Source organism: Hippoglossus hippoglossus, chromosome 9 (assembly GCF_009819705.1).
Source record: "Hippoglossus hippoglossus isolate fHipHip1 chromosome 9, fHipHip1.pri, whole genome shotgun sequence".
In the NCBI taxonomy this organism is placed as follows: Eukaryota; Metazoa; Chordata; class Actinopteri; order Pleuronectiformes; family Pleuronectidae; genus Hippoglossus; species Hippoglossus hippoglossus.
The window spans coordinates 17651318-17763817 of NC_047159.1; the positions used below are offsets into that span (position 1 = coordinate 17651318).

At 43.4% G+C, this 112500-nt stretch overlaps 5 protein-coding genes across 8 annotated transcripts; 2 read left to right on the forward strand and 3 right to left on the reverse strand.

The window, feature by feature from the left end:
- Positions 1 to 566: 566 nt before the first annotated feature.
- On the forward strand, positions 567 to 36911 carry setbp1 (SET binding protein 1). Of its 4 annotated transcripts, none has more exons than XM_034594652.1 (7): positions 567 to 1427; positions 8164 to 8742; positions 24012 to 24427; positions 24846 to 26786; positions 26881 to 27088; positions 27186 to 28251; positions 31991 to 36911. In XM_034594652.1, exons 2-7 carry the CDS (start codon positions 8323 to 8325, stop codon positions 32494 to 32496), a joined length of 4557 nt encoding a protein of 1518 aa, XP_034450543.1. In that variant the 5' UTR covers positions 567 to 1427; positions 8164 to 8322; the 3' UTR covers positions 32497 to 36911. The 4 variants fall into 4 exon arrangements, with proteins under 4 accessions (XP_034450543.1, XP_034450544.1, XP_034450546.1 ...); XM_034594653.1 differs by having other exon boundaries at positions 567 to 1126; positions 31991 to 32496; XM_034594655.1 differs by lacking the exon at positions 567 to 1427 and adding an exon at positions 1450 to 1972 and having other exon boundaries at positions 31991 to 32496.
- An 18391-nt stretch (positions 36912 to 55302) lies between these two features.
- slc14a2 (solute carrier family 14 member 2) lies at positions 55303 to 59143 on the forward strand. Its single transcript, XM_034594719.1, has 10 exons — positions 55303 to 55646; positions 56006 to 56077; positions 56400 to 56565; positions 56719 to 56908; positions 57212 to 57340; positions 57479 to 57671; positions 57816 to 57963; positions 58209 to 58343; positions 58524 to 58573; positions 58661 to 59143. Exons 1-10 carry the CDS (start codon positions 55623 to 55625, stop codon positions 59042 to 59044), a joined length of 1491 nt encoding a protein of 496 aa, XP_034450610.1. The 5' UTR covers positions 55303 to 55622; the 3' UTR covers positions 59045 to 59143.
- A 12489-nt stretch (positions 59144 to 71632) lies between these two features.
- On the reverse strand, positions 71633 to 85483 carry lnpep (leucyl/cystinyl aminopeptidase). Its single transcript, XM_034594660.1, has 23 exons — positions 85051 to 85483; positions 82840 to 82934; positions 82242 to 82444; positions 80954 to 81065; positions 80529 to 80786; positions 80249 to 80439; positions 79941 to 80079; positions 79203 to 79337; positions 78971 to 79091; positions 78686 to 78837; positions 78483 to 78596; positions 77785 to 77916; positions 77535 to 77669; positions 76583 to 76743; positions 76415 to 76503; positions 76141 to 76324; positions 75863 to 76019; positions 75426 to 75610; positions 75089 to 75250; positions 74469 to 74609; positions 74271 to 74352; positions 73976 to 74112; positions 71633 to 73944 (listed from the first exon to the last, which is right to left on the reverse strand). Exons 1-22 carry the CDS (start codon positions 85076 to 85078, stop codon positions 73981 to 73983), a joined length of 3108 nt encoding a protein of 1035 aa, XP_034450551.1. The 5' UTR covers positions 85079 to 85483; the 3' UTR covers positions 71633 to 73944; positions 73976 to 73980.
- Positions 85484 to 86527: 1044 nt separating this feature from the next.
- erap2 (endoplasmic reticulum aminopeptidase 2) lies at positions 86528 to 93754 on the reverse strand. Its single transcript, XM_034594665.1, has 21 exons — positions 93604 to 93754; positions 92416 to 92621; positions 92134 to 92320; positions 91864 to 92033; positions 91613 to 91751; positions 91134 to 91268; positions 90921 to 91041; positions 90637 to 90791; positions 90406 to 90519; positions 90183 to 90314; positions 89740 to 89871; positions 89279 to 89347; positions 89011 to 89186; positions 88817 to 88896; positions 88537 to 88720; positions 88227 to 88383; positions 87932 to 88116; positions 87647 to 87808; positions 87379 to 87519; positions 87051 to 87132; positions 86528 to 86839 (listed from the first exon to the last, which is right to left on the reverse strand). The coding sequence occupies exons 2-21, from the start codon at positions 92583 to 92585 to the stop codon at positions 86693 to 86695; spliced, it is 2838 nt and encodes a 945-aa protein (XP_034450556.1). The 5' UTR covers positions 92586 to 92621; positions 93604 to 93754; the 3' UTR covers positions 86528 to 86692.
- A 3267-nt stretch (positions 93755 to 97021) lies between these two features.
- Positions 97022 to 107449, reverse strand: rgmb (repulsive guidance molecule BMP co-receptor b). The gene is made up of 3 exons (XM_034594720.1): positions 106939 to 107449; positions 102150 to 102691; positions 97022 to 99483 (listed from the first exon to the last, which is right to left on the reverse strand). Exons 1-3 carry the CDS (start codon positions 107054 to 107056, stop codon positions 98722 to 98724), a joined length of 1422 nt encoding a protein of 473 aa, XP_034450611.1. The 5' UTR covers positions 107057 to 107449; the 3' UTR covers positions 97022 to 98721.
- Between the last annotated feature and the right edge of the window lie 5051 nt (positions 107450 to 112500).

Sequence of the window (112500 nt, forward strand, 5' to 3'; positions counted from 1 at the left end):
TAGTTGCCAATTCAACAATTTATCTTGTTACTAGGACAGAAGAGAAGTTTAGAAACTTACCAAACAAATCTGTCTCCAAGCATATAAATTGTTAAATTACAGATCTTTTTGAACTGCTCCTTAAAAGATTTCGGTAAGTTCCTTTTTAGTCTTATTCGTACATTTTAAAAACAACAAATTGAAGCTTCTTAAAAAGTTTAAGTAAACGTGTATCTGAACCTGTTGAAGAAAGCAAACGTTGAACATAATCCTACTGCAACAAGAGCCTTGTTGGAGCCACTTTTACTTCAATTCAAACTTCAACGTGCTCAACTTAAAGTTATTAACACAGTTGACAGCTTTAATTTGAAAATAACGTAATCTATTTGTGTGTTACGAATTGAAGTAGATTTTTTGTTGTCAGTGCAGAAGAGACTTCTGTTGTGGAAACAACAAAGACCTTTGACCCGATGTTTCTCTCCCTCTTTGCATTGCGTTCATACAACAGCCTCTCACTGCCTTCCCGGGAATGAGCGGGGAGGTTACAGAGGGAGACGCGCTGTTTGCTGCCAGGTGGAGGCGATGTCGCTCCTCCTGTCTCCTCCTCCTCTCCTCTCTGCTCTGCTCGGCCACTGAGCTCTCAGTGAGTCTGCTGGGTGAGATCATTACCAGACACCAGGCTCCGGGACCTGACATTCACCGATCAGCAAGGCTGAGCGAGAGAGCGAGAGAGAGGGAGAGAAAACTCCCCGATTCCGATGCAACCGGCACCGTCCCCTGCCTCCGCGCCTCGGCTCCACTGACGGCTCAACGCGCCGCTGACATTTCCCCGCTGGATCTTTTTTTAGAGGGGGGGGCTTGTAGTCGGATGCGGGCTTGTTTTGACTGCAGTAATAGTGCTACTCACCCCCTCCTCCTCCTCTTTCTCCTCCTCCTCCTACCGACCGAGTAGCGGATTTGCGAAGGGATCTCGGCGCCGAGTGACCAGCGATCCTGCAAGACGCACGGGAGAGGGACGCACGGTGCGCGGCTCTCCACCACACCACCACCACCACTCCAGGACGCAGGAGCCTCCACCGCATCTCGTTTCTGCCAGGAATCGGACATAAGCGCCAAGTTTCCGATTGGATTTTCCTCTCTGCCTCCGGTGCGACTACCTTGCTTCTGTCATCAGATCGGCTGCAAATCCTATTTTCGCTTTTTTTCCCCCCCTCCCTCCCTTCTCCTCTCTTTTTCCCAACCACGATTGACGCCATTTTCCTCGGGGGTTTCTGTCAAATATAAGTATCTATATTTATATATATATAGTGTTTTGGCACCGATTGACAGCTCCACGGGAGGCTGTCATCCCATCCGTCGCCTGCGTAAAGTGTGTCCAAATGGATTGTAAATGATCTTGATAAAATATTTACACGTCAGAGCCGAGTGTGTGACAACATTAGACATGGGTAAGTGCTCCACATTCCACACCTGAATGCACCTCTGCTGCAAATGTCTTCATGTTTGTATTCATGTTGTGTCTGTGAGCCGCTGTGCGTGTTGTCTGTTTATCCTGTTTGCTGTTTACATCCTAACCTGCAGCCTCCTCGACGCGCTTGTCTGCCATTTCTCTCAAAATCCCCCCAGTGACATGAAGTATGTGGAATTGCTCGCAGTCACATGCCAACAAATTCGACCCAACACGCGCACGCTCAGGCCAGCACGCGCACGTTATAGCACTCAGCCTCGGTGTTAGCGTGTTGTAGAGACACAAACAGCTAATTGGGTCAATGGGATGAAGTGTCCACTACACGCTGATCAAGGAGCAGCTCAGCTCTGATGTTCACAGCTCTTCCCTTCACATGTTTTTTCCCCCCAGTGTGCTGCACCTCCTGCTCCTGCACTGACATGGGCAGTCTGTCACATAGCATCACGGCCTGTGACATGCACCAGGCGCAGGGTTGTTCCTGCTGAGGTCCTGAGTTATGTCACATTTAAGTGGATTTTTCGAAAGGTTCGTCTGTTCTGTTTGTCCAGGATGAAGCCAAGTGCTCGGGAGTTGCAAGTTGAAGTGCACTCGGCACATGAGGAGTGGGTCTCACTGATGACTTTGCATTCATTCTCGTTTCCTTTTCATCCGGAGCGCAAAAACCACACGTGCCACCACAGCTACAGTGAAGAGATGCAAGTATCCATGCAAATGTGGGTTCCACTTTGTACCTTGTATATGGTCAGTGAGAGCCAGTGTAGCATCGCCAGTATCTATCTATCTATCTATCCATCTATCCATCTATCCATCTATCCATCTATCATCTATCATCTATCTATCTATCTATCTATCTATATATCCATTTTTTCCATCTATCTATCTATCTATCCATCTATTTTTCCATCTATCCATCTATCCATCTATCATCTATCATCTATCTATCTATCTATCTATCTATCTATCTATGCTTGCCTTTCTTGGAGGTGGTTGACAGTGTGGATGAAAGTGACGGCCACACTTTGACTGGGCTCAGTAGTAAATGGCAACCCACCTCAGTTATTAGCAGCATCCAGAAACCTCAAGACACAACCCTTATGTGAGAGCTCCAGAATGTCTTATTGAAAGTGTGGAAAAATGGTCAGATCTCGAGAGTGTGTGGAAATGAAGGTGTAGAAATGAGCACTGGATTAAAAAGGAGAACAGGGGCATGAGAGGAGAGGCACTTGGAAAAAAGAAGTGCGTGACTAGGTGGAGAGAGACGGGGGTTAAGGGATGGATAATAGAGGTGATTCAGACGCGGATGGAACCATCGATCTTGTCTTGTTAACAGGTTTTGGGGCGGTGAGGGAGGGGGGGGAGTTAAAACTCCAGCAGTGCCTGTTTGTGGTGTAAAAGTATGAATCAGGCTACTAAACTTCCTATTAGGTAATGAGATGCCCATGCCACTTTTAAATTAAAGCATGAGAAATCGATTAGGTGTATCCCCCTTCTGAGCTGGATACCTCGGGTCGAAATAAGATCACAGGGAGAGGGAGGAGAGGTGGGGGGTGGTGGTGGGGGGGGGGGGGGGGGGGGGGGGGGGGGATGTGAATGGGATCCAAGGACAAATCTAACTGTTGGCAGGCTCTCTTAGCAGAATATCAGCACTGGAGCACCTTTTGGCAGAGCACACAGAAAAAAAAAGAGGGAGAGGTAGGAGGTGGAGGGTAGATGAGAGAGGTAGAGGGGGAGAAAAGAGAGGTTGTCGGGCTGGAGGGGGGGGGGGGGGTGGTGAGGTAAAGGGAAGGAGGAAGATAGTTGGGGGAACAGGGGAGGTGTTTTTTTGCTGACAGCCATTTTGTGGCTTCTGCTGCAGTTAAAATGGTTTAGCATTCATCTGCTTCCACGGGGTAGTTAGGTGAGGATGGGTTTTTAGTGCTCTACCTGGCATATGGCTCATCCAGAGGAGTGTGTGCGTGCCGGCCTGCACAGAGCGGCGGCGAGGCCATCATTTTCTATTATGGCTGTCCCACACATGGTACTTTATGATTGTACTCCTCGCGGCCCTATAGCCCAACACATGCTTGTGCCATCCATGCTGCACTGGGGAGAGGGAGAGGAAGGGGCTTTATTTTGCATTTCACATCCAAATAGAAGTTCTTAAAGAAGCTGAATACACTCTGCTGATGTGGTTGGGGTGAAAAAGATGACTTCCTTCACCTCGCTCTGCACTGACGACTAGTAGACTTCCAGCATTAATAAAAAAACATGCTCTGGCCCACAAAATTTGGAAGTGCTAGAAAGCTGGGGCCGTTATTTTTTTATTTTTTTCCCCCAACCAAAGATTGGATCCTTCTAGAAACATTGGTTTACACGATTGCCCCTTTCACCGGAGGGCACGGAATAAAAGAGAAAAAGGAGATAAATGAAAAACGAAAATGGCAAACAGACAATGTTCATCATCCCTCTGAGATACTCATCTCCAGCCAGGGATGGCCGAGCCTCAGCTACAACTCTCACATCAAAAGAAGAGGAGAGAAAACAGACTTCACCTTGTGCAATCACACGGGTGTTTGGTGTGCTTGTGGATGTGTGTGTGTGTGTGTGTGTGTGTGTGTGTGTGTGTGTGTGTGTGTGTGTGTGTGTGTGTGTGTGTGTGTGTGTGTGTGTGTGTGTGTGTGTGTGTGTGTGTGTGTGTGTGTGTGTGTGTGTGTGTGTGTGTGTGAGCTATTTGTGAGTCCACCTCAGGCACTGGGCTGCTGGGTATGCAGCCTTAAAAGGTTGTGTTTCTGCTGCCATCTCTCTCTCTCTCTGTGTTTCTCACTCCGACTCTCTCTCCCTCTGTTATGTCTGAGCGTCTGTATCGTTCACCATCTCTGCTCTGTCCATCTGTATTCCATTATCGACGCTTTATCATAATTGTTTTCAAAAAGGACGAGGCAGAATGTTGGAGGAGCGTCTCGCTCACAGGCGCTCGCGTCCAGCACAGGGAATGACCTTATGCTGTTTGAGAGGGAAGCTGGTTAGCGCTGGCAGTTTTGAGAACATAATAAAGCTATTTATGCAGCGAGTCTGGCCGCTCACAATCACCCTGCTGTCTGAGGCTAGTCGAGGTGTGTATATATATGTGTGTGTGTGGGTGAGAGAGTGTGATAGGAGAGCGAGAGAGAGGCAGAGAAGACAGTGAGGCTCAGGCTTGCTTGGCGAGGGAGGCCCGAGGAGGGGTCAGTCTTACATAAACTCTCAGCCTGTCTGCCAGTAACAGAGAACTAACACAGCTTAGGGCACCAAGCAGGGAGGGAGGAGGAATAGTCATGACCCATCTAAGTAGTTTACACAGTAATGGGCCAGAATGAGGATTGTGCTGATGTATGACGCCATTTTGTTGTCATATCGGGTTATAGTTGAGAGAGGGGGCACTGAGTCTTAAGAGCGCCACTGAAAGTGGATAAGTTTCATTTTGTGTGTGTATATGTGTGATGTTGTGGTTGGCAACTGTCTCTTTTTCCTGTCATTGTCCTCAGTCACATGGCAGACAGGGTGGCTTCCACACATGCCATTAGGGCGAGTCACCCAGCTGACATTAGAGACTGGGAGGACCAAACAGGGTCATGTGGGCACTGTATGACCAGCCCGAGACCCAGCCAGAATTCACCGTCTTTTCGTTTGTACCCATGTAAAACCTTACTCAAGGACAGCAGCAGCAGCAGCAGCAGCAGTGGTTTTGCATGTTTCAGCCCATTAAATGCAAATTGCCTTTACTGTACATTACTGCTGACTGTTTTCCAAAGCATACCTTGGAAAAGTTTTTGGACCCGTTTCCCGACTTCCAGGAAGTCAGGGGTATTATTCATTTTAATGAGGGTGTTAAATCATGTTTCAGAGATTTTCATGGGATAGGCAATCATTCAAACTGAATTATTATATTTATGTGTTACCGGTGTTGCGGGGTTATGCAGGGTCTATTATGAGGACTAGTTTGACTGGAAGTGTCACTTTAAGGAGCCTTTGTTACTGGAGATTTCAGATTGACAAGGGCATTGCAACAACAAGCTTTGCTGTTGGGAAATCAAACTCTCAAGACAAAAGTATGACAGTGTAAAATTGATGATGAGAAGGGTGGCTGCTGGGCCACCAATCTCAGAACCAATCAACTATCGTCTGACAACAAATTGCCCCAAAAATTGCCCTTTGGCTTCCTGTGCAGACAGCGGATATCTTAAATTTACCGTTCAATGTTTGACTAGTTTCTTTTACCAGACGAGTCGAAGGTTTCTCCACACAAAACACAAACACTGATACATTTTGTTGGTGTTTTCTGTCCAACAACATTTTGGCTAATCTCTATTAACAGCTATCCACATATGAATGCAAATAAATTTAAATGCATTTCCGTCAATGTGTTTTTACTCTTTTGCTCTCCACACGGACTGTTAACCCGTGGGCCTCCTCAAACGTGATTGGTCAAACCAAAAACAGAAACCAGAAGGCTTCAGGCCGCAAAGTTGTGTCCCTCGTCTCCGGATTCTCTCACATGCAGAATCTCTTCATTGAAATTACTTATTGGTATAACCCTTGTTGTGTGGTTATGCAGCATGTGGAGTCTGTTTCGAGGGTTAGTTTTACTGGACGTGTCAAATTAAGGAGGTTTTGACACTGGAGACTTCAGAGTGACAAAAAGCATTGCAATAGCTTTATTTGGGAATCAAACAAAAAAACAAATAACTATGTAAAAAGGATAATGGGAAAGGTTGCTGCTGACTTTAAAGTCTCTCCCTTGGAAGTTTTCTTAAAAGCAGTCCCTCCTCAGAAATGCAATGAATGTGAAGTTTCAGTGATGATGGATTGCCTACCTCAAGCAAGTTTTGCAAGCTCCTTTTCATACTGCACGTAATGAATGAATCAATGGCAGAATCGATTGCTTCCAGTGAGGTGGTGGAATCGATCTGGAAATCTTTTCATATCGTCTCGTTTCCTTTTATCTATTTGTCTCTTTCACTGGCTATGTAACAACCACCATGAAGCGACGCGAACCAGAAGACCAGTTTCACACTGAGCGACAAGGTTCACAGAAACAAGATTTATTATTTTAATTTAGTCTATAAATGACAGAAAACATTGACTTTAACCTCAGGGTCAGATACTGTGTGTGTGTGTGTGTGTGTGTGTGTGTGTGTGTGTGTGTGTGTGTGTGTGTGTGTGTGTGTGTGTGTGTGTGTGTGTGTGTGTGTGTGTGTGTGTGTGTGTGTGTGTGTGTGTGTGTGTGTGTGTGTGTGTGTGTGTGTGTGTGTGTGTGGACAAGTTTGTTGAAATACCTTTGTGGATTATGATTATTCAATCACACTGTAAGCATGTGCTGTGAGGTCTGCTGGGTATTATGATGGGGATCAGCTGTAAGTACAGTAGCGTGGGCTGGTACAGGAGTGCACACACAGAGACAACACACACACACACACACACACACACACACACACACACACACACACACACACACACACACACAGAGAGACAGGTCTAGTGTAAAATACCTACAGTAACCATGAGTGCATTAGCGGGTAGTAGGAGGTGGGTATAACTCTCAGTGTATACGCCGTAAACCTTTTGTTCTCTCAGGTCACTTTAAGTCTGCAGCGAGCAGAAAGCTTTAACTTGACTCATGTCCGCAGGTAGTCTGGGTTCACATCAGTGTAAATGGTGTCAGTGGAAGATCGTTGTGTGAGACAGCATTCTCCACTTCCAGCTCAGTCATGCCTCGTGTCATATTGACTGATGGGATTCCCTGGAGCTGTAGTAAGAAGTGTAGTGCAATGTTTGTTTTGCTTGCTCTCTGTTTATATGCCAGTGTGTATGTCTGTGAAAGTGTCTGTGTGTAAGTGTGTAATATACGTCTGTGCCTGCATGTGCAATGATCCAAAAGCTGAGACCTGAGTCCTCTGGAGAAATGGTTTACCACAGCCTTTTTCTCCAGAGATTAGAAATAGCAGCAGGAGTGTAGATGTGTATTTGGTGACAGCGACATGGTCATTTGTGCGTTGACATGTGTGCGCAGTTATGTACAGAAGTGTATGGAGGTTTCGTGCATGTGCGCAGCGATGCCGCTGCATGCGTGTGTAAAACAGCTCAGACGCTGGTTTTTCCAGACCAGCTCGTAAACCACATCTGGGGAAAGAATTTAGATTCCTTCCCTCCGTCTTTCTATGCTGCCTTCCCCTCCCCCCCCCCCCCTGTGTGATTTCCTTCCTTCTTCCCAGCTTTGGTGAAAAAAAAAAAATGGAAAAAAAACAGAAGTCAGCTTCTTTCATTTTTTCTCTCTCCTGTCCTCAGGCTAACTTCAGCCTGGTTTCGGAGCAGATACGTTTTTGCGCTGATCACTCAAGTGTCTGCGCGACTGTGACTCAGATCCGTCACTGTGATAGAGTGAGGGACAAAGTGAGGGAGATGAGATTAGTAAGTAAAGATTAAAGACGAGATGAAAGAAAGTGATGGAGGGAGTCTAAACATTATTTTGTTGTGCGAGGTGCAAAATGCAAATGAGAGCGTGACAGCACACCTCTACAGCTCTGGGATGAGCTTGTGTGTGTGTCTTCAGTACACAACAGGCAGCGAATTATGTTGATAACAGTGGTACGGCTTGTGCAGAGAGGCAGCGCTGGAATGGAAGATATGGAGATGACAGGACAGGATGTTTTAGTCGCCCTTCTTTCACTAATCACATTTTTTACTTGCTCTCTCTGTAGACTGTCCCTGGCTTCGCTGCGTTCCAGTGGGACAACCGACCCAACCCCAGTAGCTGATTGATAACAGCCAACCCGTCGGACAGACTACTGTTCTCAATCTTTCTTTTGGCTGGCCGCCACAGCTTCCCCCCATCCTGACTGGCTCTGGCTGGAGCGTGGATGGAGCCAAGGGATCTGGTTGGCTCGGCCCGACCCAAAGAGGTGGAGTTACAGGGTGGCAGGGTGGGGCCAAATGAAGAGGACCGGGATGGAGCACGAGGAGCACACGGCCTGGTGTGTGGTGATGATGTGATTAACGGTGCTGCCAGTGAAGGGGAGGGGCTTGAGGAACAGGGGGAGGGGCTTCTGGAGGAGCAGGAGTTCTCCATCAAGGAGGCGAGTTTCCAGGAAGGAAGTCTAAAGCTGAAGATCCAGACCACCAAGCGCACCAAGAAGCCCCCCAAGAGCCTTGAGAACTACATTTGCCCGCCGGAGATCAGGATGACCATCAGGCCTCCAGCTGGAGAGGGCAAAGCGGGGCGGCGAGGGGGAGCAGGGCGGGGCCAGAAGGACGAAGAGCGAGGTCCCCCCAGAAAAAGGGTAAGCCAGCACACTTACTGTTTGTGTTGTATTGGTTTCAATTTGGTGTCTAGCATTGCATGAACAGTATGTTTACATTGTTTGAGCTTTGACTCATGTGGCATCATCTTATCTCAACATCTCACTCCCTCGCTCACACACTCCTCCTCCTTCCCCCGCCCGTCAGTAGCTCCTTTCCTCACTTGGCTACAAAGGGTCAAAGTTTGCTGCGTAATTGAAACCAGTCATGGCTAGCTGAGATCACACAGTGACACACTCGAGCACACAACACACACACACACACATAAGAGCTGAGAATAGGGCTGACATAAGCAAGTGACAGCTGGTGTCTGCTTTCTCCATTTGTGGTCATATACGCGGACCTTTTCCTGTCTCCTCTCCTCTCCTCTCCTCCGAAATCGGCACTTGCCGGCCCCCTCCCTCCATCACTACACACTACGCCGGTGTTTGGTGTGTGTGTGACACTGTGTATGTACAGGTCCTTGGGGGAATCTAGTGTTTGCAGTGTGTGTTGACCTACATGGTGGTGTGTGTGTCCAAACCTGACAGCCATCTCCATGTCATCGAGCTCGACAGGCCCAGCAGGAGCGCAGGCGTCATGTTGTCAACATGATGCTGGGGGCCGTGTTTTTGCCGTGTCGTACCTCAGTGGTGGTGTTGTGTTGTGTTTTTAATTCAGATTCAGGGGCTTGTAAGGTAACACAGCTGCAGGACTGTTGTTTTGACGTGTTACATGGTCTTGCATGGTCAGGTACATCTCCAGTACATGTCTGTTTCAAAGGGGAATGATACCACAGAAAAAAACATCAGCCATTCAAATTTTGAAAAGACAACCAGCATCATCAAGAATTTGTTATGGAGGGAAATTGGTGCGTGGTTAACCAGCCGTGTAAAATCATCCAGTTTATTTCGTAACTGTCTCTTTTTCTAAAGAAATGAGGTCAGATAATGAAAGGAAGTACAGTCAGTCAGAAATGACCTGCTGATCAGTCTGCCTCATGAAGCCTGCTGTATACAGGTGCATTCTTTATATTACTGTTTCACAAAAAGGGGTTAAAAGATAAATGTAAGTAGGTCACAAGATGATTAACGAGCGAGAAAAACAGAACAAGACTATGTCATAACATGGTGCATGACTGGACTGAGTATGGCCAATGTATGAAATTGAGGTTGTCCTTGAAAAGTCATGTGAAACCAGTGTTAATCACTGTTTTCAAATGGAAAGCAGCTACTGCCAGATTGAAAAGTCGGTAAACATTGGGAGCTGACGTAATTGATTTTGTTGGTGTCATTGCGTTTTATATGTATGAAAATTGACTGCTCTTTACTAATGAAGATATTCAATCAATCAATGAAATTTTATTTGTACTGCCACCAATGACGTTATGTTTCCATTTGACGACAATTAGTTAATCTGTTAAGAAACAGCATTGTTTTTTGAGGGGACTGATATCTATGGGTGTGTGGAATTTGGTGCAGTTTGATCGAATATAAGGGGGCTGTAAGGCCTTGGCCTAGGTATGAGCTCTAATGAGATTTCTTATGAATTACTGGCTTATCTTTGTTTAAGTCCCCAAAGATAAGGAATAAAGTTGTGCTTCTGTGACAGATTGTTGCAAATAGTTTTATAATTGGAACATTGGGTGAAATCACCAACTCACTCTGACACCATGTGCTCATAGTCTGAGATTCAAAAACGAAAATGCAACCAAATTGCAAAGAAAACATGTGAGTGACTGTTGCTTTGTCACCTGCAGGTTTCGACATCATCCATAGCCACAGTTTCAGCTAGTTGTCTTCAGGATGGACATTCTCACCATTAAGTAGATGATGAATATGTCTGACCTGAAGTTACCTTCAAGAATGAACATGAATGTTTACCACCTAAAGTTGTCAGTAAGCTAAGTTGCACTCGGATGTTTGAGCAGCCATTCCTCATCCAGCGCCACCCGTCACCATTTGGAAGCCCGCTGCTACAGTATGATTGACAGAGGTTGTCATAGAGACAGTGGCAGCAAGCTGGTCCCCATTGAGGTTTGGGTAGACAAGGGGTGGGGAGCGGAGGATGTGTTGGTGTTGATTCAGATCAGTTTCAACCCTTCATCCCCTTCGCTCTGTCCCTCAATCACACACCCTCCCCCATCCCCCATCCCTCTACCCCCGGCTCCCGCCTACATCCTTTCCCTCCATCCACCCATCACCTGCTACCCCAAGGGTGTAATACAGGCAGGCTCACTGGAGAGGAACGGGTTAAAGAGAGAGGCTGAGCTGCTCTCTGTCTTTCTGTCTTCCTCTCATCCCGTGTGTGTGTGTGTGCGTGCGTGCGTCTGTGTGTGCGCTGAGGTTAAATACTCTCTTTGTGGTGTGTGTGAGGCTGTGTGTCAGGAGGGGATGGGAGGCAAGGGGGGGAGCAGATGGACAGCCTCTCTGCTCTCTGTTGTATTGTGTCCAAACCTACTCTTTCCCTCTTTCTGTCTTTATCTTTTCTCTGCCTCTCTTTCCCTGCTTTCTCCCCCTCAGTCTTTTCTTCCCTCACATCGTCCTCTTTTTCCACCGCTCTTTCCCTCCTCTTCCTCCCTCTTTCACCCTCTGTTGTCTCATAGCAGATGGCAGCGTGGGGCAGCAGCAGCAGCAGCAACAGAGCAGAAGCCAGAGTGTAAGCAAGAGATGGGGAGAGGAGAGAAGGGGGTTGTGGAAAGAGAGGGAGGTGGAGAAAAGAGGTGGGGGTCAGGCATATGGAGAGCCTGGTTAAGGGGCCCCCTCTGAGGGAGTGTGTGTGCGTGTGGTAGTGTGGTGAATAGAGAGGGGGGGTAGGGTACAAAAGATGCCCATTAAGACAGAGATTTGACTCTAATAGACAGAGAAGGAGAGGGACAGACAGACAGATAAATAGGCAAACATGTAGAATGGTGCAAATAAAGACATGGAAATACCTTGTTTTCACCATTTCTTTCTTTTGTGGCAGCTATCAAACTCTCTTCTCTTCTCCAAGATTAAATTCTGTTATTCATGTGAGGAACCCCGGTGTTCCCGCATCAAAGTGCAATAGAGCAAACGGCAAGTAAAAAACTTTTAAATAGGATCTACAATATACCTTGGCCAAGGCCAAATCATCCCTTTATGTAACCACATTTATATTGAATCTGCACCAAGTTGTACACTCATAAATACTTAAATACATATAAACCTAAAGAACCCTAAATATGCCCGTTTTTGTTTTAGCAAGATCCATGAATTATTCTCTGAGAAATCAACAAAAATTGTTTAAAAAACAACTTATGTCACAATGTTAGACAAAGTTTAAAAATAAGTCCTGGATATGCATAACAAATTGTAATTTGAGCCCATACCACATCGTTCCACCAGGTTTCGTGTTAATCTGTCCAGTAGCTTTGTGTAATCCTGCAACTAACAGACAAACAAATGCAAAATGAAAACATAACCTCCTGGGCAAAGGTGAATATATGAAAAAACTGACAAATTCAGTGATAAGGCAGATGATGCTTGTGAATTATAAAAAACTAATTTAAATATAGGCTGTGTTCTGTATTTGCTATATAGTATAGCTATTATTTGAGCATAAAAATGTATTTGAAATGAGTCATTTGACCCTCCATCTGTCAGACATGTCCAAAATTGAAGAGAAGAGAAGATGTCGTTTGCCAGTCCTAAAGGAAATCTCAGCCTCCTATCAACTTCAGAGCAGGCGTCTATAACCGGGGGTCAGTGAGCATGCCCGCCGTATCAGGGGACAGACCCACATACATGCATAAAGGGGAAATGATGGGCTCCCCTTCTCTGTCTCCAGCTGACATCACACACATGCTGAATGTCCTCTCACACACAGCCCTTTGTCTGCGCACGCTGTGTGTGCTTGGAAGATGAATGTGTGTGTTTCAACTGATTGGGTCCTGGGTCAACCACAGCATCACTCCTCCAGACACACATGCCCCAAATGCACACACACGTTGACACGCAGTTATCGGTCCAATGCCTACACACGCGGGAAGCATACGCAAGCTTAAATGCATCCTCTCTCTCGCTCTCTCTCTCTCTCACACGCACACACAAATACACACAGACACAAATCATGTTGAGCAGCGATTGCAGTTAGAGAGAGTGTTTTCCTGGTTATCTGTCCAGTTCTCTGGACATGCCAAATGTGGCTCTTAATCCATTTCACTATCTGTGGAGAGAGATAAGCCAGAGCTTTTCCAGGAGTCCAGGCCAGGCTGTGTGTTGTTATTGTATGTGTGTGTGTGTGTATGTGTGTGTGAACGTTTATTTGTATTAATGGGTGTATGCGAAACCCTGACGCTAGACACACACTTATCTTGTCTTGACAGCCTTCTGCTTGGTGGTCCCCCTGGCTGTGTGTGTGTGTGTGTTGCTGCTTGGTGGTCTACCAGCAGTGTTTGGGATTATTATGTGTTAGTCAAGTGCATTCACAAGGAAATTAATGCTGCCACTGTTGCCACATCCAGTGTGTACGCATGCGATACGTGCACATGTGTGTGTATGTGTGTGAAGCCTTTTGATGTGGTTTTTTTTTTTATCCCTGGCTGAGATGGCGGTTGGTGACCTGAGGGACTTGATGAGCTCATAAAATAGGATTGGGTTTGTGTGTGTGTGTGTCAAGTGTGTGTGTGTGTGAACTAATCCTGGTTCATGACTGATTTATGTGGATGAACATGGAAATGATCACCTCTAATATGTCCTGACCAAACTGTCATACTAGGCATTTTTGGCTTTTAGTTTGGTGTGTGTGTGTGTGTGTGTGTGTGTGTGTGTGTGTGTGTGTGTGTGTGTGTGTGTGTGTGTGTGTGTGTGTGGGTGTGGGTGCACGCGTCTTGAGAATAAGAGCTGGGAATGCTTTGAGGGGCGTTTCCCTGTGGTCGATGGGGGATGGGATGTGTACGTGTGTTTGTGCGAGTGTGTGTGTGTGTGCATGTGAGCCTGCATGCTGGGGAGGGGTGAGTGATTTAGCACCACTGAAACACCAGCTGTCCATCTGTGTCTGACCCCCATACACACCCTGTACACACTTGAAACACACACCGGCACCTACACTGACGCACACACACACACACACACACACACACACACACACACACACACACACACACACACACACACTCACGCCTAACCTCTCGGCTCTTGAGTATCTCTCGAACCTGAAGAAAGTCCAGACAAAACACAATCTGTTCATCTGTCTTTCTCCCACCAAACACAAAAACACACACACACACACACACACACACACACACACTTGAACTCACAAATATACATTACACTAAGCAAGATTGCTACCTAATCAGCTCTGCAGTAGTGCTGGTGCTGCAGTGTATTCTCAGTGAATGCCTCTGCAAGGTCACTCCTAGTGAGCACACGTACATGCACTGACACACACACACACACACACACACATGCAGACACACAGACATTCACAACCAGACACACACGGTCACACAAAAGAACGCTGGAGGCTAGCAGAAGAAGAGATGAACTTTGACCCTGCTGGACATTCAAAAGTCGAGGTAAAAGCCGGACTACACAGTTGTGTAAGCCTCTGTGTCTGTGTGTGTGTCTCTGTGTGTGTGTGCGTGGTATTGTTTGTTTGTGGGAGTGGGTCAGGGTTGAGACAACTGGAGTCTGGCCTTTGCTTTCTTACCCTCAGGGCTGGATTTGGTGTGTGTGTGTGTGTGTGTGTGTGTGTGTGTGTGTGTGTGTGTGTGTGTGTGTGTGTGTGTGTGTGTGGTGTGTGTGTGTGTGTGTGTGTGTGTGTGTGTGGTGTGTGTGTGTGTGTGTGTGTGTGTGTGTGTGTGTGTGTGTGTGTTGACCATTTGGTTGGAACTGTAGCTAATTTCTCAATCAGACACACACATACCATCTTCTCAATCCGTCCCAAAGGTCAGGCCCTATTCATTCACTATTGTGTCCACTCCCAGTGGGTCGCTGCTCCTCTCCAGCCAGATGTACAGAGTGGATGATAGTGAGTCCTGCTCAAGTTGCATTTTAATCAAGACATAAGGGTGTTCTTTGCAATTATAGAAATGCCAAACGCTCTGTCGGGGAGCAGTCACCACTAAACATCAAGGCTTTTTACATCCTTCACAAATATCTTTACAAAAAGTCACATTGTAGCGTAAAAGAATGGATTCTGTACAGCTTTTTACAACAAGAAGTCATTCTTAAAATGATACAAAACAGACTTTGTGTGGTTAAAAAAAAACCAAGTCATCCTCCAGCTATGAAGAAAACAGCGAACAGGAGGGGACGCCTAAATCAAAGTAGTCATGGTTTTGATATGGCAACATCATGATAAGAGTAGACACTGAAAAAAACCTATACAGGCCTGACTTTGGTTTTTGGACAGCAGTTCACTTTGACTCACACAACAGTGGGATTATCTGAAGCGTGGCCATGTTTGATGTCCTCTGCGGTCACGAATGATGTTGAGTCACAGCATCATGTGTTCCTGGGGGCCGCTTTATTGGTATGGCTCCATCATGCCTCTGCCTCTGTGGTTAAGACAGTGTGTATATGTGTGTGAGAGGATGAGTGTATCCTGTGGTTTTGCAAGGAGGTGCAGCAGGGACAGAGGGCGATGTTCGGTGCAGGGAGGGGAGAGAAGGGGATGATGGGAGTCAAAGAAGAAGCAGGCACAGAGTATTGACTTTCACTGTGTCTCGCTTAAAGCGCAAGTGTGTTTGTCAGTGAAATCTGATGGCCCCATCAGCTGTCTGGGACGAGCCTGACAGAGGGTGTGTGTGTCTCGGTGTGTGTGTGTGTGTCTGTGTGTGTGTGTCTGAAAGCAAGAGAGATGACAGCGTAGAGGAGTTATGACTTGTGCTTATACCAATATTTTTAAACCTTGTTAACATTTTTAACATTATTTTTAACATTAGTTTGCAAGCACACCAGAAACGATCACCAAAAGATAGTTAAAAATATTTGTAGCTTTTCAGACGTTTGTGTGTCCGTGTGTGTCATTCTCCCCAATTCTCTGCTGCTTGTCGTGTCTTCGTTCCAGGCTTTGTAAAATAATCTGTCTGTAGTTGTGCTGTTTATTTATGCTCATTGTTTTTTAAGTATGGATGCGGACATGAATAAATTATATAAATGTGTCCGTCTGTCTGTGTGTCTGTCCCTCGGGGCGGCTCAGACTAAACAAACAGCTGTGTTTATGAACCAGGGAAGAGCCACAAGGGTCTTCTGTTCAGTGGTCCATTTCCACACACGCTCCTTAATCCCCCTGGGCACCTCATCTTTTACCTGCCCTCATGTTGCAGTTTGCCCCCCCCCCCCCCATCCCCCCCTTGTGTTTTCTGCCCCGCTCGGCCTCTCTCTCTCTCTCTGCTCGCTCACTCTCTCAGCCCCCTCTGCTCAGTGCAATGCTCGCTCGCTCTCAGACCGAGAGGAATGCCACTCCGTGTGACCTCTCACCTACAACAAGGAGGGGTGCCGGTTTAGACGAGGGAGCGAGGGGCAGCTGCAGTCATGTGCCCATGCAGGCCTGGGAGGAAACACACACCCACACACACACACACACACACACACACACACACACACACACACACACACACACACACACACACACACACACACACACACACACAGAAACACAGAAACACAGAAAGAGAGAGACTGAAGTTGTCAGCTAAAACTCACACACTCAAACTGCAGTATATCCTTGTGCGCTGATCCAGTCGTGGATGTAGAGCGCAGATTCTCCCGCCTCTCTATGTGTCTGAAGAGTGTGTGTCTGTGTGTGTGTGTGTGTGTGTGTGTGTGTGTGTGTGTGTGTGTGTGTGTGTGTGTGTGTGTGTGTGTGTGTGTGTGTGTGTGTGTGTGTGTGTGTGTGTGTGTGTGTGTGTGTGTGTGTGTGTGTGTGTGTGTGTGTGAACGTGCGAGTGGAGTGCAGCCTCGCACAAAGGCGTTATTGTTGGTCCGAGGGGGCCTGAGGGGAGGCGGGCAGTCTGATTGGTTAAGACTATTGTGTCTCACTTTGCCCATTCTCTCTGTCACTGAGGATGTCATTACAGTGGCTCTCAAACTCTCTGTCTCTCTCTCCCCCCCTCTCTCTGTCTTTCTCTCTCTCTCACTCTCTCTCTGTCTCTCTCGTGCATGCTGGGAATCATCTGAGGACTTCAGATACTCACAGAGATGTGTACACTAAGCAATGAGGGCATTTAAACCTGAAGTGCAGACACTAGTCATTCTATTAGACAGTTACTACTCTGTCAGCAACTATTCATAAGCATCACTTGCTGGAATACAATTTGCTTATTTTCTTTATTGATTATTATGTAGATTATTATTATCATTATTATTATAGTTAAACATTTTACATTGAAATAAAGAGTGAAAGAAATGCCTGTCCCAGTTTCTTAGTGCCCAAGGTAATGTGTCTTCAGATTGCATATTTTCTACAAAGATGTAACATAGAAGTAAGTTTGTCGATATAAAACGGATTCAGATCAGTTAAAGATACAAAATGAAACAGTTGCTCATTAAAATAGACCTGTGTTACATTTTGTCTACTTGTACTATAACTTCTAGAGCCACAATGTATGTCAAAGGATAAACACACTGCTAATGGATCATGATTATTTATTGTCGTTTGCTGCGTAACGTGAATTAAACGTCAATACATTACCTCGGCCATGAACATGATTTGTGCCTGAGTGGCGTCAGGTCGAGTTTCATCTGCAATAGTGGTCAAGACAAAAACTCCCATGATCCCGAGCTGCTTCTCGACGTCGTCAAACTAGGTCTTTTGTTTTTGGTTTGATTGAGAGACTCTGCTGAGCAGCTGAAGTAACATATTGTATGTGTCAATCAATATACCTGACGCTGTACATTCTAATGATCATGATGTTTAAGATGCTGACCTTGTAATTGCAACATCCGCAGTTGGAGTCCAGCAGGGGAACTTAGTTGTGTGTCTTTCCGTGTCTCTGACTGCAGATATCTAGTGTATGATATTTATACTGAGGGAAAATCACCCAAAATATTTCTTTTTAAGTTTAAACTTTTTACAAATTTTGTCCAATTGACAGTTGACTGATTACTTTCAGCAGCAGTGTGGTTATTTCACATCATTTGCCTTTGCATCTTAGCGTAAGTAGTAAATTAGAGATTTAATGTTTAGTATAAAATTACATCTTAATTACTCGTTGTCATCTCTCATGTGTTTACAGAAAAAAACAGGTAATTTCTCCATGTTTATTGCCTCAGTAACTAGACAAAAACGCATTAGAGTGCATTATTTTTAAATAACTTATGAGTGCGCGAGGCTTCGCTGTTGCAGACCACTGTTTGCCAGAGAGGAAGTGTTTAATCTCAGCGCAGCTTCTGTCTTGAATTACCCATCATTCCACACAGGAAGTCATCCCTTAGGATTTAGAGCAGCACATTGGCTGTTAATTGTTTCCTGTTGTACAGAAGTGGTATGATTGGGTCATATGGTGCACAGAGCACAGCAACGAGTTCCTTTGGTTTTCTGCTGTGTGTTGTGCATGTGTGTGTGTGTGTGTGTGTGTGTGTAATTTAGCCCTAACCCCCCCCCAATGTATGGGCTGGATTTGGTGTGTGTGTGTGTGTGTGTGTGTGTGTGTGTGTGTGTGTGTGTGTGTGTGTGTGTGTGTGTGTGTGTGTGTGTGTGTGTGTGTGTGTGTGTGTGTGTGTGTGTGTGTGTGTGTGTGTGTGTGTGTGTGTGTGTGTGTGTGTGTGTTTCGGGTAACAATTCACCAAATACAAGGTCTGGATCAAATGTGGATTTAAATTTTTTTTGCAATCCTGCGGTTATTATTCATCTTGAGCCAATTAAACTATAAAATAGATGTAATGTATAATATTTACATAATCTACAGCTTTAATCTTTAACCAGGATAATAATTTTGTGATTTATATGTTTACATCTGTTGTTTTGTTAGTTGTGAAATGACAAATGAGTTTTGTCACATTAGTAAAGTCCTGAGAGCTCAACAGGCTGCACCTGCACTGCTCTGTCGTCCTGTATCGTGATACAAAATTGTGAAACATTTTACGGTTTCAGTCTCTGTTTCAGAATCGTTCAACTCCGTGTGTGTGCGTGTGTGGCCAGCTTCTATGTGTGGTGTACATTTACTTTGTGCTGAACATGCGAGCTAACTGAAAAGCATAATGCTGTCACTTGAGGTTCAGCTGCGTCCATGAAAGGAACAATAATGGTACATAATGGCTGTAATAATCGCTATGAAAAAAACCTCCTCTAATGTGCTTCTTAGTGCTATTCACAGGCAGCGCACACATATGCCTGCGCACACACCATTAATGCTAATAGCGGGGATTAGATGTATACATTGTGTGGCATGTAAATATGGCTGTCATTACTGCGGGCGTGAAAACCTCCAGTTCCGCCGTAATGACATGCTTCAGCTCAACCAATCAAAGGCTTTTGTTCGGATTGAGCCATCTACATCTGAGTCTGAAGGAAGTGTGACAAGGAGAGTCTTGGGTGTTTCGCTGCTGTCTTTAGGAGCACTCCAATCTGAAGGATTGTTTTATTTGAGACCTGCTGGTGTGCATTCAATCTGGTACAGGTAGCGACAAGACCAGTGTACTGTAGACCAAATTCTTGATCACGCTCAGCGGGGAGTGAACGGAACAGAACGTATGCTGCTTGGGCCTGAATGATCAAGCCTCTTCTTTTGCTAAACTGTGGCTGTAGGCAGAACACATGGTTTGGGAATGGCTGCATTAGTCCAAGAGTTGAAGTTTTGAATTGAGCCCAATTTCCAAACTTTCCCACCCAACTTTCCCAGAAGATGCTTTGGCTGGCACAGATGCCATCAGATCAGCGATAGAATAAAGCACCAGCTAAGGGCGGCACAAGCTGAGTGAAAACAGACACACATGCACACACACACACACACAGTTTCAGGCAGCGGGTTTGATCCCACTGATCCACAAACTGTCCCACCTTGACACCCCCTCCTTTTTTTTCTCCCTCCCCTATTCTCCTCCCTCTTTTCTCTCCCCTGCTGTGGGTCTCCTCAGGCGCATGAATGGAAGTCTTTATTCCCGGGAGAACTGGTGGGAAGAACGAGAGAACGAGTAACAGGGATGGGGCGGGGGGGTGGCAGGGAGGTAGGCGAGGGAAAGGGGGGGTTAGCTGTGAGAGTGGCTGCAAGATCAACACAGTGCCACAGCTCCTCTTTTTTCTCCTCCGCCGCTTTTCCCTCCTTTTCTCCGCGTAGCCGTCCCCCCCCCCTTCCTTTTTTAAGTGCAGTGGACACAAAGCCGTGTTAGTATTCATGGTGTTTGTTTGCAGAACCGTGTGTGTGTGTGTGTGTGTGTGTGTGTGTGTGTGTGTGTGGTGTGTGTGTGTGTGGTGTGTGTGTGTGTGTGGTGTGTGTGTGTGTGTGTGTGTGTGTGTGTGTGTGTGTGTGTGTGTGTGTGTAGAGAGCTGTCAGAAACACAGATCACAGAGAAGAAGCAGCGCTCTGAATGGAGCTGGAGAGAAGCGGGCAGGGGGGAGGAGGAGAGGGGAGGTGGTGGTTCCCACAGGGGGAGAATGGTCAGCTCCAGAAAAGAGAAAAGAAGAAGAAAAGGAGAGATGAGGAGGAGGAGGGGGTGGGGGGGTGGGCAGTGCACGAGGCCACAGGGGCAGAGGGAGACAGCGTGGTGTCAAAGCCAAGGAGAGAGAGAGAGAGAGAGAGAGAGAGAGAGAGAGAGAGAGAGAGAGAGAGAGAGAGAGAGAGAGAGAGAGAGAGAGAGAGATATCATATCAATCATAACGTTTCTGAGGGAACTAGTTGTAAACGGGTCCAGGCACCTCTCCTTGTTTTTCTGCTGGTCCGCTTCTTCCCTCCCTCTCTCTCTCTGCCGCTCTCATTCTTTCAGTAACACCCCTCCAACCCCCCACCTCTCTCCCTCTCTCTCTCTCTGACTCTCTCTCTCTCTCTCCTTCTCTCTCTCTCTTTCTCTTTGTGTGTCTGTCTGGACAGCTGCCCAGTTCCATACACAGGGAAAAATGAAACACTCTAACCACCGGGCGTGCAGCCAAATAAAAGGCTGCGAAAAACTATTTGAAGGGCAGCGTGTTTGTGTCTGTGTGTGTGTCTGCGTGTGTGCATGGATTGAGTGTCTGTGCATGCTTGCTTGTGTACGTGTGTGTGTGTGCTGCTGGGGTTGTGAGATTTGGGTGTGCCTGTTTAGGGTGTTCTTTCCCAGTATAATGGTGCAGCCAGGGTGCTCTGTGCGTGTGTATGTGGGTGTGAGGGAGAGGTTCCACTCTGAGGTTCAGTTTATTCAACAGATGAAAAAAAAGAAAAAGGCTGCAGGAGAGGAGAGGGGCAGGACGGGGCATCGCATACCTCCCCTCACATCAAAACTGGAAGACAGAGGAGCGAAACGTTTTTCATCCAAATCCAGATTTAAAACACCCCGCTGAGTGTGAATGTTACATCCAGACACACATTTGTCAGTAAATACATGCTGACTCATTTGCAAAGTGCCTCTCAGTCGGGTGGTTGCAGCACTTAGTCACATATTATCCATGACCTCCTCCGTTGAGCTCTGACCTTATCTGATGGTTACATCACCAGTGGAAAGGAATGTGCGGCTCCATATCTGCCTCGATCCTGGTGTTGAGGAGCCTTTGTGCAACTGCCTGCGACAAGTCTGTGTTGTTACAGTGCCGGCCCAGAGGAAGACATCCTAGCAATGGTTGTTGACCTAGCTGCGGCGTATACGACCCCTTCACCCCTGAACGCTGTGGCCCTGAGAGCCTCGAGGGAGGGACAGTGCATCAAATAATTCGAGAACTAAACATGTGTTGGGTTTGTTTTGCGCTGCATGGCCCCTCCTTATCTGTATTTGATCCGAGGGGGGACTTGTAGAGGAAGGACAGGGGAGAAAAGGGTTGTGGCCTCACAGCTCTTGGGGTTGTGGGTTTCTCCAGGGTCAGAGTCCATGATAGTGCTGATCCCCTGACCATCGCCCCCTGCTGCCGGCCAGCAGTAGCACAGGGAGATGACAGTCTACACACACACCACATGGCAAGAACGGGGTGGCGTGTGTACAACAGAGAAATGAGTATACAGCAGTATTTTTTCTGTGCCATTGCTGCATCTGTGCAGAAACTTAAGAGTATGTAGTTTTACAGTAGATGTTCAGGACAGCAGGACCTCAAATTCTGAGATAAATGCAAATGTTACATAGAGAAAAATGCAGTACCTGTGGCGGAAAGGCAAGGACATGAAAACCACTACCTGGTAACTGGTTTTAATGTTGTGGCTGATCGCTGTGCATTTGTTTGTGCGGGTATCAGACAGTGAGTGTATTTTCCCTGGAATGTGAGAGGCGTAGAGGAGGGGAGCGGGAGGAGAGGGTGGTAGAGGGGAGGAAACTAAGAACAAAAAGCTGAACTGGTGCCAATAACCCAACCTCATCCAGAAAGGGGGGGGGTTGAGCTGCCTATCTCTGTTTTTTCTTCTTCTTTTCTTTTACTCTCCTATCAATAGTAGGAAAGGTGTCCATGCCTCCTCTTTTTATTATCTCTTTGTGGTTGCTGTTTTGTGGTTAGTGGGGAGGATACATTTTACGTGTGTGTGTGTGTGTGTCTGTCTCTAACCACCTCTACCTGTCTGTCTCTTTCTCTGTGCCCTCCTTTAACCTGAAACAGCAGGTATTCTAGGACAGGTTAAATGAGAAAGCATGTGTGTATCAGGTTTCTGTCATCTTATCCCTTTGGACTCGCGTCGTCTCTTCTCCAGTGTCACTGTGTGCACATACACACACACACACACACACACACACACACACACACACACACACACACACACACACATACATGCATCTCAGAGCTGGGTGGATAGTGTGCTTCAGAGATAAATGAGACTGTGCACGTGTGTGTTAGTAAAGGCATTTTCTGGCATTGTTAATCATAAACGCTGCTCATTGAATGCTTGTGTGTGTGTGTGTTTTCATGTTACTGTGTGTGGTTTTTTTTGCGCTTGTGAGTGATAAATGGCTTCTGCAGTTATTGTGGAAGTAGAAAACGAGTGTCACTGCCTGGCCACTGATGGGAGAGCAGAGAGAGAGAGGGGAAGAAAAAGGTTGGACAGCGAGAGAGAGGGATAGCGAGGGATAGAGCAGATAGAAAGTGGATAAAGAAGTGAGGGCAGAACAGGAAATTGGCAGGGTAAACAGTAGAAGAGATGAAGTCCTTACAAATATGTACCCTGTGATAAGAACTCCATACGTACATTTCATTTTTGCGTGTGTGTGTGCGTAGCTGCAAAGACCAAAAGCTAATCACCTGGCAAGCTGCTGATACATGAAGACTAGAATTGATTGCCCGTCTGGTTTCATACCTTACCATTTTCTGCTATTATATGTGATGGCAGGATTGTGAAACGCTTTTGAAATGTGTGCATCTACGGAATGCACGTACGAGTGTGTGCGCTTGCATTCCTGTGTGTACATGCTGAGAGGCAAGCCTGTGGTTAGGTTACATCTCCCTGCAGCGCGGCAGAACAGTGTCTTGTTGCGTCATACGGAGTCTGTTAATAACAGGCTAAACCACAAAGGCCATCCGCTGCTCTATTTCTCATCTTCCAGCAGTACAGTGATTAAGCTGCAGTGATGCGTTAGGCAGGGTTATGTTGTGAAGTAATATCAAGCTTGTGCATTTTCAGTTCCGCATGCAAGTGAACTGGGCACTGAGTGAAGGTCGACTTCGTAAGTTGCTCCACTGGAAAAGTGGAGATAGATAGTGCTACAGTTGTCAGGACATATACAGTGCTAAGTGTGTGCGACCGAGCTTTGCTGCAGCGTTTAATACTGTGTGCAGTCATACACCCCCGACGCCATCCCCCCAGCTCTCACAGCATGCAACATCCTTGCCACAGGAATTTAATTGCTCTGTAAACAAGTCTTTTGTTTTGTTGCACACTGTTTGCTCATGCACACAAGATGTATTAAAAGCTTCAGTCCTGCCGTGAAGAGAGAAGAATGTCATATCAGAGCACAACAAATCACTGATTTAATGTGGGCTGACAAAAAAGAAACTGCATGCAGACCTGGATGCAGTGCTGCATATGTATTATCTCTGTGAAGATAGGCAGGGATAGGATGTTATGCAGAAAGGAAATAGAGTGGTCATCATTTTATGAGTGCATTATCATATCATTTATCTATCCATGCAGCTATATTAAGCTTGTCTTGTGATTGCAATACGTATGTAGTAACCAGTCCTTTTTATTTTCTCTTGTCTCCAGACATACGAGCGCCAGTTCAGAATCCCTGAGCAGCGAGAGGGAGGCCTGCTGCAACTACTGGGAGATCACACTCCGCCCAAACACCAGCTTCGCAGCTCCCTCCTTCCTGCACACGCACTCACACACCCACAGCAAACACAGCAAGCCCTCACGCAACAATTCCAGCATACACACCAACACCAAATCAGTCGAGACTGGATCACGTCTACAGCACCTTCTGCGTCCCCAGCAAATCCTGCAGATTCTGAGCCAGCCAGAGAGCTGTCAGGAGCCGGTAGGACCACTTTGCTCGATCCCAACCAACCCTTCTTACGAATGGCGACACAGAGCCCCTCGCCTCAGAGATCCCTGACTCCAGACCTGCAGTTGCCAGTGGTTACAGATGCCAGTATTCTCAACCTGACGTCTCTCAGCAGGTGCGGTTCATTTTCCTGGTTACTGGGTGTTATCACGTGGTAAACAAGAACACTACACCAAAAATACTGTTCGCCATGCATAGCTGAGGGGGAAATTGATATAGAATTGTGATATTTTTGTGTTGCAATATTATGTTTTTGAGTGTTTTGTTTTTTAAAACAATTGACCAGCTCAATGATAAATGAAAAAAATCAAAAAAATCAATCTGATAATAAGCAGCATATTGCAAGATATCTCAATGTATAAGACAATATTTAAATAGAATTTAATAAGGGCTCATCTGTCATGATAACATCATATGAAAGTCCTACACAACTTTCAAACAAATATAGTAAATGTTCATACTGGTTTTGGTGAAATACAAAACATTCTTTCTCCCCACTCATCTCAGTGTTTTCTCTGTGTGCCTCTCTCTAGGGGGAGGGGTTTGCAAGAGGTCAGCGAACAGCTCTTTGGGAACATCAAGAGAAAGTACGGGAGGAAAGACTCCCAGAGGATGCTCTGTAACCCCCACAGTGCTGATTCACCATGGGGAAGACAGACAGAGAAGGGGTCGGAGAGCCCATCTCATTCAGAAGAGAGGCAGAAGTACAGGCAGGAGGAGACAGCTGAGCGGTTCCACGAAGAAAGAGAGGAAAGGAGAAAAGAGGACAGGGAGCGAGCAGTTGCTGGGAGGAAAGGAGATGAAGAAGACAGAGGGATGCACATGCTGACAGAGGAAGGGAAAGGAAGAAAGAGGCGGAGGAGGCCTTCTTTTGACAAGTCATTTTCTGTAGTGGAGCAGACACAACGGCAAGACACTGACTCTGCAGACAAGCACCAGCCAGGGCCCCCAGAACCCAAAGTAGCACATAAGATGGAGACTCACAAAAATGATTCTCGTCTCACAAGTCAAGCTGATGTCAGTGGAGAGAGGGTGGAAAAACTGGAGAGGGCAGATAAAGGCGATAAAAGAGAAAAAGGAGAGAGGGCAGACAGGGCAGAGAGAGGAGAGACGGTTACAGGCAGACCTGAACCAGAGTCAGCTCTCAGTGCAAACAGAATGAAAAAGAACCCTGTGGGTCGTCCTAAAATCAACACAGACATCCTTAAACACAGAGAATCTACTCACAATCTTATCAACAAACCCATTCTTAACACAAACCTCAGACTCCCGAGCCCAAATCCCAGCCCGAGCCCCAGGGGTAGCATCAGTCCTAGCCCCAGCCCTAAATCCAGACCTAACATCAGCCCCAGCCCGAGCCCTAGACCCAGGATGGCCCTGAGTCCTAGCCCCAGCCACAGCACCAGCTCCACAGCCAGTTCCAGACCAACCAAGGCCAAGGACAGATGGTCCTACCTGAAAGCTAAAAGCCATGCCAGCCTCGCGTCACCCCAGAGAGACAACCGGGTTTGCCCGTCGACCCTAACAGACCCACCTTCAGCCTTTCCCATCACCCCCTCTAGCCCCCTTTACACCAACACTGACAGCCTGACCGTCCACACGCCCATCAAGAGGAAACGAGGGCGCCCCAAGAAGCAGCCACTCCTGACAGTGGAGACCATCCATGAGGGCACGTCCACATCTCCTCCAAGTCCACTGGCACAGGAAACATCAGCAGGGCTAAATAGTAGGAAGAAGATGCACACAATGAACACATTAGTGCAAATGGCATCTGCGACCACCAGTGCCAACTCTAACAGTCTGAAACTGAAGCGTGGTAGGGGCCATTGCAGGCCAGTGAATAAGATAAAGCTTGGGAAAATGCAGAGCATCCTGAATGAGATCCTTTCAGGTTCCGGTCAGAATGGCAGTCTGCCTCTGAAGTCATCTTCTGCCCCTGTTACCTCAGCAATGAGCGCCATGGCATCCACCATTGAGGCTCGACTGGGGAAACAGATAAATGTCAGCAAGAGAGGAACCATCTACATCGGTAAGAAGAGAGGGCGAAAACCTAGAGCAGAAACCCAAGGCTCCAACCCTAACAAAACCACTAGGGACAAGCTTCCGCTGTCTGTCTCCACAGCCAGTCTCTATGAAAGCCCTGTAGTGCCTTCCACCATGTCTCCCAGCTCCAGTGCTCCATCCATAAGAGCCAGCCACCCAGATACCACCATGCCCAGTTTGCAGCCCATCTCAGCCCTGACCTCCAAGCTGCCAAGCAGGGGCTTCCTCTCAGGAGGGTGGAAACTCTCTCCACCACGCCTTCTGGCAAATTCACCCTCCCACCTGTCAGAGGTGGCGTCAGTGAAGGAGGTGACCCTGTCTCCCATCAGTGAGTCCCACAGCGAGGAAACGATTCCCAGTGACAGTGGGATTGGGACAGATAACAACAGCACCTCAGATCAAACTGAGAAGGGTCCCGCCTCAAGACGCAGGTGCAGTGACACTGCTAAGATACCTATTTACCTCTCCTGACATTTATTAATGAATGTGGTTGTTTTTAATGAGTTTCATTTTGTGTTCATACAGGTACTCATTTGATCTGTGTGGGTTTGAGGCTGTGGAGGCAGCAGCTCTGGAAGCATCTAACAGGGGCAGCAGAACACGCTGTGAACGACAAGTTACTGCGGTCGACAACTTCCTGTCACAGCAGGAAAAAAAGCAAAAACATCATCGGCGGAAGAGGAAGTGCCTACAGAGCCGGGATCATCTTGACTTTCTCTCTGAACTGGAGGAGGTTAGAAAGACTTTAATAAATTCTGTGGGTAATGTTTGGCCATCATGTGCATGTGGTGTATTTGCCTAAATGTTTCCTCTCTTCAACCTCCCTCTAGGTTGTGGTGAAGCTCCAGCAGCTCCGAGTGTCTCACAGACGATACACCTGCTACCCACAGCAGCCATATCCCTCCATCTTCCGCCTCAACTTCCATCATTACTACCCAGTTACCTATGACTCCTACCCCTGCGATTCCAGCGCATACCTCCGCAGGAGTGCCGATCTGAAGGCAAAGAGGAGACGCGGCCGTCCAGCCAAAGCCAGCGAGCCAATCACATCGAAGCTGCCTTTTGTTCAAGGATATAGTTATCCGCTGGCAGGGGGAAATTACTATGCAGCACCGTACGCGATGCCTTATGCACCTCCTCTGAGTCTGGGCTACTTTCCCCCTGCTCCACAATTTTACCTGCCCCACCATTCGCTAGGACCTGCACCTCCATCTCCCTTCATGAGGCCTGCTGTCCCCCCTCCCAAGGCTTTCCACTCCAGTGGACACGCCAAGCTCCAGGCAGGGGCCAAGCTTCGCAGCACTAGTGGGCCACTCCAAGGGCCCTCTGTAAGGGGAGAGGGCCTTGGCTCCCTGGGCAGTGGCAGTGCAGGTGGTCTTGCGGGGGTTCGTCTCCATAAGAGGAAACACAAGCACAAACATAAGCACAAAGATGAACCCCTCCTTTCACCGCGAGACCGGCAGGAGTTGGGCGGGCTCTTCAGTGGAGCGAAGACCACTGCACGTCTCAGCATGCTGAGTGACAGGAGGGACTTGTCCAGTCAGGGGTCTGCAAAGCATCTAGAGAAGCAGAGGGGCATCAGTAGAAGCTCAAGCCTGGGATCCAGCTTAGGGATGTTTGAGTCAGACCAGCTGTCCACACACTCTCTCGCTGACAGCCAGTTACGCTCCCGTCAGACTGGACAGCCTATAAACAGCTTCATGAGCAGCTATAGCAGCCAATCGCAGCGATCAGAGTCCGCCTCTGATCTCTTTTTGGGGTCACGGGAGGACGAGTGCGGTGGGAGGAGCAGGAAGACGAGGCTCGCTGTGTTTGGAGATCAGGGCTTAATGTCATTCCAAACTGCCAGGCAGGAGCCAGGACAGATGAACAAGTGTTCCAGTCCCTCCCTCACTGGTAAGAACCTCTTATATCAGGATTACCTGTTCACTCTGTCTTTACAAGGGTGTGCGCTGCCCTTCTGCCATGATCAGAAACCATGACAGTGGGAATGTTTTTTTTCTTTTGACAGCGGCAGCATGGTATTGGCTGTGGCATTATTCACTTTGATGAAGTGTTGGAGGTTTGAGGTTAGCCTAAGTGCCTGTTGCTTGCTTGTCTTCATCTAACCAGTTCACTTATGGTTAGACTTCCTGTAGCTACTTAACATTTAAATCCATACTTGGTTCACCTGTGGAAAATTAATGACATGAATCATTAGGGGGTGTTTAGGTGACCTCAACAGCACTGAAACTCATCACAGAGTATTTTGTGAAACGGTGCAACTAACAGTGACTTCCACTGCGCACAAGAGATTAGAAAGGTCGTGTTGTGGCTTTATTTTTGTCACTTGCATGACCACAAATTAAATCAATGACGGCAATTATCATGATGTTGACAGTGCAGAGAGGCTCCAGAGTCTACACAGTAGTTAATGCCTCACAATACACACACAAGCCATGTGTGTTTAACTTTAAGCTACCAAGGTTGTAGAAGTGAATGCGTTGCTAAATCAGGAGGATGTTTGCAAAATATTGATGTCCAATATATAATTCTATCCTCCAGTGATAATGGACTTGTTATTTGCTGTAGTAGAGTATTAATCACACACTTAGTCAGCGTTAAAGGAGCTTTCCGAATGTTAAATGTACAGTAGACTGCAGCATGCTCACCAAAGTGGTTCCTATTTACAAATATGCTATGGCCAAAATTACTTGGGCTTAAATCAGACAAAGAAGCAGGGTAGACTTAAAGTCTGTCTACCAAGCTAATGTGTATTTTGGTACATTCCGTATTCCGATGTCTTTGAGCACATCTGGCTGGGGATAGAAAGAACATAATGCATGGATGGAGACGACTATAATTCACCAATCTCTCCTTCCTCCCCACCCTCCCTCCCTTTCTCCTCTCCTGCCAATGCCTTTGCCAGAGATATATTATTCACACAGTGTGATTTATTTTCTACAGACATGCCATAAAGGGCCCTTGCCTGTGTTAAAAGAGCTGGCTGGCAGCCAGGGGTTTAATGACTGGGGCCTAGTCCAGTGGCGGGGAGGAGAAGCCAGGGGCTCAGTTAGAATACACCCCCCCACACCCCCCACACCCCCCAACCCCACCCCAGGGGATCCAGGAGGGATGACTCATATGCACAAACTTCCACCTCCCCCTCACCCCTACACCCCAACCCTACTCACACCCCTGCCTTCCACGTTATCCCTCCAGTGTTGTTCTACCTCTTCTACCTTCAATGTCCTTCCCTATCTCCCCTTGTGCTGCTTCTGCAGTTTTTGCCCGAGCTTTCCTCCTCTCACTCTCTTCCACTCTCTCCCACTATCCCCACATCCGTGAGCAGACTTCCCCTTGTTCCTCCGCCTCTTCCTCCCCTTCCCCCTTCTATCTCTTTTGCCCTTCTTCCAATTCTCTTTCTGCTTTTTCCCTCGTCTCCCCTCCCCCTCGTTTCCCCATTACCCTCTCTTTTTCCCATTCCCTCTACCCCTCCTCTAGCATGACTTACTGCTCCACTTCACAGCTTTAGCCCAATTAAAACATAGAGGCGCGTGCACATACGCATGCATGCCACACAACCATACATGTACATATATGCATTAACATGCTGACTCTTATACCCACAGATATACGCACACACACAGATCAGACAGATCCCCATCCACACTCTGACCACAGAAGCAAAATTCATATTATTATCTGAGCCTGCAACAAACGTTATAAATAATTAATAGAATAACTGTGTAGTGCTTTAAACAGCTTTAGCATGTGTGCATGTGTGTCACATGTCACATGACACGTGACTTGTTCAAACACATGCTTGCACTTTATTGCGTGCAGAGAGACACTCCCACTAAATAATATACATTAAGGGTAAATTGATCCTGCACGTGTCTGAAACATGCTCACTTATCCAGCACAGTGGCAGTGGCAGTGGATAAGTGAGCATGTATCTGTGTGTTGTATGGTGACTTCCTATTCCCCAGAGATACAGGTCCTCAGTGCTATACAGCCCCTCACACCACTGAAGGTCACCGGTTTTATGTTCCGTGTATGCAGCTCATAAATTTCTGCTACTTTGTAGTGTGTGTGTGTGTGTGTGTGTGCGCACGTGTGTGTGAACTTGGTGTGTGCACACTCCTGTTCAGCTCATAAACTACTGCTACTTAGTGCTTGCTGCATTAGACTAATTTGACTGTCTGCCCTGAATACTTGAGCAACAATAGAGTAAGATGTTCCTCTGAGTTCATTAGGAAACACCTCACCATGGAGCTCGACACACATTATTTACCCTTAAACATTAACATTATCCATTAAAATAAAACATTGTATGATCATATATCTGCTATTTGAAATTAATAAACAGAAGTGACATGTTCAAGCCCATTCATGCCATGCTTTGTATTCTCAATATCTTTTCCCTGCTGTCCAGCTCACCATATTTGGTGTATAAAACCAGAGCTGTTTTAGTTTTGACACAATCATCAATGTGTTAGAGCGCTGCAGAAAACTGCTACACTGCATCAGCAGGATTCTGGAGGAAAACGAGAGTGATAGTAGAAATAGACGAAAAGTTCAAGAAAAACAGACCAAGCAAGCATGTTGTATGCACACCGCTTGGGGACTGGTGGCTGATTGTGCTTTTCCTCCATTTTGGCTGTGGCTCAGTCTGAGCCGAGGGAACAGTGCCCAGACAGAGAGGAGAGGAGGAGGTGGGTGGGGGTTCTAAGAAATGGGACAGAGATGGGAAACTAAACGAATGACAGAGACGGACCAAGACCAGGAAGAGGTGCCTGAAATAGAGAAGGAAATGAAATGGTGCAGTGTTACCAGTTTAATTGAAAATTAGAGAGCAGCGCACTACCGCCCGCGAAGAGTAGAGAGGAGGAGAGAATGAGAGTGATGGGGAAAGGGGGAAACAGAAAGGATAGAACAGCGTGTAAAGGGCACGCTGCCCAGTTAACCAGTGTGAAGGAAACAATATGGCTCCAGTTTCTTGTCCTCAGCCATTCTGAACTGCCAAATTCATTATTTGTGCATGTTGGGCATGTGAATGTATGCGTGCGTGCGTGCGTGTGCGTGCGTGTGCGTGTGGTGTGTGTGTGTGTGTGTGTGTGTGTGTGTGTGTGTGTGTGTGTGTGTGTGTGTGTGTGTGTGTGTGTGTGTGTGTGTGTGTGTGTGTGTGTGTGTGTGTGTGTGTGTGTGTGTGTGTGTTTTTCTCTTTGTGTGTGTGTGTGTGTGTGTGTGTGTGGTGTTTTGGCAGCCTGTGCTCCAGATGCACATGGTTGTTATTGTGTGGCGACATATTAAATGGTTAAAGGAGACATTTCTGTGGGTTTCCTGCTTGCAGAATGGGATCTCCTCCTCTCCCCTCACCCCTCTGCTCTCTAGTAGACAATTACAGGATAGGATCTGTTCTCCTGGCTCAGCTGGGCTTTGAAAGGCTTACATGAATATGTCAAAATTAGCAGGAAGCTCTTGAAGCAAAAAGATTCTCTCTCCATGAGCTAAATTGGCACGATGTCTTTCCTTGCTTTTCCAAGGCTGCTCATTTTGACTGACACACTCTTTTCTCTTTATAGACTTTGCTCTGCCATTTATTTACCTTGTGATGTCTCTCCTCACTCATGTTCACTCTCTCCTCTCCCAGGTGTTCCCAGTAAACGGAGGTATAAACGCCGTGAGGTGGAACAGATCCAGAAGGACGTCAGGAGAATGCATTCTTTGAACTTTGAGCATGTGCAGAAGATCCTCCGTGCCAAGCGCCTACAGCGACAAGCTAAAACAGGAAATAATGTCGTCAAGAGACGGCCCGGACGGCCCCGAAAGCAACCCCTAGAGGAATCGGAGCCGACCGGTAGAAGGGAGGAGGATCGGGCGGATGGTCGGAGTTTGGACATGTTGGCAAGTAGGAGAGGTGATGGGAGGACCCTGGGGATGCCTGTCCTGGAGAGGTGTGATGACCTGCCAGGAAGGCAGAGCCACAGGCCAAACATGGCCCCTGAGCCTCTGGAGTTCTCCAACCACGATTCCATCTCAGCAACGATTGAGACGGTGGTGCATCAAGCTCGGTCGCTGGCTCTGCTGGCCAAAGGGACGAAACGCAGAGGCAGGGGCCACAGCAGGGATGAACTATGGGATCCGTCCAGTCAATAGACCTGCAGGAAAGAGCACGGAGAGCAGTTAGCGGAGTCTGTGCTGTTTCAAGCCTATCAGATGCAGTGTTATCTTGATTGTGGGACTCCTCTGTGCACTTTGACTTGTTTGTTCTCTTGGACTTGAGGACTACAGTGGGTCAGCGGAGGAGCAAGAGGAGGGAACACTTCCGGGGCCATCCTTCTGTCGGCTGAAACCCACCAGAAGATGAGCCTTTCAAGGATTCATTGGACCTTCATTTACAATGGCACTATATGGTACTATTTGATACTGAATCTGATGCTATAAAAGTGTGTGGTACTTATGATAGAGTAGGATATTATGTGATTCTTTATGTATCTGATACAGTGACGTGTATGGTACTTTATGATACTGTATCTGAATTGTGGCTTTAGCCATATATTTACCAGCAAGGGGAGGGGGAATGGTTAATATAAAACTGTGCAGCTCTGCTTATTTTTGCCTTTCTGAGGAAGCTTGTCAAAGAAGTGGAATAATACAGCAGTAATTAAGCCACCTTACCCTGTTACCTATCCCTGTTTTTGCTCCCCTTATACCGTGAACCTATACCTTATTTGTTTTCCTGCTCTCTGTGAGAAGTACTCGTACTTCCTGGCAGCTCCTCACCCCTGGTCCCTGTCCCTGCTTGACTCTCACCACAATTCTTTAGCCCTCCCTGGTGCCTGCTGCTCGACTCCATCTCCCTTTGTCCTCTCGTCTGCTCCCAATCATGTTTTGCATCTCCCATTGCTTGTGCTCCCTCAGCATACCCCCCCCCCCCCCCCCCCCCCCCCCCCCATCCCCCCCGTCTCATTTGTTTCTCCCTCCCTGCTCAGGCCTGTCCTGGGCAGTGACATAAAGGCAATATGGTGGATGAGACTGTCCCGGACTGTACATAGAAACAAAGTCCACTGTTGCCTGCCTTGTACAATGGGAAACCAGCTCATAGACATGTACTGGCATACAGTATATCAAATAGAATTGTTGTACCATAGACAATGAAAGTTGTGTATTGTTTTATAACCAAAAACAGACGTGGGTGCGACTCAAGACAAGTTTGTTTTCAGACAGAAGGAACCGCATGTATTCATTCATACACTCGTACATTATTTTGTTTATATCCAGGGGGCATTGCATACAGGAGGAATATCAGGTGTGTTTTCGGTAAACCTTAAAATTGGTTTAATGCACTATGAAAAAAACCATACACTTGCATCAATCAAATGCAGCACTTACATGCTTGTTCCAGCCTTATGTTTTGGCCTTCAATGGTGTGGACGTCCATTCCAGAGAGCATGCATTATTTTAATCAATTTGTATATGCAGGCTGCGCAGCCAAAAGCGTCAAACCCAAGCCCCGGTCTGAAACGTGATTGGACAGTTCAGCAGAAGTGGGCTCTCAGTCAGTGTTTTGAAAAGTTAATCCCAGTCTTTCTACTTAACATGATTTTCAATCCATATCCCTGGAAATATTTTTGGAAAGTAAAATCTAGTGTTTAGGTTTAGAAACCAAAGTCTCAGTATTCAGTGTAAGGATGTTTTATTTCAAAATAATCCGAGTTTAACAAACTCTCCACCGTGTTGGCACCAATGTAAAGCATTCCTTCGTGCACTCTAGAATGTAGCCATCTTGGATTTTGTGTCAATATGTTGAACATTTGTTAAACTCTATCTACAGTATATGTGGCTTTGGGTAGTGGTTGGTATTTTCTCAAAAAAGTATTTCAGAATATAAAGCAATGGATCAGTGTTTCTGTCAAAGTTTGGTTTCAGGAGATTCTGCTTTCTTTCGGTGGGGTGGGACTCTCTGTTGCAGCAGTTCAACTTGTGCCTTATGTTTCTTTCTCTCACCAATTTACATTTGACCCAAGAAATATCAATGGGCAAAAGACTGCCCCAAGAAATTGAACCATATAGATATAGATATATATATATATAGATATATATACTCATGATTGTGCATATGACACATGTGTCTTAGTCATCAGAACCCTGACACTGCCCGTGTCCCTTCACAGCTTCCATAGTCAGCATCCTCTGTCACCGGACACCAAGTTGCAGCTGCCTTCTAGTTTTGTCGTCATCGTAACAGAAGTAGAAGGGCTGGACTTGTGAAGATATCATGATATTACTGTTTTAAAATACATCATGTACTGACCTACATGCATTGTTGGAAGCAGAAAGGTCCACTGCATCAGATGTGTTGTCATCCAGTGATATTGATTCTACACAGTGTCCCAGATAATTAAAGATCTTGTACTCTGCCCAACATCCAACCAGTTTTATATGACATATAACTGTTATATACTTGGCAGAGGAGGAACAGAGGAGGTTGTCATGGACACCACGTTCTCGTACATTGTTGTTTGCTATGCATCAGGCCGTGCCTGGCAATGACCTTAAGAGGAATTTCTGTTCTGAGTCCACCCTTAGGCAAAGAGAAATAAGTGGTCTTATTTACTGAATAAAATGAATTCATGTAACAAGAGTTGTGAATAATACCAGTAATAATTTGTAATAAGTTGTGCAGAAAGTGACTATCATTTCATGGAAACTATAGTTACTGCAGCTCTATGCAGTACAGCCTTAACCAGATGTAAAACTACAGTATTGAAGTGTTTGTTGTAAATAGTGTTAGTGCGTCCATCCTGCATGGATATCGGTTGGGCTCGGCTATGCTGGGACTGTCTCCTAAAACCACAGTAGACCTCCTCTCTCTATACAGACTGCCCAAAAAAACATGTTGAAATGATGACCCCCAAATTATTTTCCTATTCGACAAATTCTGCTGTACATTGACATTCTTCAAAATGCCTTCTCACACCTTTGAACAATGTTTGGAGGATACAAACCCCACTGTAGTGCATTCGACCAAAATAGGAATCCCCACTGATTTGCAGCTACTTTGCCTGCGGCCAGTTGGGGTAGCGCAGTAACATGAAGAGTAAGCAAGAGGCTGTGTGCGTGTGTGTGTATGAGTGAGTGTGTGCGTGTGCGTTTGTGTGAGTGTGTGTGTGTGTGTGCGTGTGTGTGGCGGGGGAGTTCTCAGAGGAAACAGCCAAAAATACACTCGTCCTAACGTTAGTGTGCTTAACCTTGCTCGGCTAGATGACTTTCAGTGGGTCGGCAGTCTGTTGTGGTGGAGATGAGGTCTAGCTCTGTGGTCCATGAGGTGTAGAGACTAAACGCTTGGCAGCTTACTCCTCCATACTGTGGTCAGTCAGTGGTCTCTGATGTAACAGTTAAAGACCCCAAGGTGTTGTCTGTCCTGTCCGTCTCTCCTTACCAGCCAATGCTCCGGTGCCTTCTAACACTGACAAGTATTGTCCCAATCCAGAGCTTTCACTCCACACAGAGACTGCAGAGGGAATGTGGCTGTGAGTAGGGTTCAAGGTCACTGTTGTTGTGTTGAGCAGCCAATCTGGACCGGCGGCCACAGGCGGCCCCTCAACACTGATGCAAGGATCTTTTCTTTTGTCTGTGGTGTGAGCGTCGAGAGCAGCGCAGCAGTGTTTGACCTTACACCAGACCCGTTCCCTACAGCAACCAGGATGAGATATAATGGCACCGAAATTTTTATCACCCCCCCATTCCCTGTGTAGCATGCTGTGATGAGTGTCCTACAAACGGGGTGAGGGGTCACGTGAGACAGAGCCTCATAAATGTACATGTCGTCATCCTCACAGCATATGTTACAGTTCTAAGCTATAATGTTGTTCAAAGCTGAAAGTGCAGACGAAGCATTGAGAAAAACCAATAAACGTACTTCTTTAGAGCACAAAGTGAGCTCTTCTAACAGTGTGGGCATATTTTAGTTTGTATACATAGTGTATTTGAACCTTTTCTAGAGTGGGTTTCCTTTATTTGCATGCTCAACTTGATTGTATGCATAAATATTTTAGACAAGCCGAAAGTTGAATTTCAATTGAATTTGGAGCAAGACTTGTACATTGTTTGATATGTTTCTTTTTGTAATGAATTTTTTAATTCATGAAGCATTTTTGTACATTGTATGAATATTAAAAACTGCAAATATTTGACATATAGAGTAAATACTAGATGCGCATGCATATGCATATATCCTTCACAGTATGTATGTGTAAATGTACACATATATTTTGTATTTGCATTTGCTGGCATACAGATATATGTCTTAAGCACATATATACATGCAATATATATGTATATCCATGTCCGCTGGCATGCTTTTGGTCATGTTTATCTTCCATGATCTTGTAGGTTCATTTTTTTGTTTCTTTGTTTTTTTTTTATTTCTCTTTCCTGCAGAAAGAAAAGCTCATTCTTTTGCTACCCTTCTGTTGGCTGGCAGCATTGAGCACTTATTAAGAAGAACTACAGTTGAAGTTGTTCATGTTATCCATTGTGTGAAATAATAAATGACTTTATTGACAGCTGATGGTGGCACCTGTTTTCTTATTCCTAAGTAAAACTGATTCAGATTTATTGTTATTTTGTGATAAGAGCCAGTTGGGATTTAACGTGTGTTTATGTGTGTGTGTGTGTGCAGTGTGAAGCGGGCAGTGTGAAGTGTGCATGTGAACGTGGGTGGGAAGCGTGATGACAGGAGGGCTTGCTGCACTGTTGGTGCTGAATGTCAGATGGTCTCAGTGAATGACTACCACTCCACAATGCGTTTGCGTTTCACAGTTAAATGCGAGGGAATCCTCTGATCAGATTATGCTACAGCCTCACTCAGTCACTCTCTCCCACACACACACACACACACACACACACACACACACACACACACACACACACACACACACACACACACATACCTACACACTATTACTCTCTTACCTCTTCATTAGCCAAGCCTACATCTCTAAATCCTCCCTGCACTAGCCCATCAGTGTCAGCTCTAGGTGGGCCGGGCTGCAGGCTGCTCTGTTATTGGACGGAGCTGAGTGGGAAGTTCCCCACTATTGGCTGCTGCCAACTAGTAAAATTCTTCTGTTACCATGGTTGCAGGGTGAGCTGCCCAAATGTGTCTCAGTGTATCTAGCGGTGCTGATGGAACCGTTGGCACCATCAGTGTTGTGCTGAAAAAAATCCCCCCTCTGTCAGGGCTGCAGTGGGGCTGCACCCAAATCGCTCTCTACTGATGCCTGCAAATGAGCCCACATGGCGCTCACTCCACCTCCTGAACAAGGAAGAAGACGAGATAGATCCCCAGGTCTGTGATGAAACAGCACAGCGGAACACATCCTGCATGAAGGATGTACTGATGAGCTCAGAGCTGCACTCTCTCTGAAAAACAGAATCATCAATCTCCTGTGCAATGCAATGAATTCCTCTGCTCTTTTACTGTCGTATATAGTTTTTAGCCCAAAGCTCAAGGTACAGAGATTATATAGAAACTCATACAACACCATGTGGATGTTGATGAAAGGTCGACAGCTGGAATGAACAAACAAGAAATTCTGTGATACTATTTGACTCATAAAAGATCTGTCACATATATAAATGATAATAAATGTTACAAGGAAAAAAAACTCTGAATATAAAGTGCATATATTGTTTTTCGATACAAAAACAAAATCTATTTCTTGGAAATGTAAAGGTAGGATATAATCCACCTGGTCAATAGGGGGAGGTGCTGGACAATAGAAAGGAATGGTTTGGAAAAGACTGAATTTAAAAGATCACATAGGCTGTTCACTCCTTTTTTTCTTGTTGCTCCACAGAAAATGTGCAAAATCCTCTCAAATCCTTTTAGTTTTATATAAGTAACCACACTTTATTAAATCTTATCTACTGTGACATACACATGTGCATAGCAGAAACATTGAAACATTTAAGGGCAGCTACAGAAGTGCAGGGTCATGCTTTATGTTATCAGGAGATGCAGACTGTACTGGTGAAGTGTGAGTGTACGAGGAGGACTGGGCTTAGTGGTCTCAGACCTAATCAAACTGATTTTACAGGAAAATGAGACAAAACAAATTGGGAGGATGTCTCGTCTTCGTGGACCAGCCTCTGTGGAATGTCAGGTTTCGGCTTGAGGGTGTTTCTCATTGTAGCACATAAACATCACATACATATCACATATCAGCTGCAGCTCTTTACAATTTCACAATTCATTGAACTCTTCTAAACTTGTGGCTGAGATGGTTATTATGTTAAGTTCTGTTGACGAGGTTGTTTGGAGGATATGACGTGTACCTTTCCTTATAAAGATAAATAACCAAACACATACACACACACACACACACACACACACACACACACACACACACACACACACACACACACACACACACACACACTAAATACCCACATGCCATTGCTGCCATATTGACAAAGTGCTGAGTAGTTTATTGGTTTTGCAGGTGCATGACTCGCTGCTACGAGTTTCTGCTTCACAATAACTACGTGTGTGGAAAAATGTAAAACTGAGTCACTGGGGAGAAGTGATGATGATTTGAATTTACACTGATCCAGCTCATCAGCTGTGATAAAAGGGTCTCCCTTGTTGACTGTGGTATTTTGTGGTTGTACCAGCAACTGTTACAGACCTGTGTGATTCTCTGCTGATCCCTCACAGGCATTTGCTGAAGGACACTTTACTGCTGCAGGAAAGAAATGATGAATAAAAGGTTTTGGGCACAGACATTCAATAAAATCCCAGTGTTGTCAAAACCATAGCCAACAGCACAGTGAAGGAGCTTTGAAGTGTATCATATGAAGACGTGAGTGGGACTTTGGTGATTATTCTTTGTAACTGTTGATTTCTCCTCCCAGATTCTGCCGTCTTCCTCAAACCTGCATAAATCATCGTTTTACCACAATAAATGTCCCGATGGAATTCTGTAAGGAATTCTGGAGTTTGTGGTGGGAAAAAAACTGCTTTGTTGCTGGTCTCTGCCCACTCTCTGATAAAGTACTTTTCATACCAACATCTGTTGCATGTAAACTATCGCAATTACTTATGTTAAGCCGTATGAGACAAATTGTGATTTGTGAATATGGACTATACGAATAAAAATGATTGAAATTTGATTGATTATGTTGAATTTTGGCAAGGGCAGTTCGGTGGTTAGCACATCGCCTCACAGCAAGAAGGATTCTGGGTCAAATCCTGGTTTGGCTGTGGCTCTCAACAGACATGCAGATTGGGGTTAGGTTCATTGAAGACAGTAAATACTCTGTAGGTGTGAATGTGAGCATGATTGGTTGTTTGTCTCTGTGTGTTGTTGTTCTGCCTTTTGCCCGATGTCAGCCATGTTCAGCTTGAACTCTCTGTCGAAAAATGTACCTGCAGATTTTTCTTAAACTCTGACTATGGTTTTCCCTTTATGCACCTGCATGGTTTAGTGCACAAACAGTGTGACGCCTCAGAAGCTCTACATATGTGTCAATGCAGCAAACCAACCTGTTGAAGGGGCTCAGAATCAGCTTTTATTATTAGATAATTATTTTGCTGCTGTGGCTGCTTGATTCCTGAGTGCTGCAGTGTCCCCTCGGTGCAGAGCACAGAAATAAGACTCTCAGAAGTGACAGTGCAACATTTGTGAATCAATTTCATCACCCACTATTTACAATTTCCTCCATGTCTGAGTACTTGAGGATATTTTGAGCCGAGATGCGTGAGAGAATGCTAATGAATATTAGTGGCTGTTAGTCACACTGGCACTTCTCAAATCACACAGGCCACCAACAACCGACAGAGCCATAAATTTACAGCAGATAGTCGTCCAGTGCGGGCCAACTAACCAGGAAGCCTGCCGTGTAACCAAGCATCCCCGCAATTTATCTCTGTTGGTGTTTTCAGAGGATGACTACTGCTTGTGTATATGAAGATGGATAGAGCAGGCAACATCTAAAGACACCCTCCCTCCTTCCCTGCTCGCTCTCTTCACTGCACAGTGACGGCCCTGATGGGAGACACCATCTGGTGGTGAAATGTGTCAGTGCAGCCTGAGCCCTCATGCCACAGCCCCCAGGACGGACAGCATCACCTGCCTCACTGTGGTCAAAGCAGCTAATGTGACAGGTACACAAATACAGTTTAAGAAGTAGGAAGATGAAATGTTTTTTTTAAAGATTTCAATAATAAAAAAACTGAACTATGACCTCAAACTGTCAGACCTGCACAGCCCAGTGCTTTATTCATGGATCCACTTGGAGAATCAGTGCAAGAAATATTGTGGCTGAAAGTGGGTCCTGTGTGTGTGTGTGTGTGTGTGTGTGTGTGTGTGTGTGTGTGTGTGTGTGTGTGTGTGTGTGTGTGTGTGTCACAAAGAGAGAGAGAGAGAAAACACCAGAGATATGACAGAATGTGTTCTGCATGGAGCCAGCCACTGTTGCCACGGTGACAGTGTGACTCATGGCAGTTTGTGTTGGATTTATTGCAGTGTCCCTGTTTTGTGTGCGAGCGTATAATCTGCGTGTATGAGCATGTGTGAAAATGATCATTCTTGCACATATGTAAATGCTTTCATATACAGACACATATTAGCCTGCTGGTAGGATTAGGGGCGAGAAAAAAGAAAATATAAAAAGAAAGGGAGAACTGCGTAGAGAGTAATTGTCCACCTCTCTCCTTGGTCACAGTTAGAGTCTTTGTTAGCAGATTGGCTCTGCCTGAATCTTATTAATGATGCCAACACTTAGGTAATGTGCCTTTTTGATGAGAGTAGGCCACTTAATCTTTCTATTCAGGCTCACACACACACACACACACACACACACACACACACACACACACACACACACACACACACACACACACACACACACACACACACACACACACACACACACACACACACACTCTCTCTCTCTCTTTCTCACACACACCTCCCCCTCAATCCTCCTAATAAGATGTCTCTCTGTCTCCTGTAATTTGGCAGACGAGTCTATTATATGATACAGTCATATTTTATTAATGAACCCCCGTAGCGAACACGCACACCCCTTAGTGGATGAGATTATGTGATGCACAGGGAGCATGTCTCCGTGTTAAAAATGATTCCAGCTCCTCGGGTTGGTTTTCATCTGCACCGTTTGTCTGCTGCGTTGTTAGGATTGGGCTGGGAGGCAGAGAGCCACATGCGTTTCTGCTGAAGTTGGCACTGTTCCTCCACACTTCATTACACTTCCATCAGCTCTGTGATCGCATGGAACAGTGCATTTCCAAAAGGCCGAAAACAGCAGAATAAAGGACAACGTTCAATTATTGAGTAAAACATTTTGTGGAAATATTCTTCTTGTGTCTCTCCCTCTTTCTCTCTCTCTTCCTCAGCGCTGTGCAGATAATTCATCCCATATGTTTCAGCCGTGCCAAGCTCTGTGGTGGAGAGCACTCTTCCAAAACTCATTTACTCAAATGCTATTTTTTTTCCAAATGATATATTACCCAACAACTTCACTTTTGTTTTTGCATATCTGCAGTTAAATGATATAGTTTATTTTGTAGCTATTATTGTGCAACATTGCTATGAGTCTGCAGCTGTGTTTTGGCACAACGGTACTTTGAACTAAATGCTAACATGCTCACACATTATTGAGATTGAGAAGGTACAGCATGTTCCTATGTTAGCATGCCAACATGTTCTCCTCAGTGGTAAACACAAATCTGCAAAACACCCATTTCACAGGTATTTGGCCAAAAACAAATCAAGTGGAAGAATTCGAATTTTGACCTAATGATGTTACGTAATAAAATCTTAATTTGGTTATTGTATTTCATCTTGAGGGGCACATGATGTTATCCAAAATGTTACTTATTTCTGGCTGTCAAACATTTCACTCAAAACCACAAATATTAGCCTTGTGGTATTTGTGTAAAAAGTCAGTGATCCCCTGGCCAGTGCACCACAGGCATTAGGATTCATCCTCTGGGCACCATGAATACCTTCAGTAACTTTCATAGAAATCCTGCAGTTGCTTAGATACACCAGTCTGGTCCGAGGCAGTGGACTGGCAGACTGACAGATATCGTAGGTCCCTGGAGCAACGCCTGCAGCATGGGCTGTGTAAACACAACACTGGAAATAAGTCCAGGACAATATTGTCTGATATGTTGCACTATTCATACGTGTGTGTACGAGTGTGTGTCAATAACCTGAAACCTCACGTCTGTGGGTTTTGATTTGCCCCCTGAAATGTTAATTTTATGTCCAAAACGGCAAAACCCCTAATATTATTTTGTAGATCAAAACATATGTGCTTGATATTGAATATCCCCCTTACCTCTCTCTCTCTCTCTCTCTCTCTCTCTCTCTCTCTCTCTCTCTCTCTCTCACACTCACACTCACACTCACACTTTGACAGAACAGCGGCAAAGATAAAATGATATTTATTGCAACACCTGTAAGTTTGTGCACATGATGTCATGAAAAAAATGTTTTTTGTACATACAACCACATGCAAATGTGCGTTGGGCATGTGTGTGTCCACGTAATGAAGAAGAGCTGTCAGGTAGTCATGAAGAGGTTGACAATGTATGACAGTCAAGAGTTACATGCTGGGAACAAACGTCTGATTAGAGCCGCTGGCCTGGAACTGAGTGGCTGCTCATTAGACGCATGAGACAGTGTTTGGTTATGAAGCAACATATAGAAATGTTGTCAGGCAGTCATTAGACAGAAACACCTGTGCAGACACTTAAGTCTGTCAACAGACCTGTGTGTGTGTGTGTGTGAGAGAGAGAGAGAGAGAGAATGAAAACAAGAGAAAAAGCTCCTAACCTGAGGCTCAGGACCCCCCAGGCAGCTCTGATGTTTGCCATGATTTATGTGATGAGAAAAATTACCCGCAACACATAAATTCAGGGTTGTGTTTTTAATCTTTGTGATGAATGGCCAGTGTTTGAAAAATAATGAATATTAACAGCCCTTATTTGCACCAATCATTAATTATGTGAAACGGTGCTGAGGAAGGAAAAATAAAGAATCGGTGTCTGGCATCGCAGTTCAACATTTGCTCGTGCAGAACTGGGTCATGTTGTGTTTTGGTTATGTTGACGTAGACAATGCTTGTGAGCCGCTGTTATAGAAAACAGTGGGTACAGTCTGACCCCTGCCGCACCTCCGAGTGGATCCACTGATGTTATTTATTTATTTCTCTCCATCCATTTCAGCCCCAGCCCTCACATTACATAACTACACCCTTGTTTTTTTCCATGCTCTTCACCTCTTTCTGACATAACAGAGGAAACACAGATCCAAACAAGGCCATGATGACTCGCTCCTCTCTCCTGACCAGTCCATTTGTCGCACACTGTTTCTCCATTTTCTGCCTTCTTCTGCTTTCTGCTGCACCAAAACTCTGTCTCTCTCCCTCTCTTCCCCTCACTCTTTATTTTTCTCTCTCCCTTCCTGGCCCGCCACAAGTTGGTTCACTTTTGCACCCAATGTGGTATGCTGGCTTTCCATTAGTTCATTTCCCTTGCTTTGAGAATGCGCTCGCATGCTGTGTGTGTGTGTGTGCATGCATGTGCACATGTCCCCAGAGTCTTAGAACAGTATTATTGTAAACATATCATTTGATGGGGAGAGTGGTTCAGGTTGTTGGCCGGCTGCCCTGCTTTCATTTGGAGCAGAGCTGCCAACATCTGGACTGTGTCAACACTCACTGACAGTGTTTGCGTGTGTATGTGCGTGCGTGTGTGTGCGTGCGTGTGTGCGTGTGTGTGTGTGTGTGTGCACATTGAGGTCCCTGCCTCAGCCGGAGCTGTCAGCCATTGGATGGGGAACAGATTTGCTCAGATTAATCAAAGGTGTAGCATTAATAAAAGGGAGCCCTATTCCTCCATGCCTCCAGGCGGCCATTTTAAGAGCCTGGGAGAGCAGCCTCACATCCTCCAGGATGAGCTGCAGTCATGCGCAGGTCCACGCACACAGCCTGAGATGGGCTTTAAGCTGAAATAGTTACAATCTAACAGTTAACGTGAACATTTAAAAGGTGAAAATTACCTCTCACTTGTTTGCGGTCATGCATCGGTTCACACACTCAAGTAACGCTGCATTGTTCTCTTTGGACAGGACGCTGTATTTGATACTGTACGAACTGCGGCCACCCTGGAGGAAAAACCCACAAATCCAGCAGAGACGCATAAAATATGTTATTCATATGATGAAAAATGTGCAGCAGCCTCCTTCATTAATTTATTTAAACCCAGGTCAGGACGTGCAGCCACCTCAGATGCAGAACTCACCAAACCTGCAGAGACACATAACACACACATACACACACACATAGCATTTCAGTGGTGAGTGGGATTGAAAGAGAAGGAAAAGAACAGAACTGACCTCATTAATTTATGTAAACTGAGAGCAGATGCAGTGGAGTTATTGCGGTATACACACATACACACACAGAGCGATGATGTGAACGTTGAAAGAGATAGATCAAAACCGCTGCAGGGTTGTGTGTGCGTGTGTGTACGTGGGTGTGTGTGTGTGTGTGTGTGTGTTGTGAGAGAGTGGGAGAAATAGCTGCAAAGAAATCATATGAACTATAGACAAGGTATTTTAACATTTGCCCCACAATGCATCTTACAGTTGTGTCATGTGTTATTTGTGCAAAGCCAGGGCTTGAGTTTCCTTCCTTTTGTGGTGGAGTAACTACATCTTAAACACACGCATACACACACATACGCACACATCATACAAGAAGTTTATAATCTTGTGGTTTTTCAAACCCTGAGTAAATGCTGTGCTTTCTGCAAAGCATTCAATCCCCCATTCTCTGTACTGAACTTTATTCTCTGACACCAGTTTCTGTGTTTTTGTTTTAAGCTTTTGTGCATGTGCATTTGTGTGAGTGTGTGCATACGTGCAAAATGCATATGTGTAAATGTGCATGAATACAGACACTGCTGTGAGAGCAGCCAATAATCCCCCCCCTCCTTCAGCTGAGGCTATGGGATCTCTGTTCAGACTTCTCTCTCTCTCTCTCTCTCTCTCTCTCTCTCTCTCTCTCTCTCTGAGTCCCCCAGCCGTTGGGACTGTTGGCTCTGGCAGCCCATCTGATGCGGCTTCACTGGGCTAAAGATATTTGGGTGTAGCGAGCGCTCGTGTTATTGCTGAGCTCTGGGCAGAGCTGGATCGAGATGTATTTGGGTTGGCTTTCTGGGGGATGAAGCCTGTTTGCCTACCGGGCCGAAGACTCTGCAGGGGGGCCTGCCTAATCTGCTGCACCATCCGACAGCTTAATTAGTGGTTCACTGCTGCACCCACATACAGTCTGCACACACACACACACACACATTTCCTCTCTTCACACACAAGCATACACACTGGGGCATAGCTCGTTAGTCTAATAAAGAGCCATTAGAAGGTTAAATGTGGGTCTCATTATAGATTAGTCGTTTACTACCATGCATATTAAACTCTCTTGTGTGATTCTGATAACTGCTCATATTGCTGCTAAAGTGAAGACCACAGCAGCACGGGTGAATTGTTAATTTGCCATGCTACAGCCTGGGATTTGGCCTGTCTCCTGCTGAGAGCATAAACACCATGAGAAATGGATAAAGTCCCCTCCAGTCAGTGACTGAGGGCTTAAATGTCATTACACGATGGTGTCTTTATGTTGTGGGCGCGCTACACACTGTAAATTGTTTGAGATGATTTTGACGAGGAGTGATCCAAGAGGCTTAAAGAGGAAGAGGCTTGAGGAGGATAAGCTGTGTGTAGAGGAGGTCTAGATTAGCTGGAATGGATTTGGAAGCCCTCATGGAAGCTTGGACTAAACGCTGCATTGAAATGTCAGAGATAATAATTTCACTACCCTTATTTCGGGAGATCCACCTCCTAACGCCTCTGCCATCTCATTTGAGAGCAGAGCAGTGGACGTCCATCAACGCAAGAAAGGAAAAGGAGAGCGAAAGACAGAGGAGGAAGAAGAGAGAGAGAGAGAGTGTGTTTTGGCGAGATACACTTTCTCTTTCCATTCTTCATCAGGCTATCTGATCCAAACAGCTCTCTTGTCTTTACTTGGACCCTAATAACATTATTCTCTTGGTCACGGCCACATGAAAAACAGATGAGCGTGAGCCATGAAGGGGGAAAGTCAGTTTTCAAAAAAGGAATTAAAATATTGGAGCTGCCAATGTTTTGACTTAGAGGATAAAGCCTCCAGGCAACTAGGGTTGGAGGGAGAGGCTGCAAGAAGCTGTGAGAATGTCAAACAGCAGATGGCTTTACTGACTCAAGACATGGATTAACCATCTGAAGCCTTGTTTCAGGAGTTACAGCCCAGGACTGTCCTACAATGTAAAACAATGTGTTTGCTGTGCATCAATGAGAGATTCCCTTCAGAGATGGAGTGTAGAGCTGAAAATGAGCTGAAAGCCTCGTCGACGTCTTCACTTCTCCGTCTCTGTATTTCAGCTACATGCTTGAAAAAGTCAGACAGAGAAGTCATAATTCATGACTTCTGTTCAGTTGTTTGTCAAGTCATTTGTAGGAACATCTGTGACAGTGAATTGACATTTTGAAAATGTTCTCAGACATAAAAGAAACAAGTCCTTTATTTGGAAATGCGCAATAGGAGCAGCTCACATCTATAATGATCAGATTCCTACAACCCGGTTCCCAAAGACTGTTGTGTAAAATGAAAATATGAAGACAATGCAAGTTTTACAAATCATCACATTCTGTTTCAATTTACATTTTACACTGCGTCCCAACTTTTATAGAAGCAATGTTGTACAATATGAAGCGATCTAATATTAGTATCTTTTTTACCTGATCATTTATTTAATTTAACACCGTTGAATAATAATTATAATCCCAGTACTACTATATTACTACTATTACTACTACTACTACTACATCTAATAATAATAATGATAATAATAATAATGATAATAATAATAATGATAATAATAATAATAATGATAATAATAATAATGATTCCTTTTTTGGGGGGAAATCGTCCCTGAACTGAATGATTTTCAGTTTCACAATCATAAGTGATGTTTAACATCACTTACGAGTGTCTCTATATGTTTTCACCAGATCATTTATTTGTTGACAGTGTTTCGAAGTTGTAAACATTGTAAACAAACATAGAGATGAATCTGTCGCCTTTTTCCCCTCAGTTATTCATCATGTTTCCATCATTTAATGTTTATGATAGCTTGTATGTTGACTGTGTGGTTAATGTTGTGCTCTTTTGTCAGTACATGCATATGTGTGTGCGCGTGTGTGTGTGAGCAATTTGCTGTCAGTGACACTTGGTCTCTTCGCTCGCAGGGAAAGTTGATAATTTATCATTCATCAAACAGATGTCACATTAAGCCTCGAACATTCACACACATCTGCCCATATGTGGCTGAATCAGTCCTCAGTGAATCTTAATCAAGAAGAGTTGACGTCTCCAACGGAGATTCAACTCCACCAATCACAGGAGAATCGTTATAATGGCATTTAATGGGCCTTACGTTGTTTATCTGCAGGAACATGTTGCACTTCTCCAGCTTTATTTATACACGTATAACTGAACTGAGACGTTACAGAGGGGAGCCATCATTTTACTTTATAACACAGCACATCATTGGGGTCCCCAGTCTTCTGCGCCCTAGTGGTAGCTGCTGTAAAGCCCCACAATGCTCTGCTGCCCCTTAAAAAATGGCCTTTATGGACAGAGCTACATGGACAAACACATTAATATATATGTTATACATTTACAGCCACCAGAACAGGAAGAAATGTACGTGTTATTGAACGTAACAGGTCATTATTTCAATCACAAAATGGATTTTTTTATGTTAAGAAACCGAGCTTGTCACACCCGCCAACATATTGTCAGAAACTGCTACGATCCTATGTTTACAGTGCACCCCTAACTTGAAGTGTGTGTGCGTGTGTGTGTGTGCGTGTCATGAAGAGTTGGTTTGGCAGAGGGCCATGCAGCTGGAAGCCATCATAGAACCAATTACTTTCTGTCTTTTGCTCTCCCTCGCTCTCCCTCTTTCTTCCCTTCGCCCTCTCTGTCGTTCCCTTCATCGTTCCCTTCTGCTCCCATTTTCCATGTCTGTCTGATTTTAATTCTGGCCGGCCTGTCTCTCTTTGTGAACTAAGACTTGCAGAGCTTCACAGTTTTAACCCCTTCACTCACATCACCACCAAACGTACCTCCGTCAACCTTTCCCTGGTCATCTCCAATCCCCTCTTTCATCCAGACGTACTCCACCCCTCCTCATCATCCTCTTAAATAACCTAATGTGTCTGTATATATGTGCATGTGTGTGTGTGTATTTCTTCTCATTTTTCTTAGCACCACAAACCTATTGATTCAGATGTGAAATGTTTGTAAGGCTGGACGTCCTGCCAACACCACTAACAGACCAATTTACAGTAACATGTTTGAGCTGCGACTGATGCCGTGCGTGAAGGGCGGCAGGAGTGTAAACACTGATCACAGATCGTGTACCGACTGAATGTGTCACCAGACAGAGAGAGAGGGAGAGAGGGAGAGAGAGAGAGAGAGAGAGAGAGGGAGAGGGAGAGAGAGAGGCAGTGAAGGATGGAGGAAGTGAGAGTTAACAGTATAAACAAATGAGGACTGTAATGAGGATAAAGCACCACAGTGAACAAGTGAGCCTTTGTCTTCACTTATACCTGCTCTCACCCTCTTGCTGTGTGTGTGTGTGTGTGTGTGTGTGTGTGTGTGTGTGTGTGTGTGTGTGTGTGTGTGTGTGTGTGTGTGTGTGTGTGTGTCTCTCTTTCTCTCTCTCTCTCACACACACACACACACACACACACACACACACACACACACACACACACACACACACACACACACAAATGGCTGTATCATGTTTGGGTTTCTGGGAAGTGCAGTTTATTGAATGTTAAAGAGGAGAAACAGAATCCAGCGCCTAATTCAGAGAGAGCGAGTTAGACACTTAATGATGTTTTTCAAGTGGCTGTACCAAAGAGAGTACCAAGTACCAAGTTTTTTTTTGTCTCAATTTTAACGACCACTTGTGAAAAAATGAACAGAAATGTGGACAAAAATTAGAATTATTGTTATTGTGTTGAGTAGAAAAGTGAGTCTCTTATGTCAGTAAGCAGTTTTTTAGCAGCTTGATTTGTTATCAGCACAGCGTCGGACAGTCCAGCCACAGCACCACAGATCCCCGGGGAACAAGGAACCCAGGGAGCCTGCACAGCTCTCCAGGCCCAGCCAGAGTGCATGGAGCCGGGGCAGACACCCAGGGACCCCGGGCAGCTCCACTGCCTGAGCCAGAAGTGCGCACAGCTCGGCCACAGCACCAAAGTGTCCTTGGGCATGATACTGAGCCCAGACTGTGACGGCGGTGACTGAGTGATAGAGAAAGTGCAACACATAGATACACTGTATGAATATGTGTCTGAATGGGCTGTGAAGTATTTTGGTCATCAAGCTAGAAAAACACTGTATATATAAATAAAGACTATTTACATACCTGCTGCATAAAATGTCTGCACGTGAGTCCATAAGCTGTAGGTAAATCCTACTTTGTCATGTTTGGACCCATTTACTAAATATTATAGGAACTTTTCATCACAGTTAATTGTTTTGTAAACCACACTGGGTTTCACATTGTTGGACATAGTTTTCTATTCTAGGTATCAAATAGTTTCCATTGCTTTCTACACAATAAGAAAACTGTTATTTTATCATGCCATCCGCAAATTCATTCAGAAATAGCTGCAGCTAAAAATGGGAAGATTATATTTTGGTTTGGTAGCTAATGCACATTGGCATTGGTTTGGTCCTTTAAATTCAATATAGGTAATGTCAGGAACTGTTTGAATCCTTTGATTAGTATCAACAATACAAATGATAAAATATGAAGGATTAGATTTTTTTATATATGAAGGTGATTATGGTTTACTTACGATATGGGAGGTTATCAAAAAATTTGTGGGATCATCAACTGGTGTGCAGACACTTCTTGTCTTCTGGGTCTCATCACTTTATGTTGAAGCTCTTGAGGAAGCAAATTTTTCGCCATTTATGTCTTCAAAGAGCAAAAAAGAGCATGCAGTGAATGTAGAAAGTACTGAGAAATAGTTGTCGCAAGCGTGCATGCACACACACACACACACACACACACACACACACACACACACACACACACACACACACACACACTTGGAGGGAACAGTTTGAGTCTGTAATCACCATGGTTTCCCATCTTTCCGATGGTGTGTGTACTTTGGCAAAAGCCTCATCTGCAATTTAATGCTTTGAAATCACATTAACAGCTCCCATGGTACCTTGAACTCCTCCTTAATCCTTGATACCACTGATTTCAGAGTAGAATAACTGCAACACCCATTATTTTACATTGGATGTTACATGTATGAAAATACGTCAACATTTAGATTCTGACTAGAATACATCTGAATATTCAGCCAAGAGCCAAGTAAGAAGCTTTTTAATCTTGCTTTAATAACTAGTACTTAGCATTGTTCCTTATGTATTGTGGTGTTTTCCTCAGATTCTATGAAGAGTAACCAGAATGAAAAGCTTCACACCCAGCGGCAATGTTGCGTTGTTGTTACGAGTGTGTCCATGATTTGAAGTTAAAATCTCTGCAGTTTCATTAAAAACATTATTATCATATGTGTGAACGTGACAGTCTATGTGTGTTAGCCAAAGAGTTCCCTGTGACAGATTTAAAGAAATGTGACACCTCTGAACACCACACATGGGTGGGTTGGTAACGGTGCTTATTGCCAGGCTATTTTAATCCTCATGAAATGTTTATATAATTACAAATTGTGCTAAAAACAAACAGACAGTTTTTACTTTTGTTTCTGTTCTGTTTTAAATGCTAAAATCCTGGCAGCGCTCGGTTTTTCTTCAGACAGACAATCACAAATGAAAGTGACAGCACTTTATAGCTTAAGACTAAGAATACAAATCAGACAAATATCATACAAAGAATGTTTCACTGTGTTAAGAGAGGCCGCTCATTCTGAAAAAGGGGCAAATAGTAACAAGTAACACACTCATAACTAACACACACATGGTTGGAGATGTGGCCGGGCGTCAGGCCAGATGCTCAGAGAGAAGGAAACTCACATTCTTGTGACGGGGAGTCATCAAGTATCAGGTTCCATAGACTCTGGCAGAGCCCCCCTCACCACCTCACCATCGCACACACACACACACACACACACACACACACACACACACACACACACACACACACACACACACACACACAGAGAGAGAGAGAGAGAGAGAGAGAGAGAGAGAGAGAGAGAGAGAGAGAGAGAGAGAGAGAGAGAGAGAGAGAGAGAGAGAGAGAGAGAGAGCACTGATGCCTCCTTCTCCTTGTTTGTGCATCAGGGTGGGTTGGCTGCATGAAATCACTGAAACTGCTGCCTCTTCTAATTTAGTCAGATCTGCCTCTGGAGATGTATGTGAGCAGAAGTGTCTGATGTTGAAGGCAGTTTGGTCTGATTTGTTTTATTTTGCCAGCGTATCTAAGAGAGAACCTCCACAGTCTGTGGTGGAGAAGCTGCTGAAGCCAAAGAAACTTGTTGGTTCGATCCAGTGTTAGGCCCTCAGGTCAAGTGATCATGGAGAAGAGGGGGGGTGATGAAGGGACGCAGCTGATGTGCAATTTTGGATCATTCCACAAGATGTCAGCATCAACCTTCCCTTCTTGAGGCAGCTGAGGCTGCAAGCGGCTGCTCCTGGGATCAACACTTCTCTTTTTTTACCCTGTACATTCTCCCCTCAGTCACTTAATCAGTCAATTTAAGTATATTTCTTATCACTTTTCCTTCAAACCCAAAAAACTATGTAAGCTCTGCACCATTCTAGATTGCCCGATAGCTATCAAGGACTGGATGTCTGACAATTTCCTCCAACATCAGGATAAAACAGAAGCCCTCATCATAGGCCCTGAGTGCGTGTGCAACAATTAAACAGTGTCTTGGTCCTTCAGCTGGAAATGTTAAGCCTGCCACTGAAAACCTACAGTAGGTGTTTGATTTGACCAACGTGTGCATTTTGAGGGTCACATAAAGAAAGTGGTTCAGTCCTGTTTCTTCCAATGAAGAAACATTGCTAAAATAAAAAGTGTCTTATCCTTCCAAGATCTGGAGGAAATCATTCCTGTTTTTTTTTCTTCTCGTTTTGATTATTGTAACTTGTTATTCACAACTTTGAATCACTCTTCTGTGTCTCAGCCCCAAAATGCAGCCGCCAGACTTTTAACTAACACAGGTCACACATCACACCGGTATTGGCCAATCTTCATTGGTTACCCATACAATGTAAAATTCTTCTAATTACATCAAAATAACTACACAGTCTGGCCCCTCATTATATTTCTGAATTATTGTGTCCCCTGCACACGGTGAGATCTTAACGGTCAACTGACCAAGGCCTTCTGTCTATCCCCAAATTCAGATTAAAAACTGAAGGTGACCGGGCATATTCTTCTATTGTTTGTGTTTTAATCTGTTATTTCCTATTTTTATCTTAATGTTTTCTTTTGTACAGCACCTCGTAACTTTGGTTTTGAAAGGTGCTTTATAAATAAAATGTACTTACTTACTTACTTATCTAATTTCCAAATTCCAGTAGCACATTTTATCTAATTTATTAAGAAAATATTAGCAGGTGTCACACATTAATCACAAATCACACATTTTAAGTTCATTTTAATATCCATTAAACTAGTTCTAGTTTTGCATGTTAATAACTACAAGAATATGCAACCATCTCCACACAAATTTCTGCTTGCTGGTAAAGATAAAATCAAATATGTCTGTTTACATATCTAAGTAGAGCATCATGTGACCTGGATTTATAGTTATTTAACCTCAATCTGCATGTCTTTGGACTTTTGGAGGAAACTAAAGTATCTTGAGAAAACTCAGACATGAGGAGAAGATGAGACTTCACACCGGAAGACCCCGGCCAAGCTGGGATTTGAACCGGGAACCTTCTTGGTATGAGGAGACCTCTATCATTATTGCATGAAATGTATATATGCAATAGAATATTATCTGATGAATCCTAACCAGTTAAAAAATTGCTTATGAGGACCAAGTCTCAAAGAAGATGCGGTGTGATGCACGTGGCCACAAACGTTTCACAACTGGATCTTTGTCTGTCATCTAAAACTAGGTTAGAAATCTCTCTCTGACCTCCCCATTCTTTTTTCCTCCCCCATCAGTGATGACTAGATGTCTGCTGCAGCAATCAATTCAGCTCATCAGCTCTGTAACTACAGCAGAGTACAGTAATTGTGTGTAATGATTATATAAACACTAAAGGAACCAACACACCCCTCTGCATTGGCATTATCCATCTGTTGGTCTGTGTGTGTGTCTGCTGTTTATCGTGACCTGGATCTCATGTGATGTTGATGATTTGGTGCAGCGCTATAAACAATATCTACAAATCTAAGTAAGTTGACACAAGTTAGACATGTGACAAGTGGAAAAAACCTATATCAAAGTTTAAACCGGTTCCCTCTCAGCCAACAACTGTAAAATCCTGCTGTAAAATCGCAACTTCTGATGAGTCCTGTTTAGATGTGGGGAAAGCTTCTACTCACTTAGAAAACATGTCAACAACAAGACAGTATTTCTTTCCCTCACTTTATCACTTCAATAAAATTCATATCAAATCCATCTGTGAAAGATTAAACTGTGTGTTTAGCGGTGGACTTTGTGGAATCTGGATTCCTCTACCTATGTTATTTGTAACACAAAATACACAACTCTGATAAAAAAAAAAAATGAATTGAGTAATCTGAGAAACCTTTTGTAAACCAATATATCTGTATCTCTCTCTGCTTGCATGCCTCCTTGAAACTGAGTCGAAACTTGTCACTAGCATATTTGCATTATCTAGTTAATGCAACCCACTGTGCAGCCTGTGCAGAATAATGTGATGGGAGTGGTCTAGCCATAATTGTATCATACAAAGTTGTAACTGCATCTTTTGATGCTGAGCTGTCCACAAACAGCTCCATTTCTGCATTTATCAGCGGTTTATCCTTTAAATCTGGTCTGGGAGAATAAACTTGCAACACTGCAACACAATCCTGTGGCTCTTGAGCACTTGGTGTAGTGAGGAGTGGCAGGGTTAAGAAAAGTGCATCTTTTAATAGTGACGTTTGGCATTTCAAGCAACACTGTATTGCATCTGAGCCACCTGGCTGTTGAAAGCTCAAGCAAAATATGTGAAACAGCATGTGTCACAAGTAAAGTCAGGTCATCATAACTCACAACATCACGTGATGCATCACAGCCTTCTCAGCAGCTGCCACAGCGCTGAGACAGGTTGGAAGTCCTGCTTCCTTCGTTTTGAATTACCCACAATCCAGGCAGTGTGTTTGGAGAGTCCGACTCAACTAGTCTCAAACAGAGATTATCTTTATATCCTTTTGGCCAGTTTAGCCTTTATTGATCGGACAGGCTTGAAAGGGGGAGAGAAAGCAGGGATGAAACGCAGCAAAGGGCAGTGAAGTTGAAACCAAACCTCTGGCCACTGCAGAAGACTCAAGTCTCAGTACTGGCTCAGCTATTGCAGTCTTAATCTCTTGCAGCATTTGATCCCTCATCCCTCTGGAGCCGCAGAGGCCTTTTTTTTACAACTTTTTAAACATGTGCAGTCATTCTCCCCAGAACCCATTAACAGACTTTAATGTTTGCAATCAGAGGTGTTCCTCTTTACATTTACTTGGTATAGCAGTAACATCAACAAGTCCAAGAAGGAGACATTCACCCAGGGTCAGTCAGCGACACACAGATATGTGGAGTGCACGGCGTCTTAAATGTTGACTGTTGGACAGAGATCAGGGGCAGATCAGGTCATCCAGTCTTGAGTTTGACACAGCTGCTTTAGATACTGCATCATGTCAATCAACAAACACCTGCAGCTGGTGTTTGTCTGACAGCATCTTCATTTCATTTGTGCTTCTAAACATAGGAGCATATAGGAAAGAATGAAAATAGCTTGTGTGTGTGTGTGATGGTGTGCTTAGAGAGATATGCGGGTAAGGGACATATTGCTGAATTCCAGTGATTCCTGCAGGAGGAGGGGTTATACCAGTGGCCTGTTGCTATATAAGCCTTCGGTGGAAGCCGCTGTGGTACAGCTTAAGAAAGGCTGACAACCCATTGATGCCTGGATCAAACTGCTCAAAGGTAGGAGTATTTTTTAACTGTTTGTCAAAATCCAACAGGAGGGTAAACCACTGTCAAACCTAAGTAAATATGTGTCTATCTGAGAAAATATTTAAAGATTATATGACAAATTAGGTTTATATTTGCATGGTCTTTATTTGATATTGATGAAGTGAAATTGTAATAATAATTAATATCAAAAGGTTATTATGGTTTAATCTTCTCCAGAGCCATAAGATTATATTTTAGTTTTTTTTGTCTCACAAGTTGATAATGAAGGTATAAAAACACATAAACAATTCAACTAACATTTACAGGTACAGAGGAAAACTCCATTGGCTGCAAAGTGACCTGCAACATCTTTCTTTCTCTACTTTCAGGATATTCAGAAGAATATCAACTGGTCCACCTCAGCTGATCTGTCCACCAGCTCTCCGGTCAACAGTCTCACTGTAAGTCACTGCTCACACCGCAGACATCAGCTAATCAGCTAATATACCAAATCAACCTATTCTTCATCAGATCACATCATCACCACCATACATGTGTGAAGATACCTTCAAGTATCTAAGACTAACGTCATGTTGCTACGGCAACTGGTAATGGGGAATGATGCAGCTGAACAGCTACTGTACATACACTATAAACAACATACTTTATGATGTGCTCCAAGATGCAGTGTTTTTAGCAGTTAGCTGGTTTTAATTTTAAATTACTTTTTTTAATTCCTAATTATATTTGTCTTTATTCCTTTTATTGTATCAATGACTCCAGGAAGTCCAGCCACTGATGTTGCAGGACATGACCCAGGTGGGCATGAAGGAGAAGGAGCCAGAGGTGCCTGGAAGACTCACAGCGCTGCAGAAGGCTCGGGCCCGACTCCTCAAGGGAGTCTCCTACTTCGGTGGAGACATGGAGGTGTTTGGGAAATGGATGGAAAGTAAGTTATCACTAAAGGCAGGTTTTAAAAAAATTGTCTTTAACGATGTCCAACTTTTGCTCATCGTCAAGTAAATGTGTCTGCACTTGAGAAACCATCTTCTTTGCAGCTAGGGGGAAATTTCAGCCCTGTTCTCTCTGCTTTCTCTTTCAGAACAGTTCATCCTGCTGCAGCTGCTGGACTGGGTTCTTCGCGGCGCTGCCCAGGTGATGTTCGTTAACAACCCTCTGAGTGGCCTCATCATTTTTGCCGGCCTCATCCTGCAGAACTACTGGTGGGCCCTCAACGGCTTTGTGGGCACACTTTTTGCAACCATTTCTGCCCTCATCCTGAAACAGAACAGGTTTGAACACTGAATAATTTACAGCCTCTACAGCATGGATGTCATTGTTTTCCACTTGTGAGTTTGTGTGCATGCTTGTATATCGCACCGGGAACAAAAACGTTGCACATAGATCACATCATGCTGTGATGTTATCGAAATGCGATTTATTTATTTAACTCGCCATCAATCACAGCAGCAATGGGTTGATATAATTAATGCATGTGATGACAATAGACATGGATGAATGTGAAGTTATTATAGATGGACTGTGTTGTGCAACAGGAAAACTTGAATTAATGTATTCAAACCACTTCCCTTTAGGGGTGCAATAGCTGCTGGGCTTTATGGGTACAACGGTATCCTGGTAGGTCTGCTGATGGCTGTGTTCTCCAATGCAGGAGACTGGTACTGGTGGCTTCTGCTGCCCAACATCTTCATGTCCATGATGTGGTAAGCATATATAGACTGAGCAATAATGAGAATAAAAGTGCAAACATTGATAAACTGAAATATGCCACCTTAAAAAAACATGTCTAAAATTATAATAAGAGGAAGAAACGTTGATGATGTTGTGTGATTGTGTTTCAGCCCGGTTGTGTCCAGCGCCATTGCGTCTATTAATAGTCGTTGGGATCTGCCTGTGTTCACACTGCCCTTCAACATCCTGGTGTGTCTCCACATGGTCGCCACCGGTCACTACAACCACCACTTCCCCCAGGTCCTCATTCAGCCTCGCTCAGAGCTGCCCAACATCACCTGGTCCGAAATCGATTTACCCAAGGTCAGTGCAAGGCCAGGGTTGATTCTATATGTTCTGTAGAAGTATTGTACATTTACTGCTTGGTGTTTTCAGTATCTCTGACGAATGGATTCTAGCTCAGGTTAGGTATAATTATGTTCAACCTTTCTCTCTGTACCTCTTCAGCTGTTCATGTCAGTCCCTGTGGGAATAGGCCAAGTTTACGGCTGTGACAACCCTTGGACGGGAGGAATCTTCATAGTCTCTCTCTTCATCTCCTCCCCGATCACCTGTGCTCACGCCGTCCTGGGATCTGCAGTGGGCATGGTTTCAGGTGAGAGGACGCACAATGCCTTGACAAGCATCCAACAATGGACACTTCTGAATGTGATTCTGTCCCACCTCAATAAACAGTGCTTCCTATTTCTGCTCCCTGTATGCTGATAGAATGAATTTAAGTCTCAATATGTTCCAATTCCACAGAGACCCCAAAGATAAAATAACCAGGGGGTTATTATTAATTACAATAATTTAAATTGAGAGAATCTCTAACAGGATGGCTGTGTATTGTTTTTGCAGGTCTGGCTCTGTCTGCTCCTTTTGGAGATATTTACTTTGGCCTCTGGGGCTACAACTGTGTGCTAGCCTGCATCGCTATTGGAGGAATGTTTTATGCCCTCACCTGGCAGGTGCACCTGCTCGCCATCACGTGTGGTGAGTAGAAACCAGGAAGATAAAACCACAATCTGAAAATGCATCAAAGTTCAAACAGGACGACCACATGACATGAAATCATGTCCAATATTGGCTGAGAACCATTTGTAATCTATGATCACACTCGCCACAACGTGCAAACGAATGTCTCATCACGATATCTCTTCTTCTCCACTGTAGCTTTTTTCTGCGCATACCTCGGCTCGGCTATTGCGAATATAATGTCCAGTGTGAGTACAAGTTTTCTCTCACTGTATTTATTTATATCAGCCCATTATAACCTAATAACCGTAACATGATGTATTTGTCATCTATAGTTTGGACTGCCAGCCTGCACCTGGCCTTTCTGTCTCTCTGCCCTGACTTTCCTCCACCTGACCACGGGGACCAATAGGATCTTCAAACTCCCACTGGCCAAAGTCGCGTATCCCGAGAAGAACCTGATCTGGTTCTGGAAGATGAAGAAGGAGGAGAAAATTAAGAAGTCTGAGGCAGAGAGGGACGAGCAGGAGAAGCAGCAGAAAGCCATGGAGGAGGAACTGATCCTAAATGAGAAAGAGCAACTTAGGCTTGACCTCGAAAGAGCGGAGGAAGGGAACGTACAACACAACGCATCAGAGGGTAAAAATGAAGTGACACCTGTGGAAGAACAAAGGACCCATGAAGACAATGAAGAAGTCAGACAAAACGACCAAACCTAGATCTCTCTCTTGCTGGTTATTTAATACTTCATTCTGCAATTATTTGTTCTGAAACTGTATTGAATGTATATTTTTTTAAATAAATATTTTCGAATAATACATCTAGTCCATGTTTTTTGTATTCAGTGTTACCTGAATTTGAAGAGAAATATGAAATTATTACAAATATTCAGTGAAATCTGTCACCTGTTGGCATTACCAATTATTCTTCTGAGAAATACAAACAAATATGATTTACATTTGATGGCGCAGATGTTTACCAAACATGTACAGGACATTATTAAATCAACAATGTTTTCACCTTAATAATTTATAGTAAAATATGATTTTAATATATAGATAAAATTATATTATGATGATCAATCTACAAAAACATACTGAAATATACTTTACTTCTATATCATGTTACTGTAAAATGGCTTTTATGTTGCCATTGACAAACCACAAACTAGATCACAGGAAAATACTCAAAGAATGTTTATAGTGCGGAGGCGACAGTCAGGACTTTCCAACATTCCAGCACTTAATGAGGCGTGTGGATGATGGTTTGGAGGATTGTTCAAGTTATTTGTACAATGTAACCTAAGACAATCCAAGAGTCAAGTGTGTGGCAGCTGGCTATAAAACTGTCAAAATCTAGTTAGCTGACGACGTAGTTACATAAGGTGCAAACCCTGATCGGTTATTTTGGGAGCACATTATAGTTTGGGTTCAAATGTGCAAGTAATGAGTTGTGCAGTGGTCATGAATAAACCGTTGTGACAGATTCAGAAGATGTTTTTCTGACCCATTGGACCCGACTCCCTCCTAATGCAGACTTTGTTGCTCTATAGACGTGTTTCAATTTGCCAACATTTTAAGGAGCGTGAACATTCAGGAGGCTGCTTTCGTAGCCAGGCACGAGACTGTAGTGAACTCTTGTGATCAAGGAAGATTTTACTTTGTCAAGTTCTTGTTGGATCAATAATAAAATGTCAGTCGGCTCTGTTTGTCTGACGTGCATTTTAATATAATATTATGTAAAATGTATTGACAGATTTCCCATTTAAAAATAAAATAATCAACTTAGCGTCACAGCATTGGAGTAGAAAAAACTTCTGTTTAGAAACAGCAGCTAGCAATGAAAATGCTGCATGAGCTATTAAGGTAAAAACCTAATAATTACATTTTTTTCAACTCTGATCTAAGGGGAAATTAATGAATGTGGCTTTTAGAGAATATTTTATTATGGAATGAACGCAAAAGCACATGATGGTCAAATATAACTTCTAAATTCCGGAAACTATAAAAATATGAAGACACAAAGTTTTATAAGACAAATCTTTCTAGAAGCTTACACGGCCTTCTTCCTCAATCATGTGAGAGTATAATGATAGGTTTTAGAGAAGATCAGATAACTGTACTCATATCAGCTGCTTTCCTGCCATTTGTTTGGAGAACTAAATCACTGTGAACATGCTTACATAGTGCTGTGCATTTTTGACCTCGTACCACCTTACACCAAACTTAGGTTATATGGAGCTCATCCTCTGGTAGGTTGGAAATGGGGCAGTAAACATGTTCAGTGTAGCCTGAAGTGACTGCTGCACTGTTTAAATGGAATTTATTAACTATTGACAGTGGTGGAGGAAGAAATCAAACATTTGACTAAAGTAGAAGTACAAATAAATAGACAAAATGCACTCAAGTAAAAGTACCATTACTAGAAGTTCAACCTGAGTGAAAAGTACATGCTTTTGAATATGCCGAGAGTATAAAATGTAAAAGTACTTGCTGAGTGTAGCTTATTTCCTAATACTATGATCTGTCATTAACTGTGGCTACTGTATATTCTGATTAATATAAGAATAATAAAGACTCTGTCATATTAATGAAGAACACTGCTGATGATGCCACTGAAAACACATTGATATATTAATTCCTGTCTAAGTCTCTGCAGTGTTTCTTCACCATTGATGCTGCTCCTCTGATTGGATCAATGGCCCATTAGCTCTCACGTTAGGGTGGGATGTGCAGATATAATATGTTGTATTCTTCCTGCCATGTCAGAGACCATATCTTTAAGAAAACATAATATTTTGGTGCTTTAACTGCACATGCTTTTCTTTCACAGCAAAGTCGCCCGCAAAGTTTCAGGCTCAGTCGTTTCCTTTACCTGTAGCCTTTCACTTTCGGAATTACTTGAAGTTCAAACCCTTGTCTGTGAGGATGAGAAGTTGTTCGTAAGGTTTGTTATTAGTTTTCCCTTTCGCAGTTGTCCACGGCTGTTTTCTGCTCTGTACAGGAGTACAGAGACAGAGAAAGAAAGGCGTATTGCATGAAAAGGTGACTGTATTGTTTCCAATTTCCTCCCTGTCTGGTGGCAATTTTGAAAAATTGCTGCCAATAGAATTTCATGGGCGCTCAACATCCATTTTTTTTGGAATGCCTTAGGCTGCAAGTGAAACGCACTTTATGCTTTTATCCAATGTTGCAGATTTTTTATTATTATTTTTTAGCTAAGCTGCACCACTATGAAGCTAAACATGTAATAAAACATGATAATATTGAAAAGCACTTCACTTATATAGCACCTTTCGAAACAGAGTTAGGTGCTTTACAACTTACAAAGGTGCATACTCACTTGTGTCAAAAATTTATGTTGTTAGGTTTTATAACCATTGTAATCCTCTGAGTTCCTCTATGTATCTGTAAAGGACACACAAGGTCCAGTGAGTGGAAAGTTTGAAAGGACAGCTCTAATAGGGCAGCACAGCAACAGCAGAGTGTTATCAGAGGACTGGTAATGTAATGTGGATGTGGTCGTATCCTAACATCTCTGTAGCGTGCAGGTTATCACAAAATCCAAGAACCTCCCCAGATGTCTTATCAGGCGGACTGGGGAGGAGCCATTTATATAAAGGCACCAGGACTGAAAACTGATGATTAAAACTGAAAGTTTGCCAACTTAGATTGAATTGTGTGACGACCTAAATAGCAACTTTAAACTGGCAAAAAACGACAAATTCAATTCTTTACTCATTGTAATCCTATTATACCACTTCACATGTTAAGTACCATATCAAGTACTTTAAACAACATGGCATTAGAGAGCAGAATACACTGAATTCCAGAAATGGAACTCTTTCAGTGTAGTTCAATGGGGAAACATGTGCATTCTTGCTAATGCTAATGTTAACATTTACAGTTATTTACTTACCAATGTAGCAGTAACATCAAAGTGCAAAACTTTATTTCTTCAGTTGCAGAGCTGACAGTGGTGGAAAGCAACACTAATGTTGACTCTGGTTGTATCACTTCTTTTTCTTCTAGAATGCTAATTAGCTACCTACAGGAAGATGAAGGCTGAACCTCTGTTGAACCTCGCCCTGTTCTTGACTTCTGTCAGTTATCACCCTTGGGCAAGAGCTTGTGTGCGTGTGAACCTGCCTCCAGAGGAAATATTGGAAACTCTGCAGGTATAGTCGTCAGAGCAACAACAATCACAAACTTGGCCTAAAATGATATCACACACTGAAAACAACCTGAGAAACTGGAGCAGCCATGTTTGTATTCACACTAATGGTCTAAAGCAGGGGTCACTAACAGGCGGACCGCGGTCCGAGTCCGGACCCAGAAGCCGTCCCGTACGGACCCGGACCTACAGCCAAAACAGAAGGTTATGATTTAAAGGGGACATAGCATGCAAATTCCACTTTGTTAGTGCTTCTACAGGTTAATGTGGGTATCTGGCATGTCTACCAACCCAAAAACTCGGGGGAAAAAACACTCGCGCGTTTTGTTATGGTTCCTCTAAGTCAGAAACGTCACGCTTGAGTGACTCGATTGAGCTTCCTGGGTTTTGTGTCGTAACAAGGCACTGGAAGTCTCCCTACATGGTCTTGGCCCACCCCCCACCTCATCCCCCCCCGTCCCCCCACACTCGTTACGCCGGGTTTACACCGGACGCAGCGAGGCAGCGCAGCGCCGTTCCCAAGCGCGCAGCTGCCTGGCTGTTCACACGGGACGAGCATTTCTCTGCGCTGGTCAGCCCGCGATTCACTCACATGTGGCATTTGTCTGGATCGTTGGGACTGGGAGGCTGCAGCAGTTGCTCAGGCGCGACTGCTCGCTCTCCCATGCGTGAGCTGGAATTTGTGTCAACGCCACACAGCCAGCAGTGTGGAAGACATCCGCAGTGTTCAGCACTACTGTAACACTGGCACAAACACACAGAGCCCCCCCACTCGTTACGCCGGGTTTACACCGGACGCGGAAGCGCCGCTGCGAGGCAGCGCAGCACCGTTCTCAAGCGCGCAGCCGCCTGGCTGTTCACACGGGACGTGCATTTCTCCGCGCTGGTCAGCCCCATAGACTGTATATATATAAGGTCAGCCCGCGATTCTGCTTTCTCCGCTTGTTGTTGTACCCGTTGAATGTCGGGGTTCAGGGGTAAATGATGGTCTTCATAGCCCCCCCCACCCCTCTCTTTCTCTCTCTGTCTCTCTCTGTCTGTCTGCTTGTGTGCTTGTAGTGGATGGGCAGAGGGGGACATTTAATTATGTGATTGGGAAAATTAAAACTCCAGGACAACAGAAGGGGAATACAAAGTATGGGATGCATATTTGATCATTTATATCATATAAAATATGTAATTTATATCGTTTAAAATCATGGGGGGGAGGGGGGAGGGGGAGCTGGCTCATTAGCATTTAAAGGAACAGGCACTCAAAACAGGTCACTCTGTGGAGGGCTGTTTTATACAGGGTAAAAAGGGTGCTGTTTGAAATGATCCTTGTGGTATTTTGACCAAAGTATGTTACAGACATTTCATTAAGACCCCAAGGAACCATATCAACTTGTGGTAAAATGGGCATACAATGTCCCCTTTAAAACCTGACGGGGCGCTTCTATTTGTAACCGGCGCAGCTTTTGTAGTCTTTACGGTAGTGGTTTAGCGGATGAGGAAACGCACAGACCAATTGCATGCGAGTTAAGCCATCCCACGTGATACCACTCAGCCAATCAAGTCTGTGCATTCCAGGCGGTAAACATTGCGACTCTACAGTGCAGACAGATGAGAGAGTTAGAGGCAAGTTACACATGAAAAGACAGTAGAAAGAAAAAGACAGATAGCGATACAGGTAGAGAAAACAAAGGGAGAGATACAGAGGAGTGAGACGGAGAAAGTGGAGAAACAGGAGTGAGACGGAGAAAGTGGAGAAACAGGAGTGAGACGGAGAAAGTGGAGAAACAGGAGTGAGACGGAGAAAGTGGAGAAACAGAGGAGTGAGACGGAGAAAGTGGAGAAACAGGAGTGAGACGGAGAAAGTGGAGAAACAGGAGTGAGACGGAGAAAGTGGAGAAACAGGAGTGAGACGGAGAAAGTGGAGAAACAGAGGAGTGAGACGGAGAAAGGGAGAGAAACAGACGAAAAAAGTGGGGGAGTGTGATATAAGAGGGGAAGAAAGTGATTCTAAAACTGTTCAATTGTTAAGATGTGTTGAGATTTATTATCTGTAAAATTGGTTGAGACTTTTGAGTCAAAATGTGAAACAGAAAAAGGGAAATTCAAGCTTTTGCTCCCTTTATTTTACTGAAGTTAAGCCCTTTATTTGAACATGCACAATTTTCACATTTTATTTATTTTCTCTTATTTTGAAATGCAGCCCTACTTTTATTTAGTTAATGAGAGAACATTATACATATCTGCAATCATACATATATGTTCAGTTCTTTATTACGTGACAATAAATATTGTCCAAAAGTTTTTGAAACGTACTGAATTCATTTGATTTGACAGTCAGGTATTTAGTACATGCAGATGTTGATACAACTACTAGGCTACTTAAATATATATCACACTAAATAGTTAGACATTATGATCTTCCGGACCTTTGCTTCAAGAAATTTTCTCTAACTGGACCTCTTTAAATTTTAGTTGAATACCCCTGGTCTAAAGTCACCATTGGATGGCAGCAGGGGGGAATGAGACGTTGCTGACCAGATAGACACAAATAGCTCATGTTTGCATGATTCCAGCAGGCCTTTTAGTCTCTTTCATTGTCAGCTATCACCGCTCACCTGAGCCTCACATTTCCTCATTCAGACTGTCCAACATTTCTTTGCGTATCGCTTTCGATCTCACTGAATCACAAATGGATAGTTCAATCTGATTTCAGCTGAAGTGACGCTGTTGGTGCAAGTGATTGTGAACTGCTCTGCTGATACTGTCAGCCTGACCTCTTTGATTAGCAAGGTTGCGTATTTCAAATAGTTCTTGTGCTTCTAGGGTTGTGATAATAGAATGATGACGGTGGCAAGAGACGCGTGACACACGAGCACGTGCACTTCTTGCATCCTCATAGCATCAGGGTGCTGACCTGAGACCAGCCAGCTTTTTATTTGTTTACAGTGTATATGGCCATGTGACCTGACAGTCGACCTCAATCAGATGCTCAGCATGTGCAAGGACCTTGTGTCACACAAAGTCTGAAATAATGTGAAGTGGCCTGATACGATCATCTTATAATTTTTCTACCGATTTCTGCTGTCTCATGTCCTTAGTTTATACTTTGACCGATCACCTTAAAACACATAGCTGCTGATTACATATGATTTCACGGTGGTGTCAGTGGTTTTGCCTTCTGATGACGGCATTCTCCAACAAATTGACCTTAATCCTCCTTCATGTCTGCAAAGACATAAAAATGCTGAGCAAAGAAATAAAGTACTATTATAAGTATCATAAATTAAGCCGACAGCCACATTTTTTACTTGCTTTGGAATTTTACATGTTAAACATTTGATGAGCTCAAAAATGAAAAATGTCATATTAAAGTTAAACTGGCCATCAGTCTACCGAGCATTTTTGATCAGCCACAGAATCAAAATATGTTTACGGATGAGTCTTCTACAATATTGGTGGATATATATTGATTCTAGATTTTCTGTTATACTTAAGGTGCCTGTTTAATATCTGGCTTGGGATAACAGATGACATTAAGCCTTCCAGGTTAGTTCTGTCTTATTTAGTTAATTTTTCTTTTAATCAATGAACATGGTCCATGTCAAATAAACTTTCTCTGAAAGGGAATGCTTAATGTGTCAACAATTAATTATTACAACACCTATGTTGACACTTTAGCACATATTGAATACTGCCACCCTTTTACTCAAATACAATTTTGAATGCATGACTTACTTTTCATTGAAGTATAATTCCATTGCAGCACAATTTTACTTAAGTAAAAGACTTTGGTACCTTTTCCATCTATGCTAGCAGGACCCACCAATACTCCTGTATAGACAACATACCGGAAACTGTCGGTTCAGCACATACATGTAGTAATGTCAATTTTTGAGTCATGTGACAGGTTCATTATTTTAAGTACAGCTGTGGTGCAGAGTTACACATGGAATGCCTATGGAATGAGGACAAGCCATAGCTGTCATCTAACCTCTTGTTCCATATACATGACTGTAACATGAAGAACATTTATCCATGTTCCCATCTGTGCTTTCTTGCAGAACGATCTATGGCCTACAAAATATACATGCTTTTGTTTTTGTGTCGTACCAGATCACCTGATTAAATAGTCACGTTTTTTTGTTGCTTTGTTTTTACCACTGAACAGACTGACCCACATTTGCGTGGAAATTTGGCAGACAGAAATTAAGACCAGTCTATAGCCACATTAGCAGTTTACTAAAGTAATGAAGTATGTTCACCATCTAGGTTTAGATATGTTAGCATGCGATAACATTGGCCGATGAGCACAAAACAAAAGAGCAGCTGATGTTAAGGGAAATTTTGGAGCCAGAAGAAAAGTCAGAAGATCACCAAAGTTATTATTGACAATTGTCATGGAAACAATAATGTCAGTAGCATCCATCCAATAGTTGTTGACACATTTGACTCAAAATCACAAATATGAACCTTGTGGTGGGGGTAGAGAAAAGTCAACTGATCACCAAAGTCTGTACAATTCATCCTCTGGAAGACATGAATGTCTTCACAAAATGTATTGTCAATCCATCCAATAGTATTTTGCATGGTGCATGTTTTATATTTCTCTCCTTCTGTCTTATCGACAATCCCGCGTTGCCATCATCAGACCCAAGCCTCTACCATGGCCTCAAAACAGCTGAGTAATGCCTCACCAACTAACCAAACATTCCAAATATTATTGAGTTTATTATGATTGTTTATTAATCATACTTTTTTTTAGGATGAAATATGTATCAGTATCTAAAAACTTACTTCCAAGCTGCACAGATTAAGCCCTTTGTAAATATATGCAATCCTGATTATGCAGCAATATGGAAGACGACCTGAGGGAGCAACATGGTGTGTCCAGCCGGGACTTTTTTTGATTCTTGCAGCTGAGACACCATAAAATACTCAGCAAATAAGATCTAGAACAATCACGTTCACAATATGGTATATTAAGAGTCTTTACATCAGACCAGGGTGAGGCGGACAGCATGCTGGAAGACAATCAGAGACAGCATGGAAAAAATTATAAATATTAAGATTGATCTTTGTTTTCAGGTCTTGTACCTGCAAGTTGCCACCACAACAACACATCTCTAAAACATATGTGCTTCCTTAAAACATACAGGTTTTTTTTTATCGAGATCAATTGCTAATAGATTTGATAATTTGCTAATGAGGAATCTCCAAAGAATGGTATTGCGTAACTCTATAATGGGCTTTGAAAAACACAGCACGTAATTGGCTGCATAAACCCTCAGGCCTTGCAGTGTTTGTTTCTTGCTACATATCTTCTCATCACATTGCTGGATTGACAAAGTGGACCAACCGCTGTCATGACATCTTGGGCCTCTGGTAAAATGAGATCAGCCAGCCTGTCCCTGTTGGCTGTCCCTAGGTCAAACCTGGCTACTCAAGGTTGTGAGAGAAATGTTTGACAATCTTCATACAGTAAATCTGTTCACCATGAAGAGACTACAGCCAGACTCATTCCACAGATACTCCCTTCTCTCCAAGCAGTACCCAAGATTAGGTTATAGATAAAGGGGCAACTAGCAGTACGTTGTAGTGTCTACGCTCATGGACTTTCATATCTAATTCAGATGCCCCGGACAGAGAGGCACTAACTCCCAATTCTTTTGCGTATTACATCAGTGGCTAGACGTAAAGGTTTATATTGTTTTACCTTCTGGTGTCCTTGATGCATCAAGCCTGCATTAAACTCTTCTGCATAAGAGAAGAGCTGCTGCCTGAGTTCTCCTTTCACCAGCTTCCTTACAGAGTTCAAGCATTATGTTCCTGAAAAAAAAAATGCTAGCATTGTAATGGTGTGTTTTTTTGTATTCCAGCTAACTTTAACCCCCTGCAGTGAGTATCGTCTCAAGGGGATGTTCCATTTGCCGACAATGAGAGGAGGTGGGGGAGTATGGATTTCTAGTACTTTCATATTTTTATTTCATAGCCAATGATTAGGATAAATCGGTCCTAACATTGTTGTGAGATTCTTTTCAGTACTTACAAAAGGAGTAATGTTTTACGTACCTTTTATTTGCACGTGAATATGTTGTATATGAGTATTCTGGTCTGTGAACCCCCCTGGCGCTGTGGTACGTGCCGCTCAGGAACCTGTTTATGGAGTGTTCCGCTTCTCAGTGTCGTTCCATCGTTTAACGCGCGTTACTGTGACGGCTTTCTGAAAGAGCAATATAAGACAGCTGTAGTGTGTGAAGCGCAGGTCTGTACTGTGAGGAGTGTTGAGAGTTATTTCAAAAGTTAGCGCTGCATTGTTTTGGGCTGTTTTCCTTAGAAGTGCTGCCGCTTGGCGCCGGCGACCCGCGGCATTATGGGAGATGTAGTTTTCTTGTGGGATTTGTATAGAACAAATGTGAAGTGCATTGTTACTTTTCTAATGCTGTTTGTGAACCCACATTAAGTCATTGTGCTTACGCTGTGATGGCCAGACACACAAGGCATGGTATATTTACTTTGTTTTACATTATTATTTTATGCTTGGTTGTTTGTACACGTAGGGTTATTGTGTTTACTCTGTGCTGGGTTAGACATGTGAGGCAGGGCATATTTATGTTATTTTGCATTTGGTGTACATTATTATTTCATGCATCCTTTACAGTAGTCTGAGAAGAGGATGTGAACTGATGCAGTCCCTGTCGCATGTTGCATCATTACAGGTATGATTGTCAAAAATGAATCACTATACGATCGTTTCAATTGACAGGTTTTGTCTACAATGTATACACATGTTTTGTTATACTCTGTCTGCATTTGGAGCTGAAGGAGACAGTAGTCTGAGAAGAGGATGTGAACTGATGCAGTCCGTGTCACATGTTGTATCATTACAGATCCATTCAGCAAGAGAGATCCAAAGAGAGCTGTGGTGTCGGAGTGATTTTGTGGTGTGTCGCTACAACATCATCAGGCAGAATACAAATATGTCATTCAAATGTTTTGGTTTGAAAAGGATGTACACCAACATTAACACCATGGACAGTACATAAGAATGGATGATATGACAGTTCCCCATAAGTGAAGCCAAATTATTTTCACTACCCCCTGGTGGCTGGCTGCAGTGTAGCACATGAACCCTGCCATGTGCGTTGTCAAGTTAAAGTACACTTCAGTTTAACTTTTTTCCCAAAGATGGTTTCTGTCACCTTCCTGGCTAAGAAGCGAGTTCAACATACCCAGGTTAACTTTTCCAGATCCAGCTGAACTTAACCTAACAATTGCCGTCAGGCTAAGTGGCCACACGAAGCTGGTTATCAAGGCGTTAAGTCAACCCAGGTTTTCCTTATTAAGATCTGAGCACCTGTATATTAAAGGGGCGGTGTTTACTGCGTATGACCAATCACTGACATGAACAAGTTTGAGTGACAGCACAGCCTCATATTTCAATAAGAGGATCAAACTGTTATGTTGAAAAAACAGAAGGAGAACAAACACATTGTCCAGACTAACAGAAACACGGTTACAGCTGCTAAATGCAGGAAAAACATCTCATTGTGTGAACATGTTAGTTACGGAGCCCCTGGTGACATTTGGGAAAAAATATATTACGTGACCATGATATAATAATTCGTGGGAATGCGATTAATAACTCGGGGCCAAGAGATATGAATCTGTTCTTTAATAACAAGCCTCTTGGATTAGATAATAGGCTTTAGTTTGACACACACTCTGTGGAAACGTTTGACATTACATGTCACTAAACACGTGGACCTATTTTCGTGCGCCATGGCGCAGGGAACGTGATGGTCACAAGGTTAATCTGCTAGCTGTATGTATTATATGTATGATGTGTTTGGTCTGATTAAAAATATAATTTGTAAACATTGTCAAAAATAGCCACCAGAAAGGAGAAACCCCACAACAACAAATGCTCAAAGTCAAAGAAAACGTTTGCTAAATTCTAAATAGCATCTGTAATTTGAAACTATGTGAGAAATATCACATCAGCTCACGAGTGAGTCTCAGAAGTGTGAACAGTCCTCTCACCGGCTGATTCAGCTCTGTATCGTGGGCAACAATATGATGTGAATCCTAACAAGATAAAATTAATGATCATCATTCAAGACAAAGACTGATACTGTTGAAACGTGGGACAAAAAACATTTGTTCTGGGCCCATGTAGCATCTGTGTCTGGGTCTCATACAGCTTGTTCATTTATTATACGTAGTTTGGATTATGTCATTTTTTTCTCAATATAAAACTCTCTGTCTTTATACCTTATGCACTTGGGTTGATTGGCCAGGAAAGAAAGAATGAGAGTCAAAATACTGCCTGTATGATGTTTTCCAGCTGTGCGGCACTCGGCCAGAACACAAAGCAGACTTTCTTATAGTTTGCCACAGTGGACTGGATTAAAATGCACAAAACCCTGCAGTTGCGTAACGTAAAATAAACTCTTTTCTAGCAGGACAAGAGGTTTTATTGTGTTTAACATTGACATGAAGTTGAAGATTCAGGCTTTAAAAAAAATATAATTCCCAATATCATCTCCAGAGTATAGGTCAAACATGTAAAGGATTTTACATGTGTGCAGTATCTCACCCTATTGACAACATGAATGAGAGCAAATGAGCAAGTTTCTAGAAGAGCAAGAAAGGCATCTAGTGGTTCAACTGAGACACATCATGAAACAATTCACTATACAAGTAAATGCCTGCACACAAGCTGCATTGTGTTTAGACAGTATCCTCTCAGTATTAATGATGTTAGTGCTACTTAGTGCAAAAGTAAATGCCACTAAGAATAATTTGAATGCATCCATAACTTAGACCAATGGACTCGCACTCAAACATTTTTTTTCAGTTAACAATTTAAAAAAAAATTGGAATTTACATTTTTGTCCATCAGATTCAGAAAACCAAGACAAGACCCTAAACATGCCTGGTGTTTTTCATCAAGATCCTTGAATAAGTCTCTGGGAAATCAATGAAAATTATGACAAATCTCACAATGTTAATGTGGAAATAAAACAACCTGGATAGTTTCATGGTGATCCGTCTAGGATTTTGTGTGTCATGCTGCTAACTTTAACAGACAAACAGAAAAAAAACATGTATGTTGAGTAAAGAACCATAACAGAAAGTCCAACATTTTCATAAAACAACTTTATTAATATTTTCTTCACATAAACATCAACACATTTTTAAAAGCATCTGCAGCATTTTTTTTCTCAGTGCAAGAACGAAGAGGATCTGATCAGCTTTACTGTACATGTGGTCGTCTAATCTACTACTATTCTCTCATCGCTGAATCCACGACTGTGACTGAACCTCGTACCTAATCAGTAAGAATGGGATCTAAAACTCCAGTCTCTGAAAACCTCCTACAACTGATTTCAAATGGATCAGTTATTTTCTGACAGAAAATATGGTGCTAAAATCTGTTTTACATCCCTATTTACATAAAACTGAACTGATTCCTGGATTTTAAAGTATTATATGTGCGGTTAAAGGCATATTTTTAAATTCCAATTAAAGACATTATCGCACAGACTGACTGACTGGATAGAGTGAGTCGATGGAAATACTGTATGTAGACAGATCTAAACCACAGTAAGATTCTTTAGGTAAAGTCTAATTTACGCAATAGTACGAAATCAAATCTCTATGTCTCTATGTACTATGACTCATCCTACTGCTGCCCCCTACTGTTTACCTGGGGAGGCAGTTGACAGACAGGTGCCCCCTGCAGTATCGTGTCACTATGCCTTCTCATTTTGAGCTTCATTAAAACCGATTGGAGTCACTAAAGGGCAGAGATAACCACATGGTCCCACACTTGTTTCCCACTCATTCACAGGGTCAGGGAGGTATTGTTACCTATGTATTGACTTCCTGCCACATAAATGACACATCAAAGCTTTGATAGTAATATGACAACTAGAAACAAGCCTCATGAATCAAAATGTCAGAAAAACAAATGACAACAGAAAATCAACAGATCTTTTTGAGATCAATTATCCTGGATAATATGACAGTGACTAAGAGAATAACTACCAACTTAAATAAAGCTCAGAACGAGTGTTCAACTGTACTTAAATAACATCTTGGAGCAAATCTTAATAAATAGCTATAGGCTTCTCTTCATTCTGGTTAACATTGGAGGAAATTTAGACCTATGCATTTTCATTTGGCTGATGAGCTGACACATGCCCAATATAGATCATCTTCAATATCCACACACTGTATCTTCAATATGCATAGCCCTTAAAACACAAACATTCTTCGGCTAAGGACCTCCTCCTGGGGGTTGAAATCAGGAAATACTGTACAGTAAAAAGTACTTGACCAAGACTCTAGATCAATTCTAGGTATACGTGACCCCCTTTACACTATATACACCCACACGACAGAAAGCAAATCTCAAAACGTTAAAAGTCAGGGGGTTTAAAATGGTACATCCAAAAATCGCAGGGAAAAGGGTTTGTGGAGGGGTTGAGCATATTTACATTATAATTACAAGTTTATAAGCACACGCGTTAAAGAAGGAGTCCACACAGTGACTGCACTGCACACGGAAAAAGCTAATAACATACAAGTCGAAGATCAGAGAAACTGTGCTCATGACTGACAGTAGGGAAGGAAGTAAGGAAACTAAAAGGAAAGGAGAGGAAAAGAAAGAGGAGAGAAAGAAAGAAAGAAAGAAAGAAAAAAGATTTGGTTCCAGTGTGCGCTGCCAGCCCTCACCTAAGACACATTGGTTGTCGATTCAAACCTGTGCTGCAGTGCGCCATCTGCTGTACACAGTGGGAAGGTTTTGTCAGTACATTCGATTGATGCTGTAACAGGTTTGGTACTTTAAGCTACCAATCAATCTACCAGCCAAACCATGACTAATATAGTAAATGTTTCAGGCAGCGATACATGGTCGGTTTGATTTAAAGAAAACTGACGTCTCTAGAGCAACTTCAACTTCTCATCGCTGACTGCTGCATCTACATACATCCTACAGTTGAGAGAAAGTCCAGGACTGACTGAGTTTACAGACATAAAACAGTATCAGTGACATTCTTAACGCTCGCTCTTGTTGAAGTGCCCATTTATACAGCTCATGGAGTGAAGTGCCTGAGAGAAAGCTGAGCCAAAGACGTTTGGGTGAAGAGTGATTGTCTGCTCAGGCTTAAGGATTACATGAGAGCTGCAGTGGAGGGGTTTGGTCGACAGCATTAAGTATTTGGAGTGAGTGTGTTGGCATCTGATAACCTCCTGTCAAACACACAATCAGAGCCACCCTGAGCTAAAAAATACAACATACAGGACCAATCTTAGAGAACCTTGTCCAGCCGGGTCGAAGACAGCCTCTGGCTTTGTTTAGTTCTCTGGCCTGGATAAAGGGAGTTAGGAGACAGTCCTACAGGAGTGCAAACACTGCTGTTGATTGACTACATGCTCCAGTTATCTGCTAGTGAGGCTGAGACCTGATGGAGTGCCTGTATTAGAGCCATTTTCGGAGTGTAGGTAGATTCCGGTCCATCCAGCGCAGATTTAGCCTGATTGTCTCCAAAGCTTCCTGTACGCTCCTCATCTGAGAACCGCGCTGCTTCAGGCCTGAGAAGAAACCCTGAACCTGCACCACATACAAAGACACACATTCAGATGTTTGCCAGATCAGAGCAGACATCGAATAAAGCAAAAGAAGCTTTCTATGATCTCTTAACGACTCCCTACAAGCAAGTGCACAGAGCCTCAAATCCATTATCAATGTATCCTGCAGAGAAAACATACCTGGTCAAGATGTGCCTGTGTAGAGAACTGGGAGGTGGCAGATTTGATGATTGACTGGATGGCAAAAGAGCCCAGAGGAAACCTACAGCCCAAAGCACAATGATGCTGATTATATTTAATCTTTTCATGTTCATTTGAGATAATACTTGGATGTATTCACAGTAATAAGACATGTGAAGCTGAAAAGGGCCCACTCACTTTTCTATGAGTCGGTCCCAGTTCTCTTGGACAAAATCCCAGACAAACAAGTAGCCAGCGAAGCCATTAATCACGGTGTTGATGACCAACGGCAACTCCTGTGCCTGGATGTTTTTCCCGTTTAGACCTGCTTTTAGTATCCTAAAGAGACCGGAAAACATGCTCTCTTCAAATCCTCCTCAGTGCATCATCAACACTCACTTCATGATCATCACTTCCACACAGGATCTCGATAGATTATTTTCCAAACTCTTCAAAGACTTTCCTGGTCCTGACTCTGGGGATGTAGTAAATCTCATTCTTTAACTTACTCCAATTACACCAATAAATTGGTCATGCTGATGTATTGGCCGATATTAGCTTATTGCAGACTTTGTATTTCATTTGTATTTGTTTCTGTGAATATATCAGTGAATAAGTTTATTATTAAAAGTAAGGAATGTAAAAGTAGTTTTGTGTTAATTTAAAGACAATGGGTCCACAACATAATGTATCCACAACAGATCAGCAGCAAATAGATGTTTGTTGAATGAATAAATAAATAATAAAATAGTGACATTGATGGATTCTGTCATGATCGGCCTCAGTATTAACAAACACAGACACATACGCTCACTTACCACACTAACTGCCGTGTATTCTGAGTGGATGCTAGCCCCTGTAGCATCTTTCGCTTCTCTGCATCGTAGGTGGTGTGTTCATACATGTGAAGCAAAGTCTCCCAATCTTCATCTGACTGAGCAGCCACAGTGAACACAACTCGCTGCAGATCACCTGGAATCCTACAGAAATACAAAAAGGAGGAATAAATATGCAAACTTATATCTGCTCCAGACTCCGACAACTCAAAAGATAATTTTTATCTGTAAAAATATGTGTCCTACACTGCTTACCCTGTGTCCACCATGACCCTGACCAGGTCAAACAAAATAACGTTTTTTTGTGTGCTTTACGTACCGTAAAGTCCCATTGGACTCGATATACTGTTTGAACAGGGCTTTAGCGTGCTGAATGCAGTTTTCTTGATTCAGACTACACGCCATCTCCAGAAGGGCTGCGCGCAGCTCCTGTTTGGACACACTCTCCTCCTCTCCCCATGTTTGATTGTCCATCAGAGAACCGAAATTTTGCAGAATATAATTCTGTTGTGTGTAAGAGAAACAAAATTGACAATAACATTAGTACACACAAACTTACCTCAACTAATTGGCTCTATTTTCACGTTGGCACACGCTGTGAGAAACAGTGGTGCACAAGTGTACCAGTGTTTTTCTGTGGAGGTAATTTCCTTCACTACACCAGTTCGGTATCTTGGTGTCTGCCATAGCGTTTTGCACCTGTTCACTGATATCACATGATAGTTTGTTATTCAGGGATATCACACACATACAAACCTTCATACGGGCTGCGAGACCATGCTCCTGTCTTTTGTCCAGCAGCCTGTATATACTATTGAGCTGTAACAAGGCTTCCATCACAGGAGTAGTCTCTGTTTCATTGGACATGTAGTTCAACAGAGTGAGGACTTGATTGAAGGATACACGTCCTAATCTGTTGAAAACACAGGAAAGTGAGTGAGGAGCGAGATGGAGAGCAAAGAACTGGACAATGCTCCTCCACTTGTGATTCTTGAAAGCAATTACATTGACAATTTCTGAATGGTCCCTCTTACCTGGAGAGAGCAAAGATGTTGTGTATGAGCGCGGCACGGTCCTCGTGTGTAAGAACACTGACATTGTTGGACAAAGCATCTTTAAGGGCAGCCCAGCCTTCATCACCGTAGTGGACGATGTAGAAGCCTGTGTTTCTGTAGTTCAATTTCAGCCACTTTACACTTTCTGGCAGCTTAAAAGTGCCTAAAATCACAAACAAAGACAAATTTACAATGTGACATGACTGACAGACCAAAGATTCAGAAACTTAATCTAGAAGAACACTTGTTTTACCTGTCTTTGTCTTCAGATTAAAAACTTGTCTGCACTCAGGGGCCAAACTACACCTGTCGTTTACGTACGTCACCGGTATATTCCACAGGCTACAGAGTACACAGTATATTTAGGGTTGTGGTATCTTTCTTTGAACTGTTAGTGTAAGTGTGTGGTAACGTTACACACCTGGAAGTACGGATGGCATTGTCAGATGTGAGGAGAAAGTGCTCTTGTGTGAGGGTCACTTGATCTCCCTTGCGGCTTACAGTGACCAATGGGAAGCCTTTCTGTGATGTCCATGAGCTCATCATTTCTGACACGTTCTGGTGCTGTGTCGACACCTCGACCTGCGGAAAGGAAGAGGAAATACAAAGTCTATGCTGCTTTTCTTTTCTGAAGCAAAAATAAGTGAGATATCCTCAAACTGTTTACACAGCTCACAGATTCCATCCAAACCTTGGAAATCTTTTGATCAACAACCCAAACTCTGTGAATTCGTAAAAGCCTTTGGGCTTAACCATATGACCCCAAAGCAAGTAGGGGTTAGCCCCACGGGCATTTTGCTCTTAAAATAAGGTGTGGTCAAGGTTATCTTAGTACAGTAGAATGCAATTACTAGACTGCCAAACAAAATCCTGGTCTGAAGTCAGTGCTGGAGTATTTCACTACTATTTTAAGAGTGCATTATCAAAATAGTAATAGATGCCTACATAGGCTGGTGCATACACTCACTGCTGCTCAGATTACATGCTTTCACTTTGAACTTCCTCGGCAGGAAACAGGTCCATTTTCCATTTATTTTTCTTGTTTCAACAATTTAGTGCCATTTTCACACAAACTGGCATTTAGGACTAGTCGTATGATGTCAAACGTTCAGATGACCTGTGCAAGACTAGGTGCAAATTGCAAAATCTACAGAAGCAGCAAAGGAAAGTAATGAGTCGACATTTTGCCAATAAACTGGGTGGAAGCATTTTTGACAGCAGTTACCCAACCTACTGTTTACATCTACAGTGTCCTTTGCTCTGGCTTTCCTGTCACATTTTAACATTATCAACATTCTCATAAGTCATTTTCTGCTGCTGTAGTGTCCAATAAAATCTATGAAAGTGGCTTGTACCAACACACAAACACACACCTGTGTAAGGCTGTTCCAGAGGTCGTCCGTGTCTGTGTTTAATCCACTGAACTGTTTTAGGTATTGAATGATCCCTTTTCTGAACTGTTGATCCCCTGGCAGGGACGTGTTCAGCATCAGAAGAATGGATGCACCCTGAAGACAGAGAGAGTGGGGCTCAGTCGAAAAAAAGGTCTGCTGCATATAGGTGTTTGTTTAATTAATGAAAACGTTCTATTTATTTGGTTACATATTGCATATAAATGTGTACCTTTTCATAGGAGACAGAGTCAAACATCTCTTCCACCTGTTCCGCTGTGTTAACCTCTGTCGACACAGCGTGGGAGGAGTTAAGTGCATCTTTGTCCATGGCTCTGAAACGCACTGCCAGGAACAAATTACCCTGCAAAACAAACACAAGACTTACTGCCAAGACACACAGTGAAGCACACAACATGATCTGCTTGGAAGTAGATCTGCTTTCAAACATGCACTGAACTCCAGAGATCCAACAGACTTTCTCCACAGGGGCTGTATGTGTGAACGCAAATGTCCGAGTGAGTGCCTCCAGAGTTTCTGCCGAGTTTCTCTGCCTGGCACCCTAAAATAAAGTCAGCAGAAAGACCGAAGGAGCCGATGATGACGCTTCTAACATGCAACAGATGCAAAAGTTAAAAGATAATAGCCAATGCCGGTGTTGATGTGATGTAAACAAACACACATGATCTCCGCAGATGAATGAATACGTTACATCCTGTCTCTGCCTGATGCACCACCCCTCGTCTGAATCCTCCAGAAGATGTGTTCCTGTTGTGAACATGTCTGAGCGGAGAATCTCTTGCTGCGTTGTTCGTGTGTGAAAATAAACCTCTGGATAAAATACGGACCCAATTCTCCAGAGATTCTGAAAGTTCCTGTCTGAAACGGCTTATGTAAGAAGTAATTTATAATCCAGATGCCAAAGCTTACAATGTCCAGCTGAGGCAACACTGTCTGCAGTGACATGTACTGCATGTAAGTGGCAAAGCCTTCGTTGAGCCACAGGTCGTTCCACCAGCTCATAGTCACCAAGTTTCCAAACCACTGCAACACAACATCAGAGATAGATTACGGCCTGCATCATCTTCACCGTCTCTGCTCCTTTCACAACCACAAAAGGCAGACAAAATTACCTGATGAGCGAGCTCATGCGCTATGACGGAAGCAACAACTTGTTTCTCCAGAGGGGACGACTGTTTGTCCACAAGCAGGCTGGTCTCACGGAAAGTGATGAGTCCCCAGTTCTCCATGGCTCCTGCCAGGAAGTCTGGGATGGCTACCAAGTCTGGCAAAGAGAAAGAATGAGCATATTGAGTGTGTAAACAGTGGAGAAAAGAAAGAACAATCAGAGGAGGTTAAAACACCATGTGTATACACATTGTACACGTTGTGTGAAATGTGTAAGTGTGTGTACTCACCTAGTTTTTTGAGGGGGTAGTCTATTTCGAAGAAGTTATTGTAGAACTCCAGCAGTTTGGAGGTTGTTTCCAGAGCGTAGTCAGTGTGCTCCTTCTTCTCTGGCACAGAGTACACAGATACCTAAACGATTCATCCAGAAAGTTTATCAGCAGTTACACATCCTCAAACATATGTAGATCATATAAAGCCAGAACTGGAAACAAAACTCAGTTATATTTGTGTCAGACCTACTTGAGTTTTTGAGACATTTTTGCTGATCGGGGTGAAATTAGCAATGATGAAGGCCACCAGATAGGTGCTCATGTTGACAGTGGTTTTTTCAAACTCATCTTGGATGAGGCCCCCAGAGAGGAGTGTGGATTTAGCCTGAAACACACAGCACAGAGACAAGATGACTAAGACCTAAGGTTGCTATTATCCTCCAAAGTGAATTTGGAAGTTGTAATGAGACTGCTGTGGAATTCAGTACTGCAAACACACAGTACCATTATGTAGTCTGTTGACTTAAATATCAACAGCGTGTGACTAACGATGTAGTCACACGCTAGTAATAATTAAAACCTATAAACACTTAGCATCTGTTGTAAGGTGGTGATGCTGAACACAGACACTGATACATCCTGTTTCTTGCTTTTAAACTTTACATTCAGAAAGCTTCTTTGACAGTGTCACTTGTATTTGGAAAATGAAATGTCCCACAATTGAAACCAAATGTAATTCAAACCTGGGTTCTGTTTAAAGTCACTTGCTTTGACCATTTTTACAAAAAGGATGAAAATGAGCAGCTGTCATTGTTTTAGTTTTAAATTCAATTATCAAATACTACAAGCCCTTCAAGTTCTTTGAATTCGAGAGTAGAACAAAATTTGTCAACAAAATAATATTGAAGAACCCATTTAGAAAGCAGGGTGTTTCAACACTTGGTTACATATTGTTAAGATAAACAGATCTTTAGTAATGTTACAGTACCAAAGGCATGTTGGAAAGAGTCATGTAGTTTGGTTTTCTGTTGATTGTAATCAGAAAGGTGGCTTTGAAAGCTGGTTCATCAAAGCAAGGGAAGGCCTCCCTGGCTGATAGTGGTTCAAACTGGGTTGCTGCTAGAACACTGGTGACAAAAGAGAGACGAGCATGATTATGTTGAAATAGCAATTTAGATAAATGCGGTAAAAATAATTAAAAAACGGATCAATTTAAGTATTTTACTTATTTTTTACAGCACTGTTAGTAATCCTTGAGCTTAATTACTCACAGCAGAGACTGTTAGTAAAGCATACCTTTTGTTTCCATCTTTATCAGTGTAGGAGCTGTTGTAGAAACCACCATAGGTGTGTGAGAGGTTGGCAGTGTAATCCAGGGTCAGAACACAGTACTGGCCTGCCTTCAGCTCTGCAGATAATTTAACAGCAATTTGCTGTTTGGGTTTGTACTCCAGTATAGTCACATCACTGGCCTCTCCATCACCCAGCTGGAAGAGAGAAATTATCAGTTGACGATTAGTACATAACATAAAAAAGTATACAGTTCTGTGTACAATGATGGATGAGCCAATCCCACCTTGAAGGTAGATTTGGTAAAGTGCAGTTTGTCACTGTGCAGGATGATGCGCTTGGTGTTGTGCAGCACATACATGTTGATGACAGTGCGCCCAGTGAAGGTCATATTGTCGAGGTCAGGGCAAAGGGTGAGGTTATAGCTGAGAGGACGTATGCTATGAGGCAGCCGAAACTGGGCCCATGGAAACAGTTCGCCATTGGTGGCAATAGGGTAGACTGTCTCCTGGGGAGTGGTCTTGTTTGGTCTACGACAACCTGCCTGCAATAGGATAGAGGGTTGAGCCAGGGAAATAGGTGTGTGATTGAACATGACAGAGAAATAATAAGGAGAAAATGTCTGAAAAAGATATTTGCTCAGTGCATATAAACAATCATTCATGGTAATGCAAAAGCAACCCAGACAGAAATAGGGAATGGTTTTCTTACTTTGGTGAAGGTGCATCCAGGTAGGAAGTACAGTACCATGGTCATAGAGGCCACTATAACAAGGAATAACACACATACAACCATGGTCCGGGCTGAGGGTCGTGAACATGACCTGAAACCAGGGAGAGTTTTACAACACTTATTAAAAAAGGATGCAAAAAAGCAGCAGTATTTTTAAAGGAGTGGACAGTGACACTGTGGAGGACTGAGTGAAAGGTAAGTTTCCCATTGGTACTCTGTTGCTCAGTGGACATAAGCCCATTCCCATGCCATCCTTTAACATTACATCTTTTTTTCAGTATTTGCATCATGTGGAAACTGAAGCCTGAAGAAATTTTATATGCACACAGTAAACTATTATACCAGGAAAAAGTGTGATTGCAACAGTTTCAATGTCAGTGTGAAAAAAGCTTGATCTTTTCTGAAAGGTCTTCCCAACATAAACAAGGTCAACCGGTTTTGTTCTTTGCTGAAAACCAGTCTGAGTAAACTTTCCTTTGTGCCGATTGATTCATGAGGTGGATCTGTGGAGGGAGCTTGAAATGTACACACAGATCAGATTCACTTTGTGTGCTCCGTTGCATCACTATGACGCAGGACTGTACATGTCCTGTAATTATTTTGTCTAGTAATATGATTATATTAGATTGATATTTTTTCTTGTTCAGGAAACACAAAACGTAACATACCCTAAAGAGTATATTGTTGTTGCAGATGTTAGATATCCATGCATTTATACTGGATTTTGTGAAAGCTGGGTGAGAGATTACAATGATTTGTCATATTACACTGACTCTCAGGGCAAATTTATGATTTATTGACTTTATCTGATGAGCAATGATGAACTCTTTTTGGCATGGATTTCCTTCTTTACTTAGCAAGGTTTCTGACAGAGCCTGAAATACTTGTCTGTAAACGAAGTTGGTTGTTCACCAACACACTCACAGGTTGTTTTATGATTCTATGTAAATGCAGAAAACAGTTGTTATTGAGCTAACAGAGATTACCTGTGGTAATGTCAACTGCTGTTATGGGTTTGTTACTTTCATCTACAGTTAATGAGGCTCAAGAGGAAAGGCTTATAATGTGTCACCAAAAAATATATACATTCATTTCTTGTATTCTTCACCAGGTTCCACAGATGCTTATGACAGATGATATTGCATGCATGATTACTTATACAGGAATGCTCTGAAAAATTAATGTGGTGAGGCAAACCTTCCTGGAAAAAGATCTTTATGTCAACATGATACACAGCACCCGACCCAAATGTCAAACATTGCATTACCTGGGTGGATTCTGTCTTGTGTACGGGGAAGAGTTGGGTCTGTGAGAAGTACTACGGTTCATGAAGGACATGCCCAACAGACGGGCTGAAGACTCACAGTCCTCCTCATCCTCGTCCATTTCATTCTCTCCCAGGCCTCGAACAAGCAGCCGTGAGCTACGAGGCTCAAACACCACCTCATCTGGGTCAAGAGCAGGAAACGTCTGCCGAGAGCGTGCAAAGTACACACCTTTATTCTCCAGTTAATCTGTGCAGTATGATGTTAATACATGGATTTAACTGACAGAAACTCGCACCAGGGGTGTGTGCATTCCAAAGATTAGATCAAATTTACAGATTTATTTTCTGAACTGAAAGAGTGCAAATAAACATCACTTGCTATCCAAAAGTGTGAGTCATCCTCAAATTAAATGATCTTTATTTATATTGCCAATAGCCAATGTATTAACATTATCAGATTCGCAGATGAAAGCACTTGTGGGGAATTTGCAGTGCGGAGCTAATATGTATTTCTGAGATATGCAAATTAATGAGCCAGACTGGGTCCTTGAAGTGAAGGCGTGCATTGCATGCATGGCATACGATGAAATGAGCGTACCGGAAATGCAGCGGAGTCTTTGGCTAAATCCACGACATCAGGCTCCTCTTCAAACATGCTGTTCTCAATCATGTTCCTGGGCAGATTGGCTCGCTCTAGAGAGAAGAGAAAGCAGACGGAAGAATTACAGAAAGAGGAAATGAGAAAGGTGTGAAGACGAAGAGAGCATATTCAAGATGGTTATATACACTGATACATACATAGACAGTATAAAGGCAGTCTGTGCGCACTGTGTTTTAGGGTTAGTTCAGGGTTTTACAGTGGCAGCAAGACACAAGTGACACAAAGGCTTGTTGCTGTCATTGATTCTGCAGGCAACATAAAGCAACATGTAACAAAGCAGGGGCGTTCTTCAGTTTCCTGTTAGTAAACCTCACGCAGTATTTCCTGATACTTTGACCTAAATAGCTGATAAAGCAGCAACATTAAAGTATTGGTATTACAAAGTCTGTAAAGACATAAATCCCCCAATTTCTTTCCAAGTGCATTAATTCAACCACAGTGTCGAGAAAGAACTTAAAATTGCTTTAAAACTAAACAAATACAACGAATATTCTTCATCTGACCATGTCATGTGTAACTGAATTTTAAAGTCTACATTTCCCCAATCTAAACTGCAGCATCAGCATTATAAGAAGAGCTATCTCTTAGAAAAACCATGTGATTTTCCCAGCTTCCCCATTCTCCCCTAAGTAATTCTTGAAACAATCAGAAGCATGTTCAACTTCCTAATTTGATTATAGCCAAAGTGGTAAAACGCTATGCAGTGCATATCACCCATTCTGCCTCACGTTCCATTCATGCTTTTACGAGTTAAAGACTATGCTTTTTTCAGTCTCAGTGGGTGATGAATTTAAGTGGAAATGAACAGGATGCAGACCGTGTTCACAGAAACACGACGACGCCAAGAAAAAGTGAGCTGTGACTCCACAAATGGAAGACAAGTGCTCAGAAATGTGAGAGGTGAATTTAGCTCCGGGTCTGTCCTGTGCAGTGTTTCTGATATGACTCTATAGGCTGTCACTGTGTCAATGTCTGGACTTCCGCGCTGTGGTAGGAATGTTTAAAAATAGGCTGGATCTAAGTAGTAGGTAATGTGTAATAGCCAGAGAAGGGTATGATAAAAATAAGACCCTCCCCAAAAAACACACATCAAACTTAAATGACAGCTGAGGGGTATTGTTATACTGTTATGTTGATAGTTATATCATATAACCAAGATGAGAGAGGCGCATGGCAGTTATTATCTAGAATGAATGTGAATAACACACAACTCCTGAAGATTTGTTCTTTTGTAAGTGTGTATGTAAATACAGCAGTAAGGCATGTTAGCTGCTGACTGTGCTCTTCCTGTTTTCTGAAAACATTTTTTAGGCGCGAGGCCTTGAGGGTTAGAGTCACAGAGCTACAGTTAAATATTTGGGTGAGTTGGACAAGTGTATATACACTGATTCATACTGAGTAAGAACAAACTGTCATCTGTTGGTTGGATGGTGGAGAAAAATGGCAAGGAAGAATGAGCTCTGCCTTTGTCTATCTCTCAAAGTGATTGTGAAATGTGAGCTTGAAAAGAGAACACAGACACACACACAAAAAAAGAGGAAGTCCAACTGCTGTGATTTGGTGTTTGCTGCTTCCAGGTCGAAACCTGAAATAAATCCACATTTATTGTGTGTACTCTGGCCTTTCTGTTTGTTTTAATAAAGCCCTGGACGCACTAGGGCCATAGCAGAGGTTATAAAGGAGCTGGCTGCTGGTTGGAGCCAGAGCTGAGGGAGCTTCACTTATCAGCTCTCCACACCAAGACAAAACATTATCAAACCAAATGGGCAAACAGTGCTGCTGTGGTTGAACAGACAATCTGAGCCTTGAACAGTGACGTGTTTGTATCTTTGTTACACCAAAAAAACGACTAAATGTAAAAAATCTGCTTTGTGTTTTGAGGAGAAGAAACAGTCATGTGCAGACAAATATTTGTTCATGACTCTGCAGCTCTGTCAACACACTGACAATGTGATGAAGTTAGCTTCTGAGAATCCCTGAACTGTAAAAAACAACAACAACAACAACAAGACACACAGCTTCCATTAGGGTTTCCAGTAGTCGAGTCCAGCCATGTGTCCTCCGGTAAATGTCCCTGCCAGAGAGCCTGCAGCTAATGTCCTGTCAGTTATTAGCTGGCCTGCTGCTGTACACATCCTACTTCCTTACCTGCACTGTTGCTGTCGAATGGATCCATGGTGAAGACGCGTCACAGAGCTCCTCTCGTCCCGAACACGTCCACGGACGCGATGTGTTCGTGTGTCTGGCCACGACCCACCTCAGGCTGCCTCACGCTCACAACACACAGCAGCAGCCGCCCGTCCTCACCGCACTGACGTTAGCTCCTAGGTAGCTAGCTTGGACCGAGACAACTTCCAACAATTGCAGCCGACGGAGAGACATTCATTCGGCCGGCGTTAGCTCGTCCCCACAACTTTATCCTCCATGGTTGTTTACAGAGCGGGAACACGGCGGGGCTTGTCTCAAATCACAACGATGCGGTAGAAATACGCAAACAACTGTTATCCCGAGACGCATCGCAAACTAACGAACGCGTTAATGTCACTTTGTTTCCTCTGTGACCAGTTGTTGACAACCGCCCATCAAATTACGATACTCGCACCCTATTGGACAACATTGATTAGGGGCGGTGTCAGGGCGTCATACGCACACACACTCTTTTCTTATTATACTTGTGAGGACTTCATGTTCATGTTCCCATTGAAATATACACTAAACCTTATATGTTCGTATTTGCACTTCTTATGATTGAACCCACAAACAAGTAGTTAATATGACGAATTACTCATTCCTGTATGCCTAAATATTATATATGATAATAATAATAATAATAATAATAATAATAATAATAATAATAATAATAATAATAATAATAATAATACAACTTTATTTCTACAGAACTTAAGGAAGAAAACATGAAAAGAAATATTTAAAATAAACATCATCTGTTTAAACCAGGTAAACCCTTTAAAGTTGAATCTCTTCAGGCAAAGAATTTTAGAGCCAAAGGGTCCTGATGGCAGTCACCCTTATTCACCAGCCTTAACTTGGAACTACTAGTAAGCGTTTGGTGGAGGATCTTAGATTACGGCATGGAGCATAAGGAGTTAGTAGCTCCATAATAAACCCGGGGGTTTGAAATCAATACTAAATTTAACTGACTGGCATGTAACCAACACAAAGTTTACGGCCCATATCTCTCCAATTCTTGCCTCCCTTCTTTGGCTGTCAGTTAAATTTAGTATTGATTTCAAACTCCCGGGTTTATTATGGAGCTACATACTCCTTATGCTCCAAGCACCACAAACCTTAACACTGGAATGAATAGTTCATATGTCAAATACCAAGGATATATATACACGCAAGTGCAAACACAATGGTTACACTAATACATGTGCACAATAACACAACGACATGTGTCATTTAACACTCCAAGGTGGTACAATGAACCATTTTATTGTCTATTTGGTGAAGAATCTATTTATGTCTTAATTTGGAATGGGTCTCTCTCTCTCTCTCTCTCTCTCTCTCTCTCTCTCTCTCTCTCTCTCTCACACACACAGACACATTGACAGTCACGTTACAAACATGGCTCCCACACACACTACCTCTGCTCTCCTTTCAGTTCTACTAATAATATTTTTATTTTATCAAATTAGTCCACAAAACGCTGTACAGCGATGTCAAGCAAATTACGTTTTACAAATAAAAACACAGATACAAAATCAAAACCACATAAAACATCCTCAATGTGGATAACGCTAACCATCACCTCCATCCCTGCTGGGTTTCACTTCATTTGCTCATGGAGCCAGTTCCTCAGAGTCTCTAGGTTCCTCTGAAACCAGCGAACATTTTTCTGCATGTTGTCAAGGGCAACCTGAGTAGCTCTCAGCTGAGATGACTGTTCTTTGATGGACTCAAAGAAGGACTGTACCTGGGGGTCAAACACACATGAATTTAGAAATATGCATACAGGTATTATAGTCTTTGTCAGTGTCAAAATATGTAATAGATTTTACTGAAAACAAATTGACATTTCACTGTTTCACCATCAATACATATACGTATTTCTGATATTGCCAATACTGATTGATATCTACATCGCCCTGTGGAATAATGATTATAAGATTTTAGAGTGTATTTACTTCGGTGAGCTCCTCTGGAAAGGAAAACTGGCCTGTGGTGCCAATGATGATGTGTCTGATACAAGATGAGCCCAACTGGAACCTGCAGGTCAGAAAACACAACAGTGACGATAGTTAGAAATAAATATCTCTTTAATACACACAAGAGGGTCCAAAAGTCTGACGCCAATTTCCAGTTCACTTGAATTGGAGAGTGAACTCAGAAGAGCAGTCCAGAGTACATATATTTGATGAGTAAAAGAAGAGGGGTTTTGCATTTTCTATCACATGGTTTTACTGAAAACAGTTCCGATTTTCATTTGTAGTGTCGCCCGTATGTTATACTAACTTCTTAACCAGCATGTCCCAGTTCTTTTTGACAAAGTTCCATGCGAGGTGATGTCCCTGCCGGTTACTGCCCACCATCACGATTAAAGAAGACAGGTCCTGAGATCGAATCACCTTACCTTCCAGTCCCAACTCCAGCAGTCTGCAACACACACATACACAAACAGTGATGGCAGCAGTACTGTGATAATGTACCCCATAAGAGCCACAAGATTGCAACATCACAGTAACTGTGTGGAGAAATATAGTAGGAAGAAAATAAAGTGTACCTTTCCAGTTTGCTGGTGTCTCTGCTGCAGGTCAAAGCCCATAGGATTTTGTGTTTTAGTGCTTCAGAGAGGGAGATGTTGTATTTGTGTAAGAGCGAGGCCCAGCCATGGTCATCCTGTGCTCCAACTGAATACACAGTCTCTGCCACATCAGTGGGTAAACTGTAGGGTAAACACAAGCAGCGTCATGCATATTAAAGACCAGGTGAAACCTCAGATTAGTGTTTATGAGATTTATATCAGTGGTTGTTGATCGTTGTGTGTTAATATGAAATCTAGACTGACTTGAGTGTTCCATTTGACTTTAGCCAGTCTGTGAAGCTCTGACGAGCCAGCTGAAGACAGCGAGGGTCCTCCAGGTGACAAGCCAGAGAGAGGACCGCTGACCTCAGCCGTCGCTCTGACGCAGAGCCGCTGTCGCTCCATGTCTGCCGGTCGACAATGGCACGGAAAAATCGCAGGATGTACGTCTGCACCAGAGCACAACCACCGTCTCAAATGAAGTCAGCATCGCACTCACTCAGTTTAATGCTGACATTGACATAAATATCAGACAGTGAGTGTACGCTTGTCTTCTTACCCCCAGGTTGTGTGTTAGCTCAGACTCCTTCCTCTTCTCAATCACATGGTAAATTGCCTCCAGATATCCCAGTCCTTGGAGGAGAGGCACTGTGTGCGTCTCCTGTGGCAGGTAACCAATCAGGTCCAAGGCTTTATTTATCGGCAGGTGTCCTGCACTTTAAAGAAATACAAGACTATTTGAATGGTCGGGTGCTATTTCATTCAAATCCGTTTTGATTTATTTATGTGTAACAACAGGCATTCATAGAAAATGTATCTGGAGTCGGACTCTCGCAGACCCACAAATACAGTCACACTTTGATGCTTACGTGACCAGTTGAACAGCGTTGTGTATCAGCTGAGTCCTGTCTTTGTAGCTCAGAGCGGTGTGGTTCTCTCTCAGCAGTTTGGTCATCTCATCCCAACCATTGTCCTCATAATGAACCACATAATAGCCAGTCATGTCAGTGTTTACCTTCACCCAACTGACCTCCTCTTCTATGTGTACACTGTCTGAAAGGCACATGCATAGTAAGGGGTGAAAAACAATATCACACCAAGGAAAAATTAAGATATGAATTGTATTTTGCGTTCTCTCGTCCCTCTTACCTGTGTACGTTGTCATCAGGTGTCTGTGAATTGTGCTGGAAGCATCTGTCTTGTATGTCAGAGGGATATGCCAAAGAAAACTATACAAGAGCAGAAAGTATTTTTATAAGCGAAAACCTAAAACTGGAACTCAAGAGCTGTTTGAAATCAAAGTTTTGCAGGTTATGCAGCTGTGAGTGCATGTGCATGCTCACCCCTTCTGCAGCGCGGGCCAGAGAGGGTCAGACGGCAGCACTGTTCTCAGGAACCTGTCCTGTCTCAGCAGCAGACGATTCCCCTTCCTCGTCACAGTTACTAGAGGAATACCTTTCTGCAGAGTCCAAGTGTTCATCATGGCCGTCAGATTCAGATGTTCTCCTGCAAACAGGTACTGTAGGAGACAGCTGGTTCAACACACGCTGACGGTAACATTTATAATCAGCGACAGAGGTAAGAGAGTTTATTTTTTTTATGTTTACTCACTGCATTCTTGGTGGCCTGGCTGCCACTGTAACAGTGTTTTCCTGAGATGAAGTCTTCTTCTGAGCATGTCTGAAAATCAAAATAAAACTAAATCATTGAATGCATGACATTCCCTGGTTTAGTCCATGGTTTAGTCCATTTAACACAAATCACATGTACATTACATTACCACTGACCATACAACAGTGTTCTAGTTTATTAATGACTTATGTCTGCCCTCATAGAAGCTGTTGGTTCATATTATTGTAAGAAAATACTTTATTTTTATTTGAAAATGATACTAGAAATGAGAAAAGATGTCATCCCCTTCCTCTCCAGTTCAGAGCAGACTCAATGATTCTCTCTTTCATGTAAACATCATCTCAAATACAAACTCAACTACACTCAGGCTATCCCTTCACTTTTCTTTTCCAAGAGGATCACACAGTGAGTTGCACATTGAATGTAGTTTGTGCTCATACATTAGTCAGACTGTCCCACAGGTCCTGGTTGTGTGCATTTTTGTAGCTGTACTTGCGTAGGTATCGCACAATCCCCCTCTGAAACACATCATGGGTCAGAAAGTGTCGCAGCATGTGCAGGACACACGCACCCTGGTGAAAGAGAGAGGAAAGGTCAATTTAATCACAGCAGGTTATGTTATATGTTGGAGTCAGAGTAGATGTTCTGTATATCAATAGATTCACAGGAGTATGACTGGTGGCAGTTTTCATATTATTTCATACATGAGTAGGTCAATAAATAAAAAGTAGCATAAACATAACATAGCTGTTTTTTAATTGAATGTTTGTTTTATTTATAAAAATCTTCACAGGTTATATATATCCCTAACGATACCCATTATCCTTTGTTTAACCTTCTTTGTGACAGAAAGCACATCACATGTACAAGACTGAAATCCTACTTTGTCGTAGGAGACTGTGTCAAACATCTGTTCGATCTCAGTGGGGTTCTCTGCTGCGCTGGATATTGGACGAGAGGAATTCAACGAATCTTGGCCAATTCCTAAAAAGCAGGTGTGCAGCATATATTCCTCCTGCAAGATTATACACAGAACACTGTTATCAATCTTCTCTGCCGCTCTTTAATATCCATTAATGAATCAATAATTAGACTGATGCACAGACCACAGAGAGCTCAGGGTAGGTGGCCTCCACTGAAATGAACTCCATGTATCTGGCAAATCCTTCATTCAGCCAGATATCGTTCCACCACGCCATGGTCACCAAGTTACCAAACCACTGCAGGAGAGATGTTGGCTGTTACGGCACTGACTGTTTGTGTAATAAAGAGGTTTACGAGCATTCGAGCAAGATAAACAGACTTTGTGTAGTTGCTGCGTACACTGTCACACTCACCTGATGGGCGAGCTCATGTCCGATCACCATAGTAACCCAGAGTTTATCAGACACAGAGGAAGTGAGGGGGTCAAAGAGAAGGCTTGTCTCTCTGTAGGTGGTCAATCCCCAGTTCTCCATTGCACCAACCTGAAAGTCTGGGATGGCGATCAGATCTGAGAGAGAGAAAAACACAGGACAGGTAATAGTAGAAAGTGACAGGATAAACAGAGAAAAGAGACAGAAGTGTGGAGACAAACAAAAGATAAGTGGTTTACTTACAGAAATTTAAAATAAAGGTTTACCTTGCTTGGGTAGAGGATAAGGAATGTTGAAGTATTCCTCGTAAAAGTCCAGCATTTTCACAGCGACCTCCAGGGCATAGTGGGTCTGATGCCACTTCCCAGGGGCGGCATAGATGGACACCTATAGATCCACAACAATGCATGAAAAAAAATAATAAAGTAGTATATTTAACCAAGGAATTGAGAAAATCTAAATTGTGTTGGAGGCCTTACCTGCACTCCAGAGGATGTTGTTGCAGTGACAGATCTGAAGTCACAGATGACAAACGCCACAAGGTACGTGCTCATCTTTACACTCACAGCAAACCAGTCCTCCAGCAGGCTGTCATTTACTTCGAGTGTCTTGACCTAAATTACACAGATGTTTCACTGTAACCAATTTTCACACATATTTGAAAGTATACAATAGCTAAATGTAGGCTAGGGGGGGATGGGTGGTTGTAACCCCTCCAATAATCAAACTAAATAACTTCCCTCACCCCAATAACATTATAGCTACATTTGGCAACTAGCTAGTTGGTATTATCTGGTGACTATGATGCATACATTATTATTGTATTATTTCTAAGGATATCAAGCATAATACAATATGATTTTGAAATCATCCAGGGTATTTGACCATACCATTTGACCTAACCCCCCCATGATCCAAAGTTATACCCTTGCCAATAGGAAACGTGTGTATCACTCACTACAGGCATGTTGGAGAGAGAAATGTGCTCTGGGCTCCTCCTAATCCGAACAGAGAAGTTGGCCTTGAAGTTCGGCTCATCAAAACAAGGGAACGCCATGCGAGCACTCGTGGGCTCAAAGTGAGTTGACGCCAAGGTTCTGAACAGAGACATCAGCAGTATTTGAATTTTTGAATTGTGTTATAATTGTAACGATCCTGCGTGTGTCGGGTATTTCACCAAACCTTATTTTAAATAATCTCAGCTCTTACCTCGTCTCTCCTGTACTGGTTCTGTAGGTGCTACTATAGAAGCCATTGAAGCCTTCTACTAGCTCTGCCCCAAACTCAATATGCAGGAAGTACTTTTGCCCACTGCTGAGCACCCTGGGAGAGAAAATGCCAATCTGCTCATGCGACGGGTTATGAAGAACTGGAAGAACCTGTGACGGGATGATCAAATAAATTTTAATTTCACCATAAAGTCATGAAATGCTCAATGAATATGAAATGGCCAGTCTAAGATGATGAGCTTCCAGCTACCTGGTCAGAGAGATGAGCGAGGTTCTGGTTCAGTATGGTGGCTTTAAAGATCTGCAGACTTTTGCTGTGTAACACAACCCAGTTAGTATTATTCTGGACATCGATCTCGATCCGCACTGAGCCGTTGAAACTGAGACTCGTGAGGTTGGGGTGTAGGAGGAGGTGGTAGTGAAGAGGAATGATGTACCTGAGATAAACAAACATGAGTTGCTTTTTAAACAGAGTTCAACCAATTTTCTCGTGGATTTCCTGTATGTGGATGTAAAACATAAGTGATGGTACCTCGGCAGGCGAAGACGGCTCCAGGGGAAGGACAGATTATCGGTACCCAGTGGAGGTTGTACTCCTGGAGGACTTGAATTCTGGGTGGGCTGACACTCAACCAGAGACATGTGAAGTAGAGACAGTGCTAACAGCGTCACCAATAACATTGTGGAGGAAATGTCCTTCATCCAAGGCCAGCCTGTGGGACAGGATGACAGCTAGTACTGAAATGAAATGGAGGGAGCAACTAAGGGGCATCTGATTTGAGTGTTGGACACTGATGTTGCTGTAGCAAAATGTCACACAAGAACTTCTGCTCAGACCTGAAAGACATAATTGGAGGATGAAGGACATTGTTATCTTAAAAGGCATGAGACAAAGCCATTATTCTTTCATTGACTTAGTGAAGGTCCAGTGGTGGATCTTCGGTTTTTTTAAGGGACAACATTTACACAGATTATGAATTATATGTTCATCAATTATATGTCCAACATCCATGCACAATTGCTGATTCAGTAAAGTGTACATTTAAGTCATTCCATGTTTACTGCTAGCTCTTTAACTTTGAGCAAAGCCACACATCACTGAACATAGTTTGAAAATTGCTTCTTAACCAAGCACATTTTGTACTTCAAAAAGCTTAGAAAATTGTAATTATTCACAAGCTGTCATATTTATTCTTCCAATTGTTTAGTCAGCAACAATTTTTTGAATACTACTGACAGCACAGGGGCACGTCAGGGGCCAATCGTATTTTTAGCTGGGGTTAGTGCCCCCCTGACCCCGGTCCAGGATCCGCCCCTGTGGAGGTCTTTGCTTTCTCCAGACAGGTGTGTCTTGGTTGTTGTTGTTGGTCACAATAAATCACAATCACAAAACTGTAGCAGAAATGAATACTACTATAACACTTTCTCTGGATTCCAGCCCAAGGAAGAAATGTTGACATGCTTACAGTAAGTGGTGCTAAGTAAGTACAAGTGTCAGGCAGCAGCACATCTCATCCCAAGTGAGACTGAAACATGTGACAAACGAACCACATGATTTTCCACGCGGACAAAACACGGAGAGGACAGATCTATCTATGAGCATGAGGTGACAACAGCTGCAGCGGCATAACTGAAGTTCAAGTCAGGCAACACGTGCTGTTGTACTGAACCAAACTGAAAACATGAAGCTGTAACATTGAGATCAGAAACAGTAACTTACTGTGCGAGAAGACGTTTGTTCAAAGCTTATAATAAGTAAAATAAAGCCCGTCTTGTGATATATTCAGAGGTCATGTTGATAGAAATGTCAGAAAGCTTTAGCTCAGTCATTTCGTCCTCATCATCCTTCCTTATTGTCCACAATGACTTTCACTTTCACTTTTAAACTCCCGCCCACTACAGAGGCAAATAAACTGCCAGTGTGTGTGTGTGTGTGTGTGTGTGTGTGTGTGTGTGTGTGTGTGTGTGTGTGTGCGCGCGTGTGTGTGTGTGTGTGTGTGTGTGTGTGTGTGTGTGTGTGTGTGTGCGTGTGTGTGTGTGTGTGTTTGTACTTGCACTAATATTTTTGTGAGATACCTGGACCTTTAAGGACATTTTGGCTGTTTGAGGGTTAAGACATGGTTTCAGGGTTAGGTTTAGAGTTAGGGTTGGATTAGTGTCAGGATAAATCAGGGTTAGGGTTGGAATTAGGAATTCAGTTGTGATGGTTAATGTTAGGGTAAGAGGCAGGAGAGTTGTTAAGTACAACTAATTACAACTAATTCTTCCTGTTACTCGCCTCAAAATGTAATGACTTAAATTACGGTAATCATAAAAAAATTTCAACAAAATGAAGAGAAGCTGTGAGAACAGCAGTTTTATCATTGTATTATTTATTTTAACATTTATTTATTTTAGGTTTGATATTAACCACCTGACCACGTCAGCAGAGTGTAACATCTCTTCATGTGTGTGTGTGTGTGTGTGTGTGTGTGTGTGTGTGTGTGTGTGTGTGTGTGTGTGTGTGTGTGTGTGTATGCAGGTGCACCCCACAAGTGTTGTCTAATGTTCTGGTTGCGTTGATATGATCAGTTTCTCACCTCAAGTCTAACAGACGTAGGCAGGTGTGTCCCTAGTTGTTCAAAATGACTCCTCGCTGACGCTCCAATGTCCACATCAAAGTCCTGTCCTCAGTTTTTCTCCTTTCTTTATTAATGCACATATATCTTCATGCTCGTAACTGCCTCTCTACCTCTCTATCTCCCTCTGCACGTGTGTGTGTTTAAGTTTGTATGTGTCTGGGGGGTGGGAGTGGGGGGAATACCATTGTAAAAGGTCACAACAATGAGACATGTTGATCCCCCATAATGCAACGCTCTAGGCAAATCCAAATGGCATGCCCACATTTCACACACACACACACACACACACATACACCCACAGGGGACAGAAGCTACTCTGATGAAAGCAGACATGACTGAGTCTTCCAGAGGTTTATTATACCTTCCTATCATCTATTTATGGACCGGTAAGAGCTTTTAATCTCTAAAACATGACTTATATAGATGATGGATATTATGAATCAGTATGTGAGAATATTTCAAATTTCAAAAGATGTTTTAGAAAGACAGAGGCAGCCTGCATATACAGGACTGACACCTTCTACCTAAATTACTACATGAAAAACATCAACAGCAGCAGTTTGCAAATATAATTTTAATGCACATTTTGTAAAATCATTACATTTATATATTAAGTAATAATTAACTCATTATTACCTTTGCAAAGAAGGTTATATTTTCATCCTTGTCTCTTTGTTTGTTTGTTTGTAAACAAGATTACGCAACAACAACTGGACGGATTTCCATGAAACTTAGTGTAGGAATGTTGTATGGCTCATAACACACATACATTTTAGTGCAGATCGGAATCAGAGGGCAGATTCAGGAACGCTTTTTCACTGTCTTTAACATTGTGGGATAGGGAATTGTTTTTTTTGTTTTTTTTGTTGTTGACATTTTTACTGTTTTCCCAGGGAAGAATCTATGGATCTTGATGAAAATTATATAATTAGTGAAGTGTAATCTATGAATGTGTGAAATTTGGTGCAGCTTGATTGAATTTAAGGAGAGAGAGGGCCTTTGTTTTGCGCTTCACCAAGTGCCATTCTAGTTTAATATTTTTTTAATGATAACATATTCCTCTTCATGGTCCTTCTTCCTCCTCTGGGTCAGGAGGGGTGAAGGGTGACATCCTGGCGTCTCTGGCCCCCCCGGTCCATCTTGTGGGGGAAAGGCTGGGCTGGACTCTGCTGGTTTGCATTGTTAGGGACTTCAGGAGGGGTCACCTGGAGGTCAGCTGGAGGTCACCGTCAGATGACTACATGTCTACCGCACCACGCAGCATTGCTCTGAGCAAGAAGCATCGTCGCCACAGCCCTGTGTCGATAATCACAGTGGTGACCAGCGACTGGCCGTCTTACCGTTGCTCCGTGAGTCGCAGACGACACCCTAGAGTCCTCGAGCGACACCACGTCACATCAGCAGGTAGGAGTACAGCTGCACTGTGAACATATTGGAGTCTTATTGTGCTTTAATATAAGATCTTGAAATATTTCAAATCATCAGGTCATCAACACAGGATTTGCGATGAAGATGAAAAGACAGAAGGTAAATTCTAATTGTTTTAACACAGATGTTACAGTACAGATGTTGTTGCTCATGCTGGTCTGTGTGGTTTGATCTGCAGATATTGATGTGTGGACTAACGCAGTGGTTGTACTGTCGATGAGGCTGCTTCTCATGAAGAGCATCGGCTTTAACGCCCTGATGACCTTTTATGCTGTTATTAAGTGGTAAGAGTCTGTGAGCTTTAATTGGAACAAAATATGACTGGTATAGTTTATATATAGATTAGAACAGTATTATCCACAGAAACTTAATGCTCATGTACAGTCATATGCAAGTAACCTGTATACTTGTTGAGTATTATTCTATTGTCTACTAGTGTGATACATCTTGAGCATTATATTTGACTTTTTAGATGGAGAACTTCTGACATGTTATATGACCGTGAAAAGAAAAGTATCCCAGGGAAGGGAACTTTTTCTTGTCTGAAGTCAATACACTGAGGATTTCTGCACTGGAGCATCATAGGTTTGGTCCTGTTGTCCTACACAGAGCTTTTTGGACACTCTCTTCGATTGAATGGTGAGGTTATTCACTGTGATGATCACAGGAGAAGCAGCTCTCAAATGCTTCAGATCTCGCGCCATTTTCACCTCTTCCACTCCAACATCCCAGGTGTCGCCGACTTTGGCAGTTGAAAGCAGATTGTGTGCCGGTTTAAAACCTAACCTCAGACAGATGGGTTAGTGTGTGTGTGTGTGTGTGTGTTTGTGTGCTCCTTTTGATTACCTCTTTAGGACTTTTTCCAGCATAAATGCTGATCTTGTCAGGACCTGTAGTTCCCATGTGGATCAAAGTCAGGTCCTAATGAGGTAAAAGGTCACTAAGGTCCTGGTTAAGGTAAAGTTTGGTTAGGGTAAGGTAAAAGGTTTTTTCATCAGGGTTTACTAATTAGTATAATTTGATATCTCTATTATTCTTGTTTTGCTCTTTTTATTCTTGTAAATGTAAAATTAATAAACAAGAAGTATGTTTTGACCATTTGGACTTTATTGTTTTTTAAATAAAACACTTGCACACAGTTTGTTTCCTCTTTTTTTTCTTTTCTTTTTTTTTTAGCATAACACACATAGCAACAGAAAACCACTAGGTGGCAGTACAATCACATCTGACATTATTTTTAAATTATTATCCAACAGTAAGAATATGGAGCTTTACTTCCTCTACAGGACACTACGTTCATAAATAAGTTAAGTATTTCAACACTGACCAGTCACTCTTCACCGAACTGTCACTCACATGTGATGTAAGAGGTCACAATGCCAAAAAGAGACAACAGAGATTAAGCTTATGTGGCCAAACAAGTGGGACATAACTATACAGAATGGTACATGTTAAGAAAGCTCACAGTTGTAGGGATTGGCATATCTACCAGGTATCAAATGGCATTCATTACCCACAATACAGTGCTGGAGTATATGTATCCAAGCAGCCTGTGTGGTGAAGTTTCCTCAGTGATTTGCAGTGTTTTGTCTACACTCCAGTATCGTACACATACGTCATCAAGGAGCAGCTTGTCAATCGTGGCAGTAGGAGAAAAATAGTCTACAGTAGCAATTTAAAAAACAGGGGAGAGGGGGACTGTGAGGAGGAGGAGGAGGAGGAGGAGGAGGAGGAGGAGGAGGAGGAGGAGGAGGAGGAGGAGGAGGAGAAGGAGAAGGAGGAAGAGGGTGCTGGTTTGGAGGTGAGTTATGATTTTGTTTCTACATTAAAAAAATACATCATCCGTCTTTGGCTCAAATTAAAACAACAAAGAATACACTGAGAAGCAAAACATGAGCCAGTATGGTCACAGATTCAAGCATGTCACCAATGACGCACCCATGCACACTCACAAGTACACACACGCACACACACACACCCATATTTGAAATCAGGACTGAGGAAACACAACAAATTCATACAGCAACAAAATAGCACTGATGGCATTTGCTGTGACAATGTTCATAATACATTCAACAGAACGACTCACAATGAGCGACTTTAAAACGAGACACTGAGTCAAATCAGCTACTGGAAGAGTGATTAGTTTTGACAAAACTGGCAGCTCCTTGTGATCAACTGACTTTTACTTTGAAAAGATCAAAAAAACTCAAATCTGATCCACTGGAGCTTTTTGGTGGAGGAGAGCAAGTGAGAGGAAGAAACACTGATGTGGATTAGTTTTAAAAAATCAAAATGAAAATAAAGTGCTTTTGTTAAAACAAACGTCCTCTGTCTGAGGTATTAAAGAAAAATCACATCAAATGGCACAAAAGAAAACTCCAAACACTATGACATTACACTGTGCACTGATGACAAAATGAACTATGTACAGTCTGTAGTGTATATCCACACACTCAATTCACCCACTCATCAATGTCTGTGTTATTGTCCATGGTTTCCTATCCAAAGAAGAAGACAGATTGTGTGAGCCATCATCACATCTCCTGTGTTGTTGACCTCCAGAGGGCCGATTCTAAGAGGTAAGATGCAGTCAGTATCTCCTGTGCCCTCTGGGAGTGTTTGCCACCTCTTCTACAAAAAAATCTGGATTCTGGTAACTGTCACGTCTGCTGTACACTCGCTGCGTGAGAGGAATCAGTGCTCATCAAAAAAAAAACTCTCTTTCTAGTGCACCAACATACACAGGCCTGCACACATGCAGGCACGCCAGAAGATTTCCTCTCCCGCTAATACGTGAACGCCACACTTAGAGCACACAGCAGGAGCAGAGTGAGCCGCTTGATAGGTGGAAAATCAGAGTGTAGGGTTGAGGTGGCCGAGCCGCGGGGGTAGATCCTCCATCTGTCCCGGTGTGGGTGGAGACTTTCCATGTCCTTCTGGGCGCTGAACGCCGCCACTGTGAAATTAGCATCCCCGGTGGTCAAGAGATCAAACACACAGGAGTGAAAGTAAATGTCCTGCTCCTCCAGCTTCTCCCTGCAGCGCTCCTTTGCCCCTTCCACGCTGAAAACCTGCGGGGGACCATAGGGGGACGCTTGTATCTGTGAGGAGTAGCTGGGCCGACGGAGCTGCTGAAGCTGCAGGCCAAGCGCAGTAGGGGAGATGGGCAGGGGGAGGTGTCCAGCCTGGTCGATGCGTTCTCCACTGGGGCAGCCGTTCAGACAGAGCTGCAGGTCCTGGGTGGCGTCGTAGGCCTGAGCCAGCTCCTCCGGGATCCGCACCGCCAGGGTCAGGTAGCGGCCCATCTGGCGAACAATTACAGTCACACCGATGTAGCCGGCGTGCAGCTCTATATGGTGGCCCGGGGTGCGCTCAGAGATCCACAGAGCCCGGACCTTCCCGCTGGCACCGTCTGCACCAGCTAAAGAGTGAATGGGTTCTCCACTGCTCACTGTGCCGTCATCGAAGGCAGCGGGGAGGTTGTCTGTGATGGCCTGGTAGACCCTCTGGTCTGTGCAGCCGTCGTAGGGTTTAAAGATGACAGTTATCTGTAGAAAAGTTATAGAGACATTTTAAGTTTAAAGTGTGCTCGGTTGAAGACAGTTTTAAAATAAAGACATGCAAGAAACAGTTCACAGTTCCACTTTCATTCCCTGCACCAGCTCAATGTTTTTTGTCTTTTTTTACTTTGTAGTCTTTTATCGTGTTGTTGCCACAGCTGATGTTGTCTGTGTGTATATTTGTTAGATACGAACCCTGATTAAAAAGTGGGACAATAAAGAGATTGTTTGTAGCAATTCATCTTCTTGAAAATTTATCAGGAACTAATTTGATAGTCAATGGTTTAATAACAAACATACCAAATGTTTGAATATCAGTTTCTCAAATTTGCTCATCAGACATACATTATTATTACTATTATCATTATTATTGTTGTGAAAATATGATGGCAATAATTTTAACTTATTTTAGGGTCCTTACACGTGGCCACATCCAACTAACTATGGATATTTCAACACCAGTAATAACACCAGTAACTACAGTAATAGCAGTAACACCAGTAACAGCAGTTATAACACCAGGAACTACAGAAATATCAGTAGTAACTAAAGTAACAGCAGTAACACCAGTAAGATCAATAGTAACATCAGTAATAAAATCAGTAACACCAGTAATAACACCAGTAACTACAGTAACAGCAGTAGTAACTACAGTAACAGTAGTAATATCAATAGTAACACCAGTAATAACACCAGTAACTAAAGTAACATCAGTTATAGCACCAGTGGTAACAGTAAGTGGCACCAGTGATAACGTCAGCATTACTAAAAGTACAAATTCTGTGGTTCCTTTTTTAGAGTTTCCTTTTACATTTTCAAGACTCAATAATACTCATCAAATGTATCAATGTAATATCTAGTTGAAGCAGGAGTTAACTGTTTAGTTGATCAACTGAATTTATCTACAAATAATTTGATGGCTGATTTATCCTTAAAATATAAAAACACAAAGAGGACATTCAGTGGTGAAGATTTGCTGCTTCTCTCCATTTTGCGTGATAATAAAATGAGTATTTTTCATTGAGCAAAACTCAAAACGGGATTTACTGCGGGACTCCAACATTGATCACTTATAAATCACCAGATGAATTGATAAGGAAGATTATCATTGGTAATAACCTTAAGTAAAGGGAATATTTTTCTCTCTCTCTCACACACACACACACACATACGCAGACAAATATCAACTTTCACCAATTACACAGGTTATTGACTCTCATCACACAACATTTGAGAAATGACTAAATGACTTTTTAACAAGTTGTAATTTGACACAGCTATGCAAACATGCTGACACATGCACACACACACACGCACACACACAAACATGAACACACATATGCACATAAAACACATAGGGTGCCAGTAGTGAGTGGAAGCAGTGGTGGATACAGGGTGTGGTGTGAGCATTACGGTTAGCACTAACATCATAGTTCCGGAGAATGGCTGCTTTGTTCACATGACAGCTGTGAGGAATGAGGCCTGGCAGGCCATTAAGCCTAGAGGGTTGTTAATGTGTGTGTGTGTGTGTGTGTGTGTGTGTGTGTGTGTGTGTGTGTGTGTGTGTGTGTGTGTGTGTGTGTGTGTGTGTGTTTGTGTGTCTGTCTGTGTGTGTGTGTGTCCCTAATAATCATGACTAATAACTTGCCCCACCTCTGACACAAGGTTAGACCTTCAGCTCCACTGTATAGCAACCTCTACTACTTGCTTAATACGTGCATGTGTGTGTGTGTGTGTATGACTAAGTGTATACATGGGTGTGTATGTGCTTTAATAATTAAAGCTATCGACTAAACTAGAGAGGGTAGTAGACCATCGGGGAAACATCAACATTGCTTCTTTAACACCACAAAGATTACCTTGTATGGTTTGTCATCCATTTGGTGTGTGTGTGTGTGTGTGTGTGTGTGTGTCTGTGTCTGTGTGTGTGTGTCTGTGTGTGTGTGTGTGTCTGTGTGTGTGTGTGTGTGTGTGTGTGGGGGGGGGGGGGGGGGTTATAAGTGCTTGTGTGTCATTTCTATCTTATACAGATAAGGAAGCATATTTTACATGCAAAGTGCTTTAAGCTTTAAGCGCCACCTACGAGTCACACAAACACGCGCATGCACATGCGTAAGTAAACAATAAGTCCTTTCACACATTTCATTCCATGTTATTAAAGGTCATGCTATATGCAGCCATTAACCAAGTTAGGTTTCCAACACTGCTTCAGTCAAAAGCGACAGTCACAAGATCGGACTCTTTGCCTCACATCTGTGAGTCAGGAGGGCGTGAAAGACACAGAGAGCGACACAGGAGGAAAGAGAGAAGGAAAAGTAGAGCCGCGAGAGTGAGGGTGTTTTCCAGCTTCAAGTTGATAAGATTTCTCTCTCTGAGACACAGGAGGACAACTTAGATGTCATTATAGAAACACACACACACACATAGATAAAGTAAATTACAGCAGCTGCTCTCACTTAGGTAACTCTTTCAGTCTTAATGACACCAAATTAGTCCCCAGAAAGCCCACTTATCTCTGTGTGTGTGTGTGTGTGTGTGTGTGTGTGTGTGTGTGTGTGTGTGTGTGTGTGTGTGTGTGTGTGTGTGTGTGTGTGTGTATGTGTGTGTGTGTGTGTGTGTGTTCTGTCATCCCTCTGCACCAGTTTATTCCTCACCTTATTGGTTGCTGTGGCGCTGGACCCAGGAACCACGGGAACATTAGTGACCTGCACCGACAGATAGTCATTATCGATGAGAGGCCACGCCCCCTCCACCTTACAAGTCTGGAAACTGTCCTTAAATGTCCTCAGGTGTGGGTCCCCAAACAGCCCGCAGAACAGGTACACAGGCAGAGAGTGGCCGTGGGTGTGAGCGTGCGAATGTGCATGCACGTGGGAGTGTGTGTGGGCGTGCTGGGTGCGACTGTGGTAGCTGCAGGGCTCCAGGTGGACCTCGGGGTGTGTGGAGGAAGTGGGCCCGTCTCTGGAGCAGTTCCTCTGGCTCATGAGGTCTGAGATGCCCAGCACGGCCGAGTGAAAGACCAGGTTTCCCCGGCAGGACTTGGCCGTCCTCTGGGTGCAGGCTGAGTACGCGCGTAAAGCCTTGCAGAATTCAATGTGAAAGCCATCCACAGCCGGAGTCAGGTGGGAGGTCAGGGAGACGAAGTCGGTGGTGCACTTCTGGATGCGACACTGAGGGGTGGCCACTTGACACTGACCTGGAGAGGACACACAGATAGTCAGAAATACTGCAAGAGGGAGATATTATTACAGTAATACAAGTGGGTGACTGGCTGAAAAACAGACTGAAAGAAATATGTAATTTAAGAGTGAGAGCTGGCTCTGAGGTCGTCGTGTGAAGACAGAAAGCTTTGATCTTAAACACACAATGCTACCAGCCTGTTACAATCCAGCCTCATAAAATAGCAAAAAGAACGAACCGCTCATTCAAAGTCTTGATCAATCGGCACAGCCGCTCTGTGAGTGTAATAAACCTTAAGTGTAATAAACCAAAGAGCAGCCGGAGAGAAAAGATAAAGAACATTTTCCCACAAGGAGTTAGATAACACTGCTTATACAGCCCAGGAACAAGTGAGAGAAAGACATTTATAAATTCAGAAGGCAGAGATAAGAAGACAATACAAGGTGTGCCCTGCATGCATTCATACTACCATGATGTTGTAAAGCTTATTTGTCTTGACACCTTCCTGTTGATATAATTCTGTGGTCATTCCTGACTGGCACAGTCAAAATTCCCCTTCATCAAATAAAAAAAAAAGCCACTTTTATCTTCACTTTAATGTTTGTTTACAGACATAACGGCGATCAGCAGACCAGGCCAGAGTACGTCCATGTGTCCTAGAAGACTGATTATTCTGCCCTTGTGAAACCATCAAGAACAAATTTCTTGGTCTGAAAATCGTCCGTGATGTTTTATCTATTGCTACGTTTCTGAATGTAACGAGGGTCAGACCGGCCTTTTATATCATAGATCATCAGAGAGAGAGGGAGTCTGAGCGAGAGAGAGAGAGAGAGAGAGAATAGATTAGAGACCAGACCTAATGCATCAGTCACAGTGTGCTCCTATTAAATTAGACCAGAGAGAGAGAGGGAGAGAGAGAGGCTCTGCAGTGTATGGGCAGCCAAGCGCACACACACACACACACACACACACACACACACACACACACACACACACACACACACACACACACACACACACACACACACACACACACACACACATATACACACACACACATAGAAATAGCTATAGAAAAAATGCTGGACGTGCTTGTGTTACATACGCACAGTCCGTGATTTGTCCTAATGGCCACACATAAGCAGAAAGTATACGTTTTTTCACTGAAATCAACAGATTCCTTTAATGTCACAGCATCGCTTAACAACCACGAGTTCCCACTGACACATGAACACACACACATACGCAAACAGCACATTCCAGCTCTTTGTACATTTATTTGATTTCACTGGCATGAAGGAGTTGGATGACACCATTTGGGGGCAGTAGTGCTCCGAGTTTTACAAATCAGGGTGCAGGTACGGACCCCCACTCACTCACACTGTGCTTCAGAATCTCTCCCCAGCCTGTTAAATACTGACACCACACACACACACACACACACAGGCTGCCGTCCATGCCAACCACCGCTGCTCAGACGGTCTGAGCACTGAGGACACATTGTGTGTTTGACTGGCGCAGCAGCAGCCTCCTTCTCTCCCTCCTATCTGCCCCTGTAGAACCTAAATGCCGCTTCCAATCTAATCAGAGTGGGTTTATATTCTCTTTCAGAGGATATCACAATCTGGAGCCGCTCTGAAATACACACACAAAAGCGCTCATTCACTGACATTGTCCCAGCAGGGTGACATAGCAAAAAAAAAAGAAAAAAAAGGGAGTTGGCCCTGTAACTGAAGGAGTTCAAACCACTGACTTATACAAAGGTTAAAAACTCTGTGACGACATGTATCTGCTGAAGTTTCACACCAGCTCCCATTGTGCTTCTGCTTTTATAGCTCGCCCTGCACTCTCTCCTTCTTGTGCATGCACCAGGATTTTTTATATGATGTTCTAAATCAATATTAAAGTGTAATTTTCATACTTCAAGGCTTCCTCAAGATCTCCCTTTTGTGGAGCCGTCCTCCTGAGTGTCCTCTCTGACTACACATAGCTGCTCTGTCAAAAGAAAATCCCATCTGTGCTTATGCAGAGGAAATATGTGGTAAATCGAGCCGAGGTTGCGAGCTGAATTGACTTGACGGTATTGTTAAGGAGAGAATAAAGAACTCCACGTGTGAAGGCCTTTCAGTACATGCACAGCCTGGTCTGTTTCATCCCTAGGGGTAAATATCTAATATAGTCACAAATGCCCACACCATCACTTCCATGTCCTATATCAAACTCCTTTTCACTCCATCCCTCTCTCCTAGCTGACCCTATCATCTCATGGGCCTCTTCTCCCAAGCGTCATCTGCTCCGACCTGCTCCGATCAGATTCTTCCCCCCAGTTTGAATCATTTGCCTCCATCAGCACAACTCAGTTTTCAGCCTTAAGCCCTCTCGACCCGATTCCAAGTCTCCTCGCCATTTCTCAGCCTCTCCTCCCTGCATCCTTAGGCACCCTCGCCAACATCACACAGAGGTCAAAAGATCCTCCGGCTGAATCTCCCACGGTTTTAACCGATTTCTTTGTCTCCCTGTCCACAGGCCTGCAACTTCTCTGATCTCCGGGGATCAGAGAGGGATCTACTGGGATCATCTCTCGGCCGGGAGAATGGCTTGTGAAGTGCTTATTGATCACCCTGTTGTGTGCACTCTCCCACACAAACAGCCCTCCAAGCTTTTGGTGGTACAAAGCTTTACAGGAGCTCACTAAAGCGTGCACTCTCTCTCTCTCTCTCTCTCTCTCTCTCTCTCTCTCTCTCTCTCTCGCTCTCTCTCTCTCTCTCTCTCTCTCTCTCTCGCTCTCTCTCTCACCTGGACACCGCAAACAATAGTCAACAGTTCAGACATTCCTGCCTTCCAGTCTAACCCGACACATGGGCCTGACAGCTGGACTAACAATGAAACGTGTTGCATTGAAATTTTAACAAATAAAAATGTTTTGCTGAGAAAGACCAAAATAATGCACATTCTTTCCAAGTGACGCACATGCAGGAGAAAGTGCCACGAGGGTCTTTACAGTGAAGTGGGTCTGTGTTCCCACCAGGCTGTGTGCGGAGGCAGTTTTTGTCCCACTGCCTGAGCCGTGTTAAACTAATTACTGGAGGTGTGACTGCTCAACAGACAGCCACCAACAACAGCCAACCCTCTGCACACACGCAGCAACACACACACACACACACACTCGACCAACACACAATAACATGCTGGTGAGAGGGGACATTGTGTTGCTTTTTGCACCAAATGAGAAATGCATGTGTTTCTGAACTGAAGCGATATAATTTGAACCGAATGAACAATGTGATCAGGCAGTTAAAGCCTAAATCATGACTTTGTCTAGTTACAAATATGAGTCACATTATGTTTTAATGTCAATAATCCTTACAAACACTTTTGGCTTTAGGTCAACACACTGTTCTTTTGTTTAATTATTTCTTATCTACCTGGGATTTGACTTGTAAACTGGCATATGTGAGCTCTACCCTTTTCTGATTATCGGAAGAAAAACAATAATGAATACCATGAAATTTAGTTGAGATTAATTCACCTTTTTTGTTTTCAAGATTCCAGCCTGCATGTTATGTGAATTTACATATTGTCATTCATGCTTATTAAAGTAGGTTGAGTGAACACGTTATAAAATAAGCACACATGACAATATATACATTTCCATTACATCATGCAACTTCATTTTTATATTATGATACGTTTTTATTAATTTGCACCATGCTACTGAACATAAACTGTATCCCACACAGATTTACTTAAATTATTAAAACACAGCACAGCTCCAATCTAAACTTTTCTCATTAACACTCGGATACATTCAGTTCGGTTTCTTTCTTGACTCCTTGTATATCGCTCTGAGTGAAGCTATAATCTGTTCTATATGAATATGAGGAGAGGTAGTCACACTCTCTCCCCTTCTCTTCCCCTCCTCCATGAGCCATTAGGGGCAGACAGGAGAATGACGGCCCAGGAGAGAGGGGAAACTCGATCCGGGCTCAGACTGCAGCACTGCCGCTGGAGAGAGAGCCATTGTCAGGGCCTAACACAAGGATCGGCAGCACAATGACTACTTAATAACTAATAAAGTATCCGATGACTAAAGGCTAATAATGCAGCAGACTAAGAAGATAGATTGCAGAGGTTTGTAGCTGCAGGAGCGCACAGAAATTAGTGCGTAACAGCGTAAAAGAGTGCGTAAAACCCCAGATGTGCTGCGACTCATGGCCGAGAGACGTGCAGTCGCTGCGGTGTGGAAAGTGCAGTTCTAGTTACCTATCTGAGCACCGCAGCACAGAGCGATGACCAGCAGCAGCAGTGGCCGGAAACGGCGCACCAGAGACGGGGAGGCGAGGCGCTCAGCCCCGCGGCAACAGCATCCGGCTCTCCCCATCCCCGTCCATGCAGGGCCAGGAGGGGAGAGTGGACAGAGATCCAGAGGGCGAGGAGGGGTGGTGTCCAGGCCTTCTTCTCACTTCTTCCTCTTCTTCTGTCTCTTCTTCGTCACTCTTCTCTCCTTCCTCTCCTCCTCGGGTTCGCATTAAAACACAGCTGCTCCGCGGAATGCAGGGCGGAGCGGTTGGAGAGGAAGGAAGGAGCAGAAAGTACGAGCTAAAGTCACTCCGGCCAAAGACACTTTTACTTTTCTCTCCCTGCGTAAATCCAGTAAGTGCGCTCCCTCCACGGTCTGACTTTTACCTTGTGATGATCTCTCTCTCTCTCTCTCTCTCTCTCTCTCTCTCCCTTTCTCTCCCTCTCTCTCTCTCTCTCTCTCTCTCTCTCTCTCTCTCTCGCTCTCTCTCTTTCTCTCTCTCTCCCCTCTCCCTCTCTCTCTCTCTGTCTCTCTCAGGCCGGGGTTTTCTCCTCCACTCCTCCCACTTCACTTTCTTCCCCTCCTCCTCCTCCGCCTCGCCGACAAATCAATACTGAATCAACCAAACCCTGTTGGCGGAAAACCCGCCTACAAAGACTCAGGTACGCGCACGCACACGCACACACATGCACACGGAGAGAGAAATAATGGAGAGGCTGCAGATAAAACTTGTAAAACGTTGGTAAGATCCCATTAAATCACTGGGTACAAAGAAGACAATAATGGGTTTCCGATGCTGTGCTGCCAACAGATTTTATATTGCACAGTGAAAGCTTTAAGGGAATCACCATATTTATTTTAATATGTGCATCCTTGGTTTCTGGTATTTTCCTAAGACGACAACAACAAGAACAACAAAAGCAACTGCAACAACAACAACGGCCGCATGATGCAGAAGAAAATGTACCGTTTAAAAAAAAAATTGTATTACTTTATTATGTTTTCACACATGTTTGTGTGTTTGTTGGTTGGTTGGTTTTTAAGCAAAATTACGCAAAGAACTACTTGGTGGAAGGATGGGTCAAGAAAGAACCCAATGAACGTTGGTGCCAACGCAGATCAGGAGGTGGATAAAGAAACTTTAAATACAATGTCTCTAACATTGCGAGATAGGGTGATTTTCAACCTTTTCTTTAATTTCACAGAGAATAGTTCACGGTTTTTGATGAAAATAATAAAGTGATATTCATGTGTGCGCAATTTGGTGCAAATCAGACTAAAATCTAGTGAATTTAAAATGTGGTTTCAAAAGGGGACTGTTGGGCCTTGGTAAACACTCTACTGAGTGAGTGCCAGTGTTTTCTGCAGAATCAAGAGCCACTAGCAGCAGGATATTTCTTAGGAGAAAGTGTATTAATTAGTGGGTATTCACAAACAAGTGTCTGATTCCATGTTTGGTTCCTTGATTTATATCTTCTAACACTTTTAACTTTGTGCCAAATAATGATGTTGTAGTTGGAGGGAGCTGTGCACCAGCCTTCCTGTGTGTGGATTTCTTTGGATAAGTTTGCATCTCTGCTTACTTCATTTGCAAAAACCACAAAAGGAAGAAGAGAAACAGATCAGAATATACCTTTATAGTGTGAATGGAGCACCTCTGTCACACTAAACTAGACACAATAACACTGCACAGTTTGTAAACCTGTACAATCAGTAGAAGAAAACTGCAGAAGGTACAAAGTGAGCAGACAATGTACACACCTCCCAAGAATAATGACAGAGGCTGAACATGCACAGCTATATGCAAAAGAGCCTGTACCGTGCTATCGCTATTGTTCCCTTCACCTACAGCTATTTACGACTAGTATAATTGCACACCCAGATTCTGGAGATTGTTTAAATAAATGTATTTCAAAACTTTCTTTTTCAAAGTTCATCCTGAGCCAAAATCTCCCTTTTCTAGTAAAAGTTGCTGAGTTGGATACGTTTCAAAGAAAGCACAGAAGTATCTCCTTTAAACGGTATTTTTTAACTTTGTGTGCTTATGTGTGTGTGTGTTTGTTTATGCAAATTGTATTGTCAGATTGTGTTCTATTGAGAAAGAAAGTGGTATGAGAGAAGGTGTTTGCTACAATCCTTTTCTGTCAACAACATTCTGCCAGTGTGTGTATGTGTGTGTATGTGTGTGTATGTGTGTGTGCATGAGTGTCTAACCTTGCCTGCTATGCAGCAAACAGAGCTTCACTGTGACCGATATTTTATAAGCTGTGTGTCATAGCCTGGAAGTTTCACTCTTAACATGACTCAGCTACCATCGCCACGAACACTCACAGCGCTGCCCTCCAAAAGTTTGGTCATGGCCACTTATTCTCTGCTGATTGTGTGGGTAAAACAAACACACACCGTCATTATGCGGCTCACGAGGATTTGACAGTAAGTGTGGCCAGCCGAGATGATGTGTGCAACGCATATGGCTCTGATATTAGGTTACATTCACTTCCTGTTTCTGCCAGAGGCCTCTGATCTCACAGATGAGGACACATACAGATGTGAGTGTGAGGAAATCTCGCCAAAATGTTGCATTGTTGTATAAACCTGGGGATTTGTACCATTGTGGATACTAGTTTGTGCCTGGAAGAGGTAAACATACGGACAGGAGACAAATTTAATGAAAACACTAGCGACTGGATGTAACAGCAGTTAAAAGTAATTAAGTACATTTAGTTAAGTACATCTCTGCAGGATGAAGGGCCCTCAGTGAACATTTCATCAATGCTTGTACACTCCGAACACAGGGTGGTTAATTCAATTACATGGGTGCACATGGTGCTATTGATCATGACTAATTTCATATTTCATTTGAATCACACATCAGCCTGCACACACACTCACACACTTACACAGAGAGGGAGAGAGAGGGGGGGAGCCTAGAAACCTAGATAACATAATGACCCTATTCAATAGAGTTTAGTTCTATATTTCATACTAATTAATTTAATCAATTACACCACAGCTGAGACACAGCAGAGGAGGACCCCTGAAACTAATTCACCCCCCTCCCCACACACACACAGCAGAGCTTCTCTGCCCAGTTACACGTGCATTCACACACAGCAACGCAGGCACAAAGACAGTCTGTTTCTGAACGTCCAGCTTGTCTTCACCTCCACACCTCTGCCTCCCTCCTCCACTTTATACCTCTCACCAACTTCCCCTCACCCCGGGCCGTCACTCAACAAATGGCTCTCGCAACTCCACAGAACACCTGCATGTGCACGCATGAGTGCATGTGTCAGAGTGTGTAAATACCGAGAGTTTGCATTGTTGCAAGCATGTCAAAGGCTGTGTAGGGGAAGATAAGACATCTGTGTCACACATAGACACACACATATGATTACACATACAGTAGTGGGGGAAATAAACCGATCCTTCCAGCAAAAAAAAAGAGTGCAAATTTATAATTAGTCCTGCATTCATAATCCCACTTAAGTAAAAATAAAGAGATATGTTCAGATTATTTGTTGATTATTATTATTACTGCATTATTATAACTGGTGTATTTATGTGTATGCAGCATTTTAGTGCTGCAGCAGGTCAAGGAACAATCTTCTAAAGCTATAAATCTGGCTGTAGGCTACAGGCTCGTAAAAACAAAAAGTATTTTTAATTCAAATTAACTTGTCAAAATGTCTCACTGCATTTCAGTACTTCAGTTAGGAAAATTCAAGTTTAACTTCAGGAAATATTCCTAAAAAAACATTTGCATTAGTTTGCACTCATTTGGTTTTGTTGAGTACACACAGAAATTTTGCATGGAACAAATGCATGATAATTCAAAGGGGATTTTATGTTTTGTTTTATAAATAGTAAATAGACAGAGACTTACTAGAGTTCATACCTCCACCAAGGCCCAACAGTCCCCTTCACTATACCTGGAATTTGGATGTGCACCAAATTGCACGCACTCATAAATACCACTCCCCTAAACATATTAAACATGGGTTGATTTTCATCAAGGAGTATGAATTATTCTTGTGGAAATCAACGAAAAGGTTCCAAAATGCCCGATACCTCACAATGTTAAAGAAAGTGAAAAAAGATTTCATGGATCTGCCCCCTGATCCCGACCTTCACCAAAATTTACCGGGTTCTTCTCTGACCTATACCGCATCCCTCCACCAAGTTAAATACATTTTATTTTGAAAGGTCGAGGATTACAGGTATAAAAATAGCGTGAAAATTGTACTGAAGTATCGAGTGAATGTATTTAATTACATTCCACCACTCACACCACACTACATGTTCACTTATTCTCAGTTAGTCACCACAGCAGACGAACACAAATCCCTCACATCCAATCTCTGACTCAGATAGGTGGTAAAGGTGGGGGTTGTCGGGTGGGTGGCGGTGTATGTTTATATTCCTGATGTGAGACGAGAACATAAGAGATAAAATCAAGGTAGCCTCTCATAATGCAAGTGGAAACCCAATCCCATAATAACGCGTTTGATAGCTGTGTCCCTACCCAGCCAAATTCATGTTGTGTTTCACCTGACTTGGTCTTATCAGACCATCTTTTGTCTGCACATTCAATCCAGTGTTACAGAGAGACAGAGAGCGAGGCCAGGGCTGGTTTCAGGTGCCTCCATGCAAAAAGTGTCAGAGTGGGAAAAGCGAAAAGCCCTTATCTTTGGGGTCAGTTTATCTTTTAAAACACTCGAGAGAAATGTAGCGTCACCGGAGACCTCAGATCAGTGGGAGAGGGTTTCTTTAATACAGGCCAGAGAGGGAGGTAATCACACAGATCCTTCTCTTCTTACGCTCTCAGCCCCCAGTCTGTTTTTCCCAGACCGGCCGGTTGATGTGCATTGATTGACTGGTGCTGACGCAAAACCAAAATAATATCATGACTCCACAGATTGAAACAGAAAGAGAGGAGAGTGAAGAGGGCTCATAATCATGATAGCGCTTTCTATTCTGCTTCTACACACTTTTCTGAAACTCTGCTTTTCTTTCCTTTTGCTTTGCAGAGTTTTTTTACCTTTGCCAAGGAAGTTATGTAATTTATGCATTTGTTTATTTTTTTATTAGCAGGATTACACAAAAACTACTGAACCGATTTCCATGACATTTTGTGGAGGGGTGGGACATGACCCAAAGAAGAACCCATTCAATTTAGGTGTGGATCCGGATCACGGGCAGATCAAGGTATTGTTTTCCCTTTCTTCAGCATTGTAAGATAAGAAGTTTTTGGACATTTTCCTTCAATTCTTGATGAAAAAAATCAGACACAATTAGGGGGCTGATATTTTAAGTCATAATCCGGATCTAGTGAATTTCTATGTGGTTTCATGAGGGGGCTGTCGAGCCTTGGCGGAGGTATGCACTCTACAGAGTGCCATTTTAGTTTACTAGTGCAATGCACGTTCTTAACATGAATGTTTGGAATGGGCTGTTTGGTTGGCCTGTGGTGATGCTGGTTGCAGCGTTCTTTCTGAAACTGTTTTGAATAATACATGTGTTTC

What these genes read in the sequence shown, in the direction of transcription:
- setbp1 (XM_034594652.1), top strand. Translation starts at nt 8,323, where the DNA reads ATGGAGCCAAGGGATCTGGTTGGCTCGGCCCGACCCAAAGAGGTGGAG. An exon ending in AACCTGACGTCTCTCAGCAG is followed by an intron (nt 24,428 to 24,845) that starts GTGCGGTTCATT and finishes GCCTCTCTCTAG; the next exon opens with GGGGAGGGGTTTGCAAGAGG. An exon ending in TTCTCTCTGAACTGGAGGAG is followed by an intron (nt 27,089 to 27,185) that starts GTTAGAAAGACT and finishes ACCTCCCTCTAG; the next exon opens with GTTGTGGTGAAGCTCCAGCA.
- slc14a2 (XM_034594719.1), top strand. Translation starts at nt 55,623, where the DNA reads ATGCCTGGATCAAACTGCTCAAAG. An exon ending in TGCAGTGGGCATGGTTTCAG is followed by an intron (nt 57,964 to 58,208) that starts GTGAGAGGACGC and finishes TTGTTTTTGCAG; the next exon opens with GTCTGGCTCTGTCTGCTCCT. An exon ending in TTGCGAATATAATGTCCAGT is followed by an intron (nt 58,574 to 58,660) that starts GTGAGTACAAGT and finishes TGTCATCTATAG; the next exon opens with TTTGGACTGCCAGCCTGCAC.
- lnpep (XM_034594660.1), bottom strand. Translation starts at nt 85,078, where the DNA reads ATGGATCCATTCGACAGCAACAGTGCAG. An exon ending in TCTGGAACAGCCTTACACAG is followed by an intron (nt 76,744 to 77,534) that starts GTGTGTGTTTGT and finishes TCCTTTCCGCAG; the next exon opens with GTCGAGGTGTCGACACAGCA. An exon ending in GAGTCCAATGGGACTTTACG is followed by an intron (nt 75,251 to 75,425) that starts GTACGTAAAGCA and finishes GTATTTCTGTAG; the next exon opens with GATTCCAGGTGATCTGCAGC.
- erap2 (XM_034594665.1), bottom strand. Translation starts at nt 92,585, where the DNA reads ATGAAGGACATTTCCTCCACAATGTTATTGGTGACGCTGTTAGCACTG. An exon ending in AACGCTGTTCAACTGGTCAC is followed by an intron (nt 88,384 to 88,536) that starts GTAAGCATCAAA and finishes ATTTCTTTAAAG; the next exon opens with TGCAGGACACCTGCCGATAA. An exon ending in TGGGACATGCTGGTTAAGAA is followed by an intron (nt 87,133 to 87,378) that starts GTTAGTATAACA and finishes TCTGACCTGCAG; the next exon opens with GTTCCAGTTGGGCTCATCTT.
- rgmb (XM_034594720.1), bottom strand. Translation starts at nt 107,056, where the DNA reads ATGGGGAGAGCCGGATGCTGTTGCCGCGGGGCTGAGCGCCTCGCCTCC. An exon ending in GTGCTGCGGTGCTCAGATAG is followed by an intron (nt 102,692 to 106,938) that starts GTAACTAGAACT and finishes TGTCCTCTCCAG; the next exon opens with GTCAGTGTCAAGTGGCCACC. An exon ending in GCGCCACAGCAACCAATAAG is followed by an intron (nt 99,484 to 102,149) that starts GTGAGGAATAAA and finishes ACTTTTCTACAG; the next exon opens with ATAACTGTCATCTTTAAACC.